Below are 126,598 nucleotides of genomic sequence, written 5' to 3' on the forward strand. Positions count from 1 at the left end.
CAATTTAAATAAAATAAATATTACAATAATGGCTTTGTGTTTAATCATACCGCACACAATATAGAGTAGACTATAAGATTCGTCGTTGGTGGCGCTGAGCACTGTTAATAAGCCCCCCCCCCCCCAAGTGTTTTTGATAACCTGACCATCCCTAAGCCGCCGACCCCTAAACATTTCTTACATTCAAAAAGTAAATTGACGAAAATTTACTCTATTACCGGGTAAATTTTCTTTCAAACGTGTCTTCGGCCATTTAAAATATATCCAATTCAGCTAGTATAGAGAGACTGGCCTTGGTCTGTATAGTACGAAGTACACTGAGTTGGTTCATTTCTACAGTATTGTCTATATTTATATTCGTCCACTTCACAGATATCTTTTTTACGCCTCGTCAAATTATCACAGATAGAAGCATTGTGACGGTTGAAACAATTCCTCAGAAAAAGGTATAATAAAATTCCGACCTATCTACCCTACACTCTCAAGAAATATAGGATTGAAAACAATATTTTTATTTATAAGTTTTGCCTAACCATAAGCTAAAATAACGAGTCGGGGGTTACAGGTGTATGTATCCGTAAACAATGTCGAATCTACGTACAGTCTAAGCGGCGGTTAACCAACAAGTAACGGGACGGAAAGGTTATCCTGACTGCAAGTATACCACTACTGTTAGTAACAACATAGTGGATGATCCGTTGAAAGCCTACAGGCAAACAATAGGGTACCCTTATTGTCCGATTTGTCACTTTTTGAATATTTTTAAAAAAATGTTCCTAATTTTCAGTTTCCACAGCGTCCCTAGCGTACACTATACGAAAAGTCAAATTTACCCACCTTTACCATACCTGTTACCCACCTAACCACCATCTCTGTCCAGGGATAGTACGAGAGGCAGTAGCCCTTTTGACTGTCTACAACCCCCAGGTGAGAGATCACCCGGGGGGGGGGGGGTAAATTAGGTCAAATGTGGAACTTCGTCTCATACTCACCACATTTACACATCCTCTGCCCAAGATTTACCCCGGTGGAAAGACATGGTCAAATATGACCTTTCGTATAGTGGTAGTGTCTATACGTTCCAAAACAAAAAAAAGGTGAGTGGTGAAGTGCCTTGAACTAAATATGGCCCCTTGTGATGTGATACAAAATTATGAATTTGACGTTTGCATATATGTTTATGTGACGAGTAAAACACCTACACGGGAAGTTTGCATGATTCCGGATCCCCCATGAAGAGTAAAACGACATTACCGGTTCCTAAGTAATGATTCCAGAACAAGACAAATTTAAGGTTACAATCACGATCTGGTTAACTTAAAAAATATCATGGAACATCTTAGATAAATTTCAGACGATCCAAACACATGCTTTATATGTGAACATATGCTATGAAGAAGTGAATACTATTCATTTATAGAAACTGAAAAAACGAACCCCCCAAAACCCGGCTACAATTGATACTTACAAACTGATAATTTTCCCTTCAAGTTGACACCGCCAATTTAATTTGCTGTACAAATACAACACATTCTTTGCAATATTAAAGTCTTATTTACGTTTCGTGTCTGCAATGCAATAAATTAAAAGTTTGTCATTTTCAACGTACGTGTCACGTGTTCTGACATTGTATGACGGCAAATGCAAAAAAGACATACATACAATTGTCCATGATTTATTGATTTCAAATGATTTGTTATCTCGTTAGATTTATCCGTAACCCGTTTACGTAAAAACTCAGGCTCTTTATTTATGAGACACTTAGATCAGTGTCGTGATTGGACAAGGCTGCTTTATCACATTTTCCATTGCGAGCGATAACATTATGCGCGCGCATGTAGCGTGTCTTATATATCGGTACGGTACGCGGCGAGTCCGAGAAATAAAATCCTTGGGTACGAAGCTTGCCGACCACTGAGCAGTGTGAATGTGGTGCATGTATCGGAAACTATATATAAATTACTATTGACTAGGAAAGGGCCGGGGAGGGTAGGGGGCAGATCTTGTTTGAGAGGAGAATGCAGGTGCAATTTTTCCTAGATCCTGAATGGGATTAAAATTCGAAAAATTGAAACGATAGAGTTTTAGGGCGACATAGTGAGACATGTCATCTTAAATATTGGTTGAAGTAACAGAAAAATAAAAAAAGTTAAACCAAGGGGTTTTATGAGGTGACAAGTATCCACGGCGATGCCGTGATTTTGTGTAATTTCTCATAGCCCACAATGGCGTTTTCTGAATTCAACAGGGTGCGAACTTCTCGTCGGTTCAATTTGTTTTAACGAATAGTTTTCAAATTTTGCATCCTTTTTCCGAATACAATATACAAAATTCGTATCGTTTTAGTATTTTGAATTAATACTCTGTATTAATTTTATCAATATTTAAGTTTTATTTTTGCATCAACTTTTGTCGTCGTTGACAAAACTGGCGTTATTTTGACTGACATCCATCTATAAAGACGGTGTTTTATTACTTATTTTGATCCGTAAATGTTGTATTAAGTACAAACTAAAAGAGCATGTCACCCTTAAACAAAAATTGACGATTATTGGCGGATATAACCTAGGTATGACGTCCCTAAACGACATAATATCGAGAAACGCGAATAAATCAACAAGGTACTTTCAACTGTAATCCACATTGGACGTTTCGATCGATATTCTATTCATTGAAAATTGATACAATGTTTAGGGCTTGTTTGGTGGTCGTTCTGTAAATAATGGCGCCGGAAGCGCCGAGATGACGTAATAATTATAAACAAGAGAATAAATATAATGAAAACATTCAGTAAAACTCTTTAATTTATCATTAATAAATTAAAGTGTGATCTATAGCTATACACATCTGTCTACATCCGATAAGACAGATTTTAACGCTTATTCAGACAGGCGCGTAATTTTACCGGCTTATGAATATTCATTAACCAGCTGGCGCTTTGTTATGGTACGGGCCGAGAGGGTCATGATGACTTCGACCAGTTGAATTTCACTGAAAAGGTAGGTTATTGTTTTTCTTTTTCGAAAGAGATGTTGCACAATTTGTTAGAGAATATCTCCACAGCTACTAGAGCTTGAGTATTGTTATATTGTGTAGAAAATGACTATCTAGAATTACCAATAATCAGTCACATAGCAGTTCACAGCGATAGTAGTACATTGTACAAATTATAAGTTATATTAGTCATGAGGTAAGAAGTCCTTCCTACCTCCTGGGATTAGTTGACTGGCGTGTTATTAATAGGCCATAGACGTCTTTACAATGTAAGATGAATTAAATGGTAACATATGAACTAAATATATCCCACAGTAATGTGATCTTATATACACCTATTAGTATGTTGTTGTTGCTGTACTTTTTCTGTTATTAATAATAATAATAACAATAATAATAATAATAATAATAATAATAATAATAATAATTTATTTATAAAGCGTCAGTATCCACAAAAAAAATGTGATCAAAGACGCTGTAAGCAATTCATACAATACAAATATCACTTAAAAAGCAGTTTCAAAAAGTAAAGTTTTAACATTGGATTTAAAAGCAGATAAGGTAGGTGACTGACGGATGTTGAGTGGGAGATTATTCCAGAGAGTGGGGGCAGCAACACTAAAAGCACGATCACCATATGTCTTAGTACGTGATCGAATGGGGCAGAGTTTGAACTGATCAGCTGACCTTAAATTACGACGTGGAACGTATAGTTCTATCATGTCAGAAAGATAAATTGGTCCAAGCCTATGAATGGATTTAAAAATAAGAACTAAAATCTTAAAAACAATACGTTCAGAAACAGGTAACCAATGCAACTGATATAAAATTGGAGTGATGTGAAAGGTGATTTTGGAACGAGTTACAATTCTAGCAGCAATATTTTGAATACGTTGAATACGGTTGATTAGGTACTTCGGAAGCCCAAAGAAAAGTGAATTACATGAATCTATTCGAGATGTAATGAATGCATGAACTAATTGCTCAGTAGCAGGTTGAGATAAATATTTGCGGATAAGCGCAATACGACGCAAATGAAAAGTGGCAGAACGGCAGATCTGTCCAATATGCGGCTTCATTGTCAGACAAGAGTCAAGGATCACTCCAAGGCTCTTGGCCTGACAATGGACGGGAATCAGAGCATCGCCAACACGAATTTCTGTAATCGCTCTACTAGTGGACAGATCACCCGAAGTAGCAGAAAAAATAACAAATTCAGTCTTATCATCATTCAAACACAAGAAATTTTCAGACATCCAAGACCTGACATCAGAAATACAAAGTTCAAGATTAGAAACCATTCTAGCTTCATTATCTATAGTACAAGACATATAAAGTGAAGAGTCATCTGCATAAAAACTATAGAGACATCCATGACTTGAAACTAATTCACCTAATGGAGAAGTGTACATATTAAAAAGTATAGGTCCTAGAACCGATCCCTGTGGTACCCCAGTGTCAAGCGGATAGAATGGTGACTGGGTGGAATTCACAAGTACACACTGACTGCGATTGGAGAGGTAGGACTGAAACCACATGAGGACACTATCTGAAAGACCAAAACGGTCTCTTAAGCGATTCAGTAAAATAGAATGGTTCACAGTGTCAAATGCTGCGGAAAGATCAAGCAATACCAAGAAGACGTCCCTTTTCTCATCAAGAGAGAGCAAGATGTCATTTGTTACTTTAGGAGAGCAGTCTCTGTACTATGTCCTGGTTTGTACGCAGATTGCAATGGCTCGTCCAGTGAATAGTTAACAATGTGGGAAGTCAGCCTCCTGGCAACAATACGTTCTAAAGTCTTCGACAAAAACGGCAAGTTAGATACAGGGCGGTAATTTTTAAGAACTTCTTGCTCAAGAGATGGCTTTTTAATGAGAGGTTTAACGACGGCTTCCTTAAAATGAGCGGGTACTACACCATACCGTAGAGAATTATTGAAGATTTCGGTAATGTGCGGTAACAATACTTGTATAATGTCAGGGTGTTTGAAGATCTTGGTTGGAATCGGGTCAAGGCAGCAAATAGATGAAGGCGATGAACGAATGATCGTGTCAATTTCATCACCAGTAGTAGGTTTAAAAGCATCTAGGCGACAATCGGGTTTCATTTCAGCAACAGGTTGTGAATAGTGGTGATTAGAATTTCCAGGTACAGTGCCCAGGTTCAAGGTTAGAGACTTGACGCGATTTAAAAAGAATTGAGCAAAACGATTTGCTAATTCCGAGGAATCCCCATGTTTTGGTAGAACAGCAGAAGTGTTAGTATGACCCTTTGCAACCTGAAATAACTGTTTTTGGTTACCCGCGCAATCGTCAACAAGTCCGGCGTAATAACTCTTTTTTTGCCTCCTCAACAATGCGCACGACGTCAGTCCGACAGGCCCTGTAAATCTGACGATGTACTTCCAACCCTGATTTTCTCCACACTCTTTCTGCCTTCATTCTTTTCAACCGTGCATTGATGATTGACTGATTAATCCATGGAACTGGTCGCCTATTGGGGACCAGTCTCTCACGAGTTGGTGCATGGCGATCAAATACATCGCTAACTGTGTTATTAAGAAGATCCCAATTAGTAGATATGTCAGCATCTGATTGGAGGCGAATAGATGCAGATAAGTCAGCAGTGAACACATTAGCGGAAAAGGATTTCATGTTTCTTGATTTGATGGATTTTCGAGTATTTCTGACGTAAGAGAAATTGTTTATGGAGAATAGAACCGGGAAATGGTCGGAAATCGCATAGATTGGTTCGACTCGAACATCAGCGACGGTACTGTCATCAGCACGAGTAATAATATGGTCAATAGTATGACCAGCACGATGTGTAGCACAAGTTACCAATTGACGCATAGAAAATGACTCCAGAATGTCATGATATTTCCGGGTATTCGGACAGTTCGGATTGTCAGTATGAAAGTTGAAATCGCCAGCGATGACAAACGGCGAATTATTGGTGAGATGACAAGACAAGAAATCGGTGAAGTCGTTGACGAAATCATCAACACTAAAACCATTTAATTTATTTGGTGGAGGACGGTAAACCGTAGCTAATGTGATATGCGACGATGGAGTTTTTATACGTACCTCCATTAATTCGATTGATTTAAATGAGGTAGAAACTGGATGTTGCAACACTGACAGTGACGATTTAAAGACCTTTACGTGGAACACTGATGATAATATAGCCTGGTGGAAGAACATCTGTGATGAGGGATGAATCACTTTCATTGTCACGAAGCCATGTCTCGGCGAGCATTAAAATATCTAAGTGATGGTCTTGGAGGAATTCATTGATGGCTGTAGATTTATTAGACAGTGATCGGCAATTCATGAAGGAACAACGAAGAGTTTTTATTCGATGCTGATCAACAAATGGTTTCATAACAGAAGATAAGTCGGCTGGAATTTTGAGTGATTTTTCCTTCACTGGCACAAAACCACTCAGAAGCTGATTTTTATTGATATGCAGCAATTCAGTTCTGCTTTTTGAATGTCGTCGTCGTCGTCGTCGTCGTCGTCGTCGTCGTTGTTGTTGTTGTTGCTGTTGTTGTTGTTGTTGCTGCTGCTGATAACGAGTTATTCCTCTCGTCCATAGGTCTGACTCCACTCAGCAACTTTGCACGTGTATATTCAAATCAAACTGAAGTAATGTCTATACTACGGAAACGGTTCAATATAGGAAGTTGGGCTGCTGAAAGTAGGTTAGCCAGGCACCATATAGATAACCATCACGGCAGCCAGTTACAGTTACACCAACCAGCAGCTGGTGTTAGAGGTGGTCGGTTTAACATAGGTGTATGGGCTAGGGAAAAGAAACGTCAAGAACAAGAGTTAGTTGCTATTACATTGAAGTTAGCCAGCAGCAGGAAACTAGTTAGGCAAGCAAGAGCAACCATAAATAGACAACACCAAGCAGTCCGTAAACTAGAAAATAACATAAGTAACAATAGAAAGGTAAGATAAATAGAATGAATTGCAGATACAGATATTTCTGAAAGGGACATGTGACATATACTAATTTGATATTGTTATTGGTGTGTGTGTGTGTGTGTGTGTGTGTGTGTGTGTGTGTGTGTGTGTGTGTGTGTGTGTGTGTGAATATATTTTAAAATGCAGCCTAATAAAATGCAATTTGTTTGATATTTATTTAATAGTCTATATAATCATTTATTCATTAAATTGATAATATATTATTTCCTATAAAATATTCTTGTTATTTACTTTTTCTGAGAATACACTAGGCAGACAATGCACCCAATATAGCAATCAAGAGAGCCAGGTGGGTCAACAAGGCCAGCAGGATTTTTGAGGATGACAGTGAGTCACCGAAGCTCTCCCCATAGTCGAACAGTGGAGGAGGCAAAGGGAGACTCTTGAAGCAGAGTCTGTTCATGGCACTTCCTCTACTGTCAGTAAGGGACACATACCAAGTACTGCTGCTCTAGATGGGTTATGGTTTACATTAGTTTCAAATGCTTCTGCATGTCAAATGAGATCTTACATAACCAAGTCTGAAACCATGACAAAGACAGTCCTTCCTTTTCTTGTAAAAGATTCTATTAAGAATTTTCAGCAAAGTGATGCAAACCTTGTAAGAAGTGTACAGGTTCTATACAATGGGGGTGTACTTTCAAAGAGAAAGTACGCTATTATTAGACAAAGTGAATTACAATCTTTGTCAAAGTTGAGTAAAGGCAGAAAAGCACTGCAGTTTGTTTTTCAATGCAGTATTCCAAGGATTCTGCCATACATCAAACTACAAGAGTACATCCTTGGTTTGGATATAGGCCAGCTAGATCCAGTAACCTTGGATGGAAAGGTAGTTGGATTATGCAGAAGACCTGAGGAGCTGCTACTTAAGATGGTTAAATTATATTTTGTTATGCAGCAAACTAATCCTAACTTACGGTAGTTAATTGGTTTTGCCAAGAAGAGGGTGTCTTCCATATAGCTATAGGGTCAGATGGGGCACCCTTTCCTTTTGGGAAATACAATGAAGCTACTGCATGGGTAGTAAGTTTTCTAAATGTTGGCCATCGTGTTGCAAGCCCTGATGATAAATTTTTGCTCCTTGGGGCAAACTGTAAGGAAAATGATGAAATAATGATTGATTATGCACACACATTGCAGGCAGAGTTGCATGAAATTGAAAGTAAAGTGTATGACATCAACAATATAAAGGTAAGTTTCCAAGTTTCTCTTCTGCCATTTGATCAGAAGGGTCTTGCTAGTGTGTCTGGTGAACTGTCGAATTCGGCAACCTATTTCAGTTCATTTGCTAATGTAAGTAAACCAGATATTGTGACAATAGGTGTCAGTGTAGGTGAGGGGTGTAAATGGGAACCATGGAAATACACTGATAGAGTAAATATGGCTGAAAAGGAAAACAAGTTCAAAAGATCTGTACAGATATTTAAGAGAACAAAAAATACCATAAGCAAAATAACAGAATATATTGCCAAGAATGAATCCCGGCAGGAATTTGTGCCTCCTTTAGGTGAGTATATTGATAAGGCAAAAGTGGAGCCATTGCATCTGAAAAATAATGCCTGGCAATACTACTTTAAGATGCTCCTTGTAGACGCCTTTTATCACAAACCCCTGAAACAGACATGGTAAATGGTATGAAACTTAAAGATCTACCCGAGAATTGCTGTTTGTATAAGTTCCCTTTTGCCCCCAAATGTATTGCCAAGGCAGGAAAATTGTACCATAGAGTAGTCAAGTCACTGAGTAATGACAAAACTGTCAATGCTGCACAGTTTCGGTTTACAGGTGAGGAGTCTCGTAAATTGTCTTTGAATTACATGTGTCTTGTGAATGCACTTGACAAGCAGAATACAGTAGAGGAGAGGAGATTTAGGATTATGCTTTACGCATATATAGGGCGCTTATTAAGAGATGTAACAATTGTAATGGCAAGGTTCAACATCACTGAGGCTGAACTTACGGAATTGAAGTTGAAGTGTAAGTTATATTTCAATGTGCATTCCCTCTTTCTCGATGTAAATAATACAATTTGGCACATTGGCCATTGTGTGCCAGTACACACCAAATATATATATAAGAAATTTGGCATGGGTCTAGGTCTTAACACAATGGAAGGTAGAGAAGCTAAACATCAGCGGTTAGCAGAGTATAATCAGAATTCAACACCACAGTACCGTTGGGCATTAATATTCTGCCACGAGTTCATGATTTTGTACTGGTTAAGACAACATGACCCCAGTACAGATACATACCGTAGGGCAACAGAAGGTAAATATTAAACAAAGGAGAAAGAGAAATATATACCCGATAAATATTTTACATACCCGGGTCACTGCCTTTGTGGCAATGTAAAAGTCAGTGGTGATGTGTCATGTGTACACTGTTCTGACAAATTGATGAGTGAAATAAAAAGATCAGCATTACATGGTTGTATCACTCCAGCTCTAAGTAGGCTTTATAAACACAGTAAGAAATGATATAACTAATGTACACAGTATTAAGACACATATAATGATGCTATATGTACATCAGCAAGAGTGTATCATTGGGGTCACAATTTGTGTATAGTGTTAAAATTTGAAATGCAACAAAGTGAACCAGCATTTTGATTGAGTCTATGAACTGTAATTTAGACACTCAAGTAGCATTAATTTTTACCCCACAGAATGAAAGAATAATGTATTCATAACGTTGCTATACAAATAGCATTCTTGTATGGGTCTATAAACTGTAAATATTGGAATGTACAGTTGTCAGCCATATGATTTGTATGATGACAATGAAATACAAAACATGTATATCATATGAATTAGATTAAAAATTTTCGTATTAAACTTGTCATATATTTATGTAATTATAGAGTGTATCGTTGGGATCATAATTTGTATATATTGTTCACAGTATAGTTAATAAAGTGTTATCTGTTTAAATTTGTTACCCTTCTAGAAAACATTTCCTGAATATTCACAGCATGATATAATGTCAGTAACAAAATTGGTATTTAAAAAAAATTAAATGTCATTGAATGTTAAAAAATGTCACCTGAATTTGTAAATATTGGAATTTAAAATTGTGAGTGAGGTGAATGATTGTGAAATTAATTAAAATTCTGAATTTCACCAAAATAATTATGACAATTAAATGTGCCATCTTTTAAAAGAATATAATCATTAATATAAGTACTGTTTCATGCTTGAAAATGTTTTGTTTTGATGTATTTGATTGCCATTTGATTGATAAAAAACATGGATATGTAACAAAAATGGAAATGCAATCAATTATATTCATGTTAAATATTTAATAAAGCACAAGAATACACAATATATAATCACTGTAAATTCATTTAATTGCAGGAATGTTGAATAATTGACATACAAAATTCCCAATATCACGTAACTGTTCAATAACAAATGACAGTCATGTTTTAACTCTTCAAAATTCATGACAGAAAAGATTGATGTGAAGAGTGCTGTATGAGTTTATACATGCTGAGGGATTCCATTTCTGTTCCAGCACCCATAGTGGAAATTTATTGATACAGTTTCCCTTTTTTGTGGTATCTAACAATGCATGGCCTGTTCTCAGTACAGATGACTGCAACATGATGACCGTTGACGACTTGGTTTAGAAACTGCTGGTCTCTATATGTTGTCCCCTTTCCCATGACGTAATTTAATTTGTTGATCCATGTAAACTTGATTGTAACAATGGCAGTTGTCTCTCTGTCCTCAACACCCATTTTTGTCATACTTGCGCGTTCCTTCCATTCCTTCAAGGGAGGATTAACTATGGTGATAACTATGGTCAACATTTCCTATCTGAGAAATGAACTGGCGATTCAGAAAACGAATCTTTAGACCGGAAATGTACGTTTCACCATTGCATGAAGAGATACTTTTGACGAATATGATACATTGGTCAATTTCTACAAATGACCCACAGTGAACCGGTACACCTTTGACAGTAATAGCAAATAGCTGTAGAGTGTCATTGTCCAAAATAGTCTCGATACGGCGTTTTGGGGGTTCGGCTCTTTCCTTACGTGTTTTTTTCGCTCATCCCTGCAGCCCCACGTTGCCCACTTTGCTTCTTTTTGCATTGTCTTCTCTCGGCCAGGATGTCATCACAATTAGTAATTTTCTGTTTCTTCCCGCTAGAGTCAGGTGCTTGTTTTGGTGTGGCACGTTTTTTTTTCTTCTGGCTTCGGTTTCATCCTGGAGAGCTACACGACCGTTGATGATGTCATCATACACGACAACTTTGCCATCGTCTAGCAAAACGCTCTTGTTCATTGGACCATTCGTTTTTACTTCACCAGTACTGTAACACAGCCCATCAATGTATTCTACTTTGTCTTCCGCCTTCACCAGTGTTTCAGGATGGTCGTGATATTTGAACAGACCAGTGGGTGTCAGCACTATTTTCTCACGCCTCCTCTTCATCAGTGGTTGTGTTTTTGTGGGAAGACGCACGGTTGACCTGAACATAGTTTCGTTGTATCGACTGTTCCAGTTCATGTAACGGACAATGTACTTGTTTTCACCTCGAGTATTTGGGCCGGCCGCCAAACACCCTCACAATCAATAACTTCGATAGAATCGCCGTTGCTGAAAGAAATGATGATTCGTATTTAGAAAGACGTGGCAACTTACAAGAACTTCAGTGTTGTTGGTTTGAACATGGTACTTCCATGGTTTGAATTGCTGGGGTAAAGTGGGACCAGTGCTACCTATCATTTGTTAATATTACGTATACATCGCAAGTGCAAATAAACTAAATGCGCCGCAACTATATTGTTTGGCGACAATGCCTGGCTTTCGCTGGTTATTGTTTTAAGAATTTTGATGCATTGTGGTTAGAACAGTCTGTAGATTCTAGCCTTTCAGTTTGGAAACGCTATTATTAAAAGGTTTGAGAACACGTTTACTCTTTCCTGTTCGCGTCTCAAAAAGTAACCGCGTTGTAACCATGTTTTTACCCTCAAAACTCTCTTATGATTTGAACAAACAAAAACATAACTCGACATACAGAAAACTTTAGACACTTGAAATACTTCTGTCATTCGATATCAAAAATGTGTTTTTTTGGTTATGGTCAATCACCATCTTGCAAATGATAGTTTATCTCGTCAGTGGCTATTGTCTTACTTTTGTTTTAAAAGTGTTTGTTGAGACACGTAATGCATATAATAGAGGTGGGTTCGTTTCCAAACCGTCTCTTATAGCATAGCCCTCTCTATTATCTATGCTTATAGTAACCATGATTACACAGATACAGTCAAGCTGTAGACAAATTTTCATCAAAACCGGATGCTGAAATTTTAACTATCCTGTGCACATAAAACGTTAACAAAACTGTATTTCAGCTTTACCTTTGTCACATTTTTGAAATTGCGTTTCTGTATGAATACAAATTTCCATGTCGTAGTTTTACCACCTGTTCAGCACGATGTCTTTCCTTCGCTGACACGCTCCTCGCTTTCTTCAGCAAAAACTCTCTTCTTGCACCCTTTTGGAATTTCTCCCTTTCTGCCAGTGATAAGGATCGCCACATTTTACCAATGACGGCATTTCGTTGTGCCAAAGACCGCTTTCCCGGATATGACATTAATAACTGAAAATAAATAAGACAGTAAACACAGTAAGACAGTAATACATTTTATGTCCAAATGTATAAGATGAGATTCAATCTTTTCTGGTCTTTTTTAATTATCAGCATACTGTTATAATATATCATTTTCTAAAAATTGTCCCGTACAACTTGTGTTTCTATTTAGTTACTCTTTAGGAAAGATGAAACTGGCGCATTTTTTGAAAACAGGATCGTTTTCGTTTTTTCAAATTGGCCCATGTCATAATAAGAAATAACTCATTCTCTAAAAAAAAAACCCTGTAAAGTGCAACTTGTGTTTCAATGTAGTTGTTACGCACATACACCCAAACCCAATAAGAAGGTGCAATTCAGGGTTTGAAATTATGAAAATTAAAGTTCATCGAACAAGCCAAGTTTTACTGATTTTGAAAGCCTTGTATCTGTACAACATTTATCCAAAGCGATTTCAAATTAAGTGTTACAGATTTTATTTAAATGAGTCCAATGCAAACTACTGTAAAGGGTGTAAAATAACTATCTGAAACGTACGTTACAATGAGGAAGACGACAATATACATGGAATTATACAAGAAAGCTTTTGTAATTTTACGATGTTACCTTAGATGTATTTTAAACTGAATCTCATATTACTTGAAAAGTCGCATGACAGCTTCGGTTGAATTGGTATTTCCGTAGCAGTACTGGTCAAACGTAATATGTGATATTATGATTACATGTATTAGGAATTTTGTGGCCATCGGGTGCATCAAACATCTTTGCCATTAGGTGTATGTAAGTGACACGTGGTTTCATTTCATATCATTTTACCTAACATAGAAAGTCAATATCTACTAAACCGATGTACCATAGTTGAAAGTGCAAACCCCTTTAGAAAACGAATTGTTTGGTCAAATTTATCATCATTGAGTATGTAACGTACATTTCAACTGTAAGAACTGAAAACCTTTTATATTTTCCAAGATTAGAGACGTCATTAGAAAAACATTCTATTTGACATTTGTGTTGACAACTTGACATAACATACGTTTACGAAGACCATGCACTCAAAACAACCCCATAAAAACCCCATTATTCCCCAAGATATTGATAACCCCATGATATTTTGCGCATGCGTAGGTGATTTTCACTGAAAAGAAAAAATCAAAGAGGTCAGATTTCTCAGAAAAAAGTAAACTTTCAATGATTAAAATTTTAAAGTAACGACTGTCCTTTTTACATATTATAATCTCAGAATCGCATTAGTGATACTTAAGTGTGTCTTTTAATGAACACTGAACATATAAACACAGTAACGGACATTTCCTTCAGAATCCTTAGTCTGTTTCATGAATTGTTTTTGTAGAATGTACTGTTTATATTGATCATAACTGCTATAACATGAACATATGAAATGTAAACACAATGCTAAACGTCGCCTAAAGTCCGTATAATGTTATATCAAACAATTCACATATCGGCAGAATTGATTCATGGTATCGAACATTTCATGATGTATTGTTCATCACACAGAGATGCCAGTATTTCAATCATATTATGATCGTCAAGGCTTTTTCAGCCTTGCTTTTTAAGACAGATGAATTTAATTTAGTTGTGACTAGTTAATCTTTTCAGTTTTTATTCTTTTTCAGTGCTATGATTGGTTTGGTTTGGTTGGGTAGAGTTTGTTCAATAATACATTACTTTGAATTCTAACAAGTTCCAGTGTTTTGCTAATACGTCATTCAGTAAATTGGGACGCTTTGATATGGGAACTATGTTGTGTTGTCTTGAAGACTAGAAGATTCACTTGTGTTGGTGTTCGATTTCGGAGATATATCTCTCTATTCTTATATTAGACTCCATCTATTGAGCGAACCACTTCTGATTCGTTGTATCCTCTTTGTGTACATCAGTTTGTTTATGAAGAATTCTGTTTTGTTTTGTTTTGGAAATCTTCTTCGTTACTGCATGTTCGTATGTATCTCATTGTTTGAGTTTGGGCGACATGATTGTCTGTGAAGGTACTGGAAAGTGTCAGTTGGTTTAGTATTTAGTTTTGATATCCAATCTCTTAGTAGTTTGTTTAAATCCCAGACCTTTGTGAATTACCAGGTCAAGATGTACCACTTCCTTTTCTGAGCTGACCTACGAAAATTTAAATGTTTGGTGTACTTCATTTATGGTTTCACTCAATATTAAGTTCAGTGTGTTAAGTTCATCCGTGAAACAATTACTTTTTTTTTCTCTGTGTATTTTTTTTCAATCGCAACCTGCCCTGCTAATTCCTTTTAACTAGCTGAATACAACTTAGGTCTGAGGAGGTAATGTAGTTTCTCCGTCGTCTTTGCCTTTCTCTCGCTAAATAAGACTCTCCTCCCTTTGCTTCTTTCTATCTCTGTAAGCACATTGATATTTGGGCTGAAACTTTGCCATGTTATATGGAAGATATTGTAGTTCACTGTTATAACACTTTCATTGTGTTTTACCTAGACGTCAAGCAATGACGTGGATGATTTCGTGAAGTGTACGTTACCACTATTTGCAATGTCCGTTACCAATGTGTTGTCAGTGATATAAGAATAGGTAAATGGATCCATATGATTTTATTAGTCAATGGTATCATAAAATCTTTACTGACAAAAATAGTTGCAAATCAATTTACAGAAACGAGACTGTGACGTGGATAATTTGGAGTGACAAGACTTTAAGTAAATGATCTCCCCCCCCCCCCTCTCTCTCTCTCTCTCTCTCTCCTGTTGTTCTTGCTACAATGTACACCTATGATCGCCTCGTTTTATTGAGTTGTTGTAAAGTACAATGGCCTACTGTACAATTCAGTGTGTTCCATTGGGGCTGCTCACAATGAGTCTGACGTCACACGACATTTACAAGTTTGTGTTACTAACCTGTGGAGTGACTTGTTTCACGTAATATCCATAGGTTGCCACACGTTTTGGGGGTTGCAAGGGGTCAAACTTCTTTTTTTTCGCTCGTGAAGAGGCTCGTTCTGAAAACAATGTTAGCATCGCACTATATATCAAAGATATTACATAAACAGGCAGATCAAGATGATTATAACACACTACACCATTCTTATTTCGAAAGTATTTTTAAAGTGCCTAAATTTGCTGTTCTTGCTGAAGTTATTCACACAAAACAAAATTATTCACAATATTGTTATATTGCTCAGAATGTAGCGTATCGAATGTCACTGCTTTTCAAAACATAGTGGCAAGCACCAACATTTCAACAAATCACTTATCTCAAACAAGGCCTATTGTAATTAATTGTGGATAGAACTAGAACAGTTAGTTACTCACCTTTAATGTCACTTGTGTCATACAAGTCTGTTTCATTGTACTGCCTCTTCCTTTCAAAATTTAATTTCTTTCGAATTCGAGTAATTCCGCTGACGGCTTGGCTGTAATGCGAACAACAGATTTATTAAAGTCTTGAAAAAAAAGTAAAACTTTACTGCACTCTCCCCTTTCCCACTAAATTTGAAACTTGGGCGAAATATTCGTTTTATTTTTCATTTGAACTTCATTAATATTCATCTGATATATTTTTCACTTTATCTGGTACATTGATAATGATTTGTATCCGGATTGAGTATAAATGGTGGAAGTGTACGTTGCCTTACCTGAAATTAAGTTTTTCTGGCGTCATTTCCCCAAAACTGCCGACAGTTGCCTTTGACAGTTGACCAGTGTTCAGTTGATACGTTTCAATGCTCTGAAGCTCGTGGTTCTTGATGGCATCCGTGATGAAATCGTGACTGACAAATTTCCAACCTCTCCGATACCCTGAACAAATAGTGTCGGCTGGGTTTTCTTTATCCATCTCAAGTTGTGAAGTCAGTATTGTAACATCAATGTTCACACCTTTGGGTGGACAATTTTCAATTACATTTCCACCGTGTTTTCCAATCAATGATACAAATTCATTCTTGTTCATTTTCAACTTTGCTGGTATTCTTCCAAAAAGAAAAAAGTTAAACTTTGACAGCAGGAGATCAGAGTTGACCGGGAAATCATTAGCTTGAGGTGTTGTACGGGTTTTTTGTCGTCTTGCTAAAAAACTTCTAAATGTTCTCTGAATTTTCGCAGCAGCACTATTCCGTGTTACATACTCTTCGAACTTTTCTGCGATACGTCTTTCGACAGGGTCAGTACTTGACGCATAAGTTGAAATTCGGTGTCGTAATTGTCTATATCTATGAGTCAACAGTAAATATATTGTATCTGTCTTGTGATGGCCACCGCCTCTTGGGGTGCGTTGAAAGAAGTGTTCGGAGTGTGCATAGTTTGTGTGTTCACCACCCTCTGTTGAAAGTCTCATGACAGATTTAAAAGGGAAAGTTTTGAGTAGTATCGGAATTACGTCTATCATTTTCACCATATATGGTGTGAGATTATGTGCCCCGTAATGGTGTATGAAGAGCCCATGAAATATATCAGCATGGTGAACATACTCATTAATTTCTCTATCAGTCAGTCCCCAACTGTAATCATCCACGTTCCTTGAAAAAAGTGGCGCCCCACTTTTCAGTTTGGGTGTTGGATCCTCTCTGGCTATTTTGTACATTTCATTGAGATGATGCAGTATTAGACTTTCGATTTCATATTCTGTTGTTATGCCATCATCCAATCCCAGTTTTTCTTTCAAGCAGTCGCGAATGGGTTGCTGGGGTATGTCGGAAGCTACGCCGTGCAAGACGTGGTCCATTTCCGGCCCTTCACCAAAATCCTGTGGCTCTGCAATGATAACTCTAGCATCTGATTTATTAAATGAGAGAGGTTTGTCAAGGTTGCCTTTGGAATCAAACTTTATATCAAAGTGACCGCTTTTAACTCCTCTTTTTCTTAGGTTTTCCACCAGGTGCAGAAGACTGGCATTTCTTCTTTCAATCCCGTCTCTTCCAGGAATGTCCGACACCAAACAGGTGGATTTTATGATTCGCAGCGTCACGAGTTTCTCTACAATTCTTGTTATGGCATGGTCGATGCAAACGCCTATTTGATTGACATGTATGCTAGGGATAAGTGATTCTGTGTGCTCCCTGTCAAAAGTTTTGTTTAAATTCGACCGAAGCCCGCTTCGAGGACAAACATCGGCTTTTGACTGCACTGTATCATTCATATATATGTTGAATCCAGAATCCGTAAGTGGTCCAATGCCTTTCCGCGCTAAGACATTGTCCAGAAACATGGAGTCACCACACAAAAATATCTTGTGGCCTTCAGATTGTATTTTCGTGGCAAAGTCCTCAAGAAAACCCGGCTTCCCAAAGCCGTTTCCAATGTTGCACTCTAAGTTATGTCGACTGTCTTTTTCATAGAATACTGCAATTGGCCAATATTCATCGGGATTGTGAAATTTCAAATCATGGAGTACTAGTTCGTTGTTTATGCAGCTCAGGTTAATGACGGTTGTATGTTTCCGTCCGTAGTGACGTGCATCACCGTGCAACCTCCACAATTCTTCTTTCGGTAGCCAGTAGTACAGGAATTGTAAGCATGTGTGTAATGACAATGGGTCAATGCGCCAACCGTTGGCAGTTCGCTGTGGCCGCAGAATACATCTGAATTCTTCATTGTATTTGTTCTTCAGCTTTTCTACCTTACGTTTCGAGTCAAAAAAGTTTGGAAGCATCTTGCCGATTTCACTGATAATACTATTGCGACGACAGTTATCTGTTATCTGTAAAATTGACTTTGCATTTATGTGTAATGTTTCAGCTGCCTGTTGACGGATGATTTCATCATATAACGATGAATATCCGCAACTTCCTGACGTGTTCTTCAGTATATACATAATGTCGTTTCTTGAGAGTTTCCCAGCCCATGTTGTCCAAATCTGTTTCCCACTATCTGTTTCTAACTCTTGGCAAATGGCCTGGAGTAAATCGCGTTTATCACCGTGATGGACATTTTTCGCTAGATCACATAAGTACTCACGTTGTGCTGCCAGCCTTCTCCTCAACTCCCCACTTCGACGCATACGTTTCTTACTTCGCCCCACATTTTTAATTAACAAATGAGTTGGCCTAGACAGAAACTTACGTTTTCGAACAGTGGTCACACCTTTACTTGGTCTCCGTTTAGGTGTTTGTTTGTCACTCGCCAATTTTTCAGTGGCTTTCTTTTCTTGGCAAGATGAATCAGACGTCACTTTCTTAACCATTGCCTGCACTAAATGTTTTCGTAAAGCATGGACGTTTTCTTGATTTTTAAAACTTTTCGTGCCCATAAATGCTATGGTTACAAATGCATCCAGCGATATGTGGGTTCTTGTGCGTCCTTTTTCAAAGATGAATTCCAATTGTTGATTTAGGTTGCTTTTCTTTATATAAGCATCTATTTCTACAAATCCACGCCTAGCTTTCACCGCCTGGTAACCGAGAAAGTTAACAACATCATCTACTGTCACGAAAACTTTCCCACTGGGATGGACTTGACACTGCCAGTCTTGCATAGATTTTGGCAGAGATGACCCGATATCACGTAAAAAACGGCGTTGTACAGTGTCAATACTTGAGGGTGAATTACTTGAGGATGATTCATCAGTTTGTGTTCGGTCTACTGTAGACTGGAGTACACTGAGTTTTCTTGGTTGTTTTATGGCTGTTTTGGAAACTGTTGTGTATTTACAGGTTGACGGCGTTGTCTTGTTTTGTTTGTTATCAGATTGTAGTAGAAGTTTTCGTGGTTGTTTTATGACGGTTTTGGAAACTGTTGTGTATTTAGAGGTTGACGGCGTTGTCTTGTTTTGTTTGTTATCCGGTTGTAGTAGAAGTTTTCGTGGTTGTTTTATGACAGCTTTGGAAACCGTCGTGTATTTACAGGTTGACGGCGTTGTCTTGTTTTGTTTGTTATCCGGTTGTGATGACGTTGTTGTAGCATTTCCATAATGTTGATTCATCGCTCTTGAATTATTTCTAAATAAAAGTATATTAAGGAAGTCACCTGGGCCTGTTCTATGTTTGTGTGTATTTGAAGTGATTCTTGATATTGGATTTACTTTACTCATCAATGTAGCGAGAGTTTCCGCACGTTGTGGTTCCTGTCCGTACTCATGTAAATCATTAAGTTCAAAGAAAGAATCGTGTTGTTTTACGATGGAAGTGAAATGTCCTGGTTTTGCCCGGACGGCTCCAACAAATGAGTAGTCTTGTTCAAAAACGGCCATGTTTTCTTCGATTTCTATGTCAGGTTCATTATCACCATCGATGAAAGGCAATTCCACGAAGAGAAACTCGGGTGTATGAATTCGGGGCAATTCCGTGTTGGTAGAAGTACTGTTACATTTACCACAACTTTTATTTTCCGGACTGTCGATGAACTCCTTGACGCGTTTTACGATAAGCTGACTTACAGTTTTGTTCGATTGTCTTTCTTCGTTTGAATTGCTGAGTACAATTGGTAGTAATGAGATGTCGCTCTGTCTTTTATGTTTGCAATTATTACAGCGTGTTGTTGTCGTAAAGGACAGAGTCAGTAGTCTTTTTTCTTCTTCCGTACATGCCAAGTGAAACAGGGCATCACCAAGTACTGCATCTGCACGGTACTTGGGTGCAAAACCATTGGCGCAATGGCTGACAAGCCAGTCCCATGGTGCTTCTCGCGTTTGAAGTAATTCTTTTCTCGATCTTGAAGAGTCACGTGCTGAGAAAGATTCGCAAAGCGTGCGAAGGAGTTGTCCTTTAAGACACTTTGAGATTGATCCACCAAGTTTATAGACACTGAAGTATAAGAGATCAAAAAGTGAGTCTGGCGCACAGGAGTATTTGTACACCTGGTCTTTACAAGAATTAACAAGTCCCTGAGGCCACACTGTCACACCACCTGTTAGCTTTTGGGTAACAGTTATCACAGAATCCTTTTGAATGTTGTAATCTCCTAGTCGAAGGCCATCTCGAATAGGCTTTGTACCAAACGACAGGTATATTTCTGCATCGCTTATTGTCCATCCCTTTGATTTCAGTTTATCAATTATGGTGCGTTTCAGGGAACTCGTCGTCGTTGTAGGATGAAAGGGGACGGTGAAAGTATTGCCGTGGTTAACACTCACGACAACACTTCTATTTTCATATTCGTTAAAAACGTCTTCCAATGAATCACATTGTTCTATCAGAGTCTTCTTGATTTTCTTGAATTTCGGTCGATATTGCGGAGGCAGAGAAGAACACTGTAGTTGGTTCAATTTGTCATACGCGGTTTCGATGTCAGCATGGAGTTTGTAAATATATGACAGTCCATCATTGTAGGCGTCGTGAATTTCACATGATATTTTTGTTAACGTAGTTTGTATATAATTTAGTTTTAAACTGAACGAGGCAATATTTTCCTCATGATGTCTTTCCACTCTAAATGACACAGTGATATTTGACTTAACGTTGAAAATACCGACACGTTTAATTCTTTGATTTAACTTCGTCAAAACTGCTGTGATTTCCTTTTCCAGACGCCTGTCTCGTAATTGTCGTCGTCGCTCATTTTTTCTTGTATTTTTTCTGAGAATTTTACGTGTACGCCGCTGAATACCATTGATTGTTGCATACATGTTCGTAATGGCGAGTCATAAACATAAATTGAATTTGCTGCAAATTCGTTTGTTGTGGCATGCAGGATGCTGTAATTTCCATCGGCATTTGTATCGTCGATGACTTCTTCACTGAAACTGATTAGAAAAGAATTATATGTCAGCATTTTAGTACCATTTTGCGATTCTGAACAAGAACAGTTACAGTCACACAACTTTTGAACAGACATACCATAGTCCCCACTGACCACAAGCCCTAGCAACGTCCTCATCCGTGTCTGCAATTTTCCTTATGAACTTTTTATTTTATGCGTTGCTATGCTGAAGGTTTTAGACCAGGGCGAAATCACGGTAACTGACAGTTTTGCGCTACAAAAGTCGAATGTTGCTAGGGCTTGTCAAATTACAAATTTCAATCAGATATATTGCAGTGTTTACGCGAAATCAGGTATTTTTTTTTTTCGAAATTGGTTGTCCATGACCACTGTGAAAATAATGACTGTTTACTATACATAATCGGATTCCCCTATATCAGGGCATTAGAAACTGTATACTTTTTGGGGGTTAAAACTTCGACAATTGACACAATATTGTATGTTGGATCCTTAATTGTGTTGCCAACATTTAACACTTAAGTCGATACACACAAATCGAAAAGTAAGTAAACTGGTAGCAAAATGCGATAAATATTGGTGGGGAGGACTTATCATATCTACACGGTGTACTTTTCACTTGACCATATTAAAGACGTGTCATCTGTAACAAGCCTCCGAAAGCTTAGGTAGGTATGTCCGGTCCTACTAATTTATGCCTGGGACTGCCCGGGCCAAAACTAGAGGCTTTCTGACAAAATTACTTCATTTTAATATTGTACAGACATAATAAATGTAAAGTTATATGAAAAATAGAGCTGTACCACGCGAAACGACCATTTTATTAGAAAAAAATTATGCATTGGAAACTGGGAAAGTCAGAACGCCACACTTTGTGAGGGGCTGCAGGAGGCTATATGATTTTGACTGTCTATGGTCCCCCCAGAGAGATCACTGGAGTAAATTAAGTCAAAGGTGGAACTTCGTCTCATACTCACCACATTCACACACCCTCTGCTCAAGATTTACCCCGGTGGGAAGATATATGGTCAAATATGTCTTTTCTTTTAGTGACACTGCTGTATTTTATCGTCTGGCTCTACAAAAACTTTACGAAAGTGCCGTATTATATTGTCTTGCTCTACAAAACCCCGAGACTTTTGCCATTATGCAGAGGTCTGACGCCCTCTGGAAAGAATGTACGACCTTTGACCCCATAATTTGGACAACTTGACCAAACTTCCTGTTTCCAAATCAAAGTAGTTGATTTCCGAGATTTTTTCAAAGACCCAACTACACCCAATTAGTACCAGGTTGCCGATTTTCAATATTTTTCGAGGCTTATACACTCGTATTATATTCAGGCAGAATGTAGACATTTGACCCAAAGTAGTTTCTGTCTGAAATGTGGATTTTTGTTAGCATTTGAATATTTTGTCGGTTAGGGAACACTTGTAGTAATAAACAATCCGAATACCCCCCCCCCCCCCTCCCGCACACACACACGTGGTTAATACAGGTCAATTTTTTTCTTTGTCTTTCATGTTTGCCCAAATCTATCTCAACTTTACACGACCCATATACATTTACTAGAGACGATCGCACAATGCCGCACACGCTAAATAAACGAACATAGTCCGTTAAGCCCCCCCCCCCCCCCCCCCATGAACGTTCACAAGCCTCGACATCAAACATTTATTACAGCGAGCGGTCACACAAGCACGATCGATGTATTAAATGTGAAAACATGATTGTAAACAAATACTACCAGAAACCCAGCAGCTTATCTCACATTACCCATTAGAATATCAACATTAGAACTGAGTCGAAGTAAATTTTTATTATTAACATCTCAGTACACATACTAAAATACAAAAGTTGTTATCATTGAACTTGAAGGAGTGAAAATTTTCCGTCAAAATTTGGTGAGAAATGCGAAAATGAAATTCAGCAATTACATTGACGCCAGAAAGAAGTTCGCTTATTGAGCTTGGGTGACGTGACATTGTGAAATCGCCTCTTCTAAGTTCATCTAGTTCTGTCGACATGTCATTGACAAAAATGGACAAACGAAATACACATTCGACACTTCTACTAGTTCTAGCTTCTGAAGTTTTGTACTCTGTCGAAACGGACCGAAACCACCAAATTTACGAAGTCTACCTTTCTTACTCACGTTCCAAAACGTGAAAGAAATGTGAAAACTCTCGTAACTCGTTTCTGGAAGAACATTCTGATAATTTCTAATTCTCCCAAACAAACCGAGTCGCGTTACTTTCAATAGCCAGTACCCCCTCTAAGGCGTATTCATTGGCGTGCTCAGAAGTGGTTGTGTTTGAAACAGCTCCCGCGCATTCAGTTTACAAATTATACCGATTTTCGCTGTGAAATCTCCCTATCTTGTCGTAAGTATTTTGCAATCGCAACATTTCTATAGGTAACCTTATTATTAAGCTTCAATTTACCACTGATACGGGATTTTTTAAAGCTCTCTGTGAAAAATAATATAATTTTCCGTGGGGTACACTACCGACCGTTCTTTGTTGTCCGCGCAGTCGCACTTGACATTTTCGTCGGCTTCTGTCAAACTATCTAAATTCTCGCGGTAATATCTCCACAAGTTTCGAGCGTAATCGCTCTGAAATAAATGGCATAACAGAGCAAATTATCGTTCTTCCACCTACCGAAGCAATAGTGTTCTGTGATTCCAAATTTTCGACATATTTACCATTTAGTCGAAGCAAGTGAAATGTTGAGATACATTCATGATGGCCGCCATGTTCGCGCAGTCGCAAAAATGGCCGTTTTTCTCGAGTACTTGTCCCATTTGAAAACACAAATAAATGACAGAAAATTCGACTATTATCCATTGAAATGGTCTGAATTACAAATCTATACCGTATGAGTATATATTTAAAAGACTTCCTCGCGTGAACATGCGACTGTAAGCGGCAAAACCCACGGAAAATTCGAGGCAACACACAGGTTCCACGACCAGCCAGGCCGGGCTCTTCGCGACTTGTTGTTCCACGCATGTCGGCTGATGTCCTTGTCAACGCCGTGTACCACGCAGTCGCGGAACCAAAACTCTATTCACGATTCTGTAAATCATTCGAGATCATCTCGGACCACGACTGCGTAGTCCTCTCTCTTTTGTTACAACTGTAGTTCACAGATATCGGTTATTTACCGATCAGTTATTGTACCATTTGGCAAACTTGTTGTTTGGGCAGGTCAAAGCAATGGCGGATTTTCGCTGTCCAACAAGGAAACCATTTTCAGATACCATGTCTAATCGAAGTGTATGTTGATATGTGGGACAGAAAAAAATCCCCAGCGTGAACGTTTTAGAGTGGTTTTGCTAATCCAGGACCATATTCTGTTTTGTGTGGTATTCACACCCACAAGTCACCAAAATACTCCATATTTTCTTATCATTTATTGATTTAATGAAAATGCCGGGTGAAAGTACCTACCCAGTCGTGATTAGACCCACGTCGGGGTTTCCGTGTCAGTTTTTCATTTGAGGAGACTCGAGCATCAGGCAGCAGATGTGGAAATGTCGTGGTTTTATATTTTAGTGATAGAGACGTGATTGCTTTCTTGATTGTTGAAACATGAAAGAAGCCCTTGTTGAGCTGAGGAGAAAACACTGTCCTAAATTATCCCCCCATATATACCTTCATGATTAACCCAAACCATTTCTTAAACCATAGACCCTACACAAACATTCCTGTAGGGGCTATGGTTAAACTGATAAGCTTACATCAATATTATTCAAAGCCATGCTAAATAATGTGACTATCACAGTATCACTTGTTAAGTATCAGACCATGGAGGTACATATACATGTACTTCCATGATCAGACAATGCAGTGTGGCTGAGGAGGAATTTTCAGTAATCACATCACAATGAACCAATCAACTCTTTTCTGTCAATGTCTTCATATTATTACATATATACCAGAGTTGACTAAAATTGGTGTGCATACATAGTACGAGTGGTATTTTCACTGAAGTGCAATACCGAATGCGTTATTACATACCTGTATACAAATGAGACTGTTTTCCATATATTTTTTATTGTGTATCATCATTTTATTTGGGAACCCTGGTAAAGTGACTTGGAAATCCTTACTGACAAAAACACTATGTATATGCTATGAAAGTAGTACAATTAAAATCATTGAACCCGAAACAGCATGTCAATTGGCTAGACATTAATCTTACTTGAACAGTGCTGTATTTTAGTGTATGGCTTTACAAAAACCTTACCAACAGTGTTGTATTTTAGTGTATGACTCTACAAAAAAACCCAACAACAACTGGGAAGAGGGGTATCAGTGGCCAGCTCTGGTAGGGGTGTGTGGCCGGTGCTGGAAACCCCAGGCCCCATTTTAGACCCACTTTGACCAAAACTCAATACCCCATTTTAGACCATTACAGGTTTTTAAAAGCGGAAAGTTTAGACCTGAAATACATTATCTTAGAAGGCAACATTTTGGGGCAATTGAAGGCAGTTACGATTTGGTAAAGGACAATGGACCCCATTTTAGACCAAACAAAATAAAAAATAATGCATAGTGGACCCCATTTTAGACTCTTCAGCTCGAAAAAGGACCCCATTTTAGACCAAAGGGCTAGAAAACACATCCCAAGGGCAGCATGTACATATACTCAAATAAGGGGAGTAGCCCCACCCCGCAGGTATTGGTATAACAGACAACATGGACATCCTTAGTAGTCAAGATGTACTGGGTACCAGTAGTACTTGTAGTTGGTAAAAGCACAAATTGTTGGTGTCACAAAGACATTCCCACAGCTGAAGGCCCATTGATTCAGTCTGATGTTCTCACATGGGCCCTGTCTTATTAGTGGAGTCATGTGCATGATGTGGTCAGTTGTTTGCTCAGGACCAGCTTTTTCTATAGCTCTATCAGACAACAGTTTCATTATCAAGTTTTCATATTTATCCAAGATAGGCCTTTAAGGTAGACGGGGAAGAACCGCTGGCCGACCGCTGCCGATTGCAGGCCCTTAGATCTGTAACAATTACTAACATACATTGTTGACTTCACATGCCACTCATATCGAAATTTGCCGTTTAATTTTCATGAAACTTCGAATACAGACTTAAAAATACCTAGTGAATCGATGTATGAAAAAATAATTGCTTGGTAGAAGCGATTTTCTTTACAAAAACGTCAAATTTGGTCAAGATTTGGGGAAAAAATCGGCGAAAATTTCGGCGAGCGTTTCCTGTAAATGTATTTGCCGTACACCCTGAACTATGACCTAGACACATTCAAAACAACATACTCTATCGATGTTTTATAGAAAATAGATGAATTTCCAATTAATTCTTAGTAAAAACTATGAAAATGGTGCATTTTTGAGTCCAAACGATGTCATTTTCAAGTCCCAGGCGAAATCACGTAAATCTGTAACGAGTGATCCGATTGAAAAGCGAGTGCCAAACATCGATAGGTCAGAGTCTGAAGAATTACCATAGAACTACGTTATCATCCGGGTACTTCCCGCTAACACGCAAAGTTGGGTCAAAGGATTAGTCCGAACGTGAAAAAATCTTGCCGAACGAAGCCGAAGATGACGTTTTTAATAAATATTCATGAGATGTTACGGGTGGCGCCATGATAATGGAGTGGAATGCGGAAGTAGGTCTCTGCATAACGGATCGCCCGATAGTGCATTGGTTATGACATCGCGGGAATTTTGAAACATTAGTGCAGTAAATAAGATTTTTTTTGTCAGGAATGACAATTCTTGAGTATATTTTGGTAAAGGAGCATGAATATTGGACTAAAATGTTCCTCCTCTTTGACTGGCCGTGGTGGGACGTGAGCATGGACAATTTGACATATGCAAATAAGTTCAAAGTCCAAAACACTTCGTGCTGTCACAGGGTAAAGGACCAATGATCAATTTTGTACTCGCGATTTTCCGGATTCTATACAATTTCTAATATTATTTTCTGTATATTTCAAATAAAGTTTTAAATACTGTTTCCTCTTACTGTTTTTTTTATTTCCTACCTGATATCAATGTCTTATCTGAGTTTATCAGATTTGCATTAATTAGTAGCTTGCTAGAACAAACTCACTATTTGCCCAAATTAACGCATTATACCGTGAGTGTAAACATCTACTGATACGACTAATGCCTAGTAATGGTAATTACCATTTAGTCGGATCAGTAGATGTTTACACTCACGGCATAATGCGTTAATTTGGGCAAATAGTGAGTTTGTTCTAGCAAGCTACTAATTAATGCAAAGCTGATAAACTCAGATAAGACATTGATATCAGGTAGGAAATAGAAAAAAAACAGTGAGAGGAAACAGTATTTCAAACTTTATTTGAAATATACAGAAAATAATATTAGAAATCCGGAAAATCGCGAGTACAAAATTGATCATTGGTCCTTTACCCTGTGGTGCTGTGTCGGATTACGTCGTAAATAGTCAAGGCGATTCTTCCCCGTGTACCTTAAACAGGAAAATGTCAAACCTGTACACACTTACATGTACTTGCAAAATTATACACATAAAATGAGTGATCACATCTGCACACAGGACACACTATTCCTGTCAATCATTTTTAGAAATGTAAATATTTTAGTTAATGGAGAGAATTTGCCACAAGGCTCTCCTAAACTGTATGAAATAAAATCATTTGATCTATTTTTTGTATGTAGTGTATAAATGATGTCTGCAACTATTATGATGTCGGATGACGTGAGTGAACCGTCATCGCCGGAGAGTACGCCGTTTGATGACACAGACTTGCTGAGTTCTAGTTGTACAGACGATGTGACGGCTCAGCTGGCAGCTGCAGGTAAGGACACAGTCATAGAAACAGTTTGCACATGTATATCATTTCATGTATATGGGTAAAGTACTGTTGTCTGCTAGTCTAGTGAGATGGTTCTCTCAACAGCTGGGGTGTAATTGTAAAGAGGGCGTTAAATATTTTATGTATGAATATTTGGGCAGCTATGATGCTTTCAATGAAATAAATTTAGATATTTGCCGTGCAATTGTTTCAGGAACAAATTTTACCATTTCAGTTATAAAGTTATAAATATATACATGTACAACATGAGGTCAGCTTAATGTACAATATATATTATTGTATATATATGTATACATGTATGTACTTGTAGCAGATAGATTTTTGATGTGTCAGTGGAAAAATATGCGTATGGCTTGCAAGAATGACCAATGCCTGTGTCTGTATTCGCTCATAATTGTGTAAACTGAGCTTGCTGAATTTATGTTATCTGTGAAATTATAATCTAAGGGATGACCGCACGACGTCACACAAGCTCACCAAGTGAACTTCATTCATTTAGGGGGGGGGGGGGATCTGGCGTCAATGCGATTGCTGAACTTCATTTTTGCACTTCTAACCTAACCTAATTTTGATCATGGTTTGCATCGTATATATAAACATGTGATGTCGCACGTGGTCTTGTGAATGTTCATTGGGGGGGGGGGGGGGGGGGGGGGTTGTCCTAAATGAACGATGTTTGTTCATTGAGCTTGTGTGACATTGTGCGATCGTCCATAAGTATGTACAAGTTCTTAGTTTCACAAATTTTAAATATGACTTTACAGAGCCAATTTGAATGCATCCAAAACTACAATATTGCAAAAACAAAAATATTATAAAACTGGCTTTTTAGGAGTAATGTTGACACCCTAAAACACTGACAGTACATTTTTATAAATTTTGAGATATTTCAAAACCATTCTTCAAAACATAACTTTAGCTCTGTTTCTATGTCTATCATCTACAGGGCCTATAGGAGTTGCTGCAGCTGCTGCCATAGCAACAGGTAAAAAGAGGAAGCGACCCCATTCGTTTGAAACAAATCCATCCATTAGAAAGAGACAGCAAACCAGATTGTTAAGGTATGTATCATCGTATTTTCTGACAGTCTAATGATAATTTATTTGTAACATCCTGAATAGCCAGGATTTGAATTTTAACTTCTGGGATTGGTAGTCAGATTTAGCCAAGTGAATTGTTTCAGACACAGTTTTCTATTGATTTTCTTTGGTCCAACTAGATCACGATCTTTTATGAATTTGGTAGTCTTGATAGAATATTTATTAGTCTATGTGTCCTAGACTACTGCTAATTTGGTAGTCTAGATAGAATATTTATTAGTCTATGTGTCCTAGACTACTGCTAATTTGGTAGTCTAGATAGAATATTTATTAGTCTATGTGTCCTAGACTACTGCTAATTTGGAAGTCTAGATAGAATATTTAGTAGTCTATGTGTCCTGGACTACTGCTAATTTGGAAGTCTAGATATAATGTTTAGTAGTCCTGGACTGCTGCTAAGTTTGTAGTGTTGATACAATGTTTAGTAGTGTATGTGTCCTGAACTACAGCCAATTTGTAGTCTTTGCATTGTTCAGTAGTCTTTGCCGTGGACCTCTGCCAACATATACATGTAGTACTGTTGGTATTGTTTAGAACCATACCTCAGCTAAACCAAAGTCATGTTGTCAAAGTGAATGATGTTTTACAAAGTAGACAGTACTTGTAATGCATGTTTGGGTGAAAGACATACAAAATGTACATACAGGTATATTAAAGACAACTTTATAAATGTTCAACTGTTTTGATCCTTAATCAAGCATTTGACAGTGAAATACTAATGAGTCAGGTATCTAAGGGTCCCAAAATTGACAAAGTGAGCATAAAAGTGCTCAACGCTCACTTTGTTGAAATGGCAAACTGAGCATGGAACTGCATGTGAAAGTGCTCAATGCTCACTTTGTCAAGGTGTCAGTGAGTATAGTTTCTTACTTGTTTGTGGTGTAGTGTAGTAGTCTTTCACATGTAGGAGCATTGAGCATTTCTATGCACAGTTTGACGCTCACTTTGCCATTTTGGGCAGTGAGTGTTGAGGACTTTTATGCGTACTTTACGCTTGACCCACCCTAACATGGTTGCTGTACACTCAATGGTTCTCATGGGATCTCGCGCGATCTGCAGCGAGACGGAAGATGTCTTATTTCGGGACCCTAACATACCTCAGTGTGTTGTAAATAGATGTATACTATTGATACACCTGTTAATAATATCAAGATGATAGAAGAGTTTATAGAGTTACATGTACCTGTCATAACATTGTCTGTTACAGGAAACTGAAGGCTACTATTGATGAGTACACAACCCGTGTTGGTCAGCAAGCCTGTGTTATTGTCTGCTCACCTGGCAAACCAAATGCTTCATTTAAAGTGTTCGGTGCAGCTCCTCTTGAGAGTGTGGTAAGTACACATACTGAATGTCACTGTCGGTGTGTCACTCAAACTGAAACAAGTTTACTGAGTTTCACTGCAGTGTAAACTGCAACAGCTTTTGCTGCATGTGCTTTCATGATTTAATGTTGTTAGATGTAAGAATGCAGGTAGCAGATCAGTTGCTAGCTCATTCCATTCATTACCATTGCAGCAAAATTCAAACTTGTTTAATTAACGTTGGATTGGTCCAGTGAAATGTAAAATAGTTTGAAAGTTAACTTTTACAGGATTTCCTTGTATATATGGGAGTGTAGGTTCTCTTCTGCATGTTGATTACACCAAAAGTGGTAGTCCTTACCTGGACTTTTTTTGAAAAAAAAACCATCACTAAAACTATTTATGATAAATAAAGTCGTCTACTTTGAGTGATGTACAACAGATTATTACCGTAAATACTGTAGAGAAAAAAAACACACTACAAAAGTAGCAAGAAAGAAACATGAGCCTCATTGATGTATCGTACATTCACATACTGGTCTTTGTATGGTGAATACAGTTTAGGATTTGAGAATCTTCAGAAAACAGGGCACACTGAAATTGTAATAATTATAGTGTGTGTGTGTGTGTGTGACTCAATGGTGTTAGTAACTCTATGTGAATGGTATGACAAGATTTACCCTTACATCATACATGTGTAGTTTACTGTTGAAAATGGCAACACTGACTTTGTTTTCCAAAGTGTGATCCCTGTCAGGGTGTCTGACTTGATTGTACATGTATTTACTAAGGTTGGAGGATGTTTGTGATTGTGTCTGCACATTCCATGTGGGAGTGTTCCGTGTTCATATTCTGTTGTGGAAAGCTTATTATTGGTAATAGTTACACACATTATTATTAGTAATACAAATCGTCTTCTTATTCTCCACTACTAGGTACGCAATTGTCGCAATGTGATTATGTCAGAACTGGAAAATGCATTAGCACAGCAGGCCCCAGCACCACAACCTGAAAATTCTAATCTTCATGAACTACCACCATTGGTCATTGATGGAATTCCAACACCTGTAGACAAAATGACACAAGCACAACTACGTGCATTCATTCCAATGATGTTGAAGTATTCTACTGGCAGAGGAAAGCCAGGCTGGGGTAAAGAATCATGTAGACCTGTATGGTGGCCATCAGATTTACCATGGGCTAATGTCAGAAGTGATGCTAGGAGTGAGGAACAGAAACAAAAAGTAAGTATGAGTGTCTGGAACCAAATATAGCACTCCTTGTACAATTTCAGTTCAGTTCAATATTATGAACTTGTGAAAGAATCAGTCATGGGTTATTTTTCTGGTCAGTGGCACATTTTTAATGTGTGGTTTGTAGTACTAACAAGACTCATATAGAATATAACTTCAATATCAGCTGCACTCTATGCACAATTGTACCATAATCATGATACAGATACCATTGTCTTACCACTTATGGTTTTGGTTCATTAGAGAGTTAACAAATGCTATAACTATTAGTACTTGAAGACGACTATGTGCTCAAAGAAGACTATCTTTGCAGCATATGAATGGACAATCTGATTCAAATCTTATGTGTCGAAAACAGCCAGATGCCCTTATTTTATTTACCTCTGTTTCCATCGTGTTGTGACTTTTTTTTATCAACAATACTGGTCCATGACCTGTTATCCCATCTACAAATGTATGGTGTCAGTAGTCCAGTTCCTATACAGTATTGCTACGATTTAGACCTCCACTCACATAATGGTTTAAAGATGACATTGGCATCCATGGTCAGGTGTTAAACCATATCTTTGCACTGTGACAAACAGATGTTGTTGTGTTATTAGTTAAACAAAATAACTTCAGTATCAGTAACACTTTACATCAAGTGACTCACTGTACACCTGTTAGTACCGTGAAGTTCAACATAATTGCCCCATCTTTGTCGTCTTGTAACAAAACAGGTGTCATGGACACATGCTCTGAGAACCATTGTGAAGAACTGCTACAAACACCATGGCAGAGAAGACCTGCTGATAGAGTTTGCTGATGATCCTGGAACCACTCAGCAGACGACAACACAACACATAGTTCAACCACACACAGTTTTACAAACTATCAATAACCCAGATGGTACTGTCTCACTTATACAAGTCGACCCAGGAACGTCAGTGGCAACACTTACGTCGGCAGATGTGGCAGTGGCCCACCAAGTACGACTTACACAGGTATGTTGTATTTACTGTACATTACCATGGCAAACATACTATCACAAAAGTAAGATAGACACAAACTAAAACTATTGTTGTTGCATGTAGTCGATTACACATTAAGTTGGTGATAGCAGTGCTTTTGTTATGTGGATATTATCACCGTGTAATTAAAGTCCCCAGAAATGAGATGGAGTGTGTCACCACTTGAGAAGAAAAAACGCTACCAGAGTAGTGCAGATATACTGTGAATGTAATTACATCAATGGCCATTGATTCACTTTATCAACAGTAATAGTTTTAGTTTGTGTCTGTCTTAGCTTGTTGACACTACATCTGCTATTGTTGGTAGAGTCAGTGAATTTCATATCGATGTATTTTATGCCTTCTTCACAGGCTAGTCACATGCTAAATAAAGGAAAATATAGGTAGTAACACACTTTTTGGTAAGATTTTCACCTTACACAGATCTACCATACAGTAGAACTTCACAGAAAATATAGGCAATTGACAATATGTCCTTTGCAATAATGATCTTATCAGCCATCTTATCAAGGAGTGATCAGAATAGTTCTCCCTGTGCAATGAAGAAAATAGACAGACAGTGGTGCACATGTACATTTATTCATTCTATTTTATCTTATACAACATAAGTGTGACAAATCAATACAACATTTCACTTGGCAGCACCACAACAGTAATTCCCAGGCAGAAGCCACCCAGGCCGTCGCCACCCTAGCAGAGGTTGCTGCAGCCACACAAAGTGAAGTTGCTTTACCGCAGGCACCCCAGGCCACACCAGTAGCTGTCGATATCAACGGTGCTGCAGCGGCTGAAGCTGTAGCGACATTAGCTGAAGCCACTCTCTCAGAAGGAGGTCAGATCATGTTGTCTGGTGATGCAGCGGCGGCTGTAGGGGCGTTAGCAGGCATTCATGATGCCACCTCGCAAGGTAGGTCTACGACTCATAATCTGAGGATTTAAAACTTGGAGGCACTTTGGTGTTGAATTGTATTTCTACCAATACTGTAACTGTCAGTGTGGTGATGTCTTGACGATGTTCATTATTCAACTGCATCTTTGTCTCTGATTTTCACATGGTACATTCACATACAAACCAAGTCACAGTGGTTTGTTGTCAGGAGCAACATGGTATTAGATATCAAACAATATCACATGATGTAAATTAATCAGACATTTTTACATATTTCTTTTTAAGATTGTTATATGACTCAGGCGTTACACGTTTGTTTATAGCTTCTTGTGGAATGGCCAAGCAAATCACAGACATATGTACCTGAACAAGTTCATGAGTTCCCTGATAAAGTATTGAAAAAGTAAAATCGGAACTACATATATATGTACTTGATCTTGAATGCATGTTGTAAAATGCTGGGATAAGGTCATTTTGCTTTCTGTATCATTGTATGCCTCATTTATGGTGTAAAATCTGCCTCAAAACAGCACCCCTACATGTAGTAGCCATAATGTGCAATCTTTCATCTTTCTAATATAAACCAGAATAGAGTATTACATAGAATAGTCTTAACAGGCCCATGTTAGATTAGATTTGAATGAGAACAATAATTGTCTAAAGTTTTAGAAATGGTGATCCCAACAAAAGAATGATCCCATGTAATTCTTACGACTCCACTGATAAGATAATGCTAATGTAAGAACCTGGGATTGAATCATGGGCCTTTAAACCTACATGTAACCAAATTCAAGGCATATCAAACATAAGTCTACAATTTCCACAAAGTACCTTTACCTCTGGTCAGTAAACACTTGTATATTTATCAAGTTAGGGTATGTCCATTTTTTTTTATAAACTCTGTAATTTTTGGGTACTAGGTACATAGAAATTTGTACGTAGAATCATATCTTTATATCTCTCTAATTGGATTTATAGGGGGTATGGTTACTATCCCAGTCTCCATGTACCAGACTGTTGTCACAAGCATTGCAAACTCACAACAACAACAACAGCAGCAGCAACAACAGCAGCAACAACAACAACAGCACCATCATCAACAGCAGCAACAACAACAGCAGCAGCAGCAGCATCAACAGCAGCAACATCAACAACACCAAGCCCACCAGGAGCAATCACAAGAACAGCAGCAACATCAACAAAGGCAAGAAGGTGTGCCGCAAGTTGCCATGGTGCCAAACACTACCCAAGCCAGCGAAATGGACCACTCAGATGTTCCCGTTGCTACACATGCCGTAGAGGTGGTCACATTAGAACAGGCTCAGTAGATAACTATTCTGCCAATTTTATTCCAAGAGTTCATTGACTATTTATTGAACAATTTTTGTCGTTGCAGCTGTTGCTGGCCACAATTAAAAGCTGTGTACGTGTGTGTCTCACAAACATGTACTTTGTTTGCGTGTCATTGAAATTGTACAAATTCAAAATGACCCAGCAGCTTCTTTCAAATTGTCCAAACAAACAGCACAGATGTATGTATATATATTTTTTTATAATGGTCAAGTGAGACATTTGTTTTTATTATTCATTTTTGAAATAGTACATGTTCTGTGGTGTGAATACTTGGAACAGTTCTTTTGAAATGAATGTGGTCATTCAAAGTTGAGGATTCAAATATAAGATTATCTGGCTATTGTTATGTAAGACACATTCTTATGACGCAATCATATTTTGTAAAAATGGCTGTCTTTGGCAAAAGCTGCTTGCCATATTTTCACTTATTGCCAGGGTTGATGACGTTGCTGACTTCAGCTTGTCCTGTTAAGTGGTAAGTTATCTAGCATTGACAATCGAAACAGAACCCCCCCCCTCCCTCCCTCCCTCCCCACACACACACCCAGCTGTACTGTACACAGACATAGAATCTCACCCCTTGTAATATTTGACCTGTTTCTGTTTATGCATGATTTGCTTTTAAATCAATGAATGAATGAATGATAAAAAGGGGGAAAAATGAGATGTTACAGTATTCAACTGTATTGACGCAAAACTTCAATTTGTATAACAGTTACAATCTTTTATTCTCAGTAATAGTTACATTTGTATACACATACTATAATATTCTCCTAGTGTTAGTGTTCCAGATTTCCCACATTGACCAGGACAATTCAGTTAAGAGATGCATATATAAATATTTGATACGAGTTGCTGACCTAAGGCTAACACTATTTTTGTATCACTATCCCGCAAATCAGAAGGTTAAATTAATCTAGATATGAATAGTAAACACAGTCAAACCACTGCTATAGTGATGAAATGCATGTGTCTTTCGTAAACCAAGCAGTCACATTATCACCCATCTCCTGTCAAATTTGTTTCCAGTGGCAGCTATCATTATGCAAGCATACAGACATAAGAGATACTTTTGTAAAGAGGAGTCACTGCTCATCCTAAAGGAAGTATTAATATCAAATTGTTTTTCTCAGTTTTAAAGTTGAAATGCAGGTTTTTGTTCGCAAACCTAAGACAGTTACTATTTTATCAGTTTTAGTTTTCATTGTTTTGTTTGTGTGTTGATATGCATTTAACATCACAATAATTGTAAAGAAAACCAAAGTAGAAATATGACCTAAGCAGTTCAATTGACCTTTGACCTTTGACATCGTTGATAATTGTAAAGAAAGAAATACTTTGGCAGTTGACCTATAACCTCCACTGCCAGATGTTTTGTACAGAAAAGTTTCACTTTTTCATGCAATTTGTAATCATTTTACGAAATAGTTATTTTGACTTTTATGTAGAATTTATTGAAAAACCTTACTTATGAAAATATTCGAGAACTGGACACAATATACTTATGCTTTTGTAAATATTCCAAGTAAGGTGGTATTCATGTCTGGAAGATTTAGTTCTAAGCCTGCAGTGAAGGTTTAATCTGTACCGATAAAATCTAAGGCTGAGTTGAGTTGAGAAATCATACATACAGCAGTGTAGTTTGTCTATCAAGATTTTAGAATACTGGTCAAGGAGAAGGTCCACTTTGTGTACAATGTCTACTTGGCAAATGTCCAACATATACATATACAACCAGTGACAAACAAGTATTGACAAGCTTTTCTTAAAGACCCATGTTTCAATCCTTGGTCATCACATTAGTATTATCTTTATAAATATAAGATATGAAATCATTCTTTTGTCCTGGGCCAACTGTTTCTACAGCTTTGCCAGAAAATTGTGTTTCACATCTAATCTGAACTGGGTGTTTAAGTTTTTCCTTTTGTATATAACTGGCGACAGGCAAGCATTGACAAACGGAACTTGTTACAAAAGGGGGAAAGCTAACAACTGAATCGGATTAATCACACTTGGCACAGCATGTTAGAAGTACAGAGAAAATCATTACAATCTATCATTTGATAAGAGCAATTGTACACAACTGCTCACACTCGAAACAAACCAAGTTCTCTATTAATTCCATGTCCACATAAAGAGACCATAAACCTCTCATCAAATCATGAAATGTATTGCACATTTCTGTACTTCTAACATGTTGTGTCAAGTGTTATTAATCCAATTCAGTTGTTTACTTTCCTTGTTTGTAACCATTTGTTAATGCTTGTCTGTCGTTGGTTGTATACAAAAGGAAACACTTACAGACTTAGTTCAGATTAGGATTCAAATCTCGGCGTGAAATATGATTTCCTGACAGAGCTATTGAAACAGTTGGCCCAGAATGATCTCACATCTTAGTAAGATCGTACTAAATGTAGTGACCCAGGATTGAAAGTTAAGGAGAAGGTCCACTGTGTTTACAATGTCTACTTTAAAGTGGTCATATAGATGAGGATTGGGTATTTATTTTGGATTTTTAATTTGTAAAACAATTTTATCATGGCTTCCTACTTGAAAAATCAATGTCAAACAACATATGCCAAGTCCTTGTTTGTAACTCAAGAAATTCGAAAAGCATAATAAATATGTAAAATGTTTGTTATAGTATGTACAATATCAAACTTTTTGCATAATTCTTTTTTTTAGCTTTTTGCTATGTATTAAGTTACAAATACAAACTTTGCTAATGTTGTTTCACATATTTTCAAGTAGGAAGCCATGGTAAAATTGTTTTACACAAAATGCCAAATAAAATACCCAAATCCTCATCCATATGGCCACTTTAAAAAGCACAGTAGACATGTATTATTGTAAATGATATGATTCAGACTGTCTCCTTCATCATATTTTAATTGAATTGAGATCACCTAGGTTTCATGGTACTGTCTAAAAGCTGTCAATTGCTGTATCCGAATATGTTGTATGTTTTGTAAGTTTAGTGTACGACTTTCTCTTTATTCTGTACTTCCTCAATTATTGTAACATTATAACCGTACATATTCTATAGTTGTATAAACATCATGAAAAAAGAATTCAGAGTAGCGATTACACCAAAAGTTTATAATTTTAACCATTTTGAAAGCCATCATGAAGACTCCCACATACATACATATTGAAACAAAATAGTTTCCATTTAGGAAGTACCATGTCAACAGGAAGTTGTTCTGTTTTATAATATGATCACAATATTTGAATGTTTCCGCGACGACCACTTTTTTCTATACTTACTGCAGTGTAAAATTTGATGTAACGCGTCAATTTCTGTGTAATAAATCTTTGCAGGAATTTATAGTTTGATGATTATAGTTTGATTATTCATTGATTTTTAGCACAACTGAACTAGGTTCAGTAGTGCTATAGGCATCGGGTAGTGTCTGTGTGTGTGAATGACTTAAAGTCAGAAACTTCCAGACCGATTGGCTTGGCATTTGGTGGGGACATTACTTAGGGTGTGTAGGTGGAAAATTGTTCAAACGAAAATGATCGCATCAGAGATGTGCGTTTTGGGTGAAAAAATGTGATTTTTGGTCAAAACTACTGGGTAGATTGGCCTGAAATTTAGTGGGAACGTTCTGTAGGGGGTGCAAATTAAGATTTATTCATGACATGATGATCCCATCAGTAATATGAAAATTAGGGCTAAAAATGTGTCTTTTTGGTAAAAAAAATCCTTAATTCCAAAACTACCCAGCAGATTGGGCTGAAATTTAATGACGATGCATCTTATGGTGTATGGTGAAGAAATATTAAGCAGATAATGATCTTCTTAGTGATATGTAAATTAGGTGTAAAAATGTGAATTTCTAGAAGTGTTATTCTGCAGATTTTCTTCAAAACATTTTGATAGAATTGGCCCTAGCAACCATGACCACACCCTTAGCAAAGAACCAAATAGAATATTTTGGTCAAATAACATCATCTGGTAGGCAGGTGAGTAGACATTCAAAAATGTATGCAAATATCCTTAGCAACCATGACCACGCCCATAGCAACAGCCAAATGCATTGCACAGAGATAAACACTAGGATTAATAGACAATTGAATAAACATTCAAAAAACGTATGAAGATTTGCCTAGCAACAAGACCACGCCCATAGCAACAGTCAAAAGGTGAAGTATTTCTCAAAGATAACCCCGGGGATTATAGACAATTGAATAAATATTCAAAAATGCATGTAAATTGCCCAGCAACACGCCCATAGCAACAGCCAAATAATCACGTATATTGCAAAGATAACAGGAATTGATAGACAGATGAATAAGCATTCAAAAATATATGCAAATGTGCCTAGCAACAAGACCACACCCATAGCAACAGCCAAATGATCACATATATTGCAAAGATAACAGATTAATAGACAATTTAATAATCATTCAAAAAATGTATGTAAATTTGCAAATGGCCACCTATACCTAGAATTGCTCACCATGTATTACACATTTTTTAAACGCTACAGTACAGTTGTGCTACAACGCCATCGGTGATATTTTATTGTTCCGTCGAGGTATTAATGGATTGGCAAACTAAGTAGTACATAATTTCCCACCACTCTTGCAGAAATGTGTTCTGCGTTGTTATCAGGACATTCATTATAGTCCATTATACTGAAATAGTCTCCAAACTAATACAGAGACTAGACACGCTCTCTCTCTCTCTCTCTCTCTCTCTCTCTCTCTCTCTCTCTCTCTCTCTCTCTCTCTCTCTCTCTCTCTCTCTCTCTCTCTCTCTCTCTCTCTCTCTCTCTCTCTCTCTCTCTCTCTCTCTCTCTCTCTCTCTCTCTCTCTCTCTCTCTCTCTCTCTCTCTCCCAGGAAAAAGATGTTATGCAACTACTTTACTGTTGGGAAAGTCCAGTCAGTTTTACTTCTACCCTTATATATATAACACAATGTATTGATTACTGATATCAACTGTCACAGGATTTAGGTGATACAATACCATGTAAGTGCAGTCGGCCTTCTTTACAAGATTTCAATGTTGAGTAAATCACCCAAAATCATTCTTAAGTTGATACCAGTGTGCTAAAAGCAGAAATAAATCTGACTGGATACTTTGACAAACAAAACAACTATTTTCACACAATCAAACCTAAAATAAACTAAGATGCTACAGTTTTGGATAAATTTTGTGTATGAATGCTATCTATCATGAAATAAGTCATATATACATGGCTTGAATACTGATAACCAAAAACAAATTGGTAGGTGACCTGCAAGAAAAAGTTATCAAGATACTATTTCCCTTCATTTTACTTTTAATTATAATGCTTTAACAATGGCATGGCCCAAATTATATCAAATTAGAGCTATTATAGCAAATAGTCATGAATGGTTTAAACTACACTAATTTATAAGCTAACCAATAGGTACAACCAATGACAGGCACGCAGTTACAAACGGAACGTGTTACAAATAGGGGGAGTAAAATACATGAATTGGCTGATCCAAGCTGCAATAGGTGCAACCGGGATGTGTTTTTGAAAATGTTTTATTAGATATAATAACCTACTGTAATCTCATGAGTCAACAGTAATACATTACATGTGAGTAAACATATTTTTTGTTGATGTATAGGATAATTCAGTTGGGTCTGCATCCAAAAATCAGTGCCCTCAATGGCGATCACTTTCAACCTGCTTATGGGTAATATCGACCACTGTCTAACATGTACAATTGTCTAATTATTACAATTTTCAGTGAACAAATTGTGGTTGTCTGATCGAAATGTGATACTCCAGTTACAATTAGTACAGTTTTAATACAGTGGCATATTCAAAAGTGAGTTTTCGCTGAAGATTTAAACTTGCCACTACACTGACTACAGATAATATTGACCACTAATTAACAGGTACGTAAATAAATGACCAACTTTAGAGAATATATCTTTGGTTAGTAATTTTACTAGTTGCAGCTAGTGCAGGTTTAATAAAACTTGGCACGGCATGTTAGAATTACATAGACATGTATGGTTTAACAAGTGATATAGTTTTCAAATTCAATATCCTAATATTTTGGTGTAGCTGAAATTTTGTCAAGAACTTCAAAGTACTAAAATAATCGTCACCTAACTAGTACTTCATAATGAACTATTACCAGGGTCCTGAATCTACTTAGAATCTGGTCGTAAGACAAAACAGCGTAACCCCCCCCCCCCCCCCCCCGAAATAATTTTCATGCTCGGTTGCTGCAAACTATCTGAACATTGCAACGTATACTGTAGTACTGAACACAAGTATTATCTGAAAACAACACAATCACATAATTATTAAATTTTTTTTGTGTTTAAAATTAATAATGAATGTAGCACAAGCCGAGTTTCTAATTTTTTTCTTTCCTCGATTAAATACTGCTATAAAACTATCGTAATGTAATGTAATGTAATGTAATATAATGCCTTTGATGGCATAACATCGCCTTCTATACTAGTGTTGTCAGTAACAGTTGACCACATAACAGTTTTTTTCCCGACATTTTAGTACATGTATAATAAACCATGTCGAGTTGTTCATGGATAACAAGGCTAAGTTCATCAGCTTACGTCCCATAAAAATACAATTAACCTTCAAACAAAAAGTCATGACTGTTATTTCACAACTTATAACTGCTTTATGTTCATTGTGCACGGTCTTCATGCTGATAAATACATCAGTACCAGTGGCTGTTATGTTAATTTTCAGACCAATCAGATACCAGGACATAGTCACCATCAAAAGCAGCCAATGCCATGATATAAACTTTCACTGCACCTAAATGTGGGAAAAGGTTACCTTATAATGGTTACATTAATTAACAATCCGAAATGTGAAATTTTGTTGATATAAATTTTACTTTGTACTTGCTGACCCCATCAATCTCAACAAGTAAATGAAAACATGATAGTAGCCCAATAAATATGTTGTACTAGGAGAGTTTAAATTTGAAAGGCGAAAAATATGGTCACATATTTTAGGTTCAATCTGTTCACAGTTACGATTCAAAATACACTGGCGGTATTATAAACAGTGTCGTTCTTACTGGTTACACAGCTGGTTTTTTATTTTTTATTAATACACTCATAGAATGTAGTGTAACAATTCAAGTAGTTGATGTACTTTTGTACTCTCATAAAACAGGTATCTCATTTATAATTTTTATGACTGAGAATTGATATATACGCACCTTTCCCCAGGTATGATTTTCATTTCATATATTCGTCTATAAGTATGTCTACCTCTCTGACAATCTCCTTTGCATGTTCCAGTGCAGCTGTTGCCATCTCCAAAGTGTAGACATCATTCGGTATTCGTGATCCACCATACATATCAGGATATCGGGGATGTAAGTGGTCACATTTCAAACTGCGAAGGGATCTTGCATTAGTGATCAGATCTGATGATGACCTGCAATGCCCTGATAGGTTTGAAGCAAGTGTCAAGATGCAGTGAACCCTGGGGTTTCGTACATGTCCTTGAACAGCATACAGGCCACCTTTGAGCGCTTTCTCTGTTGCTTGTTGACATTTAAAACAGACCCACTCATACGAAGACACTTTTCCACCCAAGTCTTTTTCGGCTGAAAATAGGTCGACTCTTGCTTGGCGCAACCATCGTTTCCCCTCTGTAGGCATTGGGCCAGTCAAAGCGACCCTTACATCTGTCGATTGTCCATCAGTATATGTTAATGATGTCGAATCTCCACTTCTATGTGAATGCTGGAAGCACTGGCTAGCTTCTTTATCCCAGTATTCATATGAATTTGAATATCCACTTCTCTTTACACCAGAACTCCTCTTTACACCATGGCCAGTACTCCTTGAATAGTAATGGCTGCTGCTTTGCCTTCGAGAGCCACTCCTATGACGCCTTGTTCCTTTACTTATAGGTCCTCTATTTTCGAGTCTATCGAGTTCATTTTTCAGATGTTTAAACACTTCAGTTGCAAATTCTTCATCCCCTGAATTTTTATCAGGATGCCATTTCAGGTACAACCGCTTTATCGCAATCTTATACTCTTCCTCTGGGATTGAGCTATCAGACCAAATGGCTTCTAAGAATTCAGATACTTCACTGAAAACTTCATCCAAATCTCTCTTCTCAGGTGAGGTAGATGATGATATTCTTTCTAGTGAAACCAGAGGATCACCATTTTCTGCCTTTATTATCTTATACATGTGAAGTGAAGAAATGACGATGTTTTCATCTTTACCAGTATCTACTACATATAAACGTTGGTAATTGGGACACGTTTCATCCGACTCAGAATCAAGCAATCTGACCTCCTGGATGACCTTCGCAAAGATGTACATCGGTTCATCAGAACCAGTATCTTGAATGAATCCAACATATTCATTCTCATAGAAGATATTACCAGGATCTTGGTCAAGAAATTGTACTTCATTTTGGGGAATTCTTGATCCAACCATGGGTGGCTGGTGTGTTGCTAATGATAGCTCTGAATGGCCCCCCACTTGTAGTTCGTAGGAAACTGGAGAAGTCACCTTGAGCTCTAGAAGATCTCGTATGTCTATTTGTATTACATCTGCACTTCCCAACAGCACCACCTTGCACACCATTTTAGTGACTGCTCCATATATTTTACCAGATATACACTCTGTGTGGTCTAAGTATAATGTGTAACTGGTTTCTGCCTCTACTCGTATATGCACCGGGACTTTAATTCTGCTTTCTGGAATGACTGAATTACTTTGTACATTCACAACATTCAGTTGTAAACATGATAAACATCGGATTTTCACATTTTTCAGGTTCTTTACAAGTCGTTTCGTTGCGAACGTCAAATCCCTATTATTCTTCACCATTAACGAAAGGACATCCTGCACAAAAGAATCAGATGAGAAGAGAGTAGTCAGACCATCTTGATACTGACAAGGTTGGTGATGATTACAAGGTGACAAATCTGCTACTTCTTCACGGAACATGCTGCTCAACATCTTCGGCTTGAACTCCTCTTGTAAACATTCAATCAGACGCTTGGGATGGGTGTTCAATTCAAACGTGGAAAGTTCCATCAAGAAAGCACATTTGAATTCACCCAATCTTTTGCCCTCAATTCCCAAATCATTGAATACCATCTCAGTTGAAGGATGCAGCTGCTTCCTGCTGTCAAGAAGATACAGGGTTGAAATGTAAGGCAGGGAACCAGGTTTTCCAACACAATCTGACTGTTTTGTAATCAAACTACCTTTATTCTCAAGTCCAGAGAAAAGACCCTTGCATGCATCTTCAGCAGTAGCAAGTTCATTTCCAGTCAAATTTGTAGAACCATGGGTATGGTACATTTCTTCAAGACCAACCGCAAACTGTGTTGGTGATGAACTATCTTGAGCACCGAGTAGTTGGAATAAATCGACATACTGACCAAGTTTTATTGGTAATTTGTACAAATATGGTTCCATTGAACAAGGGCAGTTTGAAAATATTTGACAGGCTCTGACCATAGCATTACCATCATCAACAACTACCATTGGTACTGTATGAAGGGCTGCATGGACTCTTGTGCAGTTTGAACAAACAGTCTCTTTGGTCTTTCCTGAGCACATACAATGAGTTTTCTGATATTGAAGACACGTTTTCATCATGAAGTCGTATATTTCCTTCATTATCACACAAAACAAGTTTTGTGATGCGGTGTTCTCAAAATCAATAGTATTCTTCTCAGCAACAACTTCAGATAAATTCTTACAATGTATTAGTACTGAATCCAGGCGAGGAGTTGTTTGTATTTTGAGTCCCCTTATTACCTCTGTAGTTGTGAATTGCCCATATCTTGTGTTTGGATAAGCCCAATGTGGAAGTATTGGTACTGCTGTCCAAATCAAGTTTGACTTGTCACACGGTATCATCTCAGAGTAACTTGAAAAGTCGTCTTCCGAATCATATCTCTGTGGGCAGATTGTGAGGAGATCTATATCTGGTTGCTGTGTTGGTACAAAGTCTAACGATGAAATCTGATTGAGAATGTCCTCATTGTAAGGATGCTTCATCAGATGATTTATCAAAAGTTTCGCCTGTGATACAGCTTTATCCTTGTCAAAGTCTTTCATACCCATAACCTCGTCAGCGAACTGCAAAAATTGTTCTCCAGTAACTTGATATTGTAGACCACATATTTTTAAGAAAGGTAACCATTCTTTCTCATCATAAGGTCTTGTTGGGAATGAATCGTAAGGCATGAATTCGTGAAATACTTCATTCTGATGGTCACAGAATTCACAAGCAGGGAACAGTTGTGAGTCGTCAAATAGACAAGGAATAAACTTGAGGTCCTTAAGAAGTCTAGAGAGATTGCCATTGTCACCATAATAATATGGCTGTAGTTTATCTCTGATATATTCAAGGTGTCGAATACGACCTTCATCGCTGAAATCTTCAAAACACGGTAAGATAAATTTAACGTAAACATCAGCTTCTGTGGATTTTTCAATGGGCAGAACTTTGTATAATTTCGACAATTCCTGCTGCTCTTTCAGAAATGTACAATCATATCTTCCTGTCCACGTGTCTCTTTCAACACTTGGAATGCCACTGCTCAGAATGTAACATGTTTCAAAGGATTGGACAGATGTTAATGTTTTGAATATTGTGGCATATACTGGGAGACTTTTGAGTTTATGAATATACCCAGGGTCTTGGCGTATTTTACTAATATCTTCTTGGAAATACTCAAGCAAGGTAGAACAGTCGTTTGATGTTAACCAATGTCCCGTCTTGTTAGAGTTGAAACGATAGTAGAGGACTTCTAGAACATCAGTTCGACAATTGGGGTTTGCAACATGGCTTTTCACAAGCTGAAAGACATCTTCTGTTGTGAGTTTTGTACTTGTAATGGCATCATAATCAAGTATTGGACAATTAAGCATCTGTAAAATACGTATGGTATTATCAACCGATTCCGTTATCATAGATGAACACTTTAGGTCTAAAACAGTTTTTCCCAAAGAAAGAGGCACCAGATAGTGCCCTGTTGTAGGAAGGACTGGCCATTCTTTAACTGATGAGATAGTTTCACCATAGTACTGTCGTGCATGGAAAAAATGCCACAGGGTCTTGAGCCACTGTGTGGATGGCTGCTGGTCTACCGATGGATGCCATTCAATGTATGTTCTAGTGTTCTTCCACCCATGTAGTAATACCATGTGTAAGTTTGAGTTCAGATCGTGAAGTCCAAATGATTTCAGAGTACTGCTTGATGTTACTTTATCTTGTAGAACTGATAGCAAGTATTCATGAAGAAACTTGTGATTGAGTTGAGGAATGAGTGATGCAAATTTTGTTGCATAAACTGGATTGTCTTTGTCAAATATCTTCAGGATTCTGTCTGATGTCACACAAAGTGGCACGTCATGGAGGTTGACATCTGTTGATTTGAGACAGTAGTTTAACACTTTGAGTATACGTGACAGATTGTAAAATCCACTGCTAACTAAAGAACCAGGTGAGGTGAATCTGCGCAAGAACTGTATGACATTCTCAGGAGTAATGCACTTAACATCATAATGTTCAGCCAAGCTTGATGACCCAAAGTGGTTGATGATTACCCCTGGAAGTGCAGTGACTGGAAATCCTATTTCTCGCAGAATAAACTGCAGTGATTCAACATCACCATTATTATCTGTCTCCAATGGAAGTGTATCAAAGAAAACATCTTTGGCAAAGAACCACTGTAGTGTCTGTTTCTGTGATGTTCGACATCTACCATCATCAGTAACGTCCCTAATTGGTCTAATCACAGGTATGAGCTGTACATTTGCACTCCATATATGTCTGTAAATACACTGTGCTAGAAATCTCCATTCTGTGTGCACTGTATTTAGGTTTGGGAACATAGACTTATAGATCTCTATCAATTGACTTCTTGTTGCACACCTGCTTGTTATGATGCATTTCAAGGCCTCTAAGCTGTTAATAACAGCTGGTGCTATTACATGCTCGATGATGTAGTCATTCCATTGTTTCCGACTTCCATCTTTCCAAAGATGTCTTCGATCTGTACCAAGGGCAAAGTGACCATTTATGCAAAATGCCAGCCCTGTATTGATTGGTAGAGGAAGAAAGCAGAATGCTTTTGAACAAAGTTTTGATAAGGTATATGCAGGCAAAGATCTCGTAATAAGAACAGCTAAACCACCTTTGGGGAGAACATACTTAATCTGGTCTCTGAAGCATGACTGTGAAATGTCCATCTTGGTGGTCAATCCTGGAAATCCAAGTTTCTGAGTAACCAACCATGAGTAGTACATATTGTTTGAATCAGTTATATTCAATTTGTAGGTAACAGTTTGTTCAGGTATCTTCCATATCATTTTGGGACCCTCCTTCATCAAAGCAGCTGCTGAAAGTGTCATGTCTGAAAAAAGCTTCCGTTGCTCTCTTGTATCATCACTGATATCAGCTGTAACATTGAACACAGATACCATCTTACCATCTTCAGAAATTTTCGAAACTTTGACTGTTTGTAAGTGATTTAGGAAAAGCAGAATGTGCTGCATCTCATCTTTGAATGACGTCATCAAATCCATCATAGTTTTTTCATCACATACATTGTTTGAAATCTCCGACGTCTGAGCTATACTTTCTGTACGTAGAGGTAGACGAAAGATGGTCGCTCCTTTCAGTTTGAGAAAGTTACCCAGGTAAGGGGGAACAACATCAGGAAAATCGCTTGCTAGGTCCTCAACTTTTATCCTCCTTCCCGGATAATGTCTAGTAGCCCCTGGTACATACTTTGCATGTGGGTCCAAAACCACAAGATCGGTATCATCAGTAATGAAGGATGGACAGTCTGTCAAATGGTAAACTGCATTGAATCCAATACCATACTGCCCAGTAGTTTCAGAACTGTCTCGTTTACCACCAACCCCCAATTTTTGTATTCCTTCTATGTCTTTCTTTGTAAATGGTTTATCATTGTAGACACATAAAGCAGGACCATGAAGGTCTCTCCAATCTCTCTTAAACACTTTTGCAGCTTGATGATTTCTCTTATCGTAGATGAAGTGTATCAGTGTGGCTTTTGCATCATCAGCATTCTGCACCAACTCCTTCATGATATCAATACCAAATGGGTAGTCGTTAAGAATTCCTTTGAGTCTATTAGTCAGTGATTCGTGTTGTCCAAAGTCCTCTCCTATGAAAAAACCCTCTGAGGTCGAGTAACTACCGAGTTGCTTTGATCTTAAAGGCTTGACACCTAATTGCAGTGCGAGTTGTCGACTGATAGATCCATGGATGAATTTTAGGTCTGGCGATCTTATCTCAATCCATGGTGCATCATTATATGCAAGCTGATTTGGATGTTGGAGGATACATTGTTCATCTGGTATGAATAATTCATCATAATTATAGTACCCGCTCATTTTGGAAACTTTTTGAAGTAAATCACAAACCTTGTCAAGTTCAAACTGTTTTAGTGGCGCACCATCTTTCCTAGTTTTGAGTTTCTGTATAGCTGTTGCCAAATCCTTTACTTCAAATTGCTCCTTTACTCCACATGCTTTCAGAAGTGGAATGAATCTCTTCAAAATCTCCGGTATGCGGTACAAGTAGGGTGGAAAATTCTGTTCCCAATTAAGGCAAAGTTGTTTTGGATAGACAAATGTCCCATCAACTAGGAGGAAAGGCCTTGAAAAGCTGAGAAGTTTTTTGAGTGATTTACTATCACTAATATCATTATAACCACCATAGTTGAAGGTTTTGGTTGTGAGGTTGCTTTGCAGAAAACTGTATATACCATTGCAGACCTCCTTTGTTGTAGTATGTGTTGTTGATGTATGTCGGTAGTCTATGATGTTTGAAAGTTGTTCGAGAACAATCTGCATATCAGGTGTTTTATCAAGTTTGAGTAATCTTGCAATTCGCAATGGCACTTTACCACAGCCACCATTATTTGGTAACTCATCATTCAGGACTGGTTTCACTGTCCCCACCAGGTTTTGATATTCACTTTTGTACAGCATACACGGAGCAAGAATCTTTTGAGATGCCTCATACCATGGAGGGGGGTACTTGTTTGGTTTCCCTAACACTGGGAGAAATGGTATTATGCTAACTGCACTTCTTTGGCTTTCTGTACATTTACCATGTAGCTCATCCAGGTATTTAATCAAATTCTGCACACGTTGTAAAGCCTTTAATTTATTCATTCCATATAATGGTAGTATGGATTCTGTTATCTCCAGCACATCTTTCCAATCCAGTTTTGTTCTTGCCATTCCAAGTTTGTTCAACTTATCCAATACCGTACTTTGTTTATATTTTATACCATAAGGGAATCTCTCATCTTCTTCATCAAAGAGTTCAGCAAGTATTGGTGCTGTTGGATCTACTAAGTCTGAGGGTCTTGAGAGATACTCACCCTGGGGTGAAGTTGGTATGGTAGGATATTGCTGAAATAATATCTGAATGTAATTCTTTGTTCTCAGACGCTTATTAGTGAGAATATGAAGGATAAACTCATCTCGTTCATGACACTCTAGTTCTGAGAGTTTAGGGAAAACATGTTCAACATACAACATTTCTTCAGTAATAGTTACTTCATCAATTACCTCACGACGGCCGAGAGTCTCAATTGTGTGGAGAATATCTTCACACAGAACTGCAGTTCTGTTATTGGTATTGATGAAGTGATCGTTGAGGACATATCGAGCACAGTCAGCAAGAGTCGGGTTTTCTTCTTCTATGATTGGCTCTAATACTCTTGCTGAGTCTAAAGTCAAGAATCTTTCACCGTAAATGTATGGCTCTTGGATAAGTACTCTTGGCACATTGTATTTTTCAACATCTCCAATTACTCGCTGGTAAAATCCTCTCGTAACTTCTGTAAATGAGGCTTCATCTGCCTTATTCATCCTGGGCCATAATGAGTATATGTCATTGTTATCAGCCAGTATACCACTCATCAATAGCTTTTCAAGGAGACAAACGTAGGCTTTACTGATGACGTCCTGCATTAGAACCTCATTCCATTCCACTTCAACTGACTTCTCCAAGTCAGATGAAACATGTTTCCTGATGTTATGTCGACTTGCGTCCAATGAAAAGCCTCCATTTATATGAATAGGCAAATCAGTCGATATGTGCAAAGGTAAATAGCAGAAAGCCTCTCCCCTGGTAGCAATCAAGGAATGCCCCAATGAAGATTTCCTAGTTAATTTTACAGCAACATCTCCACATGGCACAAGGCCAGCTTTGCGCCCCTTTTCTGACAAAGCAAGGTGTAAAGCTTTACCATTGGACACACATGAGCTTACGGCCCATTCCTGCTTTTGACTGTTTGCTTTTCCCCCTTGTCTGTAAGTGGTACAAGAACTGCTTAAAAGGTATACAGATACTTCTGGTTGTACTCTTTTCTTGGCATGGATGTTATTGAGATATTCTGTTCCTTTCTTTAGGTTTTGTCTGATGACAGTGAAGTCAGCTTCAGGTGAGTGTATTATTTTCATTCCTTCAGTGTCAATCTTGAAAAGAATATCATGGCATTCATCGATCCGTTCAAGTACTGATACACTCGATACATGTTGAGTAAAGACCAGTAGCGAGTTTGCATGCTTCTTCAAATTACCAATGAGCTCCTCCATTCTCTCCTTTGTATATACAGTGTTAGATATCAGACTTTGGTTAGCCGCTTTCTCTGAGCGAAGGGGTAATCTGAATAAGGTTGCATTATAATCACACCCATTCATGATATTACAACCAAAGATACCATTGTATGTCTGGAACTGGTCAGAATACATCCTCAAGACCCTTTTGTTATCCCGAAAGTTCAACCTAATACCAGGCTTTGTCTTGTCTTCGATGAAATCTGGCATGTGTGTCATGTGAGGATCAAACATAACAAGGAAGTGTCTCGAAATGAAGCTTGGCACATCAGTTAAATGGTACACAGAGTTAAATCCGAGACCAAATCGTCCAATCTTGTTTGTATCTGACAGTTTAGTTGCTCCTGCAAGTCTGTTGATGTTTTCGAAATCTTTATCTGTGAAAACTGCATTGTTGTAAGCCCAAAGGGCTGGGCCTTGGCATGTTTGCATCTCTCTCGAGAAAAGTTTCCTTTGATAATTAGTATTAGCTCTCCAATCGATTAGGAATTTTACTTCTGTGGCACCTGCATCATCTGCATTCTGAATAAGTTCTTTGAAGATGCTCACGCCCTCAGTGTACTCACTCAGTATATTCTTCAAGCGAGTAGTCAACGGTTCATGGGGACCAATTTGCTCGAACTCAAAGCCTAATGGCTCTGGTTTAGCTAATGTGTGGCTCAGTGACTTAATGCCCAATAGCTCTGCTGTCTTTCTTGCAATTCCATCATCAACAATCTTTATGTGTTCTTCACATGCTTCTTTTAATAATCTTGTATCATCACAATATGTGCACTCATAGCAATATGCAAACTCCAGCGTATCACCATCAGTTTGAATTGGCACTAGCAATTGATCTTTGAATTCTGCATCTACCTCTTCTCCATTTCTTGTGATCCAGCGTAAAATGTTAATACATAACTCACGATCTCGAGCAGAATTTCTTTTACAACTATTTGCTTTGACTCTCTCCATGACATATACTGCATCTTCATTACCAATTTCTTTTTGCACTCCATATGATACAAAAAACCTGGTAAGGTGGAGAAGATGCTGTGGAAGCTCGAACAGATGTGGCTTTACATCAAATGCAAAGTTTATATTGATAGCAATTTCCCTGGGACATTTAAAATCATTTCCAATCCAAATCCAGGGGAAATGGCCTCCGGACATCAGCTTTTCGATTTCATTCTGAGTCCCAGATGCAGACTGTTGCTTTACACTATCTAACCTTGAATACAAGATGGTAACCATTTCTTCTATATGATTAGCATGTGCTCTATCAGCCACCCAACCCCCTTTTCTCCATGCAGAGACAATTGCATCTAGCTGCCTAAGTAGTATCTTCAGAGATGGGTTGTTATCAAAATGGATAGTTAGGTCTTCGGACAAATTGCATTGAAACACAGGTTTCACTGCACCAACCAAGTATGCATGTGCCAGAGGAAAGACATCACAAGGGCGATATAGCTGTTTAGCATCTTCATACCAAGGTGCTATTATTGGATAGTTCTCAGGTTTATTGCATAATCTAGGGATCCACTCCATGTGATTTAAATGTTGTACCAAAGGTTTACCTTCGACGATATGTGATAGCAATGATGTGTGAGTATTGATAAAGTCTAGCAAAGCCCTGGCTTTTCCAACATTTGCATTTCCACCAGTTGCTGTGTTTCTTAATGCAGTTGCAGTTTTCAGAAGGTCGCCGGATGTCACATCAGCTGCTTGCCTGAGACCAATCTGACGGAGTACCATCAATATACCAGTATCATTGTATGGATATGTTGGGAAAACATCTTCACCTTGAAACAAATCCTTTAGAGCTTTTTTTGCAGGATCAAATACCACATTAGGAGCAACCCTTGAGGAATCTGTCTTCTTGATGAAAGGTAGGTGTTTAATACTGTCTGCAAACCTTGTGTCCTCTGCAACCAAAGTTTGATATCGACTGAGTACCCACACCATAACAGCATCAATTTCTTTGGATTCATAAAACCTTGTTTTGATATCTGGTAAAACATGTAGCGTGAACACTTCTGAAAGCTTCATATGCTTAGCACCTAGAATTGCCAAAAGGCACTGAGAGTCAATATCGTCACCTTTAACAAACACTTTTCTGAATCGAATACCATTAGGAAATTGTGATGTCATCCTTAATGATGCTACTGGCTTTCTCTCCCATTTACTCCCAAGATTTGTTAAAGTTCCAAGCCCATTACCACTCTCAGCTACAACTTCAAAGATGGGTAACTGACAAAGAACATCCTTATTGTCAGATGATATGCTATGTGTATTTAACTGCCCTAGAACATGACGCAAGCTGCACAATTGTTTTGCAGAGGCTCTTTGCAGTTGTGCCAATCTTGGATAATGTATCTTCATGAGAACTTTCATCACACCCTCTGGTGTTGGCTTCTGTATGTATCTTCCTAACTCAGAATGATGTAAGTATTGTACATCTGAAGACAACAAAACAACTCCGATATTTCTAAGGCACTCACGAACGTCCGCCTCCAGAGTGTTAGCAAAAATTGCAGGAATGCTACAATTCAGCTTCAGGAGCTGTTTTCTCGCGATAGATGGTGAATGAAAGGTATGAATTGGAATTATGGGTAGATCACGAAACATTTCAATACTTTTTGGAAATTTCTCTTGCAACCACGTCCAAAATACCAATAACCAATCTTCTGTTGGATGACCTTGTAAGCCTGGTGTCCATTCAAAAACAGCACTTGTTGTTCTTAACCATTCTTGTGGGAACATTTCTGGCAAAAAGCGTATTACATCATTTTCTGTCATATCCCTCACTTGGCATATTTTATTTGCTGCTATCGCTTTCAATTTCTCATCTAAACTCGCTGGAAGTTTGGAACTTATGAAATGGAAAAATTTACTATCTCCTGGAATAAGAATCTCGGGATGACGTGATGGTGGGAGGAGCACGGGTGGTATGTTTGTCTCAGTAGAAAATTTGATGAATTTATTTTGTCTTACTGGAAGTAATGGAACTTCTTTGAGGTCGTGAAAGTTTTCATCATGTAGACAGTATTCTAGGAGATGTGTTTTCATCAGTGTTGTGCAGGTTTTCACTTCAAAGTGTCGCACACATTCCCTGAGTAAAGAAGGGGATACCTTTTTTAGATTCCTTCCACTTTTAAGAATACACTCCCGAACATTTTCAGGCACAGTAACCACTGGCTGCCCACAATGTATAAAGTAATTGATCACACTTCGGTATTGGTCATATGGACAATGGTGTTCTTCAATCAACACATCCAGTAGAGCATTCTGTAATGAAATCCATTTGCCACCCCTTGCATTGGTAAAGAATACTTCTTCTTTAAGAACTTCATTAACGAATACTGGGATAAAATCTCCCCAGTGGGGTTCGAGGTTTTCAATAGTTGGCCATGCATTGTAAACATCATCAGGCGATATCGATTGCTGAACAGCATGTACAATTAACATGGAGTACGCCTTTGGTAGTAGTTCTTCAACCAAACACTGATTCCATTCAGCTGTATGGTCATGCTTTTGGTCTGCTGCTGGCCACTTTAAGCTTCTCCGGTTGTCACTTAAACCAAAATATCCATGAACATGAATTGGTAAACCAGTGGTGCTTTCTTTGCTTGGAGGCAAAGGGAGAAAACAAAAGATCCTCCCATTGATATTTTGTAACACCTTTTCTTCACGTGCCATTGCTAATCCAATCCATGGAAGCAACTTGAGTTCTTCTGCTAACTCTTTTAACCTACCAGAGACATCAAAGACATTGTTCAGGACAAGCCAATTCCTTTTCATGGATTTAATCATCTGTCCTTCAAGCACTGAAGTTACTATGCTTCGGTTGTTGACATATGGTAGAGGATTAACTTTGGATTCCAAATCTCCTAAGAATTCCCTTTTACTATCCATGTCTTCCTCAGTTTTTGTGACTTCAAATATCAGTTTCTCTTCTCCAGATCTTGTCCGTTCATAGAGGCTAACCTGTCTAACATGGTTTAAAAACAAGAGAACTACATCTCCATCTTCTTGAAATGACTGGTAGAGCTCCTTTACCCTTTCTGGAGTAAAAACGGTTGATGACAGTTCAGGCGAAGGAGTTTGACGAAGGGGGAATCGAAACAAAGTTCCATCAAAGTAACTGTTGGCGAAATGCTCTTCCCCAATTCCAAGAACGTTGGTGAATGGTGAGAATTGGTCTTTGTAACGTGTCATTATTTTGTGATCAAGTCGAATGGCCTTCCCAGTTCTTGTGTTTGAATCTCTAAAATGTCTTTCGAAGGGATCTAGGAATGCTATTTTGTCAGCGCTCATTATTGTTGGTAAATCTAGAAATAATTCATCAAAAGCAACGAATGAACACGAGAGCTTTCAGTATTCACTTACATTAATAAAATTACCTAGATTGTTGAAGTGAATTTCAACTGGTCAGACAGACAGACAGACAGACAGACAGACAGACAGACAGACTCAAACTCTCATATTCACACTACTGCTAAAGCTTTGAAAAAATGCACAAAGGAGACAAGGACCCGCAATTACCTGTGATGTGATAGACAGAGACAAATCCAAGGCCAAAACGACCAACCCGCATAGGATCATCCTTCTTAACACTCTGTTGTACAGCCTGGATACCCTCCCAGTCTTCTGGCGTGAAGACACCATCGTTGTAGCAATATAAAGCTGCACCTTGGTAATCTGCTAAACTCGGTCTAAGTAGTGTGTCTGTACCATGTTGTGAAGTATCCAATAACAATTTCACCTCTGTAGCTCTAGCATCATCAGCATTTTGAATCAACTCCTACAGTAACGAATTTAAGAACGTGAATTTCTACAATTTTTAGAGAAAATACAGAAATTAAACAATTGTCATTCATTTGAAGTGAAAATATTGTTCCGTAGTTTGTAATAATTTATTGACACGGTTCTACTTTATTTTGAAATCAAGTTTACATAGGAATTGCCGTTAAAGTCGAGGTTGTGTTTTTGTTTAGAGGACTAAGGGGAAGAGATATAAAATCACATTGGAAAGGCATACCTTTCAGAAACCCATCTTGGTATGGTCGACATATTTCTCTGACGTAGACAATGTTTGAACAGACATTAATTCTTACCTTTATTATCTGCCCTCCCTCTGGGTACTTGTCAAGAATGTCCTTTATCAATTTAATCAGTGGAGGCGCTCTTTGACCAAAATCTTCGTCTGTGTAATAATTAGAAAATATTGTCAACCACACACACTATACTGAAATAATTCCTTTAAAGTTATGTCATATCATTAGAAATTGAGCATTTCCCAAGTATTTAACGTCAATTGCTATATCTGGGATAGGATCACAGTATCGTGGAATACATATTTCAACAGTAAATGTCCTTCATATAATAAGGTAATTGTGCGTCAAACCTTTATCCGTGCACACAGACACAAAAACACATTTACTGCACAACTTATAAAATCTACAGTGACACTGAAGCTTGTGGTTATATTATTACTTGCACCTACTCCATTAGAAGGACTCCCTAAAAAGTTTAAACTGGAGGATACACTTGTCAAATATTTTTTCACACGTGATTATATACACCACTGTTACGCCCTATAATACAAACAGAATTAAGCGCACTGTCCCAACTTAAATATACGGCAGGCCATTATCACACTGTGACATCTATACATTTCTGTCATTTAGTTTTTTTGTTTGCTTTCGCTGGACACAAAATTATTACATTCTAAATCCAAGATATGGTATAGCTTTATAGTCGGACAATGGATTGCTTGTCAAACAAAGATGTTCTTTCATTTTAGAATCAGATATGTATTGCATCCGGGTCAGGTGATTGTAACTATTGTTTACTATGTTCTCTTATCTGTCACGTCATTTATCTCATTCTAATGAATTATGAGCATTGCATGGCAATAACACCCACGATCACTGTATGTCTACTCAAGAGACTGTCTTTCATTTCATTTCAGAATTAAATAAATTCTATAATTTGCTGAGCTTTAATTCTACAACTGTGTTGTGGAATCTTAGTAAATTTGTTTATAAAGCTATGGATTTAAGACAACAAGTTTAAATGAACGTCTGATATTGCTTGTTATGTTGTATTGATAAGTTTTGACGACATTTTACAACCTGTTATACTGTATTCTGTTTTTCATTAAATTATATATAATTGTCATTTTGGCCTGTGGCGTAAAGATGAATAAACAATATCATACTTGGAGAATTAAATAACCATCGTCTAACCAGTCCCCACCAGCAGGTGATTTTGATATCTCCCTCTCGTACAAATTTTCTGTCATTTCCTAGCGCAATTTTATTTATCAAGGAAACGCTATAGCCTTCATATCTCAATATGTACTGCAGTGACTATTGTAGGTACTTGTATGTCTGCAACTCGATACTCTGTCTTTCTATTTATTTCAGAATTAGAGAAAAATACACAATACCGAATCCATATTAATATAAATGATTTCAAGCGCACCTATACTTTGTCCTGATCATGTTAGATTGCTTTGCTTTCATTAATTTTGTTTTTTTAATGTAAACTTTAGTATCTTTTAAATTTGATTTTGCTGTTGTGGAAGAGAGGATACGTACTTTCCTTTCACCCCCCCCCCTTTGTCCTAAAACTGAAATCAGGACACTGTCGCCACCGTGTATTAATGATTTACTGTAGCTTCCTGCTTTTGTGTACATTTTCACAACCAAGTGGCGCAGAATGCAGGTACTAGTATTACTGCATAGATACTTTAAAATGTCATCAACGAAACTGTGTAACAGTAGTCTCTATAACGATTCTTACCTTGTCCATCCATACTCAATGCACGTCGATACATCATCTGATCGACAGTTGAACCTCATGAGTCTAGCAGACATGCTAAGTCACAAATACGGTAGTTCCGTGACCAGTACCTGTAATTCTACTGCCGAGATATCTAGTTATTGTATGCGGTCGTCACCGCAGTCATACACGATATGAACGTGATCAGCCCTTCAACAGTTGTTGGCACCAACACAAAACAGCACACTGTACCAGGTACGACGTTAAAATGATAACGCTTTGATCACGTGATTTCTACGAATTAGTGACTATAGAATTCATAGAATCGCAAGTAGCATAACAGACTTGAAATTTGCGATTTGAAATATTTCCAAAATGAAAATTATCATGACTTGTTGCGTACTTGAAGTGTGATATGTTAGATTTACCCTATATATATTTGCATTACTTTCGATTTGGATTGTAGATATAAATAGGGTCCGGGGGTGTCTCTCTAGTAACAGAAGCCAGCCATCTCAATTACACGGAATTACAGGAACTATAGTGTAGTCGTCATAGCATAAGAAGTATTGCATTACTTAAAAGTTATCGTATGTCTACACAAGACTCATTTCATTTCAGAATTAAATAAAATATAGTTCTGATTCCATATCTGATGATTTGAAACGATGTTTACACTCTCGTATCATTTTTCTATCACTTCTATTATTTCATATCTTGCACTTTTATCAAATCAGGGTATTGCTATAGTCTTCACATCATCGCAATATGTGCTACAGTGGCTACGTTCATCATACTCTTATATTAATATACCAACTGACCAAGACAGTCTTTATTTTCATCTTAGAATTAGGTAACAACATAGTGCCAAATCCATGTCAGATCATGTCAGGTGATATCAGACCCATATTTACTTTGTTACGGGTCAATTACAGGCCGGCTGAAAGAGCGATAGTGTCTGTCGGCTCGGTTCTAAGCCATGGATCACACTTTATCATAAAGTTCAGATTCAGATAGGTTATTACCATGTGTTTGAAATATCGGAATGTCACTAATTACGAGCAATTCTCCCGAACTAGACAATGATGGAGTTAGTTAAAATATTGTTCAGTCTTCAGGCGTCTGACAAAATAAAGACGTTGATGTTTTTTTGTGACAAGTGACTCGGTAGTGGTACATCATGACAAAGAGTGCGAGATCTCGATGCACAGAAATTTAGAAATGCTGACAATATCAACATCTGCCAAATTTACATTAATTAGAGTATGAGGCAGGACAATCGAAAAATAAACAATTACCTCCAAGTTCTCAACTTCTGCCCTATACGCAATCTCATCGTTATTGCATATCAACCCAATTGCTGTAGTCTCTCTCTCTCTCTCTCTCTCTCTCTCTCTCTCTCTCTCTCTCTCTCTCTCTCTCTCTCTCTCTCTCTCTCTCTCTCTCTCTCTCTCTCTCTCTCTCTCTCTCTCTCTCTCTCTCTCTCTCTCTCTCTCTCTCTCAATACCAATGACAACAGTTTTAGATTTCGATACATTTATTCTGAATACATTCAGTAACATCTCCTTTAATAATTAGATACATACAGAGCAACTGTTGTCACACAAACAAAAACTCAAATGCTACAACAATTTTCAGCAGTAATAATTGTATGTGGAAGCAATCCTTCACCCTATGAATCGAGTATATAATATATATATTGCGCTCTGCCACTGCGGTATAGAGCACTGTCTTAGCAGATTGATATTCACCGAGTTTTATATATATATATATATATATATATATATATATATATATATATATATATATATATATATATATATATATATATAATGTCTTGAGCAATAATATTGCTAACAGTAACATCTAAGTAAAATCAAGTTAAATTGCTTCTATAACAGGGAGACATAAATGGTTAAACACCTGGTAATGTAATGTGCATACATCCTATTCTATTAATCAGTAAAATAACCGAATACACAATCTATCAATAATATGCCGGTCATCCATATCTATCTCATGAGAGATTATTATAATACTACCTTTCTAGTGTTCCTCTCTATACGTTAAAACATATTATTAAACCATATGAGTCTATATTTGAGTTATCATACAATCACATACAATGCTTGTCTTTACAAATTAGCACTACTCTTGTGATCATATCGTGTCTCGCCCCCCCCCCCACCTGAATTAATCGGCTCTTTTTCCTATCACGAAGATACTTGCCAAATACTGCGAAAACTCATACACTGTTGCGAAGGTAATATGTATATGATTATTGTCATATGTGAAATCCTGACATTAACATTAATAAATGGAATTATGTGCATGGAACCTATGGCTGCACTAACGACATCTTTGCAAGTTAATTATATAAGTATATCACATTAGTTTTCTGGTCATTATGATTTACAAGTAGTATAGTTTTGAAATTACACAGATTATTGCTGTAACATAAGATAGTTTTTAACTTAAAGTATCATCATCATCATCATCATCATCATCATCATCATCATCAACATCAACATCATCATCACCACCACCATCTTAATTCATATAGCAATGAATTATTACAAGATCCACAAGAACGTAAGCTATATTCGGATACAGATAACAAACTTTCACACGATTCTTTATGTTTAAGCGTCTACAACATGACTATTTCAGTTCTCCTTTTCAAAAGCATACACTACAAGCCTACACTGAAAGCGACACTAGTCGAAAATTCAAGCCACATTATTTCCCAAATGCTTCTAACTATTCAAAGTATCCAAACTTTTTGGCCCACCGTCATTATACTATAAACAGGCATTTAAATATCTAACAAAAACAACTTTATCATATTATTGAGGCATGCAATTGTTACCGATGACAGAATACAACTGTCTAATATTCGCAATCTTTTCAAAATCATCCAATCATTTGAGTATTGTATAATTTATGTTTATAAGAATCTAATGTTGGAATAAAGACGAATCGATTCACTTTAGAAGCAAGCGAGCGGAAGGCAACAGCTAGGTCTAGACTAAGTGCTTTCATCTGCTCCATGGCTACTTTTAAAATGACACAAATTAATCATGACCAGTTTATGTAGTTAACTGAGTTAATTCCCTGAAATGATCCGGAAGATAACATTGATGAAAAACAAACGTTAACAAGGAGGGTCGACCCTCCCTTTTGCTACACAATGTTGAAGAAAAGTCGACTCTAAAAAAACTACATATACATTGCATACAGTGTTCATCATGATAAATGCAACGAATTTAGCAATCTATCTATGCCGTTTTTCAACAGTCTAGTCCGGAGTTCAGGATATCATCTTCATTTGGCAGGCTTCCAATAACATGGTATAGGCTGCTCCACTGTCCCTAAATATAGGAAATATGTCGTCTAATAAAATAAAGTCAACAATTAGTATTGCAGAGCGCCAATGAAATATATAGTACTTTTCAACTGAAGCACGCTAAGAATGATATGGATAGCTTTTAAGTAAATTACGATTTGTACCACATTGCTGTCTTCATCGAAGTCTAATTTCCAAACTTCATGCAGTGTCATTTTGTTTACACTTACCTTACGTAAGAGACTGTTTGACAACACGTGACATTGAAAGTCAAAGTATGGGCTATTTAAGTTCGTTTCTCAGAAAATGTGATTTTAGACAGGCAAAAAAGTCATGCACATCACATTCTATTTCATGTATGTCCAATAACTGATATGCATTAACAGACAGACATGGTTGGTTTTCTTTTATTCGAAATGATCTCAAAATATTTCATCATCATATATATATATTTTTGAATAATTGTAGAACTTGTCGAATACCAGATATTCTAGGTTATGATATAATATGTCACGATAAGCATGGGGAATTCTGACAATGTCTTGTGTTACCTGTCGACATTTTCATATTTTTGTATAGATCTTTAGGGTCACACCAATTATCCATCCACCATCGTTATAACACATTTCATTGTCTACAGTATGAAGTACATTCTGAAGTGGACGTCGCAGGTACTAACAGAGAGTTCATAGTTGGTGATATTCAGAAAGTTTAAACATACTCACCTTTTCCGAATGATGGCAATACTTTATGAGTCATCAAAATGTTCGTCAACTAGTGGAGCCACACAACTTAGGATACTGCGTGCATATTTAATAGCAGTTTGAGCTGTATCTTCAGTATAGACATCATGTGGTATTCGTAATCCACCATGCATATCTGGATATCTGGTTCTTAAGTGGTCACATTTCAAGTCAAGGAGGGACTGTACAGTAGCAGTAAGATTTGATGATGACCTGCAATGGCTTGATAAGGTCGAAGCATGTGAAATGATGCAGTGACCCCTTGAGTTAGGTACATATCCTAGAACTGCATAAAGGCCACCTTTAAGAGATTTTTCTGTTGCTTGCTGACATTTAAAACCGACCCATTCATAAGAACACCCCTCTCTATGGACATCATTAGTAGCTGAACGTAGATCTGCACGTGCTTGGCGAAACCATCTCTGTCCTTCTCTTTTATTAGGTATTCTTGGAGATTGCGAGAAACTTTTATGTGATGATGATGATGATGATCCTCTTGCTGACCATCTCTGTTTGTACGTGTTTGCCTCATCATCCCAACTACCGTAGTGCTTTGAATAACTAGTTTGCCGTCCATGTTCTGATGTTCTGAAGTGACGGGGACGGTACCGGCCAGATGAATCCCTCTTTAACCGTTTACTTCTGGGACGACCATCTTTCAATCTTTCAAGTTCGGCTTTCAGATGTTTAAACACCTCTGTGACAAACAGCTCATCACCAGGGTTTTTATCCGGATGCCATTTCAGATATAGTCTCTTTATCGCCCGCCTACGTTGTTCTTCTGAGAGAGAATTGTCAAACCAGATAGCTTCTAAAAGATTGGACACTTCATCTAATACCTCATCCAAGTCTCTTCCCTTGAAACTACTGGACAGTGCCCCTTCGTACGGTACAAGCGAATTGCACTTAAGAACACTCGTAATGTTATATATTTCCAGGGTTGAGATGACAATATTTTCATCTTTACCAATATCTATTTCATACATGCGTTGGTAGTTATGACCACTTTTATCAACCTGGGAATCATAAAGCTTAACCTCCTTGACAATCTTTGCATAGATATACACCAATTCTTCATGATCATCATCTAGAATATACCCAACATATTCATCCCTACAGAAGTAGTAATCTGGATCCTGGTCCAAAAAGAGAAGTCTGTCCTGGAGTATTCTTGTTCCAATGACTGGAACTTGATTAGATGCATACTGTGATGAATTCGAATCTAGACACCCCTCTTCCCGAAGGAAGGCATTCATCTCATCAACAGACTTGCACTGTAGGAGATGTGCAATTTCCAGCTTTATTTTATCTGCCATCCCTTGGAGAACTTCACAGACTGCTCTAGTCATTTCCATGTAAATCTTTCCACCTTCCATACACGAATTATGATGTATGTTAAGAATGTATTGGCTACCGTCCTCTATCAGGTAAAGTGGTAAGGTTCTCTCACTATTAGGAATGGCAGCTTGGTTGTGAACATTAACGAGATGAACTTGCACAGAAGATACACAACGAATACCAATCTTTTTCAGGTTCTTGACAAGCTTTTCTAACCCATCTGTCAGTACTTTATCATGTTTTACCAACAGTCTTCGAATTGCATTTGTGAAACCTTCAGATGAGAAGAGCCATATGAAATCTTCTTGAAAGGAACAGACAGGGTATTCTTCACAATATGATGCTTTTACCATCTTTTCACTGACCATACTACTCAAATACTTTGGCTTGAAATGTTCAGGTAGATGTTCCACTAGACGTTTCGGATATATTGACAAATCACATGTGTAGAGATCAATTAAAAAAGGATCCTTCAGATCTTCTAATCGTCGTGTCTCACAGTGGATGTCATTGAAAACCAACTGAGTTGACGGATGCAATTCTTTGTCACTGCTAAGAAGGTATAATGATGAAATAGATGGCACACAGCCGACTTTACCAGGAGGATAAGGTGTAGTTTCCAAACTACACTGGTTATCCAAACTAATGAATAAACCCTTCATCGCTTGTTTGGCTTTTAAGAGATCATTTTCACTCAAATGATTCGAGACATTCTGGACATGAATTTCTTCAAGTGCAATTGCAAACTGTGTTGACGATGGTCGCTCCTGGGCACCTAGTAGTTGAAATAAATCCTTATATGGGCCAATCTTCAATGGTATTAAGTACAAGTATGGTTCGAGTGGGTTACTTAACGAGTTATGCAAATATATTTGACAAGCTTTGACTATGGACTGTCCTTCCTCTACAACTACTACAGCTATGTGTTTAAGTTCTTCATGAACCTTTGTGCAGTTTGCACAAATAGTGCCAGGTCTCTGTCCACAATACATAGTAGTGTTTTGAGCATGCAGAGTGCATGACTCCATGATGTAGTCATAAATCTTTGCCATGACGTCACACAACAACTCTGCTGAATTCCCAACTTCAGTTGTATTTCTCTGAGTAACAACTTTCGATAAATTGGTACAGTGCTCCAAAACAGCATCAAGACAAGGTTTTGGCTGTATCTTTAGTCCAAGTGACAACTTCTTTTTTGTTGAAATTTCACATCTGGCTTCTGGATTTGCCCATTCTGGAAGCATAGGAGTAGTTGTCCATATCAACTTTGAATTGCTGCAAGGTACTGCTTGGCTATAGCTTGAAAACCCCTTGACTGTTTTGTATTGTGTGGGACAAATGTCCAGAAGATATTTTTCTGGGTTATATGTTGGTATAAATTCTACTTTCGAGATCTGGTTCAAGAATATGTCATCATGGAGGTGGGGCTGCTCCATCAAATAATCAATCAATATTTTTGCTTGTGAACCAGTCCAAACTTTGTCGCTGACTTTCCTGTCTTCTACTTCCTTGGCAAACCTTAGAAATTGTTTGTCATCAACCTTTTCTTTGAGACCACATATCGTTAAGAAAGGAAGCCATTCTTCTTTATCGTATGGACTCGCTGGAAACGAATCTATTGACAGAAACTCTGTAAATATTGGTTCCTTTGGATCATAAAAATGATTGGCACAAAATAGTTCTTCCTCACCAATTGTACCAGGAATGAACTTCAATTGTTGCAGTTTACTTCTCAGATTATCAATACCACTGTCTTGGGAGGGTAGAAGTTCGTCTCTTATGAATTGCAAGTGTTGAAGGCGACCTTCATTACTAAACTCTCCAAAACATGGGAAGATATACTTCACATACACATCGCAGGATGTAATGCTGTTGGCATCCAACATGCCATATAACTCTGATAAGCATGGTTGTTCCTTAAGGAAGGTACATTTGCTTTTCCCAATCCAAATATCTCTGTCTACATTTGGAATACCACTGCTAAGAACATGACACATTCCACCTTCTTTAATAGGAGTTAGCGTGTTGAATATTGTGGCATAAACTGGAAGGCTTTTCAATTTACGCAGGTTCTCTAGGCTCCCGTGTATCTCACTAATATCCTCCTGGAAATACTTCAGCAAAATATAGCATTCATCATCTGTTGGTGAATTTCCCCATTCTTGAGTGTCGACATGGTGGAAGAGAACTTGTAAAACATCCGTCCTAGAATTTGGATCAGCAACATGTCCTTGTAATAGTTGATGCGCGTCACTACATTTCAAATGTTTACTAGTAAGTGCTTTGTAATCAACTTCGGGACATTTAAGGTTCTGTAGGATTTGCAATGTACTTCTGACAGATCCAGTTACATTAGGACATTGACCTAGTACAGTTTTCCCCAGGGGGAATGGTACCAGATAATTCTTTGTAATAGGAATGACTGGCCATCCCATTAAAGCTTTGATAGATTCACCATGAACACATATTCTAGAATGCACGAAATTCCAAAGGGTTTTTAGCCATATCATTGATGGTTGGTGGTTTTTTCTTGGCTCCCATTTGACGTACTTTGTAGAGTTCTGCCATCCATGTGGTAATACCATGTTTGAGTTCAGATCATCAAGGGTAAAGTATTTCAAAGTACAGCTCGACGTAACTTTTTTCTGTAGAACTGAGATCAGATGACCATGGACAAACCTGTGCTTCAGTCGAGGAATGAGGGAAGCAAACATTGATACATAGACAGGGTTGGCATTATCATATATCTTCAAGGTATTGTCTTCTGTAATACAAAGTGGAATATCATGCAGGGTTTTCCAGTCAGATTCTAAGCAGTAGTTTAGCACTTTTAGTACACGGGAAGAACTATGAAAGGTACTGTGTTGAACTTTACATGGTACTTTGCCAATTATACAGCCATTAGAGTTATGTCTGCTCATGTAATGCATGACATCACCAGGAGTAGTACATTTAACTTGGCAAACTTCACTTTGGGTACTTGAGGAGTTAAATTGCCAGGAAACCATTAACGGTAGGGCAGTGATTGGAAATCCTATTTCTCGCAGAATAAACTGCAGTGATTCAACATCATCATCTTTGTTATCTGCTTCTCCTTGAAGTGTATCAAAGAAAACATCTTTAGCAAAAAACCACTGCAGTGTCTTCTTCTGTGATATTCGGCATGTTTTGACATCTCTAAGTTCACTTGTTGGTCTAATCACAGGTAACAGTTCCACATCTGCACTGTATATTAGTCTGTAGACATACTGAGCCAGACCTTTCCAATCTGTATGCACCTCCTCTAAGTTTGGGAACATAGACATATAAATATGCATCAGGTTAGCTGTTGCCCCACCACTTCTTTCTATTTTATGCTTCAAGGCTTCCAAATTCCTAATAACAGTTGGTGCTATGACATGTTCTTTAATACAGTCATTCCATTTTTCCCTACCGCCTTCTTGCCAAAGATGTCTTCGATCTGTTCCAAGGGCAAAATGACCATTCACACAAAATGGTAGACGTGTGTTTATAGGCAACGGAAGAAAGCAGAATGCTCTTGAGGTCATTTGTGAATTCAACTCTGCACCCAAAAAAGTATGAAGGAGCATGGCTACCCCTCCTTTTGGAAGGATAAACTTGACAAGGTCTTCAAAATGTGAGCTTGGAATTTCTTCCTTGGCCTTTGATGAGAATCCAAGTTTTTGTGTCACCAGCCATTGGCTTTCTTTCATATTTGAATCCTGAATATTTAAGCAAAAGGTCGCACTGGTTTCAGGTATGTTCCATATGCTGAGACAGTCATCTTTGATGAGAGTGGCATGGGAAATTACTTCTTGTGTAAACCGAGTTCGTTCTTGTCTTGAATAATCATCCATAGCTGCTGTTACAGAGAACACATTCTCCATCCTACCACATTTAGAAATTTCTGAAATGCTGATAACTTGAATGTGATTTAGGAATAGCAGAATATGCTGCATTTCTTCTTGAAATGACTTGAGGAGTTGTACCATGTTTTGTTCATCAAATACCCTGTCAGATATTTCTGATGTTTGACAACTTGTGCGAAGTGGCAATCGGAAGATGGTTGCTCCTTTCAATTGTTTGATGTTTCCAAGGTAGGGAAATACAATATCAGGGAAATCACGCTGAAGTTGTTTAACATTAATTCGTCTTCCTGGATGTTGTCGGTTAGCCCCTGGTACATACTTTGCATGTGGATCCAAAACAACAAGATCAGCATCACCAGTGATGAATGATGGACAGTCTGTCAAATGATAAACTGCATTGAATCCAATGCCATACTGCCCAGTTGCCTGAAAACTGTCTCGTTTACCACCAACTCCCAATCTCTTGATGCCCTCAATGTCCTTCTCTGAGAAAGGCTTGTTGTTGTACACACACAGAGCTGGTCCTTGGAGATCCTTCCAGGCATAGTTGAACACTCTTTTACTATCATGTGTTCGCTTATCATATATGAAGTGCATTTCCGTAGCTTGAGCATCATCAGCATTCTGAACTAACTCCTTTAGAATTTCAATGCCACTTGGAAAGTCTCGCAGTATGCCCTTCAGTCTGTCTGTCAGTCTTTCCGATTGTCCAAATTCTTCTCCTATGAAAAATTCCTCTTCAGAACTTGAGTAGCTATCAAGCTGCTTTGATCGCAGCAGTTTGATTCCCAAAGTAAGTGCTTGGTGTCGACTAATAGATGAATGAGTAAATTTCAGGTCTTGTACTCTCGTTTCTATCCATGGAGCATCATTGTATGCAAGTTGGTTTGGATATTGAAGGAGACATTCTGTATCTGGTATAAATATTTCATCATGGTCCCCTCTTGCAATTGTAAAGTTCAGTAGTAAATCACAAACCATTCTCAGTTCAGACTTTTTGAGTCGTGAACCATTTTTCTCAGAGGCGAGTTTGCGTATAGCTATGGCGAAATCTTGTTTTTCAAATTGGTCCTTGACTCCACATGCTTTCAGTAATGGAGTGAATGATTTCATGAGGTCTGGCATGCGATACAAATAGGGAGCATAATTCAGTTCCCATTGGAAGCAGAGTTGGTGCGGATACACAAATGCCCCATCTGCAAGGAGGAAGGGTTTTTGACATTCGGTGAGTTTTTCGAGTGCCTCTTTGCATTTAACATTTTCTTCTCTATGTATTCCATCACTGTATTTGCAGGATATGATTTTTTCTTGCATAAAATGGTATATACTGCAGCATACATCATTTGTTACACCAGACTTTCCTGATACATTATGGGAACCCACGATGTTAAACAGTTGTTCAATGACAATGTTGATGTCAGGAGCTTTATCTAGTCCAAGGAAATTCCCAACATCCAGTGGTAGTACTCCACAACCACCTTTTTCAGGTGGGTCTTCATTCAGGATTGGCTTTAATGTCCCAACAAGGTTTCGATGTTTACTTGTGTACAGTTCACATGGTGCTAGAATATGTTTGGATGCCTTAAACCAAGGAAATTTGTGTTGTTTATGTTTTTTCTCGACTGGAAGAAATTCTATTTTGCAAATAGAGCTTTCTCTGCATTCTTCATATGTTGTATGCAAGTCATTCAAATATTGAATCAAATACTTTGCCCTCTGTAATGCAGCTAATTTCGCACTTTCGTACAAAGGTTGTATAGATCTTGCCCTCTCAAGCACATCACTCCATTCCAGTCTTGTTCGTGCCATTCCAAGGCTAGAGCTACTTAACTTGGCCAATATATTAGTTTGTCTATACTTTACACCATATGGAAACCTTCCATCTTCATCATCAAAGAGATTCGCAAGTATTGTTGCTGTTGGATCCACGAGGTCTGAAGGTCTTGAAAGTTTCATACCATTTGGAGATGTTGGTATGCTAGGATATTCCTTAAATAACATTTGCATGTATTGCTGTGTTCGCAGACGTTTAGTGGTCAGTATATGGATAATAAACATATCTCGTATACCACATTCTAGCTCCATCAGGAAGGGGAATACATGTTCCCTATAAAACAGCTCTTCAGTAACAGTTACTTCAGTTATTACATCATGGAAGCCAAGATTTACAAGGGATTGGAGAATGTCATCAGGAAGATTAGTGGTCCTGTTGGAGGTTTTATGATCAACAAAGTAACTGTTGAGAATCGTTCGACCATAGTTAGCAAGTTGTTCATTTTCATCTTTCACGACTGGTGCTAATAATCTTGCTGAATTGAAACTCAGGAAGTGTTCACCAGCTATATATGGCTCTTGTACCAGTAGCTTTGGTATGCTTTTCTTCTTAGAATTTGCAATCACTCGCTGGTAGAACCCACTGGTTACATTTGCAAATGAACTTCCATCTGTTTTACTCGTCCTTGGCCAAAGTGAGTAAATGTCCATGTTATCCACAAGTACTTCACTGACCAGTAGTTGTTCAAGGAGACAGACATATGCTTTGCTAATGACGTCTTGCATGAGAACCTCATTCCATTCCACTTCTTCTGATTTATTTAGATCTGATGAAACATGCTTTTTAATATCACGTCGACTTGAGTCCACTGAAAATCCTCCATTTATGTGAACAGGCAAATTCGTAGTTACATGTAGTGGTAGATAACAAAACGCTTCTCCTTTAGTAGTCATTAATGAATAACTGCTGACGCAACATGATAATTTTACAGCAACACTTCCACATGGCACGAGACCATTTCTTTGTCCAGTATCTTTCAAAGCTAACTGCAAAGCTTCACCATTTGACACACATGAACTTATGGCCCATACCTGTTCATCATAGCTGTGTTGTTTCTTATGTCTGTATGTAACACTAGAGCTCTTTGCAATATACACTGACAATGGTGGCTGGACTCTCTTCTGGCTATGGACCTTTTCAAGGAATGTTGTTCCTGCCTTTAGGATTTGCCTCATACCAGCAAGTATTCCTTCACTTTCTGTATACAATATCTTAATGTGTGTTAAGTCAGTTTTGAAAAGAGGTTCTTCATAGTCATCAGTCTTCTGAAATACTGATACACTCTTTACATTCTGGGTGAATATAAGTAGAGAATGTGCATGTTCCTTCAATTTACTAATAAGCTCCTCCATTCTCTCCTTTGTATACACAGTGTCAGATATTTCGCTTCGTTTAGTATCGACCTCAGAACGAAGAGGGAATCTGAATAACGTGGCATTAAAATCAGACCCATTCATGACATCACAGCCAAAAATACCAGTGTATGTTTTGAACTGGTCGGAATACATCCGTAATACTTTAGGATTATTCCTAAGGTTGAGTTTGATACCGGGTTTCGCCTTGTCCTTGATGAGGTTTGGTATGTGTGTTGTATGTGGATCAAACATAACAAAGAAGTGTCTCGAAATGAAGCTTGGCACATCAGTTAAATGATACACAGAGTTAAACCCGAGACCAAATCGTCCAATCTTGTTTTTTTCTGCCAATTTTGTAGCCCCTGCAAGTCTGTTGATGTTTATCAGATCGTCATCAGTGAAAACCGCATTATTATAGGCCCAGAGGGCAGGACCTTGGCATGTTTGCATTTCCTTTGAGAACAGACGCCTTTGATAATCTCTGTTTGATCTCCAATCGATTAAAAATTTGACTTCTGTTGCCCCTGCATCATCTGCATTCTGAATCAATTCTTTGAAAATGCTCACACCTTCTGAATAATCACTCAGTATATTCCTCAATCGGGTTGTTAGTGGTTCATAAGGACCTGTTTGCTCAAACTCGAAACCAAGTGGATCAGGTTGGGCCAACCTTTGACTTAATGGTACAATGCCCAATAGCTTGGCAGTCCTTTTGGCTATTCGTTCATGTACAAGTCTTATACAGTTGTCTTCACCTTCGAGCATATCTGACAAGCCTTCTTCTTCTAAAAGTGCATCATTATCACAATAAGTGCATTCATCAGTATAAGACAATTCTAGACTGTCACTCTCCGTCTGAATTGGTACTAGTAATTTCCCTTTGATGTTATCTGTCACCTCTTCACCGTTTCTAGTCATCCATTCTAAGATGTTGATACATAGTTGAATATCTCGATGAAATTCATCACTAGTCTTAGTTGTACCCATGTTAGCTTTCATCATTTCCAAAATCGACACCATTTCACTATCACCAAATTCTTCTCTTACACCACAGGCTTGAAAGAACTCTGCAAAATGGTGAAGCCGTTGTGGAAGCTCAAATAGATGTGGCTTTACATCAAATGTAAAACGTGTTTTGATTGCTACATTCTTCGGTAGAATAAAGTTATTGCCATTCCATATCCAGGAAAATCCCAATCGTGATATTTGTGTAGTTATATGTATCCTTTCTTCGGGATTTGACATTTTGTATTGTTTGTCTAATTGACAATACAAGACATGGACATTTTCTTCTATTTTGGTTTGGTAATCATATACTGTTCTGCCATCATCATTAGCTGTGTTCCAAGAATTTACAATTTCACTTAGCTGATGAAGTAATATCTCCACAAATGGAGCTTGCGCGAAATTCAAATAACGGCTCAGATCACCTGAGAGTTTGCATTCAAAGATGGGTTTGACTGCTCCAACTAAGGATGCATACTCTAAAGGATAAATATCTGATGGTCGGTAGAGGTGGGCGTCATCTTGATACCAAGGTACGATTGTAGGATAGTTGTCAGGTTTATTGCATAATCTAGGAATCCACTCTATGTTATTCAAATGTTGTACCAAAGGCTTACCTTCAATATTATCTGATAACAAGGATATGTGAGCATTGATAAAGTCTAGCAAAGCCCTGGCTTTTCCAACATTTGCACGTCCACCAGTTGCTGTGATACTTAATACAGTTGCAGTTTTCAGGAGGTCGTAGGATTTTACATCAGCTTCTTTCCGGAGACCTAGCTTACGGAGCACCATCAATATATCAGAATCATCATATGGAGATATCGGGAAAACATTTTCACCATCAAACAAATCGTTGAGTACAGTATTATCAGGATCAAATACCATATTTGGGGCCACTCTTGTTGAATCTGATATCTTGATGAAAGGTAGGTCCTTTAGGCTGTTTGGGAGTCCCGAGTCCTCATCACACAAAGTATTATAGTGTTTGAGTAGCCACATCATAATGACATCAACTTCGTCAGATTTGTAAAACCCTGCCTTGATTTCTGGAAGAATGAATGAGGTGACTACTTCAGAAAGCCTTGCTGGCCTGGCACCAAGTAATGTTAAGAGACGCTGAGAGTCGGTGTCATCCCCATTTACAAATACTTGTTTCAATCGTACTCCACTCGGAAATTGGTTTGTCATCTGCAGTGGTGCCACAGGCTTTCTGCAATCATTCTTTCCAAGGCTAGTTGCAATGAATTCCTTCACATCTCCACTGCCAGGGACGATTTCAAAAATAGGTATCTGACAAAGAACATCTCTGTCTGTATGTGATATATTATTTAACTGGCTTACAGAATGTCTGAAGCTGGCCAACTGTTCTTTAGATGCCTTACCCAGTTCTACCAGTTTTGAATGATGAATCTTCATAAGCACACTCATTATACCCTCTGGTGTTTCTGCATGCACATATCTTTCCAGCTGAGGATGTGAGAGGAATGGCATATGCGAAGTGAGCAAAATGACCCCAAGTTTCTCTAGGCATTCTCGAAGCTCTTCTTTAAAATTAAAAGCATGAATAGCTGGAGTAGTTTCATCAAGTTTCAGCAGTTTCATTCCATCATGAGAATCACTGACTGGAATAATAGGTAGACCATGAAATGACTCAATATCTGTGGGAAAGTTGTCCTCTAACCATTTCCAAAATTCTGACAACCATTCCTCTGATGGGTGACCATTTACATCTGGTGTCCATTTTACAATACAGGTATTAGCTTCAAACCATTCTCCAGGCAGTACCTTTGGCAAAAAGTGAACGACATCTTCTAAGGACATCTCTTTTAGTTGTGTCATTGTACTGGCTGCGACAAACCTTAGCTTTGCATTCAATGAATTAGGCAGGTTGGAGTCAACGAAATCAAATGCATCACTTGTTCCAGGAATTAAGATCTTGGGATTTTTTGATGTTGGGAAAAGCACGGGTGGAACACCATCTTTAACAGAAAATGTTGTGGTTGTACATTCTTGTATTGGAAGTAAGGGAACTCCTTGGAGATCACTAAAGTCTCTATCTTGAAGACAGTATTCAAGAAGGAGGTTCTTTTCCTCTTCGGTGTGATTCACAACATTGTTGACACGCAAACAATTCCTGAGAATTGCAGGTGTGACTTCCTTGCGATTCCTTGCATCTTTGGGGATACAATGCAACACATTATCAGGCACTGAAACAACAGGTTCCTCGCATGCAATGAGATACTCAGTGACAGTTCTACGTTGACTTATCAAGTAGCCCGAGTCCTTACTCATCATTTCCAGGAGGACCTTTTCTAGTGAAAGCCATCTACCTCCATATGCCTTGGTAAAGAGAACTTCCTCTTTGAAAACTTTCTCAATGAATGGCATTATAAAATCTTTCCAATGGGGTTCCAATCTTTCAGTAGTTGGCCATGCCTTGTAAACATCATTAGGCGGTACCGATTGTTGAACAGCATGTACAATTAACATAGAATATGCCTGTGGAAGTAGTTCTTCAACCAAGCATTGATTCCATTCAGCTGTATGGTCATGCTTTTGGTCTGCTGCTGGCCACTTTAAGCTTCTTCGGTTGTCACTTAAACCAAAATATCCATGGACATGAATTGGTAAACCAGTGGTGCTTTCTTTGCTTGGAGGCAAAGGGAGGAAACAAAAGATCCTCCCATTGATATTTTGTAACACCTTTTCTTCACGTGGCATTGCTAAACCAATCCATGGAAGCAACTTGAGTTCTTCTGCTAACTCTTTTAACCTACCAGAGACAACAAAGACATTGTTCAGGACAAGCCAATTCCTTTTCATGGGTTTAATCATCTGTCCTTCAAGCACTGAAGTTAATATGCTTCGGTTGCTGAAATATGGTGAGGGATTACGTTTGGATTTCAAATCTTCTAAAAATTTCATCTTACTATCCATGTCTTCCTCAGTTTTTGTGACTTCAAATATCAGTTTCTCTTCTCCTGATCTTGTCCGTTCATAGAGGCTAACTCTTCTAACATGGTTTAAAAACAATAGAACTACATCCCCATCTTCTTGAAATGACTGGTAGAGCTCTTGTACCCTTTCTGGAGTAAAAACGGTTGATGACAGTTCAGGAGAAGGTGTTTGGCGAAGGGGGAATCGAAACAAAGTTCCTTTGAAGTTTTTGTTGGCAAAGTGCTCTTCCCCAATTCCAAGAACGTTGGTGAATGGTGAGAATTGGTCTTTGTAACGTGTCATTATTTCATGATCAAGTCGAATAGCCTTCCCAGTTCTTGTGTTCGAATCTCTAAAATGTCTTTCGAAGGGATCTAGGAATGCTATTTTGTCAGCGCTCATTATTGTTGGTAAATCTAGAAAGAATTCACCAAAAACAACGAATTAGCACGAGAGCTTTCAGTATTCGCTTACATGTAAAATGCTTTAATCGTATGCGCTTATCGCCGCTGCAATGGGTTGTTTGCTCCCAAGGGAATTGGGGAAGTATAAAGGGTCTTTGTGCTGCCATTGATCCATGTCAGGTGTAATAATTGTGAGCGCCGTGAGCTCTCAGGAGGAAAGTCGCATTAAAAAGTCAAATTATTACTACCATTACATTGATGTATAAACACACTTAATATTTTGATGTGAATTTATATTAGGAATTTGCTTCTCTCTTTCTACCACTTAATTTGAGAAAAGACTTCACCGTTGATTTGTGTACACATTCGTCAACACAGATTTAACTATGTTCAGTATTTATACTGTTTCAGTTTGAGTTTGATTTGGGGATTTTGTAAAATCAAGATCTCATAACTATCATTAGGGAACCTTCTGTAATTACAATGGGGAGGGCTGAGGGAATAGTTTTTTTTTTTTAACAAATCGGTCATCAGAGGAATGCTATATTTAAGAAAATGGACATTAGGGTAGGATCACATACTTTGACTCATCTTTCATTAACTTTGCATTTTGGCATGGTCCGACGACTGCCACCAGTTCGAAATCCTACTGCTGCCACATCCCACCATTGTTAAGTAATATCATAACAGCCATATCAGTGAAACGTAGCAAACTAACTGTTAGATGTGGTGTGAGAAGAGGAGTGGGTCTCACAGTAGAGAAGGGAGAACAGAATGGCAAGATGTTGGGAATAATGTACGTGGAGTGGGAATATTGACCTTGGTCCTGACGTTGTTAGTTGTGTGCACATCTAGTCTTTATGAGTTCTGACCTTCAGCTCACAGGTAATTAGATTCAAACACAGGCATTGATTTGATACAAACACAAACTCGGAGGGGTGGTAATAGTGGTAAATAACAAATGCCTTTAAAAACTATCAATGTAGCGATATCTTACTACAGAGAAATTCCCTGTCTCTGGTGGGTTTCAAAGCAAGGTCCTTCTGACTACTAATCGTGGGATCTAAACAACTACACCACGGGAGGTGGTGTTAAAAACTATTTTGTATTGAAATATCTGAACAAGGGAGGGTCATATTTCAGAGAATAGGAGGGTTGATTTTTAGTACAATGGACTAGGGAGAGAGTCACATGTCATGCCACAGATCGGACTTGATTTCCCCTGGCCCTCCCTCTTGTAATCGAAGGCTCCCTTAAGTCTTATGCTTCAAGTAGTATTTTCTCAGACAAAGACACCTACTGAGGCAATTACTTAAAAACTCACTCACTCACTCACTCACTCACTCACTCACTCACTCACTCATATTTACAATCAATTAGTGAAACCTGCCGCGAGTAGGTAGCTTTAGCACAGCTTGGGGCAGGCTAAGAGATACAGTTGGTCTAACCTTGTTGTATATCACTACGACAGGTTGTACAAAATCTACTCATGAGTCAAGGACACGTAATTACCTGTAATGTGATAGACAGAGACAAATCCAAGGCCAAAACGACCAACCCGCATAGGATCATCCTTCTTAACACTCTGTTGTACAGCCTGGATACCCTTCCAGTCTTCTGGCGTGAAGACACCATCGTTGTAGCAATATAAAGCTGCACCTTGGTAATCTGCTAAACTCGGTGTAAGTAATGTGTCTGTACCATGTTGTGAAGTATCCAACAACAATTTCACCTCTGTAGCTCTAGCATCATCAGCATTTTGAATCAACTCCTATAATAACCGATTTAAGAAAAGAATTAATCTTCCATTTTGACGAAAACACAACAATTCGAAGTATATAATTCATAGAATTTTGAGTAATTTTTACCATTGTAATTGTTGACCTGTCTTTTTCTCGTTTATTTTTATTTTAATAAAAAAACCGTCATACACAAATGTCTCAATTTTTGTAAAATGAGATATCTTACTCTCCTTGGCAATGATCAAATTATTAAAACGTTAGGTATCTCTCGTTTCCATTGTGTGCTAAATCTCACTGAGCCCCATATTGACCACCTCAAAAAATTAATAGATTGCTTTTTTTCCTTTCTGTGGAAAGGTTCCGACAAGGTTACTCTGAAAACTGTTATTGGCAGTATAAGAGATGGTGGTTGGGTATGCCAGATATACATGCTATATACAAAACTCAGAGAATAAATTGGCTCCGTCGCTTATTAGACGAGGCCCTGATATCAACATAGGGCTATACAGAGATGACGGATTAGCCGTTTCGAACACATCACCAAGAGACACAGAAAACATCAAGAAAAACATATGCCGCATTTTCCACCTCAACGGACTACGCATAACAATAGAAGCCAACAAACAGATAATCAACTTTTTAGATGTCACCCTCAACTTGAGCAACGATACGTACCGGCCCTACACAAAGCCCGACACCATCCTGCAGTATGTACACCGAGATAGCAACCACCCACAAACCACGACTAAGAGCATACCCACTGGTATTAACAAACGCCTGTCATTACACTCTTCGAACAAAGCATCTTTCGACCAAGCCGCACCTCCATACCAAAAAGCACTCAACGAGAGCGGATACAAATACACACTACACTACGAGCCGACCACGACCTCTAGACGAAGAAACAGACAACGGAAAGACATATTATGGTACAACCCCCCATTCAGCAAAAATGTTAGCACCAACATCGGACACAGATTCCTTAGTCTTGTAGACAAACACTTCCACAAAGATCATAAACTCAGAAAAATCTTCAACCGCAACACCGTTAAAATCAGTTACAGCTGCATGAATAACATCAAGCATGTCATCAATAACCACAACAAACGCATCCTTATTTCACACGAACGCACCAACACCACCGTAAACAGCACCAATGCCAGTAAAACATGCAACTGTCGGCAAAAGAAAACATGCCCGCTCAACGAAAACTACCTACAGAAATCCGTAATCTACCAAGCAGCCGTCACACGCAAGGACAACGACATTACAGAAACATACATCGGGCTCACAGAAAACGAGTTTAAGACAAGGTACAGAAACCACACAGCATCATTCCGACACACTAAACATAGGAACTCTACGGAACTCAGCAAACATATCTGGACCCTCAAGGATAAAAACATCGACCACTCCATTTCCTGGCGACCACTTTCATCCCACCCAACCTACAATAGCGCAAGCAAGAAGTGCAATTTATGCCTCAAAGAAAAGTTCTTTATTATCTGCCGACCCGAACTATCCACATTAAATAAACGAAATGAACTTGTATCCTCTTGTCGCCATCGAAATAAAACATTGTTGTGTAACACCTGACCCATCGCACACATAATTGACACCTTTTGTACAAACAATAGCACCACTCAACACCCTAGGTAAAACCCGCCTTACACCACACGATTTATTTGATTTGATTTGATTTATTACTCTAGGTCAATGCATCCATAAATGGATTTTCATGCATTGAATATAAAAATACAAAACATACGTTAAAATACAAAGACACATAATTTAAAAATATGGGAGAGTAACAAAATTTACAGGGCAGAGTACAAAGATAAAATAAAAGTTATAAAAAGTAAAACACGAGAGATGCTAGAATTATGAAGTTAAAACGGTTTAAGACATTAAAAACTAAGTGTTTACTAAGTAGTCGTATTTGCGGAAATACATGAGCGGTATTTGAATGAACGACTGTGTGCCTTTGGAATGTGGTATTTGGTCCGAGTATTGTATTGGTGTATTGTTGAGTTTTTGGTGACAAGATCAGATAAATAGAGTGGTACTTTTTTGCTTATACATTTACTGACAATATTTTTGAAGTGTTGATCGTGTCTTTCCTGAATAGTTGGCCAATTTAGAGAATTTCTGGCAAGTGTTACATGGTCTGATTTTTTAAGGCCACATTGAATTCGTACAGCAAAATTTATGATACCTTGAAGACTACTTTTCAAAGTGAGATTACAATTAGAAAAGACTGTGTCACAGTAGTCTAAAAGGGAGAAGACAGTAGCAGCTATTACATTCTTTCTGACTTTTTCCGGTATACAACGCCTAACACGTGCCAGTCTTGTTAGACGGAAACCACATGCCCTACGGAGATAAGACACATGGTTTGACCAACTGAGTTCAGGGTCCAGTTTCAAGCCTAAGCAGGTAGCAGACTTAGTAGCTTTGATAGTAATATCTTGAAAGGACAGAGAATTAATGTGATTTGGTATTTTCTTTATACGAGGTATATTCAGTTCATCAACATCTCCTGACGAGTGATTTACTCACGAAACAGGCTTGTAGAGACGAAAAACCCGACTTGATTTTCTTCTACCCTCATCATATATATATATATATATATATATATATATATATATATATATATATATATATATATATATAATATATATATATATTTATATATATATATATATATATACAGAAAGACAGACAGACAGACAGACAGACAGACAGACAGACATACATACGCCGGGCGATGCCTATAGCACTACTGAACCTCAGTTCAGTTGTGCTAAAAAACTAACCGTCGTTGTGTAAATCGCCGATGATATGTTATTTAGGAGCTATGTGGACGTGATATACAATAACACAGTAGAAATTCGTGAAGTCAAGCAATGAACGTTGGCATGATAAACACATTTCTTTGAAAGTCGGCGATAGTTTGTTCTTTTTTTTAAAACAAATACAATGTAGTATTACTTACTTTTATTATCTGCCCTCCCTCTGGATACTTGTCAAGGATGTCCTTTAGCAATTTAATCAGTGGGGGCGCCCTTTGACCAAAATCTTCGTCTGTGGAGGTGAAACATATCACCTTTGATATTGATTGTACCGATTACGATATCATTGAGCAATTCCCTAGTTATTTAAGTTTTGATTAACATATCTGGGATAGAATCAAAGTGTCTAGAAACCATTACGAGGGTACACATCCTTTACTGTAGTAAGTTAACTCTGCAAGCACCAAACCCACACACGCACGTGTACATACAGAGGCACACACAGACATACAGACATACACATACACACACACATAGAGAAACACAGATACACAAACAGGCAAACAAACAAACAAACAAACAAACAAACAAACAAACAAACAAACACAATTTCTATTAGTCATAATGTCTACAACACTATAATGTATAAGGTTATACTGGCACATTTAGTAAGTATTGGTTTGATCATTGGGTAGGTGAAACTTGACAAACAATGTTTTCAGGAGTAATGATATAATCATACAAATAATCCATAGTTACATGTTATATTGTACTAAAACAAACAGCACTCAGTCCTAACCTCACGGCCGGGCAAAGTCCCATTGACCCATACATTCTTGTCATAGTATCCTTAAATAATTAATTTATGTTTCCCGGGCAACACAATTATTATAGTTAAATACACATTGTATAGTGGATCGCATATCACGTCAATATTTTCTTGTATTTTAGAATCAGATATGTATTGGATGGTCTGTGCTTGGTGATTTGAAACTATCGTTACTGTTTTCTCTCATCGTTTTCCTGCCATTCCATGTGTCTCAACTATATTGCATTATGAGTAATTGTCGTCATGGTAATAAGAAGCGTTGCAGTACTTAAGGTCGCTGTATACCTATACAAGACTGTCTTTTGTATAATTTATATATTATGATTTACTGTATTTTCTTGACTTTGTGTACATCTTTACAACTAAGTGACACAGAATACAGGTACTAGGATTACGAGTTTGAAACCCAAATGCTGCATAGATACTTAAAAATCTCATCTATGGCGCATCTCTAGTAGACCAATTCTTACCTTGTACATCCATTCTCAACGCACGTCGTTAAGTCAGCTAATTGACAAACCGCGCGGCGGAACATCTGAACCTCGTGAGTCAAACAGACATACTAGGTAACAATTACAGTAGTGCCGTGACCATAATTCTACTGCTGAGATACCTGGTTGTTGTATGCAGTCGTCGTCGCAGTCGTACACGATATGAACGTGGCCAATCATTCAACAATTATCAATAGCTGTGCCAGGTACGACGTTAATATGACAAGCATTTGATCACGTGATTTCTACGAATTTGTATATAGAATTCACAGAATCGCAAGTAATATAACATACTTTTGATACAAATAATGCGATTTATAATTTTACCATTACAATAATGAGTTGTAGTGTACTTGATGTGTGAAATGCTAACCCTAAGGATAGTTATAATAGAGTTATTTGCATTATTTTCGATTTGTCCGGGGGTGTCTCTCTAGTAAAAGGCGCCAGTAATCATCTTTCATTTTATTTCAGAATTAAATAAAATATAATTCTGATTCCATATCAGGTGATTTGAAATAATGTTTACTTTTATACCGTCTCGTACCATTTTTCTGTCATTTGTATCATTTCATCTCTCGCAATTTTATCAAATCAGGGTATTGGTCTTTACCTCATCGCAATATGTACTACAGTGACTAAGGTCATTGTACCCTTATATTGACTCATATACCTACTAAACATGACTGACTTTATTTTCATCTTACAATTATACATAGTGTCAAATCAATGTCAGACCATATCAGGTGATTTCAAGCCCACATTTACTTTGTTACAGATCACTGATCCATAAATTAAAGACCAGCTGAAAGAGGAATACCTCTGTCGGTTGGCTCAGTTCGAAGCCATGATTCACACTTCATCATGTGATTAATTGGTACTATTTGCATTATACTAGTCTAAGAGCAATGCAAAATATTTTTTTATTTCATTTACTTATATTGAATTGATATTGTTATCAACGATTAGCATAGCCATGTGTAATTTATGTTCATGAGAGTCATGAGAGAAAATCTAAAACAGAGAAGCCGGAGAATGAATTCCGCGCAGGATCTATGGTTTCTAGCCACACAACTGACGGTCGTAAAATTCAAACCTCGTGAGTGATGTAGAAATTACAGTAGTTCTGTGACCAGTAGCTGTAATTCTGCTGCCTAGATATCTGACTGTCATATGCGGTCGTCACCGCACTCGTACACTATTATGACCGTGACCAATCGTTCAACAGTTGTGGGTACCTACTCGGACAGCGCACTGTGCCAAGTACAACATTACAATGATAAGCATTTGATCACGTGATTTCTACGAATTTGTGTATAGAATTCACAGAATCGCGAGTAATGTAAAAACTTGAAATTTTAGAATAAAATATATGAGTTCTACGGTACTTGAAGGGTTAAATGCTAGCCCTAAAGATTTAATAGCTATATTCACACGGCTTTTTATTTGGAATACAGATTTTAATAACGCATTGGGGGTTCTCTATAATAACAGGAGCCATCTGTTTTAATGTTATTGAATTATGGGCATTGAACAGTCGTCATAGTTACGTATAGGAATGTATCGCATTGCCAAAGTTCACCCTGTCCCAAAACAAGGCTGACTTTCATTTCCTTTCCTTTCAGAGTTATTATACGACAGTTTATCAAATTGTGGGATGGACACTTTGCAGAGACACACATATTTTGGTATGAGCAAAACGTAACAGAAGTAACTAGACATGATTCATCTTTATGAAAGCTGACCTATCACTCATTGTACCGAATTCTCTGATATCATTTTCTTGTTATTATATCTATTGCATTTTTATCAAATCCTGGTAATGCTCTCATCTTCATTGTACTTCAATATGTCCTTCAGCTAGTGACTAAGGTCTCCGTATTGTATGCTTATTACTTATTACTCGAGATTGTCTTTCTTTTCTTTCAGAATAACAATTTGTTTTATTAATACTAATATTACTTCATGTAATTCCAATCTCTGGCCCCATGCCCACAAATCGAGAAATAATTACCACAAATTGGCAACAGTTTTGGAACATGCGTAGAGTGCACATGACGGCCACGTTGGTTTATTCTGTAAGTATAAACAGTGTTATATTTATTCACCATATCCATAATTGAATATGAATTCTTCTCAAAGGTGTCTATGATACACATTCCGTTTGCCTAGATGGCACACTTTAACTCGTGATCAAACAAAGTCACACTGCGACTATAGGCTGGGTACATAAAGATAAAGATGTCTCTGTAGTGATATCATCCTTTACGTTCTTAGAAAATGCTGTTTTACGAATGAAAGAGGAACATAGTTTGTCGCGCCAGAATCACCTCATAATCAGATACATTATTTTCATTTTCAGCAATGCTATCATGCACCTACTAATTTACTTGAATAATGTCTTTGATTCTCGAATAATTCTCACGAAGGCTATTTATGAATTAGCTAGAAAGATCGTTCATCATTAGGAGACTATCCACTGATTGACAAGTTATAGAACAAAGGCAATCTGCCATAGCCCACGTCGCTGATCTGTGTTCCGAATTACTTTTCACTGTCCGTCAATTTCATCGCCAACGTTAACGTTAACATCAATTAAATTTAGCCTTGCCCGCGCAATGACCGATTTTGGAATATCAGTTTGTACAGATTTACATGAAATAAACGTATGTATAAATTATGTGGATATGTTGATCTGAGTAAGAGTGTACATTTACATAATGACGTCAGTTGAATAATCTAACTGCCTTACAGCGTTATCTCTAGTACTGTTATTTCCATGGCGACCGATCAGTTTGACTGGAATTACGATGATACTATTAACATAATGTTAACTTTCACTTCTTACATTACCAATTACCACTCTACATTTTAGTATTAACATCTAGCATTTATATAAAGATTACTAGAATGGATGACATCACTGATTTCTGTCTCTGCAAGTTTAATTTTAATCACATTCGGTCCAGAAGATGCTACTGTATGTCTCTGATTGAGATGGGGAAGACCATCATAGCTTGTGTTGTGAGTTATCATAGTATCAATTCGTAGCAACTGGTAGACGACATAAACCTGAGTCAGGTGCCCTTTTTGGTCAGCTGAAAGGCAATGAGCAGTCACACCTCTTTACAGAAATCACTTCTCATGAATAAGTTATATCATGACATTTACCCAGTCGTTAATCTCAAAGATATTATGCAATCACAGAAGACTTTGTAGTCAGGTAAGTGTTCAGACTTTGTATTCCCAAACCACTAAAAAGAACATCACCAATACATGTATCAATCAAAATCACGACTTTACATCAGCAGAAAGGACGCTTCAGTAATTACAAGGGATGGGCCAGAGAAAATCAGGACCAGTCCGTTATGTGACCCTCCCCGATTCCGTTTTCTAAAAATTGGCCCTCCCTCAATTTCCTTTCTCCCAAATTCATGTTCAAATACATGTATTTAAAAAACAACACTTTGGTTAAAATGCTGTCAGGCATTAAAAGGGACACCAGTTCCAGAATCAATGGTAAGCACTCGATCCCACCGCTGCCACCATATTGAACATCTTAAAAGCATTGATTGCTTTTCCACACTACTACTACCACCACTACAGTCATTGTGTTTGAAGGCACTGCATTATTTAATTCAATGTTTTGATTTAATTGGCAGAGCTGAAGGCCAGAACCCCTAAAGTGTAGATGAGTGCACTACTGTCCTTATCGGAAAATAGGTCAACATTCCAATTCCACCACATTTGTCGTAATATCTTTGACCGATTTATTACTTTGCAATAGTGGCAGTGGTGGCATGTTGCAGCAATGCAATATGGAACCAGTGGTAGCGGTGAGATCATGCCAAAGTTAAAAACAATAATGCTAAGTTCAAAGTAATCAAAGTAAAATGTGACCCTCTCCTAACTCTTTTTTCTCTAAAAGTATATGATCACCATAGTAATAACGGAAGGGACACTATCTAGTATTCCGAGTTTTCTCTCATACCTATTTTATGACAAACATCCCATTAATCTGTATATCATATTTTATTTCGGACAATCAATCATCGCTGTGCACATAACGATCAAAGTATCTGACAGAGATTTAATCTGTTGATTGTATTTAATAACTAGTAAACCGTATGTTAACTGATATATGCCATTGGACAAACACTGACAGATTCACAGGTTAAGAATTATAGCCTACAATAATGTCTTGTGGACACACACGAATTGATAAGCAATAGCTACAAGGCAACATGCACCGAGCCACACACAACTACATCACATTTAACGCAAAGCTGCCATTATACGTGGTACGACAATCAAACAATATTTGGTATTATCAATGACCACGGGGTTAGGTTGCTGTATATTTGTCAAGGATTCGAAGCACAACTCATTTACTGAAACACATTTCGTACAAATACAGTGATTTGGATAACGTCGAAATATTTGACAGTTATGAATAAATCCGTCTTATTTATCATCTAGTATATATGTCACTATAATTGGCGGGGGTGGAATATCGGTGTTTTGGCGTCGATCACGGCTTTCTTAAACTGACCGCCAGCACCGACGACCAACGGCAAAGTGCCGCGGCCGCCCCCGTGCTGGCCCCTTTTCTAAATTGACTCCCTTCCAACCCATGCATATATTTTACACATCACTTAAAAGTGTGAAATATAGTAGGTGTTACTGTGATATGAATGTAAACGAATTCGAATACTGTTATAATTTTAAGAAGGTGACCTGAGGACGTACATAACTATTAGCATAACTGTTCTGTTCTCTGGTACATGTTAAATCTAGAATCTATGAAATATGTGTATAATTTTTTTTCAGGGTATCCCACCACACAGCATATATAAATCCATACGTGACTCATTACACTTAATTGATATACGTTTCTATCAAGGTTTAACTAGAAAAATTTTGACAGGAACTCAAAATAAACTATATTATAACGAATGCTACCGATACACCTGTGTGTGGTATTATACGTTGTAGTATGACATGTAAGAAAACAACGCGCAATTAAATACAACCACATGTACATAGTACGCAATATTTCATTTCTACCAATACTACATCATTTAGTTTTGTTTTTGGCCTACTGTAAACGCATTCAAATGTAGACAATACCATCATCCCTCCGCCAATGACCCCCACCCTTCCCTTTTCTACCAATTGCAAGATACAGATGGATATAGATACGTGATTCGTTTGCTCGAATACATTGGAGCTTAAAAGAATCATGAGCATTACAATTTACAATAGGATAATGATCCGATTTAAATTTAGACACTTTATGTTCAATATCCAACTCAGGTATATCAACAAGAATGCAATGATTTTTCTTTTGTTATCTGAGTAAGTATAAAAACAGTACTACAACTTATTTCTTGCACATGTAGTATATCTATATGCAGTCTGAGATACACAAGAGAGCTATATTGCCTATGCTTCTAGTCGGCAATCAAAGTTTCGTTCAGTAAATACTGAATGTCTATATATTTACGTTTATAATGTCAGCATTGATGTTAGGATATATCTGAATTTAACTCATAATATTCACAACAAAATGATTGAAAATATGAAAGATTGACACGAGCTTTTGGTTCTCTTGTAACCCTAGTACCTGAATAATATCATAATCGTGTGCATGTTTCAATAATGCGCAAATATAATGATTGGGTGACTGACCATTTTACATTTGAAAATCAACATTCAAACAAATGTTTGAAAACTGTGTATTTGATCACATATTTCTTTCTTCAGGTACACTTAAATTGATAATCGACTACAGATTCTGTGTTTTAGGTAAGTACTTTGTAAACTTCAACGTATAAACCAAAGGGTGAAATTGTTTTTTTTTTTTCAATTATGATAGTTCATGGATTTTTATCACAGTTTGTGGCGATCGTATCCTAAACATCTTCTTCGTCAGATTTTCATCACCATTATGATTCGTTGTGGCCATGAACAAGTCTGTTGCACAGCTGCAGTCTTTGATATGTTATGTCATTGTCCTGTAAATAAAAAATCTGGAGAAATTCAAATATTGAAGTATTAAAGTACTACTATGGTATTCCATGTCCACTCGTTAGGAGTAAGCCCACCCTCATAATTCATTATATCACTATGATATTACATGTCAATAGGTTAATAATTTTAAAACTATATCATGACATTATGTTTAAATTTATAACTCGCATAACGTCTTTCGTGATAGAGTTACATTAGATCAACAATGACGAGGGATTACATATTTTGAGAAATTATATAATTACTAACGACATGTTCAAGAAAAATACATACCTTTATCCAATCATGGCAGATCTTTATTACATGTGCTCTCCAAGAAGTGTAGCTACAATGTCTAAGATATTCGTAGTATATTCCAATGTGGTGGTAGCAATTTCTTCAGTATATGCATCATTCGGTATTCGTGATCCACCATACATATCTGGATACCGGGGATGTAAGTGATCGCATTTCAAACCCATAAGAGCTCTTGTATTAGTGATCAGACCTGATGGTGAACTGCAATGACTTGATAGGGCTGAAGCAAGCGTCATGATGCAGTGACTCCTGGAGTATGGTACATAACCGTGAACAGCATATAGACCTCCTTTAAGCGCTTTTTCTGTAGCTTGCTGACATTTAAAAGATACCCATTCAAATGAAGGCCATTTTCCATCCAAGTCTTTTCTGGCTGCACGAAGATCTGCTCTTCCTTGGCGAAACCAACGTTTCCCCTCACTATAATCAGGTCTGCTGGGAGGTGATCTGTACCATGCACTTGATGATGGCCCATCAGTGTACGTTGATGACGTTGAAGAACTACCACTGTTTGAATATCGCTGGTATTTTCTGGCCTCATCATCCCAATGCCTGTAAAAGTCAGAATACCCACTCTGTCTACTTGTGTGGAATGGATAATGGGGATAATATGAAGTATGATCACCAGAACCTCTTGATGCTCTCTTTGACTTCTTTGTTCTTGGGCGGCCATCTTTCAATCTTTCAAGTTCGGCTTTCAGATGTTTAAACACTTCTGTGACAAACTTCTCATCACCAGGGTTTTTATCCGGATGCCATTTCAGATATAGTCTCTTTATCGCCCGCCTACGTTGTTCTTGTGAGAGAGAATTATCAAACCAGATAGCTTCTAAAAGATCGGACACTTCATCCAATACCTCATCCAAGTCTCTTTCCTTGACACTACTGGATGGTGTCCCTTCATACGGTACAAGCGAGTTACACGTAAGAACTCTCTTAATCTTATATATTTCCAGGGTTGAGATGAACATATTTTCATCTTTACCAATATCTATTTCATACATGCGTTGGTAATTATGACCAGTTTTATCAACCTGGGAATCATAAAGCTTAACCTCCTTGACAATCCTTGCATAGATATACACCGATTCTTCAGTATCCCCATCTAGAATATACCCGACATATTCACTCCTGCGGAAGTAGTAATTTGGATCTTGGTCCAGGAAGAATATTTTGTCTTCGGGTATTCTTGATCCGATAGCTGGAACCTGATTAGCCTCAACCTCTAACACATCTAGACAACCTTCTTCTTCCAGGAAGGAGTTGATATCATAAGCAGTCTTGCATTGAAGAAGGTGTTCAATCTCTTGCTTTATATCATTTGCCATGCCTCGGAGAACTTGACAAACTGCTCTAGTCATTTTTAGATATATTTTCGTACCATTTTCACAGGCGCCATGATGTAAGTTGAGAATGTATCGGCTGTCTTCCATAGTCATGTAAAGTGGCGAGGTCATCTCACTTTTAGGAATCACTGTATGGTTGTGAACATTGAGAAGTTGTACTTGCACAGAAGATAAACATCGTATTTCGATTTTCGCCAGTTCATCTACACGGTTTCGCAACCCAGGGGTCAATTCTTTGTTATGTTTTACCAACAATCGAAGGATTGCATTTTTTAAGGCAGGTGATGCGAAGAGTTCTGAAAAATCTTCTTGGTATGAGCACCCAGGGCTATGCTCGCAATATAATGCCTCTACCATCTCTTCTCTGACAATGCTGCTCAAATACTTTGGTCTGAAATCTTCAGGCAGATGATTAACCAAAAGTTCTGGATAAATACCAATATCACATATGCATAGGTCTACCAAGAATGGTTCTCTAAGCTCAACCAATCGTCTAACATCACAGTGTATATCATTGAAAACCAACCGAGTCGAAGGATGTAGTTGTCTCTGGCTGCTTAAGAGGTACAAAGATGAAATGTGCGGCATACCTCCAGGTTTTCCAGCATTCGAATGAATAGTTACCAGTCCACACTTACTATGCATACTAGTAAATAGACCTTTCATCGCATGTTTAGCCTTGTCGAGGTCGTTTTCATTTAAAGCATTGGAACCATTCAAACTATGAATTTCTTCAAGGACGATTGCAAACTGTGTTGAGGATGTTATTTCCTGCGCACCAAGTAGTTTGAAAAGGTCAACATATCTACCAATCTTTATCGGTATAGAGTACAAATACGGCTCGAGTGAGTTGTCGAATGACCTTTCCAAATATATTTGTCTAGCTTTGACCATTGCTTTTCCTTCCTCTACAACTACCATTGGGACATGTTGGAGTTCTGTATGAATCTTTGTGCAGTTCACACAAATAGAGCCAGTTGTCTGTCCGGAACACATGGTATTGCTTTGTGGATGTAAAGTACATGACTCCATGATATAGTTATAAATCTTATCCATGACATCACACAACAGGTCTGATGATTCATGCTCAACTTCAATTGTATTTCTCTGAGAAACAACTCTGGATACATTGATGCAGTGGTTCAATACAGAATCGAGACTTGGATTTCTTTGTATCTTAAGTCCCAGTGATAACTTCTTTGCTGTTAACAATGCATCACTCTCTTTTGGATCAGTCCATTCTGGAAGCATTGGGACTTCTGTCCAAATCAACATCGACTTGTCACTAGGTACTGCCTCACTATAACTTGAGAAATCTTCCTCCGTCTTGTATTTTCTGGGACAAATTGCGAGGAGATCCTTTGACGGCTTTTCTGTTGGTATGAATTTTATCATCGAAATTTGGTTGAGGAGAACTTCATTATGGAGGTGTGTATGATTCATCAAATAATGAATTAGCATAGTAGCTTGTATGATAGCACGATGTTTGTCATGGACCTTCCTAGATACAACTTCATATGCAAACCTCACAAACTGTTCACCATTGACAATGCTCTGGAGACCACATGCCCTTAGAAAAGGGAGCCATTCTGCTGTGTCATATGGACTCGTTGGAAATGAATCACTTGGCAAGAATTCAGCAAATACAATATTCTTAGGGTCACAGAAGTGGCATGCAGGATAAAGTTCATCACCAACTGGACTTGGTATAAACTTCAGTTCCTTTAACTTCCATGTGAGATTAACAATATCAGTTTCTTGGGAAGGTAGTAGTCTGTCTCTTATGAATTCCAAGTGTTGAAGGCGACCTTCATGACTAAACTCTCCAAAACATGGGAAGATACATTTAATGTAGACCATACAGGATGTAATGCTGTTAGCACCCAATTTGTCATATAAGTCTAATAATCTTGGTTGTTCTTTTAGGAAGGTACAGTTACATTTCCCTATCCAAATATCTCTATCAACATTAGGAATACCACTGCTAAGCACATGGCATCTTCCACGTTCCTGAATAGATGTGAGCGAGTTGAATATTGTGAGATGAATTGGAAGTTTCTTCAAATTATGTATGTATTCATTGTTTTCATGTAATCCATCAATTTCTTCTTGAAAATACCTCAACATGGTGTAACATTCATCTGCTGTTGGAGCTTGTATCCATTTACCAGTGTCGAGATGATAGGAGAGGACTTCTAAGACATCTCTCCTATTACTAGGTTGTGCTATATGACTCTGTAGAAGTTGGTGTGCATCATGCTTTTCGAAATATAGGCCGGTCATTGCATTATAGTCAACTTCGGGACAGTTAAGCTTCTGTAAGATGTTCAGTGTATTCATGACAGACCAAGTGGTTGTGACATATGGGTTTAGTACTGTCTTCCCTAAAACAAGTGGTACCAGATATCGCTTTGTGGTTGGAATGATTGGCCACCCACCTAGAGCTGTGATGGGTTCACCACTGCATTTTTTGGAATGTAAGAAATTCCAAAGGGTTTTTAGCCAGTCCATTGATGGTTGCTCTTCTTCTCCTGGATCCCATTTGATGTAGGCATTGATGTTTTTCCATCTATATGGTAACACCATGTGCAAGTTAGAGTTCAGATCATGAACTGTGAAAGGTATCGCAGCACTGTTTGGTTTTACTACTGTCTGTACAGCTGATAATAGATCATCATGCACAAACATGTGATTAAGTTGAGGAACGAGAGTTGCAAAGGATGTTACATAGACTGGTTTACTGTTATCAAATATCTTCAGGGTGTTGTCTGATGTAATGCAAAGTGGAAGACCATGCAGGTTTCTCTCCTTAGATTTTAAACAGTAGCTTAGCACTTTTCGAACATGTGAAGATTTGTGAAAAGCACTGTCTTGAATTTTACATGGAATATTGCCAATTATCCAACAGGATGAGGGGTAGGAGCGAACAAAATGTAAAACATTCTCAGGCGTAATACATTTCATATCACATTTTTCACTCAAGGTGCTTGATGCCATAAAGTGACAGATGACGGACCCTGGAAGTACTGTGATTGGAAATCCTATTTCTCGCAGAATAAACTGCAGTGATTCAACATCATCTGCTTTGCCGGGAAGTGTATCAAAGAAAACATCTTTAGGAAAGAACCAATGTAGAGTCTTTTTTTGTGTTATTCGACATGTACCGATAACTGTCAGTTCACTTACTGGTCTAATCACAGGACAAAGTGCCACATCTGCACTGTAAATTAGTTTGTAAACATACTGAGCCATAGCTTTCCAATCTGTATGCACCTCATCTAGGTTTGGGAACATAGACTTATACATATGTACCAGGTTATCCATGTCCTTACTGCTGTGTGATATTTCATGCTTCAGGGCATTGAGATTCTCAATGACAGCTGGTGCAGTGACCTGTTCCATAATACAGTTATTCCAATCTCTTCTGCCTCCTTCATGCCAAAGATGTCTTCGATCTGTTCCAAGGGCAAAATGACCATTTACACAAAATGGTAGCCCTGTGTGTATAGGCAAAGGAAGGAAACAGAATGCTTTTGAGATCATTTCTGAAGTTGACTGCATTTCCCAACAAGTGCGGATGGGCATGGCTACACCTCCTTTTGGAAGAATTAACTTGAGGAGACCTGTGAAATATGACTTTGGCATTTCTCTTTTGGTCTTTGCTGTGAATCCAAGTTTCTGAGTTACCAGCCACTTGTTTTCCTTCCTTTTTGAATCCGTAATATTTAGGTGGAAAGTGGTACTGGTTTCAGGTATATCCCATACATTCACATGGCCTGTATTGATTGATTTAGCATATGAAACAGCTTGTTTTGAAAACTGAGTTCGTTCTTCTATTGCAGTGTCATCCATGTCTGCCATAACTGCAAACAAATCTTCCATTTCACCATTTCCATTTTCAGAAATTTTCGAAACACTGATGGCATGAATATGATTCAGAAAGAGTAGAATATGCTGCATTTCATTCTGAAATGACTGCAAAAGTTCTTCTACGGCTGCATCATTCCACACTTTGTCAGAGATTTCTGAAACGTGATGATGAGTACGAAGCGGCAACCGGAACATACTAGCTCCTCTCAGTTTCTTTAGTTTTCCAAGATAAGGAAGTACAATATCAGGAAAATCATTCTTAAGTTGTTTTACTTTGATTCGCCTTCCTGGATGTTGTCTGTTAGCTCCTGGTACATACTTTGCATGTGGATCGAAAATGAGAAGATCAGCATCATCAGTAATGAATGACGGACAGTCTGTCAAATGATACACTGCATTGAATCCAATACCATACTGCCCAGTTGCCTCAGAACTGTCTCGTTTACCACCAACTCCCAATCTCTTTATTCCTTTAATATCTGTCTCTGTGAAAGGTTTGTTGTTGTAGACACATAGCGCCGGTCCCTGGAGATCCTTCCAGCTATCTCCAAATACTTTTTTGCTATCATGTGTTCGCTTATCATATATGAAGTGCATTTCTGTAGCTTGGGCGTCATCAGCATTCTGAACTAACTCCTTCAAAATTTCAATGCCACTTGGATAGTCTCGCAGTATGCCTTTTAGTCTGTCAGTTAGCTTCTCTGTTTGTCCAAATTCTTCTCCTATGTAGAATTCATCTGAAGTCGAATAGCTGTCAAGTTGCTTTGATCGTAGAGGTTTGACTCCTAATTCCAGTGCGAGATGTCGACTAATAGACTTGTGAATAAATTTCAGGTCGTGTGATGTTGTTTCTATCCATGGTGCATCATTGTAAGCTAGTTGGTTTGAGTGTCGTAGAATGCATTGTTCATCTGGTATGAATACTTCACCGTGAGGACTGCTTCTACTAGGAAATCTATGAAGTAAATCACACACCATGTCAAGTTCCTTCTGGCCAAGAGGCCAATTATCTTTCTGAGTGGCAAGTGTAGATATAGCCGTGGCAAAGTCTTGCCAGTTAAAGTGATCCTTAACGCCAACTGCTTTCAATAATGGAATAAATGTCTCCATAAAGTCTGGCATGCGATACAAGTAAGGAGGATAATTCCGATCCCACTTGAGACAAATTTGATGAGGATATACAAATGCTTTATCGACCAGCAGAAATGGCTTTGAATATTTGGTGACTTTATGAAGAGCCTGTTTATTTGTAACATTAACATTGTGATAACCATATCTTCCATGGGGGTAAGGGCTGGACATGATGTTTGACTGCAAAAAGTGGTATATACTCTTGCATACATCCTTTGTTGTGGCATGACCTTTTGCCGCAGCACAACAATCTATGATGTTATTGAGTTGCTCGAGGACAATATCGATATCAGGTATTTGATCAAGTCCAAGGTCTTTCTCAACTTTCACTGGTACTACTCCACAACCACCATTTTCTGGTGTGTCATCGTTCAGGACTGGCTTCACTGCCCCAACTAGGTTTTGATGGTTCCCCTTGTACAACTCACAGGGTGGAAGAAGTTCCTCAGATACAACAAACCATGAGAGTGGGTACCATTTAGGTTTGCGCTTAACTGGAAGAAATCTTATACTTCTGATTGAGCTTCTTTGGCTTTCGTGCTCTGCCGGCATGCAATTAAAATATTCTATCAAATACTTTGCCCTCTGTAATGCTTTTAATTTCTCTCTTCCATATAAAGGGTATATAGAATGTGCTCTCTCAAGTATGCCTTTCCACTCTAGTCTTGTTCGTGCCATTCCAAGGGTAGTTAACTTGGTCAATACATTAGGTTGTGTATACCTTTCACCATGTGGGAATCGTCCATCCTCATCATCAAAGAGATTCGCAAGTGTTGTTGCTGTTGGATCCACTAGGTCTGAAGGTCTTGAAAGTTTCATACCATTTGGAGATGTTGGTATGCTAGGATATTCCTTAAATAACGTTTGCATGTATTGCTGTGTTCGTAGACGCTTAGTAGTCAGTACATGGATAATAAACATATCTCGTATACCACATTCTAGCTCCATCAGGAAGGGGAATACATGTTCCCTATAAAACAGCTCTTCAGTAACAGTTACTTTAGTTATTACATCATGGAAGCCAAGATTTTCAAGGGATTGGAGAATGTCATCAGGAATATTAGTGGTCCTGCTAGAGGTTTTATCATCAACAAAGTGACTGTTAAGAATCGTTCGACCATAGTTAGCAAGTTGTTCATTTTCATCTTTCATGACTGGTGCTAATAATCTTGCTGAATTGAAACTCAGGAAGTGTTCACCAGCTATATATGGCTCTTGTACCAGTAGCTTTGGTATGCATTTCTCCTTAGAATTTGCAATCACTCGCTGGTAGAATCCACTGGTTACATTTGCAAATGAACTTCCATCTGTTTTACTCGTCCTTGGCCATAGTGAGTAAATGTACATGTTATCCACAAGTACTTCACTGACCAGTAGTTGTTCAAGGAGACAGACATATGCTTTGCTAATGACGTCTTGCATGAGAACCTCATTCCATTCCACTTCTTCTGACTTATTTAGATCTGATGAAACATGCTTTTTAATATCACGCCGACTTGAGTCCACTGAAAATCCTCCATTTATGTGAACAGGCAAATTCGTAGTTACATGTAGTGGTAGATAACAAAACGCTTCTCCTTTAGTAGTCATTAATGAATAACTGCTGATGCAACATGATAATTTTACAGCAACACTTCCACAAGGCACGAGACCATTTCTTTGTCCAGTATCTTTCAAAGCTAACTGCAAAGCTTCACCATTTGACACACATGAACTTATGGCCCATACCTGTTCATCATAGCTGTGTTGTTTCATATGTCTGTATGTAACACTAGAGCTCTTTGCAATATACACTGACAATGGTGGCTGGACTCCCTCCTGGCTATGGACCTTTTCAAGGAATGTTGTTCCTGCCTTTAGGATTTGCCTCATACCAGCAAATATTCCTTCACTTTCTGTATGCAATGTCTTAATGTGTCTTAAATCAGTTTTGAAAAGAGGTTCTTCATAGTCATCAGTCTTCTCAAATACTGATACACTCTTTACATTCTGGGTGAATATAAGTAGAGAATGTGCATGTTCCTTCAATTTACTAATAAGCTCCTCCATTCTCTTCTTTGTATACACAGTGTCAGATATTTCGCTTCGTTTAGCATCCACCTCAAAACGAAGAGGGAATCTGAATAACGTGGCATTAAAATCAGACCCATTCATGACATCACAGCCAAAGATACCAGTGTATGTTTTGAACTGGTCGGAATACATCCGTAATACTTTAGGATTATTCCTAAGGTTGAGTTTGATACCGGGTTTCGTCTTGTCCTTGATGAGGTTTGGTATGTGTGTTGTATGTGGATCAAACATAACAAGGAAGTGTCTCGAAATGAAGCTTGGCACATCAGTTAAATGATACACAGAGTTAAACCCGAGACCAAATCGTCCAATCTTGTTTTTTTCTGCCAATTTTGTAGCCCCTGCAAGTCTGTTGATATTGATCAGGTCGTTATCGGTAAAAACCGCATTATTATAGGCCCAGAGGGCAGGACCTTGGCATGTTTTCATTTCCTTTGAAAACAGACGCCCTTGATAATCTCTGTTTGATCTCCAATCGATTAAGAATTTAACTTCTGTTGCCCCTGCATCATCTGCATTCTGAATCAATTCTTTGAAAATGCTCACACCTTCTGAATAATCACTCAGTATATTCCTCAATCGGGTTGTTAGTGGTTCATAAGGTCCTGTTTGCTCAAACTCGAAACCAAGTGGATCAGGTTGAGCCAACCTTTGACTTAATGGTATAATGCCCAATAGCTTGGCAGTCTTTTTGGCTATTCTTTCGTGTACAAGTCTTATACACTCATCTTCATCTTCAATCATATTTGACATGCATTCTTCTTCTTCTAAAAGTGCATCATTATCACAATAAGTGCATTCATCAGTACAAGAAAACTCTAGACTGTCACCATTAGTCTGAATTGGTACTAGTAATTTTCCCCTGATCTCATCTGGCACCTCTTCACCGTTTCTAGTCACCCATTCTAAGATGTTGATACACAGTTGAATATCTCTATGTACTTCATCACTAGTCTTAGTTGTACCCATGTTAGCTTTGATTATTTCCAAAATCGACACCATTTGATCGTCACCAAATTCTCCTTTTACACCACAGGCTTGAAAGAACTCTGAAAGATGACGAAGCCGTTGTGGAAGCTCAAATAGATGTGGCTTTACATCAAATGTAAAACGTGTCTTGATGGCTACATTCTTCGGCAGAATAAAGTTATTGCCATTCCATATCCAGGAAAATCCCAATCGTGATATTTGTGTAGTTATATCTTTCCTTTCTTCTCGACTTGACATTTTGTATTGTTTGTCTAATTGACAATATAAGACATGGACATTTTCTTCTATCTTGCTTTGGTAACCATATACCGTTCTGCCATCATCATTAGCTGTGTTCCAAGAATTTACAATTTGGCTTAGCTGATGAAGTAGTATCTCGACAGAGGGCGTTTGGGCGAAATTCAAATGACGGCTCAGATCACCTGGCAGTTTGCATTCAAAAATGGGTTTGACTGCTCCAACTAAGGATGCATACTCTAAAGGATAGATGTCGGATGGTCGGTAGAGGTGGGGGTCATCTTGATACCACGGTACGATTGCAGGATAGTTGTCAGGTTTCTTGCATAATCTAGGAATCCACTCTATGTTATTCAAATGTTGTACCAAAGGCTTACCTTCAATAGTATCTGATAGCAAGGATGTGCGAGCATTGATAAAGTCTAGCAAAGCCCTGGCTTTTCCAACATTTGCACGTACACCAGTTGCTGTGATACTTAATACAGTTGCAGTTTTCAGGAGGTCGTAGGATTTTACATCAGCTTCTTTCCGGAGACCTAGCTTACGGAGCACCATCAATATATCAGAATCATCATATGGAGATATCGGGAAAACATTTTCACCATCAAACAAATCGTTGAGTACAGTATTGTCAGGATCAAATACCATATTTGGGGCCACTCTTGTTGAATCTGATATCTTGATGAAAGGTAGGTCCTTTAGGCTGTTTGGAAGTCCCGAGTCCTCATCAAACAAAGTATTATAGTGTTTGAGTAGCCACATCATAATAACATCAATTTCGTCAGATTTGTAAAACCCTGCCTTGATGTCAGGAAGAATGAATGAGGTGACTACTTCAGAAAGACTTGCTGGCCTGGCACCAAGTAATTTTAAGAGACGCTGAGAGTCGGTGTCATCCCCATTTACAAATACTTGTTTCAACCGTACTCCACTGGGAAGTTGCGGGTTTGTCATCTGCAGTTGTGCTACAGGCTTTCTACAATCATTCTTTCCAAGACTAGTTGCAATGAATTCCTTCTCATCTCCACTGCCAGGTACGATTTCAAAAATAGGTATCTGACAAAGAACATCTACGTCTGTAGGTGATATATTACTTAACTGGCTTACAGAATGTCTGAAGCTAGCCAACTGTTCTTTAGATGCCTTACCCAGTTCTACCAGTTTTGAATGATGAATCTTCATAAGCGCACTCATTATACCCTCTGGTGTTTCTGCATGCACATATCTTTCCAGCTGAGGATGTGAGAGGAATGGCATATGCGAAGTGAGCAAAATGACCCCCAGTTTCTCTAGGCATTCTCGAAGCTCTTCTTTAAAATTAAAAGCATAAATAGCAGGAGTAGTTTCATCAAGTTTCAGCAGTTTCATTCCATCATGAGAATCACTGACTGGAATAATAGTTAGACCATGAAATGACTCAATATCTGTGGGAAAGTTGTCCTCTAACCATTTCCAAAATTCTGACAACCATTCCTTTGATGGGTGACCATTTACATCTGGTGTCCATTTTACAATACAGGTATTAGCTTCAAACCATTCTCCAGGTAGTACTTTTGGCAAAAAGTGAACGACATCATCTAAGGACATCTCTTTTAGTTGTGTCATTTTACTGGCTGCCACATCCCTTAGCGTTGCATTCAATGGATTGGGCAGGTTGGAGTCCACGAAATCAAATACATCACTTGTTCCAGGAATTAAGATCTTGGGATTTTCTGATGTTGGGAAAAGCACGGGTGGAACATCATCTTCAACAGAAAATGTTGTAGTTGTACATTCTTGTATTGGAAGTAAGGGAACTCCTTGGAGATCACTAAAGTCTCTATCTTGAAGACAGTATTCAAGAAGGAGGTTCTTTTCCTCTTTGGTGTGATTCACAACATTATTGATGCGCAAACAATTCCTTAGAATTGTAGGTGTGACTTCCTTGCGATTCCTTACATCTTTGGGGATACAATGCAACACATTATCAGGTACTGAAACTACAGGTTCCTTGCATGCAATGAGATACTCAGTGACAGTTCTTCGCTGAGTTATCGAGTAGCCCGAGTCTTTACTCATCATTTCCAGGAGGACCTTTTCTAGTGAAAGCCATCTACCTCCATATGCCTTGGTAAAGAGAACTTCCTCTTTGAAAACTTTCTCAATGAATGGCATTATAAAATCTTTCCAATGGGGTTCCAATCTTTCAGTAGTTGGCCATGCCTTGTAAACATCATTAGGCGATACCAATTGCTGAACAGCATGTACAATTAACATAGAATATGCCTGTGGAAGTAGTTCTTCAACCAAGAATTGATTCCATTCAGCTGTATGGTCATGCTTTTGGTCTGCTGCTGGCCACTTTAAGCTTCTCCGGTTGTCACTTAAACCAAAATATCCATGAACATGAATCGGTAAACCAGTGGTGCTTTCTTTGCTTGGAGGCAAAGGAGGAAACAAAAGATCCTCCCATTGATATTTTGTAACACCTTTTCTTCACGTGGCATTGCTAACCCAATCCATGGAAGCAACTTCAGTTCTTCTGCTAACTCTTTTAACCTACCAGAGACATCAAAGACATTGTTCAGGACAAGCCAATTCCTTTTCATGGATTTGATCATCTGTCCTTCAAGCACTGAAGTTAATATGCTTCGGTTGCTGAAATATGGTGAGGGATTACGTTTGGATTTCAAATCTTCTAAAAAGTTCATCTTACTATCGATGTCTTCCTCAGTTTTTGTGACTTCAAATATCAGTTTCTCTTCTCCTGATCTTGTCCGTTCATAGAGGCTAACTCTTCTGACATGGTTTAAAAACAATAGAACTACATCCCCATCTTCTTCAAATGACTGGTAGAGCTCTTGTACCCTTTCTGGAGTAAAAACGGTTGATGACAGTTCAGGAGAAGGTGTTTGGCGAAGGGGGAATCGAAACAAAGTTCCATCAAAGTATCTGTTGGCGAAATGCTCTTCCCCAATTCCAAGAACGTTGGTGAATGGTGAGAATTGGTCTTTGTAACGTGTCATTATTTTATGATCAAGTGGTATGGCCTTCCCAGTTCTTGTGTTTGAATCTCTGAAATGTCTTTCAAAGGGATCTAGGAATGCTATTTTGTCAGCGCTCATTATTGTTGGTAAATCTAGAAATAATTCACCAAAACAACGAATTAACACTGGTGCATTAAGTACTTGCTTACATTTATAGTAACGTGTACATTTGTGTAGATTTTGTACTTGAAGAGTATTTCGGCTGGATTTGTGAATGATATTTGTTTTCCAGAATTCAATGGCCGCATTCACATGATTCAGGAAAAGAGATATAAAACGTCAGCATTAGACTCTTTAACGTTTGATCATGATTCCAGATCTATTATGGCGCTTGCTTGCTCGCTCGCTCGCTCATGCATCTCTCTCTCTCTCTCTCTCTCTCTCTCTCTCTCTCTCTCTCTCTCTCTCTCTCTCTCTCTCTCTCTCTCTCTCTCTCTCTCTCTCTCTCTCTCTCTCTCTCTCTCTCTCTCTCTCTCTCTCTATTGTTTCGACATTCGAGGGAAACATTGTACTAATGAAACATAGACCCGCAATTACATACCTGTAATGTGATAGACAGACACAAATCCAAGACCAAAACGACCAACCCGCATAGGATCATCCTTCTTAACACTCTGCTGCACAGCCTGGATACCATCCCAGTCTTCTGGCGTGAAGACACCATCGTTGTAGCAATATAAAGCTGCCCCTTGGTAATCTGCTAAACTCGGTGTAAGTAATGTGTCTGTACCATGTTGTGAAGTATCCAATAACAATTTCACCTCTGTAGCTCTAGCATCATCAGCATTTTGAATCAACTCCTATAATAAGGGATTTAAGAAAAAAAAACAATCTTACCATCTTAAAGAAAATACGATTATTCATCAATAATGTTTAGTGTTGTAATTGTTGACCAGTCTGTTTTTTGTTTATTTTGGCTTCAAGTTGACAAAAATGTTGTTTAATTTGACGTTGTCATTTTATGTTTGGTGCTAAGAGAATGCGCATGCATACATTCAAGAAATCTATATTCATCTAGTTGAACATATTTCCTTGACATAGTATATTCGACGTGTCTTGTTTTATTTGAATGAAATACTTACTTTTATTATCTGCCCTCCCTCTGGGTACTTGTCGAGGATGTCCTTTAGTAATTTTATCAGTGGAGGTGCTCGCTGACCGAAATCTACGCCTGTGGAAGTAAAATCAAAATATTAAATGAGAACTTTACCTGAAAGAGAAAGTCGAAATTTGATAAGAATTCTACTGAACCATAGAACAGTATACTTAGAGCTATGGCAACATTCTCTGTGATCATGTTGTAACACCGTGATCACAAACAGCGCCATCTATCATTTTGCAGTCGAAAGTATTCAGTTTATCAACTTATTTTGTGTGTATTGGTTAACATTAATTAGTACTAAACAAGTCTTCACTCGAAGACATACTCCTCCTTGTATGTTTTATGGCAAAGTTATTGCGCAAATCTTAATGATGTCTCAAGACACAAAGCTTAAGAATTTGTTAACTAATTTGCTATTTGACCTTGAATATGGCGATCAAAACCAAAGGTCAAGATATGGAAAGAAATCTGGCCTGTGTGAGTATTTGTTTATTAAATTGCTTGAGTTTACATAAAACGAAAAAGTGTGATCCTTTCACCTTGAAATCGGTTGTCAAGGACACTGTCTCATTAGAAAGCTCATCATTGATAATGTGAGGGTAGACACTTAAACTTTAAACTTTTGACAATAACAGGCAAAATTTGCTTGTTTATCAGAAACGTGACCATGCGCCATTTTGCTATTCAGGCCAATGTTGCAAAATTAAGTGACGTGCACATGCCTCACATAGTAACCAGATTTAAACTGAATGCCTCCCGTAAGGGAATCACTAATTATGCAAATAACTCATTAAATTTTAAAAAAAACAATGGTAACAGGCTTTGTTTTTGGACAAGCGTGCTTTCTTAGGTTAATGTATGTAAGAGTGTATGATACTGCTTAATTACTGAATATCGTTCATTATTCAAAATACTCATTAAAGGTAAAAGTTGTAGCAACAAACTTCATAGGACAGGTGCGTATTATTATGGTTGATATACATGTATGTATCATATTATACGAAATTTGAAGCTTGCATTTTTAAGATACAACCTAGTTACCTAAAATCATTAGTTATGCAAATTTTTCATTAAAACTGTAAGCTATATCAAAAGTTTTATAGGACATATCTGCTTTGTTATGGTTAACATATGTACTAAATTGTATTGAAATTGAAGTATGCAGTCTTAAGATATAGCCTAATTACCGAAAATCATTAATTTTGCAAATTACAGTATTCATTAACACTGTAAGGTACATCAACTAACATTAAAGGACATACACAATTTGTTATGGTTAATGTATGTACTGAATTGTATTGAAATTGAAGTATGCAGTCGTAAGATATAGCCTAATTACCTAAAATCACTAATTATGCAAATTTTTCATTAAAACTGTAAGCTATATCAAAAATGTTATAGGACATATCCGCTTTGTTATGGTTAACATATGTGCTAAATTGTATTGAAATAGTATGCAGTTTTAAGATATAGCCTAATTACCGAAAATCATTAATTATGCAGATTATTCATTAACATTGTAAGGTACATCAACTAACTTTATAGGACATACACAATGTGTTATGTTTAATGTATGTACTGAATTATATTGAAATTGAAGAATGCAGTCGTAAGATATAGCCTAATTACCAAGAATAATTAATTATGCAAATTATTCATTAACACTGAAAGGTACATCAACAAGCTTTACAGGACATATGTGATTGTTAAGGTTAACGTGTGTACTGAATTATATTGAAATTGAAGTATGTATTCTTAAGATATAGGCTAAATACCGAAAATCATTAATTATGCAAATTATTCATTAACACTGTAAGTAGATCAACAAACTTGATAGGACATATGTGTTTTCTTATGGTTAATGTATGTTCTAAATTATGTTGAATTTGAAGTATGCAGCCTAATTACCAAAAATAATTAATTATGCAAATTATTCATTAACGCTGTAAGGTACATCAACGAATTTTATAGGACAAATGTATGTTGTTATGTTTAACGAATATACTAAATTATATTGAAATTGAAGTATGCAGTCTTAAGATATTGCATAATTAGTTGATTTCATTAATATGCAAATTTCTCTAATTAAACATTAACAGATCTGGCTCAAAACCTAATCAGGTCTAGCCATTAAAGATTATATATTCCAAATTTCATTACAATTAAGCCAGCCGGTTTTTAGAAAATGATGACACAGACACACAGACAGACAGACAGACAGACAGACAGACAGACAGACAGACAGACACACACACAGACAGACATTCCCCTTTTAATACCTCCCGTACCCTTACGGGAGGTAAAAACCAAGACATGATTAAAATATCATCATCACTTGAAATGTTTGATTCAAAAACCTATGAGATAACCCAAATTTGGCTATTTGACATTGAAAAACACTTTCAAGATCACAGCTCAGGGTCTTATGCGAAAGCTCATATTTCATTACATGAGTGTAGGCACTTGAATGGAATCACTACGCATTATACCTCCAAAGTTATGATGCATATTTTGAAATTTAACAACAAATATGGCTGCCATTTTGCCATATTTGATTCGGTCATAAAAAAAAGTGATGTGCATATGTTTCACATAGTATGCTACCTATATGCCACATTTTGTTGAAACTATTCTTGACAACGCATATTGCATCCTCATGAAAATACAAATGTCTGTCTAATATGGGGACATAATATTTTAGCATTTATGCCCACAGACACTGACAATTAGTCAGGAAATGTGAGTAAATATATCAGTAAATGTTGGTTAATAAGACATGTAGCTGTAGTTTTTGTTTACTGATGTCTATTACAACCACCGGCAATGTATTTTTTCACAATGCTGTTGAGTTTTATTCACCTGTTGACTACGCTCGTCATAGGCTACGTGCTAACGATGTCTCTCTATGACGTCATAAAATCCCGTGGTCTAGGTGGGACCGGAAACACCCGAAAACTCTCGAAGTAAATCCGAAGGGAACTGACTGAAAAAAGGTCATTTGAAGGTGTTTGCAGACGCTTTTTTAAAGTTTTAAAACCAGAATACGTTTCACAAACATGTCGTCTAACAAAATAGCAATAGTGATTGTGAGCATTTTGAATCACCTTTAAGGAACAACTAACGATATTCAACTCAACTTGGAGCATCAACAACGCCATCTGCAGCGTATCAAATGGACAATTACATTTAGAATTTTAGCACTGATTTACTTAACTTAAACATGTCACAGTAACTCCAACAACATCTGTTTTGAACCCATTTATAAGCTACGTACGTTATGAATAATGAAAACATGTAAATAGTGTTTTTGTACATTGACAAGATTCGTACTTTGCTGAACTGTATAATTGTAAATATTTTAACACTTCACTGTAAATAGGGCAAATACGAATAAATGTCCCATTGAAAAGATGATGATGATGATGTTGTTGTTGTTGTTGTTGTTGTTGTTGTCCTCAATGTATTGAAAGACAGTGACACTAAGGAAAGTGACAGTGAGAGTAATGAAAACAGTAATGCACAAAGTGATACTGAGATTTCAGAGTTATTACAGGTTACTCGACCAGGTAGAGTGTATGCTACATGGAAATCACGATATCAATTATATAAACAAAGGATAATTTACCAGTAAGTTTGGTGATATTTTTGCATGGCAAAAATATGTGTCGTATAATCAAATTCATGAAAGGGACAGTATCTGTAACTTGATGATCTTTTTTCAGCACTTTTTGTTTTGTCTGTCAAGTGCAGTTTCTTGTTCTACTCTTTAAAACATGTTACAATACCCTGTATTTGGCTTGTCAACACAGTCTGTACATTTTACAGCTCAGACATAATCTAAATCCCCACCCCACCCCTCGTAATTACCGAAGGCTCCCTAAGTAAAATTGTAAAGTCCCTAGTACCCTATATGTCAATTTCAATAATAAATCACGCATGTCTTAATCACTGCTTTCATCCGCCATGTTTTTGTTCATAAACTTATATTAACTTTACACATACAAAATATGTGAGGACGCATTCTCAATTTTATACTATTTTATCTGTGATCCTTACCTTGTATGCACTCCATGTCTCGTCCACAAAGTGTTACAGGCTAGACAAGACGGATCCGGTTAAAACAAACGCCGAACACGCTCTGTCTTGTATCTGAAATTGTTGTCACTGCAGTGTACATACATGTAGTATTATGAGCGGCATACGTCAAAGTCTCTTGCCACATATTGTGCATGAGCAGTCTGTCTTATTTGTCAAATGTGATCCTAAATTGCTACACATAACAGACAACTTGGAGACATTCGATGTTAACCTACATCTGCCTGAGAGTCCACGGGTACGAACTGTAAAATGTCCAAACAATTGTGCAGACTTGTATGAAAACTTTCGGTGGTCAAGCAATCTAATGAATAGTTTCCTTGGCAGTGGTGACGCATTTTCTACGAACTCTCACTCTACTGCACAGTGATGCATTTTTCGCAGAATAAACGTGTTCCAACATGCTAAGCTCGACAGTGATCAGATGTCTTCAAAAGTGAAAGGACAAAGTAAAACACCTTTAACTGACACAATTTGCAACTTATCAATCCGTTTCTTTGACAATTCTAAATACTACCTAAAAACGGATGGTATGACGTAATAATCTTTTTTTCAATTTTAATAAAATAAGTGAATTATCGTCAGTGGCGTACCTGATATTTCTGTTGTAGCCTAGACACACACGTCTCCTTTCAAGTGTTCACACTGCCTTGCATGTAATAAAAATAGGACATTGACAGTTTACGGCCGCCATTTTCTTAAACTTGCTATTGATATGACTAGTTAAATAAGTACAACCCATGTAGAAAACATAAACACTAAATATGGTAGAATGTATTTAGCTATGCTTAGATAATTGTTACGCTTATTTTCAACTATATAACTGAAGACTCATCTTCAGTATTTTATTTATTTTTCTGTGTGATGACTTTAAAAAATAATCACTCTTATATATCTTATAGCAAATACAGTGTCAGCTACAGTATGATATGAACATTTCTATAAAAAAAAATTATGTTTCTAACCAAACACTAACCATAATACACAAAGGTTGGGGTTTACCTTTCTTTTCTGTTTTGAAGCTAAAAATAGACACGTGCACCGCAATGTTAGGAGAAAATCATTTGAAATATCTTAAAACCACAGTAGTAACTCACTAACTGTAGTAAGTTTAAATGTTTTGTGTTTTTGTGTTTTTTTATTATAAAAGAAATCAAAATTTAAATTATAAAAAAAAAGTTTAAATATTTTGTCATTAATCACTATTGCTGTCGGTGTGTTTACTATTTATGTACTGATGTAGCCATAATGTCAACTGGTCTGAGGAGTAAAAAATGACAAAACCTTGACAAGATCCAGGCCCGGCATACAAACAAATATCGTGTACATATTTTACGAGAGGCGTCTACTACTGTATATTATAGGAGACATAGTTGATAATAGTAACTATTGGTTACAACAGACAAAGCTTTAATTAAGGTCAGCCAAGGACATATGCAAATTAGACGACTATCTGTACATAGGTTGACTTGGGGTACGTGTTTCGTTGAACCGAAAGAACCCAGATTACTCCTTACGCTCTCCTAATAATGGCAACAGTAATTTTTCCCCAAAAAGAATCGATTGAAAAATCGTTTTATGCCCTTTTAATGATGGTAGACTGGTTTTTTTTGGTAAGAAATGTTTAGTTTCATTTTGAACGTGAGAACAATGATGTCTTGCAATGGCACCTGGAAGCGCTTTCATCGAAGCAGTGCACATTGATCAGCGTCAGATTACGGAGATCACGTGACGTCTACGTACTAGTATTTTATAGTATATACAATGTCTATACAACATAGTAGAATATGTGAGTTGGTTATAAAACAGACTAATGTCAAACAAGGACATATGCAAATTAGACAACTATGTAGGTCGATTTAATTTGCATGTCTGTCATTAAACCGAAAGACACCAGACTATTCCTTACACCTTGATAATGGGAACGATTATTGTTTTCGAAAAGAATAGAGATTGGTAGAAAAATCGTGTTATGCTCTGTCCATGAAGCGTGACTTCATTTTTGTGAGAGATGTTTATTTCATTTTAAATTGAGAACCTTGCATGACACGCGGAAGTGTTTCCGTCGAAGCAGTACACACACTGAGCAGCCTCAGTTCAAAGAAATCACGTGATACCATTTCTACAGAAATTGTTATCAAACCTATAGAAATGGTGTTTGCTATATGTTAACGTGGATTTGGTCTGTCTGACATTTCTGATTAAGTACACTGTGAAGTAACCGAAATCTCACTATTAGTGTGACTCCAAAGTAACAGTACCTACAGAGAAAGGGTGTGATAGCCGCTAGCAGCATCTGACCTAATGATGACTGTTCACTAGGTGGAATTTTGAGCTGCAGATAAACACTTGCCATTCCTTACTAACCTTTCAGTTGTAATTAAGGTTTATTGAGGGACCTATCAGACACTCCAACGGGGTTGTCATTTTGTTTTTGGCTTTCGGAAGTTAAGGTAAGATTTATCCTCTTTTGGAAATTTTCAATTATAGCAGTTACAGTGTGATTTTCAGTGAAACGGGCAGTTTTCTGCTATTAATTAGATTCTATTCAGGACGTGTTTGCACCACGGTGGTTTCTGGAGGTAAAACAACATTGAAAGGCACGCCATTTACACCAGTTAAAATTTGCGAGTGTGTCTGAAAGAATTCAGGCCGGGATGATTATCATAATCTATCCGTCTGTCTGTCTGTCTGTCTGTCTGTCTGTCTCTGCCTGTCTTTCTCGTCCTCTGTCTGTCTGTCTGTCTGTCTGTCTGTCTGTCTGTCTGTCTGTCTCTGCCTCTGTCTGTATGTCTGTCTCTTAATCATAACATTATTATTACCAATCATCTCAAGGAAATATATAAGTAACCAGATTTAAACTGAATGCCTTCCATAAGGAATTTCATGATTTATACAAGAAATTTAGCTCTATATCTGTGATTCGTCAAGTCCCAATGAAAGTTAGTTGTCGAAAATGTTGTTGAAATGCCCACCACACCTCCTATTCTCAGCACAGGAAAGCTTGCCATCTTCGACTTCACTCGGCTTTTGTGATCCTTCTGTCCCACCACGAGTTTACACTACGGGAAAATTGTCAAGATTTTGTTGAGTGGCGCGCCCTCACTGTACACTAATTATATAGGTCAATGTATACATCACCATTATTGATACATTGTCGCGAAATTTTCTTCGTAGGCTAGGTGAGGCTTGGTCTATTTTCCATATTTTGACCACACACATGCATGATTTGGGTATAAATTATAGATTATTACACTTGATAAATATGTAAGAGTGTATTTATCCTGAGATGCAGAGCTAGATAAATGATTATGTACAAGCCTTGCAACAAACAGCGGTAGTTTGTTATCGAGAGAAATCGGAAAAGAACACGGTAAAAAGGAGACGGTTCCTAAACTTCTAATCGAAAATCTAAAGAGACACGATTTCTCTTTATTCATCTGCGCATTAGTGTGTGAAATTTAAAAATAGTAAGTCCATATTTGACGAAATTGAAACGATTATAAATATTTCACCTGTTTGTGAACTCTACGCTCATTGTAAACCTATTTTAAGGCCTAGAAAAATTGTTTTCTGGTGAATTTGAATCACCTAAATACCCTGCCTCAGTCTTCTTTCTTCTCGTGTTTGTCCAGCAAATGCAGAGTGCAGATCCAAGGGAAACACAAAATAAGGTTGACACATACACAACCCCTGAAAACAGTGTCTTTCTCAGTGTAGAGCTATGTAGAGCACGAGTATAAAGTTGGCGTCAGATTCAGATTCAGGTAGCGTCATATTGAGTTTCAGATAGCCTCAGATCCGAATACACCCGACGGCAGTGAAGCAGAATCCTTCCCTGTAGTCTCAATGATATTATTTCAGGTTTGAGTTCGTCGGGTGTCTTCGGATCTGAGGTCATCTGACGCTCAATATAATGTTCATAAGATAACGCTACGTATACCTGAATATGAATCTGAATCTGATGCCAATTTTATACTCGTTCGATTGATTAATTACTCAAATTGGTCATTGATATTCGTCGTCTTATTATCAAAACCTAATCAGTTCTGGCCATTACCCTACGGAACATGTCTATGAAATTTCGTTTGAATTGATGCGGCCGTTTTTTCGGAAATGGTGATACAGACACACACACACACACACACGTACGCACAGACACACAAACTTCATCGGTATATTATAACTTTCCTTACGGAAGGTAAAAAGCAGAACTCGGAACATCGATGTTTACTTTGTCTATAGTTTTCATCACTTTATATTTTGCGGTAAAAGACAATGGTAACGTCATACTTGGTTTGACAGTGCAGGAGAACATATATCAGCTATGACATCAAATGCAAATCAGTTAAAATAAACAATAACGTCAACGTTAACTCTAATACAATTTGTGTAAAAAAGAAACTGATTACTGCATGCATTACCTTGATACTATATACGGTAGAAGGTGGAAAGAGAAACTATAATTGATGAAGCACTTGGGCTTAGGAGACGGAGATCAATAGTTCATTGTAGGATAAGAAAAACTAAATTCTTACTTATGATTAAAATTTTTATATACTCAGGCCACAGCCCCACCCTTATAGTTAAATTGGTCATTATTCAAAATTGCTTCAAACCACACAATCAATTTCAAATCAGTATGACATCACTTAGACATTTGTTAAAGAAATAGCTGTATTTAGGGGTTCAAAACACTCATAAGTAGAATCGATTTTGTAGGATGAGAACTGCAATGGCTCACCCCCTCCCCCTCCCTCCAAGTAAAAGAATTACTATTTTTATTCTGCATTGAATCGAGTTGGAATTTTCAGACTATGTATTGGAAACCTTTATGTCTAAATAGTTTAACAAGTTACATTGCGAGTGCTCGTTCGGTGAAACCATATCACCACTAGCACTGCCATGTAAACAGATTTACATTTGTTTTACTTTCATTTTGAGTTTGAACGCGAGCATGAAAATTCACCGGTGAGTACCCAGCTGTCTAGTCTCTACACTGTCTCCATGAGTATTATTATATTTGTTTATGGATTCTTGTATTGGTAGTAGATGTCTCCGAGTAGGGCCATAATAATAACAACATACATTCGAGACCCGCGATAGGTTTCTATGAACGTGCAATTGTATGTACAGAAAATCTCCAAGGTACATTGCAATGGAAATGAATCTTTCCAAATAAAAATGTCAAGTTTCATGTTAATTTATTTTTACCCAAAAGCATAGACTGCTGCCCAGTATTAAAATTTGCCAAAATTGAAATCCGCTTCGAACCACACAATTTCAGATCAGTATGTAGTAGTACTAGTATGTAGTCCTAAGAATACAAAACCAGTATGTAGTATTGAAATATTGTTTTGCTGACACTTTACTTTATTTTTGTGCCATGCATTTACTGTAGCAAATTCTTCCTTTTGTCAATTTGAATTACTTGCCCATTTCAAATAGTTGTATTTAGGGGTACAGCACCCATGAAAGGTAAAATCGATTTTGTAGGTTGTGAACTGAAACGGTTCAAACCCACCCCACCCCACCCCAAAGTAAAAGAATTTAGTTTTTATAATCCTACATTGAACTATTGATCTCGCCCCTTAGATGATACATTTCAGACAGATATTTTCGTTTCCATTTGGTTTTCGAGAAAATCAAAGTGTAGTCCTGGGTTGGAATTTTCAGAATATTTATTGAAAACTCTTATGTCTGAATAGTTTAACAATTTACATTGTGATATTACATGATATTACTAAGACTGCCCCTCAATTAATTGAAAGAAGTTTTCCTTTGTTCTATTCTTCGTGTGCAAAACAATCACCTATATTTGGACTCTTTGACTACAAATGAACATTGAATTACAAATACTACAAAAATGTTTCCATCATTGGAATTCTGCTAACATCTTTTGACTAAATAAGTGAATCCAATATTTCTTCTCTTTTTTCTTGCAAAGCTGAAGAATGACAAATGATTTTTTCCAGAGAAGAAAGACTTGAATACTGTCACTTTGTCACATAACTCACATAAAATTTGTCACATAAAATTCCTACACTGAACATGGACTGCAAAAAACAAAAGGTCACAATAGGTATGTAACGTACGTTTTGTACTTGTAAATAAAATCACTACACCAGACCACTGACCAGTGGAAAAATAGCACCAAATGGTGTTCTTGAATATTTAGGAGGGTGAAAGGGGATGTGCCGCTCAGACAGATACAATTTCACTAGAACAGATTTGTACACTTTTCCATGTAAAAAATCGTAAAACATGGAATCGATAAATGTGTGTACTTCTTCCATGAAAGACATTTTTCCAATCCCATGTAATGTTCATACAAACCAGACCTGTCTTGTCTCTAGCAAGACATTAATAGTTTGCCGAAAATTCTATTCTTGGGTCTATGTGTCGCCGAAAAATAAAATTCTTTTGGTTATTCATACTTTGGAACTTGGATGCCACAACCCAGTCTACAAATGAAAGATAGCACTGTTGTCCTTGACGAGTATGGCACGTTGACCCGTCACCATACAGAAATGTTTGTAGTTACATATATGCTGTGGTTCTAACCTGTAAGCTGAGATTATATTTCAATGCAATGGCTGGTGAAGGTACTTTCTGAATATTCATAAAGAGATAATAACAATGTTTTGTACTAGGACATCCTTGAATCGAATCTTAGCTCACAAGTACATTTGTAACTGTAGTTTTAAATTTACAACATGGGTATGTATGTATGTGTGTGTGTGTGGTTGTTTGTTTGTGTGTGTGTGTGTGTGTGTGTGTGTGTGTGTGGGTGGGTGCAGTGGTGTCAGTGTGTGCATGCATGCATGCGTATGTTAGCATTTACGTATCTGTCTGTGTATGTAGGAGTGCAAAAGTAATGAGTACAACATGTCCTGATAAATAAATTCACTACTGACATTTCGAATGGATATTCTTTCACGAAGGATACCAAGGCAACATATAAGTAGATTATCTCCTGACATTATATCTATATGTTATGAAATAGAAGGAAACACCACAAGTTTGAATAAACGGTACAATATGTCTATTTGTATGCACTTGTGTACATGTGTGTGTGTGTGTGTGTGTGTGTGTGTGTGTGTGCGAGTGTGTGTGTGTGTGTGTGTGTGTGTGTGTAATAGCAAACTATAAGCAGTTCCGCTTGACACGATGCCTAGCAGCAAGGGCATTGGAATGCCATAAGTTTATTAGGGCAATTGTACAAGGTAAAATGATTACTCTATTGTGAAGTTGATTAAAAAGCAAAGTAATAACTTCAGAAAAAAACATCATTTTCAGGTAAAAGTTTTGGACAGCGGCCACCAACCTTGCTGAAAGCAATAAAGGGTATTCTAGAGAAGTATCCGGAGGGAGGACAGATAATCAAAGTAAGACACCATAATGTTCCATAATTTTGGATTACCATAATTTATGCAAAATCAGCTTTGGAAATTACCATGTGGAACATGTTCTAAATATCACATACTTTATAGTGTATTACATTACCTTTTATATGACGCGACAAACTGTATGACACTCAACCTGCTGACAAACAGAATACTGTCTTTTAATTTTATATTTCATAGCATAATGTACCATAATACCTGATGTAAATGAAAACTCCATCTTCAATAATTGGGACAATTCCCTTTATCCCTCTTTACGTAGTATGAGGAAATTAATGTCATCTGTAATCAGCGATGAATATAATCCCGTACACAAAACGTTTGAATGGATACCTTTATCGTTATGTCGAACCACGTTGAAACTGTTTTTATCATATGGTCATCTTCCATATATTTAAGAGAGCATAATATTAAATTCCTTCATCAGTTTTGATTGTTCTCGAACGCACCAAAGTAATTTTCAATCACTGACTGTGCATGTACCATCTGAATTTTACTCTTTACGTAATACATTCTTAACTACTGAATGTGTATTACTTTTATAAGCTACACATCCACATCATATTCCATGATCATTGAAAACATAACCGCGGAGTTACATTTATATGTGGCAATAAAGTTATAATTGGTAGATAACTAACGAAACCTTAGCGAAAGTTATATGTCAGCATTAGCCTAATGTTCATTGGTCCATTTGTTTGTTATCAATGCAAGTAATCGCTATTATCATTTTGTAAAATATTTATTTTCAAAGGTGAAACGAACAATTTACATTTTTACAGGAATTAATTCAAAACGCAGAAGATGCAGGGGCGTCTGAGGTCAAGTTCTTACTTGACATCACAAACCATGGGGAAGAAGGTCTTTTGTCAGAAAACATCGCTAAATACCAAGGGCCAGCGCTGTATTGTTACAACAATGCAACATTTCAAAAGGAAGATTGGGACAATATCCAATCCTTACAAGACAGCATCAAGAAGAAAGATCCTTCAAAAGTCGGGCGTTTTGGATGCGGATTTGTATCTGTATACCATCTGACAGGTAATAAGATGATTGCGTATTGTCTGTATACATAAATATCAGAATTTAATATTGGTATTGCATAGAAGCATGGAGGAGAAAAGGAATATTTTATATAGATTTCTATATAATCCTTTTAAAGACTAAAGGTTAATGGGTTGGCCTCTCACCTCACTTGCCGAGGAAAAGAAAGTTATATTTTATTTCAATTTAGGAGGAACACATTCAAATTCCTTATTTCTGAATGTTGAACCCTGTGATTTACAAACAAATGCACACAGTAAGTCTTTTATTTCAATAGGAAGATCTACAAAAGTGTGTGTTTGAGGGGACAGTCGGGTCAGAAAATGATAGATTTCATCTTTTTGTGTTAACAATTCGGTGAGAGATCAGAGTGTGGTTGTTAATTTCCTTTTCTGTAGATATGCCATCCGTGATGAGTGGAGATACAGTTGCTTTCTTCGATCCATTTGAAAACCAGTTCAATGAGGGGGAATCAGGACGTGCCATTGGTCTTGCAGAACTTAAGCTATATAGGAACCAATTCATTCCGTTCACCAATGTCTTCGGCATCAAAGAAAGCAAAGTAGGTCAATATTTTGAAGGAACTCTATTCAGGTTCCCGCTGCGTAATGCACCTTCTGAGTTATCAGAGAGAGTGTTTTCCCCAGACAGAGTATTTGAACTCTTCGCATCTTTCCAGGAAGACGCAGAGGTTGTCCTCCTGTTCCTCGAAAATGTAACCACCATAAGTTTCTATGATAATAGAGAGAATGAGGAAAAACTCGTTTTCCAACTCATAAAAGAACCAAAGAGAAAGCGAAATTTGAGAAGTCTCGTAGGTGTTTTTGACATTACAGTAATAACAGAAACTACTACAAATACAACATGGGGAACTCTTAAGTCCTCAGTTGATACAGATGATTCCTTTCCAGCGAGGGTCATTGAGCTCGCTGAAGAGTTGAACCTAAGCCCAGGCATAAGCCTTGCTGTGAAACTGTGTGGAGATAATGTTGAACGTGTCGAGGGCCGATTCTTCTGTTGTCTCCCTTTGCCTCCCGGTGAAGACAGTGCTACAGGTTTACCAGTGCATGTTAATGCTTATTTTGGATTGACAGACAACCGTCGCAGTTTGGTTTGGCCAGGACCTGACCAAAAACACAATCTAACAGCAGATTGGAATAAATTACTGGTAAAAGATGTGCTACCTGCTGTATATGTGAAACTAATTCTTCAAGAAATAGATACTCCTGGGGTTGGCATTGAACCTGTGTACAGTTTGTGGCCATCATGTAGCAGGCTACGACCACACTGGCGGTGTTGTTTAACACCTCTCCTTGACAGCTTACAACGAAAACCAGTTTTCTTCACAAATGCTTATGGAAGTAATAGTAATTGGATTACACTTGATGAAGCAATAGTGAATACAACAAGTAAAAAAGGCATTGAAGAGAATGTGGCTAAAGTGGTTATCAAATATCTGGAGACAAGTGGGAAAAGGGTATCTTCATTACCAGACCATGTCCTCGAGTGTTTAGATCAGCATTCCTGTGAGTATATGGAAATTTCACCCTCTCTGCTACGAGAGTGTGTGAGGACCTTTGGTGTGACAAGACAAGACAGAGCAAAAAGACACAATCTACTGCAATACTGTCTTGAAGATCTTACAGACCCTCACATGTTCAGTGAACTTCATGGTGTACCTCTACTTCCTGTGGAATATGGCAGTAACATTTCATTTTCTTCAAATGGTGATGTGAGTCCTGTGTTCTTTCCAACACATGAACATCCTATGTCACTTCTGCCACTTGGAACTATGGGGCAAAAGTGGTTTTACGTTCTTGAACGTAATCTGTCGGCGAAACTCACTGAAAAACTTCTCAAGGTGGCTGAAAGTGGCAAAACAGGGGAGACTGAGAATGATATATTGAAGTTTCTGCCAATGGTATTCCCAGATGAGTGGATAAAGAGTGCTGGCAGAACTGTTGTAGACTGGACACCTGACAGACATGATCACCCTTCCGAAGATTGGTTGGATGAATTGTGGATGTGGATTCAGAGGATACTTCCTCATGACCTTCATCGCCTTGAAAAGTTACCCATCATACCTATCGAGGGACCCTACAAGAAGCTGGCAAAACTTCAAAGAAATGTTCCAATGATATTCAAGGAAAGTGTCCTAGGAAGCCTAGACGAGTATGTAAGCCAGTGCCTTAGATTAGTGGGTGTTATCATCATACCACATCAGACAGACAGTTTGAGTCTCCCCTGTTTAAATACGTATATCCAACAGCCTTGCCCAGATGGTATCATTGATGTTCTTAAGAAAACAAGTCGCTCTAACCTTGAGAACTTATGCAATGCTAATTCGAATGAAAAACGACGGTTACGTCACATGCTTGCCAAACTCGACAGTGCAAAATATCATAAGGATGTCATATCACAGCTCCCAATATTTGAAGTAAGTTATCTGAATCGTAACATACAGCAGACAGAGTATGTCAGTTTGGGGAAACATTGGTCAGGGAATGTTGCACCACTGAAGATCGATGAAACGCTATCAAAGGTACTTAAATTGAGAGAAAAGATGGTAAATGCTGAAGATGATTCTTCTAGGTGTCTTTTAAAACTATTCAACATGACACCCATGTCGCTTTCAGAAATCTTCACACGTTATGTATTTCCTGACATTCGAAATGGGCTTTACAACAACGAGGACGTTCAAGAGATAATACTATGGCTGTTGAAAAACAAAGCAAGGCTTGAATCTGAAGACAAACAATTTCAATCCAGTATGAAAGCCTTCTTCAAAAAGACTCCCTGCATACCAATATCACCAGATGGACGACAACTTTCAAAACCTGAAAAACTGGTCGATCCAACTAAAAAATGGGCTTCATTATTTGAGGAAGAGGATGGTAGATTCCCACACCATACCCAATATCGTGACAGTTGGTGTCTGTTTGAATTATCGATTCTAGGAATGGCTACAGAGAAATTAGAATGGAAAGATATTGTTGATAGCGCATGCTCAGTACTCCAGTTGTACAACCGTGACGAAACCAAAGCACTTAAACGAATTAAATGTATCATTTCATATTTACAAGCGCACAGACGTGAGTGTCCACATTGGGTACAAAGCAAATTAGCAGAAATACCCTTCCTTCCAGCCAAAAACAGACCGAAAGATAATAATTTGCCATGGTTCGCTAAGACGCATACATTGTACTCACCGGAAGAAATATATCCAAGTTTCCAGGATAACTTGGTAAGCACTTCAAAGCCAATACTAAATGATGGTGGGATAAGTTATTATGGATGTGGACATATTTCTTATGAAATTCGAAACCTACTAGGCCTACAATCACGTCCTACTCTCGACACTGTGCTACATCAGCTCTTCATGCATGTCTGTCAGACGTATGTAGATGATGACGCTGTGAGCAGAATATACGATTTTCTACAAGAATGTTTGACTGGTGGATCAAAGACAAAGAACGGTGACCCAACAGTAGCTTCAAGGCTCCTTGGAGAAGAGAAACCATTTCTACTTATTGATTCACAGTTTGTACACCCAGAACAAGTGGCTTTTCAATGTGATATAAACTGCAAACCTTATCTGTATGGTGTTCCATACTGTTTGACGAAATTTGAAGCCTTGCTGAAAGCCTGTGGTGTTAAGAAGAAGTTTGAATTGTCCCAGTATGCAGATGTAATAGCTGACTTAGCCTTGAAGAAGAATGGTACACCACTCAATGATCAAGAGTTTTCTATGCTCCAGGGTATAGTTCAATTATTACAGAAAAAAGACATGCCTGATGGTGTAGCATCAAAGATTTCTCTTCCAGACAGTGCGTGTATTCTACATAAACCAAAGGAGCTGGTGTTGAGGGCATCATGGACCATCGATAATAATGCTGATGGATATAAATTTGTACACGGGTGCATCCCAACTACATTTGCAGTAAAGTTAGGAGTGCCCACAATAATTGAAAGAAAGGCTGAAAATGACTCATCCCCCATTGGTGAGGAATTTGGTCAAAATGAGAGCCTACTGACAAGATTGAAAGGTATTTTAGTGGATTATCCATGCAGTAATGAGATCCTGAAGGAATTGGTGCAGAATGCAGATGATGCAAAAGCAACTTATATGCACATTGTATACGATAGGAGAACACATCCACATGACAAACTATTAAATTCAAGATGGAATGAACTACAAGGGCCTGCATTGTGCATTTACAACAATAAGCCATTTTTGGAAAAAGACATACAAGGAATTCAAAGACTTGGTGATGGCAGCAAAAGAGATGATGATACAGCAATAGGTCAGTATGGTATAGGATTCAATGTAGTTTATCATTTGACAGACTGTCCTTGTATTCTGAGCAGAAATACTGATTTGATGGTCTTTGATCCTCATTTGACGTATGCACCTGGAGCAGATGAATGTCGACCGGGGCGATTGTTCAATGTGCAGAAAGTGAAAGCTGACTTCCCAGATGTCTATGAGGCATATCATCTACCCTGCGATTTAGATCTTGACAATGGAAGCCTGTTTAGATTAGCATTGAGGAAAGATTGTTCCACTTCGAAGATCTCATTGAAGGGCTGGTGTGATGAGGCAATGACTGAATTACTTGACGCATTAAAGAATGAGGCTAATGAAATGTTGTTATTCCTTAACCACCTTCAGACGATTGAAGTTTCTGAGGTAACTGAAGATGGGTCACTTACCAGGCTATGGAAAGTGAATATAGAAGGTGGCTGTGAACAAAGGACATTGTTTCCTAATTGCATTAGGAAACTACTTACTGAGCTGGGTACCTACAAGTTGTACACAGTGCCACAACAGATGAGAAAGTCAAGTTTCACAGTGACTATAAAATCGAATGATGATATCATGTATAAATGGATAGTTGTGAAAAGGTTAAAGTTAGAGGTCACCCCATCTGGGAAGGAAAGATGTGTTCCCGTCCAAGGAGGAGCCGCAGCACTAATTGAAGGCCCTTCATCAAATGTCGTGTATCGCAAAGGATCACCCGGCAAAGCATTCTGCTTTCTACCTCTTCCAGTTCTGACAGGCCTTCCTATCAACGTCCATGGTCAGTTTTTCCTCCAATCAGACAGACAAAACTTATCAAGAGAAGGTGTAAGAGGTGAATGGAATAAGAAGATCAAACAAACACTCATAGCACCTTCCTACTATGAGGTTTTGCTGGAAATGAAAGAATACCTGTTCAGTCAAGTACAGGGTGTGGATGAAAACACAAGTCTGAAGTTTTATGAATCGTTATTCCCCAGCACGCAGACTGTTCATAGTGACTGGAACGACCTTGTGCATGAAGTATATCGACTTATTTCAGCCGAACAAAGAAATATCTTTCCTGTTAGTAAACATTCTCATGGCAATCAGTACAGTAAAACCAATGAGCTCCTATGGTTACCGTTGAACGATGTGTATTTCAACCGATGTGATGCTAAGCAAATAGTTGATGTACATTCTTCCCTTGGTAGTATACTTCAAGATATTGGTTTCTACATAACAATCTTTTCTGGAGAAAGACTGCAGGATATCAAGCAGTCAGATGTAGAAGTTGTCGGTGACAGGGAACTCACTCCAGAAAATGTTCTTGAATTCTTAAAGAAATGCAGATCCTTTCGTCAAAGTACACTTAACAATCTGCCATGTCCTGTATCTTATTCAGCATTTGGAAGCATAGCCAATGTGAAAGAAGTACTGAGATATTGTCTGAAGGGGGATAAGCCAATTTTAGATGGAGTTCCCCTTTTAGTTACTCAAGATGACATGCTAACAGAATTCTGTAATGAACGTCCAGTATATAGGACAACACATCCACATGTAGTTCCTGAAAAGGCAAGGGACCGCTTCATTTCAAATGAAATATTGGGAATTCTTGATGAAGCACATGGCTTGGATAAAAAGGATGCTGCCTTGGTTGAATTCAAAGTAAGAGACCTTGAAAATGTTCTCCACTATGTGTTACAATGTTGGACAGACTCCATGCAGTGGAAGGGCAATGCCAGTTTAACTCAATGGATGAAGGAACTATGGAAATTCCTTCACTATCGATGCCAGTATGCGAACGACTCCATACATTGTCTGCAACATTGGCCACTCATTCCTTCATCAAGCAGTTACTTGGTTCCCCTGGCGCGTGGGAAAACTATCGTAGACTTAGAAAGAAAACTCATCACACAATCTACAGTTGAAGTGAAGAAAGTTATCGAAATGATTGGATGTCATTATGTTGAATTTGCTAGCATTACTAGTGATAATGTTCACACACATGATATTCGTTACTTGATTAACAAATATGTTGCTGATCCAAACTGCCGAACTGATATGATAGAAGTTCTTCATCGCCATCTTTCGCCAAATGACCAACTGACCGAGCATGAATGTTTGGTACTACAAAAGTACTTCTTAGAAGATATTGACAGACTACATAACGCAACCTTGACGAGGTTAAAACAACTTCCCATATTCATAACAGTGACTGGATCTCCAACCAAGTTGGAGAAGTCATCAAGTCAATACCAAATTTTGAGAAGTGGAATTCCAGACAGTGAAGTTGAGAAATGGGTCAACAGGTTCAACAGAATATTCCTGAAAGATGGCGACATATCTGTTGGTTTGTATCACAAATTCTCAATAACATACATCATAAACGAAGATTTGTACATTGAGATTATCTTACCATCATTTAAGGCTTTGACCTTTGAGGCCCGCCTGGAGCACCTGATATACTTGAGAGATAAACTTGGGTTAGATGATGGTTTAACAAAGACTGCGAAGTTAATGTCTAGCCTAAGAAATCTTGAATTTATCCCTGAAACAGATGGAAGTGGTACATTGCTATCAGCCAGCAATTACTATGACCCAACTATTAAATCCTTCAAGAAGATGATGTCTGAAGATGCTTTTCCTCCAGTTCCTTTTATTGATTCAAAGTGGTTAATCTTCTTGAGAGATATTGGTCTCCAAACAGAAGTAAAGTCATTGCATTGCCTAGGCATTTTGGAAAATATCTATCGTGAATGCCAATCAAGTCAACTGAATGAAGATCAACACAGGAGGGCTCGAAAAGCAATAAAGTGTTTGACCGAGTGCCTCAAAAAAGAAAAGGAGCCAGAAAGTGGATGCGACTTTGAGAGAAGGTCGCTGTATTTATTCAGTGAACAGAAGAAATTACACCTTTCGACAGAGCTTACTTATAATGATCTCTTATATGAAATGGAATCTGTTAACACGAACTTCATTTTTATGGCCAACCTTTATTCTCTTGGAATAAAGAAACTTACCGAGTTATTTGTATCACGCCTACCACCTGAACACAGGCCAAAGCTGTTCAGTGACACTGTACAGGAGAAACTATCAGAACACGAACAGTGTCTAGATGGGACGGGTTGTAAGCTTGCAGAGAAATACCAGCATTTGATTTCCTCTGATGATATGTGTAATGGTATCCTGCAGGCCATACTGAGGTCGTCACGACAAGACATGTCAGAGGAACTGAAGAATAAAGTAAACAACCTTAAACAAGTTAAAGTTCACTGTTGTAAGGAAGTTCGAGTTGAACTTATTTTTCTCGATGGCAAACGATCAGTACCAGGGAGCAAGAAAACACTTCCCATATATATGTGTCACAGTTACAATTTTGTTATTCAGTGTTAGGTTTTGTTTTAGTTATGTAACTTTCTGTCCTTGTACTTATGTAAATTTCTTTACCTTCATGAATTTCATTAGATACTAGTAGTCAAATAGTTTTAGACAGGTGTACCGTGTCAGGTATAAAAAGCCCAACACACAGGTCACCGGTACATTCATTTTTTGTGTAGCCAGCAAGGCAACAACCTACCTCTTTCACTTTGTACTTCAGGTTAGTTATATTCTCTTTTTCCTTTTGTGACATTCATTTTTTGTGTAGCCAGCAAGGCAACAACCTACCTCTTTCACTTTGTACTTCAGCTCCTGTCCTTTCCGTTATGTGTGTACGTTGTAATAAAGTTTATTTGAGTTAACTGCATCAACTGGTATGATATTTGGAGTGTGAGGCGGCAACCGTGACAAATGGCGTAGTCGGCAGGATGGCAATTCCTTGTCCACTATATCTTGTGTGGTGAAGTTCAACCCGAATCGGAGAAAGTGCCACGTCGTCAATGCCTTCAATCCAAGACGGAAATCTCTGCAGAGTGTTTGAGTGGTGAACGACTTGTGAACTGAACTAGCGACAAGGGTCAGCGTAGTATGGTGTCTGCGTTCATCACTGGTAACTTGGATTGAAAGTGTGAGCAGTTCAAGAACAGTTGCTGTATTTGACCGTAAGTGCTGTGAATTCAATACTTGTATCCAACCTGGAAGCAAGCGTGAAACTGTGTGCACTTTATGAACTGAATTATATCTGAAAGTTGACTCAAAATAAGTGGACTTGGTGTTTCAATTGCCAATGAACAGTTTTCTTTTCAGTAACCGTGTTCGCCGCTACCGAATATCAATAACGTAAGTCCAAAAGAAATTTACGCAATTTCATTTGTATTGTATAGAAGTTTTGTTTCGATGTATGTCCAGCAGCTTAAACCATACTTCACTTTAGAAATTTAATGTCAATTTATTTGAGAGAGAGAAAGAATTTTCGATTTTTTGTTATATTTAATCGTTATTTGCCATTTAGTAGAGTTAAGTTTGTGCTGTGATGTTAATAGATCACTCAAAAGAACTCTCTAAGACAACAGAGATTTGTAATGTTAAGACATCACTCAAAAGAACTCCCTAAGACAACAAAGATTGGTAAATTTGAATTGTAAATTTTTCTTTACGTCTAGCCAGAATGTATGTACGAAGTAGTCTAAATGACGAGGACGCCATTTCCTCAAGCGGGGGAGTATGTCACAGTTACAATTTTGTTATTCAGTGTTAGGTTTTGTTTTAGTTATGTAACTTTCTGTCCTTGTACTTATGTAAATTTCTTTACCTTCATGAATTTCATTAGATACTAGTAGTCAAATAGTTTTAGACAGGTGTACCGTGTCAGGTATAAAAAGCCCAACACACAGGTCACCGGTACATTCATTTTTTGTGTAGCCAGCAAGGCAACAACCTACCTCTTTCACTTTGTACTTCAGGTTAGTTATATTCTCTTTTTCCTTTTGTGACATTCATTTTTTGTGTAGCCAGCAAGGCAACAACCTACCTCTTTCACTTTGTACTTCAGCTCCTGTCCTTTCCGTTATGTGTGTACGTTGTAATAAAGTTTATTTGAGTTAACTGCATCAACTGGTATGATATTTGGAGTGTGAGGCGGCAACCGTGACAAATGGCGTAGTCGGCAGGATGGCAATTCCTTGTCCACTATATCTTGTGTGGTGAAGTTCAACCCGAATCGGAGAAAGTGCCACGTCGTCAATGCCTTCAATCCAAGACGGAAATCTCTGCAGAGTGTTTGAGTGGTGAACGACTTGTGAACTGAACTAGCGACAAGGGTCAGCGTAGTATGGTGTCTGCGTTCATCACTGGTAACTTGGATTGAAAGTGTGAGCAGTTCAAGAACAGTTGCTGTATTTGACCGTAAGTGCTGTGAATTCAATACTTGTATCCAACCTGGAAGCAAGCGTGAAACTGTGTGCACTTTATGAACTGAATTATATCTGAAAGTTGACTCAAAATAAGTGGACTTGGTGTTTCAATTGCCAATGAACAGTTTTCTTTTCAGTAACCGTGTTCGCCGCTACCGAATATCAATAACGTAAGTCCAAAAGAAATTTACGCAATTTCATTTGTATTGTATAGAAGTTTTGTTTCGATGTATGTCCAGCAGCTTAAACCATACTTCACTTTAGAAATTTAATGTCAATTAAAGGGATGAGTCAAGTGAAACGAGTGTAGAATATCACCTATACCTTGAACATTCCTTCCTCAATTTTGGTGGTTTTCACATACAAATAGAGATCACCAAGGCATTATGCCAGATCCTTAACGGCTATGGAGATGCAATACAGCTGCACATTGTACAAATGATCCAGTGCACTACAACAGAGGAATTGAGAACCCTCGTTAGTAAGGGGTTCCAGTACCAAACACGTCCTACAGTTGGTGACATAATTCCAGAAGACAGAGGACATCTTTTGAATTTTGACCCACTAGTGGTATACAACAAGGGTGACACCATCGGTTATGAATTAAACTCTAGCGACGACAATGCCACTTTCATCTATGGTATGGTTGTTGGGGAAATAGACCCAATAACAGATGACAATGGTGAGCCTACCCTGTGTTTCAAGAAACAGTATCAAATTAACATTGGTAAAGAGGAAGATGTTACAGTAACAGCTCTGGATATTTACAAGTATGATGAAGGAATTGGCGTCTGTGCTCTCCATGATGAGTCTTTTACAGAAGAAGAATTGAAGATTTCAAATTTGCTGAAAGCAATGTGGTCGGATTGTTCCATAACAGACACACAGCAACAAAAAGCTATTGAACGTCTTTATTTGTACTGGCACCAGTGTAAAACAAGTGACAATGAACAGCTTGTTCAACAAATATTGTCCACAATGAGAAAGGAAATAAGCAAACTGGAGCAAGAGCAAGGTAATCAAAATCACATGTGCTTGTCACAGAATTTTCCAAACTATGATGAAAGGGCCAGGATTCTTTCTGGAAAAGCGATTGCATCAATCGATACTGACCGACATGACTTCGTACATCCTCCACCACAACCAGATCCATCAGGTGGGAGACGGTGGTTACAACAAGCTAAAGCAGATCTCGATGCAGCTGACAACGATTTTAGTGGAACTAACCCATCATATGAATGGGTAGCTTTTAAATGCCAACAGGCTTCAGAGAAGGCTTTGAAAGGTGCCATCTTAGCAACGTCTGGTTCAAAATGTGTTGGTCACAGCATTGTATTGCTTGCAGGAGAGTTATCAGAAATTAAAGAGGACTGCAATGTTGTTAGAGAAGCCAGACAACTGGAGTATACCACACCACGCATTGACCACTTACATCCTCGATACCCTGACATGCACGTGAGCAGAATACCTCATGAAGTGTATACCAGGCAATCTACACAAGAAGCAATGTGTAATACTAAGGATATTATCAGAAAGGTGTCAAGCCTATTCCAAGGACAGTTTGATGACTAACCCACAGCTTAAAACAACACAGCCTATTGAAGGGATGATTCCACCTAGACTGGTGTTGGAAACTTATATGTACACATTACATTCCCCAGTGATTACCTTCAGACACTGTGGGAACAAGCGAGGGCGCATTGTGCTGTAATCAACAAATGCTGCTGCAATGTCGAAGCTGAAACAAAAATGAGGGACAGCTATGTAATTGTAAAGAAACTTACCAATAATTTTATCATTCCTATCTATTGAATAAAACATGTACATAGCCCGTTGAGCTGTACAGATCTAATTACCACAAAAAGAAGTCAGCAGTCAGCAGACTGACATTTGTGATTGATTACAACGTTAACCCACCTGGTTACCAATTCAGGCAGTTGACTGCTCACTACCACTCTACTACAATACACGCTGTCATCTTGGAGGAATTCCTGCCAGATCTTTAGCAGAAGTCTCATTCTGACTAGTGAGCAGCAATCATACGAAAGCAGAGCAGAACGGCAACGTCTCATCTATCTGGTTGAACAAGATGTGCATTTACCAGCACTACTTTAAGGAGAGACATCTGAGATCAATAGTGATTTCACATGTGAGACATCAATGGTAAATTTATTGCATTGTGTGCCAGAGATGACAAACAACATATGTATGGTCTTATGTGGCTTAAGCCACATTGTATTGTCAACTCACAACGAAGCAGTCCCCTGATATCGATCGTTTTGTACCAAACCAGGCATTGTAATTGTAATTGTTCGTCCATTGTGAAAACTTTATTCAAACTGCTTTAGAGTGGAGATGTGGGGACAAATTGTAAGCGATACCATGACAATTTCGCACATACCTTTCTGGTTTTTGTATGTAAACGGGAGTGCCGAGTTAAACAAGAAAATCCCGTTAAAGTTTGATCAGGTCTTCAATGGTAAATTCATCAAGCCTTCGGTTGTCATTTCTGGTTTGACATTTGACGACATCCTACGGTCATGTCAGTATTGTTTATCAACACCTTCTTTGTCTTAACCAAATATAAGATTCGATAAAACTGCAGTGTGGTTATCAAAGACATTTTGCTGTGAGCAGTGACACTCCCAACCCTTACCCCCTCATACTTGATGCCAAAATATGGAATGACTGTCATATGAAGTGTACACCCAACAAACTACACACGACACGTTATGTTGTACCAGGTGCACCCAGAAGATGGAAGTGCCGCATAAATGCCTAAACGAATGCATAACATTACACACGTGGATATTGTACCAATCTATTGGTGAAACTGATGGAAGTATGCATTTATGCATCACTGTTTGTTTGTTTGTTTGTTTGTTCGTTTGTTTTTGGCTGTTTGTTTGTCTAATTATTTGTGTTTGTTATTTAGGTGAAAAAAATAATCGTGTGTTTCCGATGACATGGCCTCAGAAAATAGGGTAGGCAGGTCGGGATTTTATTTTAATTTATCTTTTTAATTATTTTTTTGATTTAGAAAAAAATACTCCACCCAAAACCAAACAAAATGTAGGTCAGAATACCTCTTCAGTGATAGTTTGATGAAATATGTACATGCATCACTGTAGAAAGAAAACAGACGTGCATGCAGATCAAGAAGGCGAAGAAATTCTTATCTTTTTGTTTTAAAAGTTTTCAAAATGTTTTAGGGTCGGAGGCTTAAACTAGGGTTGGTCAGGTTATCGGTAACACACATTTTTTTATTTGGCCATACTAGTCTGACTATGCCATTGTAGACTTACGCTGATAATATAACTTTATAGTGGCCTATTTTGGTATTGTATTTCTAATGAAAACTATCAATAATGCGAATATGTTTAGTAAATTGAAAAAAAAAACCTTCAACGCAGGTTACATACTTATCTAAATCAAATTTCATCTGTTATAAATTTGACATGGTCATCAAAGTATTAGGTAGGAACAGAAAATAAAGATATAAGATTATGGCCTACACTACATATCAAAAGTGCAAATTCGATTAGTTTTAGAGGTCTTACCGTACAATAGATTCTAATCATAGCAAAAAAAATGAATGTATTAAAACTACACTAGCTGTATTTGAAACTTTTTTGGGGGAAAAAGTGTTGTTACATACAATAACTTATTCGTAATGTTGTACACCCTAAGCAGTGTCACACGGCATGCGGCTACACGTATTTTTGTAGCTACGCGCACGATATGATGCTGCAAATTGATTTGGGTACGCACCGTAAAATCAGCGCCCTCACCGGTGGTACTAAACGCAACTTGTTACTGTAATACTTATAGACAAGATCGACCATAGTTAACATCTACAATGTCTAATCAATGGTATTTTACCAAATTTTCAGTGAATATATTGTGGTTGTTTGATAATAAAATGATAGTCCAGTAACAACGGGTGTAGTCTTAACATGATGACAGATTCAAAACAAAGCTTTCGCTCAAGATATAAATTTGTCACGACACCGTCTACCTACGGATAATATTTACCACTAATAAGTAACAGACGCGATGCCTTTTTATAAGTAATTGACGAATTATTAGTGCATATATCTGATGTCACAGTTGCAGTCAGGGCAGGCTTAATTGTACTAAACGTAGTATATCCGGTATGTGTTTATTTCGCTATAAATTATCTAGCGTATTCTAGGGCCAAAGGAATGATTACCCTCTACAAATTGTATAGCAGATTAATTTACAGAAAAGTGTAAAATATTATAGGCATCATAAGTGTGTTATTAAAG

General features: G+C 37.8%; 5 protein-coding genes and 1 pseudogene across 7 annotated transcripts; 2 read left to right on the forward strand and 4 right to left on the reverse strand.

The window, feature by feature from the left end:
* Positions 1 to 10,302: 10,302 nt before the first annotated feature.
* Positions 10,303 to 24,241, reverse strand: LOC144432666 (uncharacterized). Of its 2 annotated transcripts, none has more exons than XM_078120933.1 (6): positions 23,902 to 24,241; positions 16,225 to 21,263; positions 15,902 to 16,002; positions 15,488 to 15,588; positions 12,361 to 12,602; positions 10,303 to 11,596 (listed from the first exon to the last, which is right to left on the reverse strand). In XM_078120933.1, the coding sequence occupies exons 2-5, from the start codon at positions 21,144 to 21,146 to the stop codon at positions 12,366 to 12,368; spliced, it is 5,361 nt and encodes a 1,786-aa protein (XP_077977059.1). In that variant the 5' UTR covers positions 21,147 to 21,263; positions 23,902 to 24,241; the 3' UTR covers positions 10,303 to 11,596; positions 12,361 to 12,365. The 2 variants fall into 2 exon arrangements, with proteins under 2 accessions (XP_077977059.1, XP_077977065.1); XM_078120939.1 differs by having other exon boundaries at positions 23,946 to 23,986.
* A 3,700-nt stretch (positions 24,242 to 27,941) lies between these two features.
* LOC144435092 (DNA-binding protein P3A2-like) lies at positions 27,942 to 34,996 on the forward strand. Its single transcript, XM_078123653.1, has 7 exons — positions 27,942 to 28,071; positions 29,036 to 29,150; positions 30,397 to 30,523; positions 31,429 to 31,737; positions 32,466 to 32,714; positions 33,366 to 33,663; positions 34,624 to 34,996. Exons 1-7 carry the CDS (start codon positions 27,942 to 27,944, stop codon positions 34,971 to 34,973), a joined length of 1,578 nt encoding a protein of 525 aa, XP_077979779.1. The 3' UTR covers positions 34,974 to 34,996.
* Positions 34,997 to 42,212: 7,216 nt separating this feature from the next.
* LOC144435102 (sacsin-like) lies at positions 42,213 to 57,432 on the reverse strand. Its single transcript, XM_078123664.1, has 4 exons — positions 57,420 to 57,432; positions 55,727 to 55,815; positions 55,155 to 55,413; positions 42,213 to 54,940 (listed from the first exon to the last, which is right to left on the reverse strand). The coding sequence occupies exons 1-4, from the start codon at positions 57,430 to 57,432 to the stop codon at positions 42,213 to 42,215; spliced, it is 13,089 nt and encodes a 4,362-aa protein (XP_077979790.1).
* A 4,226-nt stretch (positions 57,433 to 61,658) lies between these two features.
* LOC144435112 (sacsin-like) lies at positions 61,659 to 77,060 on the reverse strand. The gene is made up of 4 exons (XM_078123676.1): positions 76,941 to 77,060; positions 75,745 to 76,003; positions 61,789 to 74,244; positions 61,659 to 61,669 (listed from the first exon to the last, which is right to left on the reverse strand). Exons 1-4 carry the CDS (start codon positions 77,058 to 77,060, stop codon positions 61,659 to 61,661), a joined length of 12,846 nt encoding a protein of 4,281 aa, XP_077979802.1.
* Positions 77,061 to 83,923: 6,863 nt separating this feature from the next.
* On the reverse strand, positions 83,924 to 104,580 carry LOC144439972 (sacsin-like; annotated as a pseudogene). The gene is made up of 5 exons (XR_013481154.1): positions 104,248 to 104,580; positions 100,172 to 100,260; positions 99,631 to 99,889; positions 86,393 to 99,181; positions 83,924 to 86,103 (listed from the first exon to the last, which is right to left on the reverse strand). The product of XR_013481154.1 is annotated as a sacsin-like (transcript).
* Positions 104,581 to 106,447: 1,867 nt separating this feature from the next.
* Positions 106,448 to 120,812, forward strand: LOC144444637 (sacsin-like). The gene is made up of 6 exons (XM_078134172.1): positions 106,448 to 106,739; positions 110,234 to 110,368; positions 111,586 to 111,674; positions 112,475 to 112,733; positions 113,135 to 113,298; positions 120,706 to 120,812. The coding sequence occupies exons 2-6, from the start codon at positions 110,338 to 110,340 to the stop codon at positions 120,751 to 120,753; spliced, it is 591 nt and encodes a 196-aa protein (XP_077990298.1). The 5' UTR covers positions 106,448 to 106,739; positions 110,234 to 110,337; the 3' UTR covers positions 120,754 to 120,812.
* The last annotated feature ends 5,786 nt before the right edge of the window (positions 120,813 to 126,598 follow it).

This window comes from Glandiceps talaboti, chromosome 1 (genome assembly GCF_964340395.1).
Source record: "Glandiceps talaboti chromosome 1, keGlaTala1.1, whole genome shotgun sequence".
Lineage (NCBI taxonomy): Eukaryota > Metazoa > Hemichordata > Enteropneusta > Spengelidae > Glandiceps > Glandiceps talaboti.

What these genes read in the sequence shown, in the direction of transcription:
- LOC144435112 (XM_078123676.1), bottom strand. Translation starts at nt 77,060, where the DNA reads ATGCTTGATGTTATTCATGCAGCTGTAACTGATTTTAACGGTGTTGCG. An exon ending in CTAAGGAATCTGTGTCCGAT is followed by an intron (nt 76,004 to 76,940) that starts GTTGGTGCTAAC and finishes CGGTTATTATAG; the next exon opens with GAGTTGATTCAAAATGCTGA. An exon ending in CTCTGTCTATCACATTACAG is followed by an intron (nt 74,245 to 75,744) that starts GTAATTACGTGT and finishes AATTCTTTCTAG; the next exon opens with ATTTACCAACAATAATGAGC.
- LOC144435102 (XM_078123664.1), bottom strand. An exon ending in AGGGAGGGCAGATAATAAAG is followed by an intron (nt 55,414 to 55,726) that starts GTAAGAATTAAT and finishes TCGTTACTGTAG; the next exon opens with GAGTTGATTCAAAATGCTGA. An exon ending in CTCTGTCTATCACATCACAG is followed by an intron (nt 54,941 to 55,154) that starts GTAATTGCGGGT and finishes AATTATTTCTAG; the next exon opens with ATTTACCAACAATAATGAGC.
- LOC144444637 (XM_078134172.1), top strand. Translation starts at nt 110,338, where the DNA reads ATGGACTGCAAAAAACAAAAGGTCACAATAG. An exon ending in ATCTGTATACCATCTGACAG is followed by an intron (nt 112,734 to 113,134) that starts GTAATAAGATGA and finishes CCTTTTCTGTAG; the next exon opens with ATATGCCATCCGTGATGAGT. An exon ending in TCGGCATCAAAGAAAGCAAA is followed by an intron (nt 113,299 to 120,705) that starts GTAGGTCAATAT and finishes TTTGTACTTCAG; the next exon opens with CTCCTGTCCTTTCCGTTATG.
- LOC144432666 (XM_078120933.1), bottom strand. Translation starts at nt 21,146, where the DNA reads ATGTATGCAACAATCAATGGTATTCAGCGGCGTACACGTAAAATTCTC. An exon ending in CCAGAAAAACTTAATTTCAG is followed by an intron (nt 16,003 to 16,224) that starts GTAAGGCAACGT and finishes TTCGCATTACAG; the next exon opens with CCAAGCCGTCAGCGGAATTA. An exon ending in TGACACAAGTGACATTAAAG is followed by an intron (nt 15,589 to 15,901) that starts GTGAGTAACTAA and finishes CATTGTTTTCAG; the next exon opens with AACGAGCCTCTTCACGAGCG.
- LOC144435092 (XM_078123653.1), top strand. Translation starts at nt 27,942, where the DNA reads ATGTCTGCAACTATTATGATGTCGGATGACGTGAGTGAACCGTCATCG. An exon ending in CAGCAAACCAGATTGTTAAG is followed by an intron (nt 29,151 to 30,396) that starts GTATGTATCATC and finishes TGTCTGTTACAG; the next exon opens with GAAACTGAAGGCTACTATTG. An exon ending in CAGCTCCTCTTGAGAGTGTG is followed by an intron (nt 30,524 to 31,428) that starts GTAAGTACACAT and finishes CTCCACTACTAG; the next exon opens with GTACGCAATTGTCGCAATGT.